Source organism: Coffea eugenioides, chromosome 10 (assembly GCF_003713205.1).
Source record: "Coffea eugenioides isolate CCC68of chromosome 10, Ceug_1.0, whole genome shotgun sequence".
NCBI classification, from domain to species: Eukaryota; Viridiplantae; Streptophyta; class Magnoliopsida; order Gentianales; family Rubiaceae; genus Coffea; species Coffea eugenioides.
In genome coordinates this window covers 32,033,789-32,177,967 of record NC_040044.1, presented here as the reverse complement: position 1 = coordinate 32,177,967, position 144,179 = coordinate 32,033,789, and the positions used below count along the sequence as shown (strand labels likewise).

General features: G+C 35.7%; 7 protein-coding genes, 1 long non-coding RNA gene, 1 other non-coding gene and 2 pseudogenes across 9 annotated transcripts; 8 read left to right on the top strand and 3 right to left on the bottom strand.

Moving 5' to 3' along the window:
* Positions 1–206: 206 nt before the first annotated feature.
* LOC113749553 (U-box domain-containing protein 28-like) lies at positions 207–1,798 on the bottom strand. Its single transcript, XM_027293332.1, has one exon. The coding sequence runs from the start codon at positions 1,768–1,770 to the stop codon at positions 460–462; it is 1,311 nt and encodes a 436-aa protein (XP_027149133.1). The 5' UTR covers positions 1,771–1,798; the 3' UTR covers positions 207–459.
* Positions 1,799–10,101: 8,303 nt separating this feature from the next.
* Positions 10,102–10,175, top strand: TRNAT-AGU. Its single transcript has one exon. It is a non-coding gene; the product is annotated as a tRNA-Thr (tRNA).
* Positions 10,176–11,767: 1,592 nt separating this feature from the next.
* Positions 11,768–14,938, bottom strand: LOC113749629 (exonuclease DPD1, chloroplastic/mitochondrial-like). The gene is made up of 4 exons (XM_027293440.1): positions 14,716–14,938; positions 13,500–14,143; positions 12,192–12,397; positions 11,768–12,082 (listed from the first exon to the last, which is right to left on the bottom strand). The coding sequence occupies exons 2-4, from the start codon at positions 14,075–14,077 to the stop codon at positions 11,859–11,861; spliced, it is 1,008 nt and encodes a 335-aa protein (XP_027149241.1). The 5' UTR covers positions 14,078–14,143; positions 14,716–14,938; the 3' UTR covers positions 11,768–11,858.
* An 11,550-nt stretch (positions 14,939–26,488) lies between these two features.
* Positions 26,489–34,273, bottom strand: LOC113749133 (PH, RCC1 and FYVE domains-containing protein 1-like). Its single transcript, XM_027292799.1, has 9 exons — positions 33,710–34,273; positions 32,411–32,497; positions 31,946–32,035; positions 31,703–31,789; positions 31,491–31,610; positions 28,414–30,513; positions 28,136–28,282; positions 27,464–28,005; positions 26,489–27,056 (listed from the first exon to the last, which is right to left on the bottom strand). The coding sequence occupies exons 1-9, from the start codon at positions 33,755–33,757 to the stop codon at positions 26,897–26,899; spliced, it is 3,381 nt and encodes a 1,126-aa protein (XP_027148600.1). The 5' UTR covers positions 33,758–34,273; the 3' UTR covers positions 26,489–26,896.
* Positions 34,274–46,613: 12,340 nt separating this feature from the next.
* Positions 46,614–49,902, top strand: LOC113749394. The gene is made up of 4 exons (XR_003464518.1): positions 46,614–47,058; positions 47,153–47,281; positions 47,407–47,595; positions 49,353–49,902. It is a non-coding gene; the product is annotated as an uncharacterized LOC113749394 (long non-coding RNA).
* A 4,429-nt stretch (positions 49,903–54,331) lies between these two features.
* Positions 54,332–56,167, top strand: LOC113750684 (annotated as a pseudogene).
* Positions 56,168–66,457: 10,290 nt separating this feature from the next.
* LOC113749010 (RNA-binding protein 2-like) lies at positions 66,458–69,835 on the top strand. The gene is made up of 7 exons (XM_027292635.1): positions 66,458–66,560; positions 66,665–66,759; positions 68,191–68,327; positions 68,413–68,698; positions 68,820–68,881; positions 68,993–69,074; positions 69,369–69,835. The coding sequence occupies exons 2-7, from the start codon at positions 66,672–66,674 to the stop codon at positions 69,470–69,472; spliced, it is 759 nt and encodes a 252-aa protein (XP_027148436.1). The 5' UTR covers positions 66,458–66,560; positions 66,665–66,671; the 3' UTR covers positions 69,473–69,835.
* A 3,299-nt stretch (positions 69,836–73,134) lies between these two features.
* Positions 73,135–74,527, top strand: LOC113750683. Its single transcript, XM_027294635.1, has 3 exons — positions 73,135–73,186; positions 73,453–74,030; positions 74,189–74,527. Exons 1-3 carry the CDS (start codon positions 73,135–73,137, stop codon positions 74,525–74,527), a joined length of 969 nt encoding a protein of 322 aa, XP_027150436.1.
* Positions 74,528–75,082: 555 nt separating this feature from the next.
* LOC113750682 lies at positions 75,083–82,327 on the top strand (annotated as a pseudogene).
* Positions 82,328–95,850: 13,523 nt separating this feature from the next.
* Positions 95,851–96,798, top strand: LOC113750681 (extensin-1-like). The gene has a single exon (XM_027294634.1). The coding sequence runs from the start codon at positions 95,851–95,853 to the stop codon at positions 96,796–96,798; it is 948 nt and encodes a 315-aa protein (XP_027150435.1).
* A 10,888-nt stretch (positions 96,799–107,686) lies between these two features.
* On the top strand, positions 107,687–118,090 carry LOC113750680 (extensin-2-like). The gene is made up of 5 exons (XM_027294633.1): positions 107,687–108,419; positions 108,546–110,201; positions 116,650–117,258; positions 117,396–117,645; positions 117,772–118,090. The coding sequence occupies exons 1-5, from the start codon at positions 107,687–107,689 to the stop codon at positions 118,088–118,090; spliced, it is 3,567 nt and encodes a 1,188-aa protein (XP_027150434.1).
* Positions 118,091–144,179: the final 26,089 nt, after the last annotated feature.

Here is a 144,179-nt window from a genome sequence, read left to right as displayed (position 1 = left end):
TTTGTAGATAACAAAAAGAACCCTCTACATAAGAAAATCTTAAAAAAGAGAAGACAAATGTACATATAGCAGGTTGAGGCTATGAAGGTTCGAGGTTTTGAATTTTAATCTTCCGTTCTTTTTTAGCTCCTTAAATCCCATCATTAATTCCTTTGCTAGAAAAAATTAAAAAATAAAAAAAAGTACATATAGCACAAAGTTGAGAGTATCAATCGAAGAGATTTTGTGTATTGATGATTCTTCTTGCACTGTAAATTTCCAAGTCAAAGCAAAAACTTCCCATTTACAAATTACAAGTTGAGATGGTATGGTAGTCCACCTTTTCAACTACAAGTATGCCAATTCTCCACTAAGAGAAACAAATGAGTAAACAAGTTGGTTTTTGTCATGGTTAACCATTTTAGTCAATCAAATACGTACTAACACTACTAGTCGCTATTCAACAACATTCAATTTCAATCAATAAGGCATGATATGTGTGGTCCTAGTTTCATAACTAGCCAAACACGACTTGGAATTCTTCACCCTCAAAACCTTGACCAAGTCACCACACATTTCCCTCACGCCGGCGCTACAATCACTCTGCATCACCAACAACACTTTGGTCACGCCGTTGACTTTCAACACAGCCTCCTGAGCCGTCCGATCTCGAGCCAAGCAGCACAAGCTCCAGAGCACCACAATCCCATGCTCCGTCGCCACACCCGAACACTTCATTAATCTCTTAACCACTCCCATAATACACCCCTCGTCTTCACTAATCGCAGCTCTCCCGTCCGTACGCGTGGCAACTGATGCCAATACCTCCACGGCCTTTTCTATAACCGGTCGAACCGCTTCTGAACCGGATAGAATCTCCCCTACGGTTTTAACGATTCCGAACCGGACCAGCTCCTTTTTCGCCGTTTTCGAGGTTGATACTGCGATCAGAGCTGATAAACTTGCTTCGACGGCGTTGCTATCGGTTTCTTCGTTGCTTAATTTGTATAATTCGAATAATAATCCTTGTTTTTCGGCGATTTTCCTTTGAGAATCGGCGTCAGAAGCGATTGATTCGAGAATCTTCGCGGATGCAATCCTCGAGCTCAAGCTACCTTTCCGAAAAAACCAGAAGAATTTGGACAAGTAATCGAAATCGCTTTTCAAAATCTTTTCGTTCAGTAATTCTTTCACTCCATTTTCCGGTGAAATAATCTCCAACACCAAAAGAATCTGGTCGGAAACCTGAGTTTCTTGGGAAGTTCTCAGAATTTCAACCAAATTGGACACTCCGACGGCTGAATTCGCAACAAACCTCCGGTTTTCCTCAGAGAACCTAACAAATTCGACGAGCTTTGTCGCCGACGAGGCTGTGTCTCTGGAGGAGAGGTTTTTGATGAGCTCGAGCGCTTCCGGTTGAGAGATGAGAGAGTTTCGCAAAGACGACGACAGTGAAGAGTTCGGACTGAGCTCCGGTGGCGAGGAGGTGGTGTGGTGGACGTAGAGATGAATGAGGCGGCGGAGAGTGAGGTTTGGAGTGAAGTCGGTGGACGGAAGAACCTGCATGGTCGCCGGACAAGTATTGTGGCCTTGAGAAAGCCAGGCCTGAATGGATGTCCGGTCGTATGTGACGCCGGTACAGAGACTCACCGGAGACTTCATCACGTCCATTGAAATCGGGCACCGGAATAAGTTCGGTACCGTAAGATTAAGGTACAACTCATCTCTTTTAAAAGCAGCATTAGTAGTTCTACCTATAGCAGTAGTTGTTGTACTCTTGTCGCCCACCATTTTTTTTCTCTTGTTTCTTCAGCTGAAAGATCGCTTTAGCAGAGTAGAAAAATGGGGGGCTTATATCCTATATATATATGAAAGGAGGAGGAAGAGAGGTAAAGGGATGACGTCGTTTTGGTCAAAGTTTGGGACGAGTTTTAAAGTAAACGAGTACGACTACCGTCCAAGTGTGAAATTTTCGAATTGAATTAGGATTTAAAAATTGATTTTTTTTTCCATATAGGAGCGTGGGTCCTACGCGTTGAAATATTAGTTGGGTATGTGTTGGAAAATTGGGATTATGGAATTTAGTAGTATATGCATGAATTGTTGTGGCATGTGTGTTGGGGTATCCAAGTCAAACGGGATTTGTTTTTGGATCTTGGGGTCCTGTATTCCGTGTTGTATTAGGTGATGCATCAAATATATTTTTCCTCTTAGAACTTAGAAGAGGTGATGTACCAACTATGATTGAGGTAAACAAATTGGTCTCTAGAGATTGAACCGTTAAATTAACTACAAAGGAGTTGTAATCAACAAAAGATCAAGACTCTCCTTGGCCCCCGCCCCGGGGAGGGGGGTGGGGAATCCAGCCGCAGGGCAGCGTAAGTTGGAATACTCTTGTGTTGATAAAAAAAAAGAAGAAAAAACCCAATAGATCAAGACTCGAGAGTTCAAGTCAAAAGAAATAGTAGATAGGCAAATAATATTAGCATTTTTTAAAAATATCTCGAACACCCGAACTTTTGTTTTAAAAAGCATTGATGAAATAAAAGGATCTAAGCCATTTTAGAGCGCCAATATTATCTTATTTTATTAGAATCAGACGTCTTATTATAGGTTAACTTGTGTTACGAGAGATTTTCAGAACAGTAATGAATTGTGTTTTTTATCATTCATTACTAACATAAATATCATCCTCCATGAAACCAACTGTGTAGACTAGACGAACATTATTATTTGTCTGATGGGCTCTTAAGTTAAAAACTTTGACGTGTTTTAGATCGTAGCTCGAGTTTTGGCTAATGGTTTTAATTTGTAAAGCATGTACATGTGTGTTTGTGCTCATACAGCACGGATTATTAAGAAACCGAGTTTAGAGACAGTTGTTTAAACTATTAAGAATTTTATAGTACTATCTGGGTACATTGATCCTGACCAAAATGAAAAGAACTTAATTTTCAAATGCGTGATGAATCATGGAGTAATTAGCAAGAAGAATTTTGTTTCCCTCTTCACTGTGATCACATTATATACTGAAAGTATTGTATGGTTTTAGGCCTGCGGATATAAGAGAGATTAATCAGTAACAGTTTTTGCGAAGTCAAGAACTTTCTAAGCTGGAATCAGTAGTTTTTCTTGAAATGGAGGGTTGGAAAATTGGGGATATGCACATTTTTGTCAGTCATTCTTTTCTCTGAAGTTTGAGTTTGTTAATATATACTTAATACCTGAAATAATCAGCCAAAAACTTCACCAAATTCCAGCCCTGTATGACTTTCCTTTTCATCTCTATAATCCGGATGCAGTAATTCTTTTTTCATTTTCTTGCTTAAAACTCCTATTTCAACTTTCTGTCTGAAATGGTTATGGGAAACTAATGCAGCAGCTACTGCCACATGCTTTCTAGTTCAATTGAAGACGTAAAAGAAAGGACAAGAAGATTTTCTTCTTCTTTTTTATGTCGAAAAAAGTTTGAATGAGTTCAGTTCGGATCACCAAAATGGGTAAGAAGATGAGAAATTTGGTCTCTTAAAATTAGTAGTTTCCATAGTGTCCTTTGGAATATGGAATTTGTATAAACACAATTTTCTCCTCACCAAGCCCCATGGAGGGGGTAAAAAAGTACTATATAACGTGCTAATTAAATCCAGTGATTGAGAAACCATAAAAGAGCAATACGTATATTTTATGACTGGTTTATGGGTTTATGTTGCATGATTGATGTAATCTGCTAAATTATTTTCTTTCTGCTGGGTTAAAATAGAATAACATACTCCATTTGGTCTGTGTTCTAACTTCCAAGGGTAGGTAATAGTCTATTTGGTTGGACGCAAATTGCACTTTTTTGCAAAGCCAAGAGCATCACAAAGTATTGCAATATTAATTGTCATTTATTTTCTTTCTAATCTCATCTGGTTCATATATTAATAGTTAAAATTGTAGTTTTCTTTTTTTTTTTTTTTTGGTTTTTGAATTAATCGCATAGAAACTCCCACAGTAAAAAGTTACTTGCATAAGTATATCTACATGCATGTCTCTTCCCATCATCTGCACGAAAATGGTCAATTCTTTTTAGTTTTTCTAATCTATTTACGCACTATAATATTACCCAATAGCCATCAATATCATTTACTTAATTATGGTCATAATCAATATTTTAAGGAGGGAATAAAATAACTAATTGCTAATGCTTGTCTTGTTAAACTAGATAAATCAAGCCCAACTTGTCTTGTTAAATTCCAAAAATTGCCAACAATATGAACTTTGCAAAGCATCAAATCAACGGAGCGCTAATGCTGTTATTGTGACCAATTGTCAAGACGGGGACTCGGTTTTACGAAGGAAATCTCCATCTGGATTAAGGATTTCCTACTTTCTTTTGTGAAGTGATATAAATTGATATTCACTATTTGTTCCTTAAAGATATATTAATCATTCTATTTTCCGTAATTAATCCCGTTGTGATTTTTATTGTGAAAGCTTTATTGTAAAAGAGGAATTCTTATTTTTCTATTTTTCTTGTTTCTATGAACAAATTATTATATTGCCATAAGATCAATTGAAAAGGACATAGTATAAAAGCACCTAGACTTGGGTAGACCGACCACCCAGGTCTTAAAAATTCTAATCGCTCACACTGTGCCACACCACTTGGTGAGATGGTGTGACACAATCTAAATCATACATACATATCCAAGTGTGAGTCTAAAAATACATACATACATATATATATATACACACACACACATTGTAATTCTTTCAAGAGAGAGTTTCTTGGGTACAAGAAGGGGAAATAGTTTACTTAAGTTATATACACCTAATTGGGGGGAAAGTGTTAGGGCAATATTGTTATATTTGAGGCCTCGTAAGCAATTTTAACCTTTCAAGGAAATATCTTTATTAAATGAGTAGGCCCTTAATTGATGATGCATTCAGAATTTACACGTATGATACTTCTGCTTTGTAAAATCTTAAAAAACTCCACCATCTTTTGACTAAGGTCCTTCTTAAATCTTAAATAACTAGGCCCTTAATCAATGATCGATGTCTCTTATTAGTGGCCTCATATGTACACAAAAAAAAAAAAAAAAAAGACCTCAATAGTTTCGTCAAATATCCACCAGTTTGCTGTAGTAGTTTTGAATATTCTAATGATGCAAATTGTCAATGCATGTGGGCGGTGGTATCCTCGCTGGAAACCTTTGTATAGTCTTTTGATTGAAAGTGTACAAATAAGAATAACCCAAAAAAAAAAAAGAGCACCAGGACTATAAAAACTAGAGCTGTAAACGAACCGAATCGAACCGAGTATCTCATGTTTGAGCTCTGTTCGTTAAGCAATTCGAACAACGTTTGTGTTCGTTCGTTAATTTTCGAACTCCAAACCAGTGTTCGTGTTCGGTTCGTTAAGTAAAATTCGTGTTCGAGTTCGGCTCGTTTAACATAAACGAGCCGTTCGCAAACATGTTCGAAATGCTCGAATCCAATTTATTTTATGCCTTAAATATGCCATGCAAATTATTAATCATTCTCAAAAATAATTAAAGCACTAAGTGACTAAATTCTATTATTCAGTAACTATATAACTAACATTAACATAAAAGCAACAAATAAAACAAAGAAATTTGCCCTCCAAATATAAAAGTCCAGCCATAAAATGAATCCTAAAATTTGTCAAATGATAATTATGTTTATGTTCGCGAACGTTCGTTAAAACTCGCGAACATGTTCGTGTTCGCAAACGTTCGTTTAGCATGTTCGCGAATGTTCGTTAAAACTCGCGAACATGCTCGTGTTCGCTCGATTATTAATCGAACAAAAAAATTCGTTCGAATTTGATTCGTTTAAAATTTCGAACGAGCCTTTCACGAACACGAACGAGCCGAAACGAACCGAGCTACCGAACAGCTCAATTCGTTTAACAGCTCTAATGAAAACAACCAATAATAATAATAATTTAATGATATTCATAATATCGTGTACAAATATACATTTGATTGCTCCATATCTTGAGCTAAAATTTGTAGTTGTCTATAGTGATTCGACTAGTTGGATTTGACAGTATATCAGGCCTTGAACCCCATGGTTTCTAAGGATGTAACTCTTATCATGAATTGATAGATTTTATTGTCAAATGCAAGGATACTTGAAATGTTTCAACCTGGCGCACCTTTCTACCCTGGATGGATTCACACATCAACCACACTACATTAATTATATTGTAATTATCCTTGCCAACTCTACCATAGAACTTAATAAAGTACATTATAAGACAAATTTTGTTAGGCAAAAAGTTATTTTTGGTGGGTAATATTAGGTTACTTAACTGTTTAGGTTACTTAACTGTTTAGTCATTGGAACTATATATGACTTCATGTAAAACTACTTCAATTCCAGGGAATATGTAGGTATTATTTTGTTCATTCTCTTTTCACCACCATATCTTTAAAGCAAGTAGCTTCATGGTAGGTAAAAAGAAGGGTTTTACTGTGTCAAGGAAGGCTGTTTCATCTTCCACTCACTTATTCCCTGCCTAACACTTCAAACCCATTTTGAATTGAAAACAACTGATCAATCACTATGGAGCACAGTTCAAAAAATAGATGTGCACATAAAAGTTTTCTTATATAGACTGAGTCTTTCTTGATGAGTGGATAGAAAAGACAATAATATTTTTGTGCCCTCAAGTTTTAATTTAGTGGTCAAAAAGATTTGAAGGGAAGGCATGAGGATACCAAGAGTGCATATACTTGATTGTATTGGGGTTTACAGTCTAACCATATGTGAGGTTATATATTCAAATTTATGTATTCTTTCTAGTATAAGAATACTCCTATTATTCTACCATACGAATAAATTGTCCTAGTATATTCTCTTCCAAATTCAGAAAAGAAAAGCATACTCTTATGGCAATTTAATGGCAATTAAGATATCATTGGCAGGTACAATGATGAGAAACCAAGTAGCAAATAAACGAGTAATCAAAAAATTAAAGCTGTGTCATGGAACATACTAATAGATAACCATGGGCTAGTTCTTAAAGAACCAAATAGTCAATGGTGCCAAATTCCTCTATTGTACGTAATCCCTAAATTTCATCCAAAGTTATTTCAATTTTCAAACTTGGGATTCCAGAGAAAATGGTGCAATGACAAAGACGGACAGGACAATGACCAGAGTTTTAGATTTCTTCCAAACCAAATCAAGAAAATTATTAGCAATGTTTTCAGGGATGTGGGTTCTCCTCTAGCTATATTCTAGTGGCATTTGTCAACAATCAAGACTTTTTTTGATTGGAAAAAGGAAAAAAAAATATGTCATTAATTCTTTGTCTCGTGTGTACGTGTGTGTGTCTTTTTTAGTGCGTGTCTGCGTGTAAAATAAAGGAAGCTTATAGCAATGCTGTGGTGTGTAAAATGTGTATTATGTATTAGGTTGGCATTAGTAAAGAAGATGGAAACACTTGCCACACGGTTTGAATATTGTGTTATAGACTCTTGACTATGCGGTCAAGAGACGTTAATGTCTTTTTACTTCTTGCACTGATACAAATTTCATTGACTAATGGGATAGAAATGATTAAAGAATTGATGATGATTTCATTTCTTGTTCAATATATGTTTTTTTTCTTTTCCTATTAATAGTAGTGATTGGTATGCATACAGGATAAGAACTTGTGTAAATTGCATGAAATATTGATGGATTTATTTCTCGCAACATTCTACCTTCAAAGATTTCTCTATCGCAAATTAAATGAGTCAAATATGTCAAGCTCTGGTTTTTGCCACTTCTACTGTATATTGGTAAACCCATTTTTGCAATACCAGTGAATAGATTTGATGTGCAATCACTATTGAACGACTGCCCCTCGGAGTTGGCTCGACTGGTGCTGGGGTTGCCTAGTTAGATTCTGACACCGTGTAGTCGGATTCGACTCCTTTTGCCGTATTGTGTATTTTTGGGGGGACAGGATGCACAAGCGCAGGAGATTAGTCGAGCCAAAGCCCGGACACCCCTGTGTTAACCAAAAAAAAAAAAAAAAAATCACTATTGAACGATTGCTTTTATAATCAAATCTTTCTTCATCCATTATTTACAACTTCAAAAGCAGTGTATCTTCTGATTCAGTTAACTTGTAGAGAAGATTTTAACATAACTTAGCAAAGACATATTTGATAGAGATCAATCCTTTTTCCGGAGGGAGTTTGTTGATTTAATTACTTATATTCTTCTCTTTACCATGAGAGGATGTTCCATTTATTCGTATATATGTAGATAAGCTGAGCCAGGAAAGAAGCAATCAATCTTGCAATTAGTGCAGCTGAATTTTGGAATTTGGTTGGAATTCTAGTTTGGTAACAAAGTCTACAACGTGTTTTGAATGAGGGGATTTGGACTGGATTAATTGTGCTCTTGAATTCCAAGATGCCGATCAATGGTCAATCACGAGCTTTACGCTTGGAGGTTATGACGTAAATCATAATTAACCATCATTTGGCCAAAAATGTTAAAGAAGAACAAGAATTTAGTATGGTAAAACCTCTCTAAATTAATACTCCATAAATTAATAACTTCTATTAAATAATGATTTTTTCGATCCCAATAAATGAATAATTTTGATAAAATAATAAGATAATAATTTTTTAAGAAATTTTACATAATCCTTTGATCCCATTCATATCATAAATTAATAATTCACTAAAATTACATATCATATTTTTCAAAAATATGAGTATTTTGTTGTTTGTTTTTCTTAAAATTTAAATATACTTGAATCTTATCCCTAATTTTTCTTGTTGCATCTAAAAGTTCTGGTCTCATATTGTGATAAGAAATTATGAAGAATTATTGATGCTTAGAGTGCTTCTTTTCTAGGATCTAAAGCTACTATCTCATCCTCAACTTCATCATTAATAGAATTTTCAGTGATATGCTAATAAGAATTGCATCTTGTAGACATTAAAAGAATTAAATTATACTTGCAAATTAAGTAGATATGAATTGGTTCATGTTCCTTAGACTTTCAGTTTCATTTTATATATATATATATATATATATATATATGTATATGTATACTACTAGAGGTGTGTGTATATATATATATGTATGTGTGTGTGTGTGTGAGAGAGAGAGAGACTCTAAATGAATTGTGTACAGATTCAGATGCATGAGTTGCAATTGATTATTTCTTTTGCTGCTGCCCGAGAGGAGATGATACATTTCAGCTATTGTAGATTGTAGTTATCAAATTGGAAATTAAATTAGCCCTTTTGTATATATTTTTTTGATTGATTGGCATGAGATCAGAAGCTTCTTTCGGTGTATTTTTGCCAATCCTTCGCAACTATGATGGCCTAACCGAAATGGGCTACCAATTGAGCAATTTCTCATTGACGTGTGGATTCATACAAAACTTTTTTTATATTAAAAATCATGTCAAAGTGGATATTCTGCTTTGAGCCATAAATTCGGACACACATCCTTTTTCTGGATAAGGACTCACTACAATTATATATTTTATGAAATTCCGTTCAGTTATTATACATGTTTAAATTTTTACTATACAAAATATATTATAATGTTGTACTGAACATATGCTAAATATTTTATTCATCTATATCGCTTTTATCTCAAATACAATAATATAATGTAAAAAGTACAATAATCGAACTGAATCGTACCAGATCCCAACTGCACTGACTCGTCTCCCTTGGTGGGCAATACAATACTCTTTTGTGCGTACGTGAAGTTTCTGAATTATTTTACTTACAATTATAAATAACAACTTCTTTTTCTAAAATTTATGCTTAATAATAATAGCTTTTTTTAAAAAAATTTCCAAATAACAACACCTATTTTAAAGAGAAAAATAATAAACTAGGTTATAGAAGAGGTATATAATGACAGGTTTGAAATTCTCAACTCTATGGCCAATTTGCCTCAAAATTTTGGTTAATACCTAATAATACCTCTTTAGTTACAACTCTCAATTTATCCCTTTAAATTTTCATTAATATATCTTCCACATATTTTCATACCTAATGAAAAGGCGGCGGAGGGGTGTCGTTGGCTGCAAATCTGCATAATCTTCTATGTTTAATTTCTTTATTTTAAACTTCCCAAACAGCTTTCGTAGCTCAGTTGGTTAGAGCACCCGTTTAGTAAGCGGGAGGTCTTGAGTTCGACTCTCAACGAAAGCAGCCGTCCAAATTTTTGTTGCTTGTCCTCGGCCCCAATTTTTACCAAGCTTAGCCTTAGTGTGGCCATACGCCACCTCTTACTTGAATATTTTTTCGCCCAATAACACCAACGTCAATAAAGTGTTGCTTCTTTTCATGCATCAAAGTTAAGAAGCACACCAAAAAATAAAGCATTTTCTGTTTTTGCGTCCCTTCATGGTTCTTTTTCTTAAACCGTTTCTTCTTGTTTTTTTTCTTTTAATTTCTTTGGGTGGAAATAAGGACTTCAAAATTGAGGTGTCAAAATGGATGATTTGGACGGGTTTAGGTTGGTTAAAATAGGTAATGGGTATAAGTAAGTCAATTCATTTATACCCATTTAATTAGATGAGTATAGATGGGTAAGTCAAAAAATGAGTTGGGTAACCCAATTACCCATTTATAACCCTTTATTTTAACTTTTTGTAAATTCATTTAAATTCATTTTTGCTAACTAAGTTATCAATTTATACCACCCTTTGCACCCATCATTAGTTTTAAATATTTACTTATTATGTTCAATAAGTCTAATTATCAAATTTTTTTCCATTCGTATTCTATGTCGCAAAATTACATGCTATTTAAAAATTGAACAATAAGAATATAAAAATTTGAACTAAGTACTATGAAAGTTAACATAAAAACTTAATACAAAAACTTTGAACCTCTAGCATTTTTTTCGTGTGCAAATTTAAAATTTCATTTTGAAAAAGTAGGAAAAGAGACTAAAACTTGTAATAAATTGGTAATACTGAAAAATGAGCAAGTTAACAAACTACGAGAAAATAAAATAATAAGATAAAATCAACAAATAATAATAATAATAATAATAATAATGAAATAAAAGTAGTTAACATCATAACAAATTGAAAAATCTAAAAAAAAAATATGAGTAAGGGAAGAGAGGATGCTTGGAGGAAAACAAATCTAAATGGGTTAATTGGATTTGATGAATTACCAAATAATACCCATTTAATAAATGAATATTATTAGATAATCCTTTTATACCCATATACAAAAACTGAAGATACTCATATCCACTTATTCACGGGCGGATATGAGTAAATTTAGTTAAATAGATTTGTTTGCCACCTATACTTAAAAACTATTAACGGCTCTCTTCATGGTTCACCATTTCAACCCTCTACACCACTCTTTGAAAAAGAAAAAGAATATTAAACGCATTAGATGAAATGAAAGTCACACTCCATCAGCATTAGCTCAAATAAACCAGCAGCAGACCTTTTAGAGTTCATCGAAACACAACTCTGCAACAGATCCGACTGGAGAGATGATGTGGATTAAGATTTTAGAGTTGGTCTGAACAATCATTGAACAAACCCGAACGTTTCTCTACTAAGTAAACTAGTTTGCCATCCACTGACAAAGGATTTTTTCCCCAAACAGTGGTGGTGATATGAAACTGCACCAAGGTTGCAAGAGCACTGAATCTGCCAAGATGAAAAGCGTCCAAGGACAAACAAGCAGGCATCCCCACTCCACAGAAATGGTCGAGTTGAAAATGTAAATATTACAGACTGACACCAAAAATATGAAGAATTAACAGAGCAATGTAATAAAAATGGCTAAAATTTTTCATTAATAAAGAATGTGTAAGAAATGTTACAACAATTACAATTACAGGTGCAGAAGAACTGTATTAGTCTAGCTAGAACTTTTCTTCTTTTTTGAGTTTCTCAATTCTAAGTCACTAAAGGAATATTTCTCAATAATGCTAGAACCCGACAATTTCAATTCAAAGGTGATCTTTTGGAAAATCAGGGACAGCATTTGAACATCTGCAAGAGCTCTATGAGCAGAGCCCTTTAAAGGGATTTTGAAAGTCTCCCCAAGGGCTTGCAATGATAGCTTTAAAGCTCCTTTAAATCCTGTTTGGCCACATCAAAACCAAGTCAACTCATCAATTATGCAATGCAAACAGAAAACTTTACTCGAGAATCTGGGCATGAGTGGAAGGTAGGAGGAAGAGGGTGAAACCTTTGGACTTCATAGCTTCCCTCGCTAGGGGAAGGGAGTCAACAAAGAGCCAATCTGGCGGAATCTTGTAAGAGCACCTACTAAACTCTCCAGCAAGGAAGGGAACGTCAAAATTACGAGCATTATGAGCTATTAAAACCACAAAACCACCAGGTTTCTGGCGGCTTTTAATGTACTGCAGTAAAATGGGAATCAGCTCCTCCATCCTGCAAAAGGTTAACCAGATAAGGACAAAGAAAAATATCTCCAATTAAAGAAAAATCCATAGACTTTCTACTGACATTTTTCATGCTATTTTAAACCTTCCAATGCAAAAGCTATCCAATCAGTAGTATTTGTTTCAAAATCCTTGTGAAGTGCTTTCAAAAAAGAAAAGTGTTTGATTATGATTTTTGAGAGTATATCTACTATAACTACTCTTGATGTTCATAAGAGGTTTAAATTTCCGAACATTTTGCTACCCTAATCTTAGTTTTGAGCTACCCATACATAGGCAAACCTTTGTTTAATGTTTTTCACATTGAAAGTTATCTCAAAAGCACCAAATTTTTAATTTGTGGCACAAGTGCTTCTGAAGCCAAAAGTTGCAGGAAGGTGATTAGTAAACCTCCTTACAATGCTTATTGGCTCAATAGAGTCATTTTCTTTGTCAGTACCGGTGACCACCACACACAGACGCACTCCTGATTTTTTTTTTTGGAAAATAAAAATAAACAAAGAAACAGTATTTCGCTAACAAGACTTGGATGATAATCATTCACGGTTGTTCCAGAAATAAAAGAGTATGCCATGGTTTTGGAGAAACATAAGAGATCCAGTCTTATTCTAGCAATAAGCCATGCCCCCATACACGGTCAAAATGCAAGCTGTTTTGGAAACAAGGCAACATGCATTGAATCCACCAAGACAACTACCACGCTTGTGAAGAGCACATAGTGAGAGTAACATTACTCATTTTTTTTTTGGGGGGGGGGGGAAAGGAAGCTTCCATCAGGAAACCTCAGCATTGGGGCTATTCCGATATTTTTCATGGGAGTCTTGTCTAGAATTCTCAAACAGGACTTACATGTAAAAGTAACTTCTTTAACTGGATTCTCATGATCACATCAAAACTTGAGTAGCAGATAATATAAACTCTATTTTCAGGAGATTACCAAATTTCCATAATGTTCAGAATTATGATTGACATGAATGGCAAAAAATCATTAGTAGGTTCAATTGACAGGACATAAATGCTAGACCACGCACAATATAAGCTGAATGTAAGCAATATGACAAGAAAATGAATAATAATTTAGAACGGAATACCTTGGAACATCAGGTTTATTAACCATATGGGTTGAAATACCATGTACATGCGAGTTTGGAACATAGCATTTGGGATTCACTAGAGTCTGGAAGGTGCTGTTTTTACCTCCTGCAAGATCCTGGAGAGCTATCTCAATAATCCGGTCCTCCGTTCTGCTAAACCCAGTAGTCTCAATATCAAAAACAATAAACGATACAAGTTTGGCCAGTTCTTTGTTTTCAGCAATCATTTTTCGAATATCGAGAACTTGGGTCCTCTCTACGTCAGCCACACTAGATTTATGGGTATTCAAATTAGTGCTTAAAGCTTCCTCCAATATCTCATCTTTTATGTTTCCTTTGCTACTTAAACTATCCTTTTTTCTTCCTTCTGTTTTCATGGTTATTATCTGTCTGCTATACCTCCTATACTGTCTTCCCTGAGGCCCATAATTACCAGAACCAAGAACCTTGAAGCTAGAAGTGATTCCCGCCCTTCTATTCAGGATGGGAAAAGTTTCCCACCAAGAATTAGCCAAAGCATGAATCCTGTATCTTGGAAATTGTAACAGTGAGAAGCACATTGCAACTTTTCTCATCTGAACTCAAGAATCACCACACGATGATATCGGAAAAAACACTGGAAATAAATGAATTGATTTAACCTGCAAATGAAGTGACAACTTGTATTTAACTTGCTGCATATATCAGTACAAGCAGAACTCAATAGTGAGTCTACAAACATACAAAATCTTCTATCAGATGATTACAAGAAGCAGAAAAGGCACAACAGCACCAGCAATGATCATTTCATGTTGTTTCTCAAGTCATCACTTAAATTAATGGATCAACAGTAGGAGAAAAAGTCAATAAATTGCTAACATGGAAACAAGATTGTATAGAACAAAATATAGGCCATATAAAGGAACTTGGAGTACATTAATAATATTCATTAGTATTTCGTTACCCTTGCTCTCCCTGTGTTTCAACATATATTCAAGTTCCCAATAAGTGAATATAAAGTTGCAGACTTCACCAGAAATTTCGCATGAACAATCATACAAACATTTGGTAATCATTCTGCAAATGAACATACAGTGCAAGCGCATCCCCAGAAACCCGAACCGAAACCAATACATATTCAAAGAAAAACGGTAATATTGAGTCCAAGATGAGATTTTGCGCCCGACCCATTTTCAGAAATCGAAAACCCAATTCAGAAAAATCATGAACTTGCCTGGGAAGTGTTCCACTTGCAAAGAAGCGTTCACTCATGAGTGACCTACTTCAGGAGTAGTAATATGGTTTGTTGATCACTGCTACAGATAAGATATAAATAATTAGTGGGTTAGAGGGAGGAAAGGAGGAGAAAATGAAGGGAAATATGGATGGAGTGGAGATCTCTGAGGGGGAGAAATGGAGGTGGAAATCTTGAAGAATTTGAGAAAAAGGGAGACGTGGAGTGTACAGTTGAAGTTGGAACCCAAACTGCCCACCCCACGAACTGCGGATCTTGTGGCCCGGATCCATTTATTTCGGGCCTTTTCACAAATAGTAAAAGTGATCCATGTTCTTAAACTTCTCTTTTTGGTTCTTTACACTTCTTTGACGTTAGCTAATTTACCAATTGTAGTGGCCTGTTTGGATAGCTGGGAGAAAGTGACCAAGGAGGGTAGATTCCTTCTTCTTTTTTTTTTTTGTTGTGGGTGGGGGGCAGAAGAGGATAGAGTCAAAAGTAGTTTTGGAGGAAAAAAAGAGGATTGGAGAGAAATAAAACATCATAGTTAAAAAAAATAAATAAAAGATCATATATGTGGTTTGGTTTGGCAATTTAGGGAGAATGAAGGACATGAGAAATTTTCAAATAATGAATCTTTTCAATATTTTTGGTATAAGTACATATTTACAGGGCATGAATAACTCTATTTAACACTCATAATTGTCATCCAATAAAATCAATTATCAAGATCAGGACTTGATGCCATAATTCTAGGTTATTAGTGGATGAGAAATTTTTTGTTTTGCGCAAAGTTTATTTAGGCACATTCAAAAATTATAGAATCTAACTTTTAGAATTTTAGGGAGGCTTAATATCTTTTTAGAATGCAGTAGGATTGCACTTATCAAATATAAGACAATTTGTTACACCAAAAAACATTCTATACCACAAGCTATAACTTGTAAATTTCATAATTCAATTTTAAAAAGTACATTAACAAACTTATTTGTTTTTCTAGTATGCAATAAGTCTGTTTAATGAGTGTCCATTTAGGCACTCGTTAAAAGATATTTCAGGTATTAGATTTTTAGAAAGTTAAGATTAATTAGGAAGGATATATATAAATGTAAGAGAAGATATGTGTATGCATGATGTGTTAGGTAAAATGTAAGTGTGTTAACAAGTACTTATTAAACACTCGTTAGAAAAACCCTTTTAAATAAGTACAGTAACAAACTTATTTGTGCAAGTAACTAGACACAAATGATAAAAATTCTTGAATATTTACTGAACACTATGCTCGAATTCAATTTCTAGGCCACTTAATATTTGCTAGCAACAGGCACCATTAGGAATGAAAACAGACTCCGTTTTCTGCATCATCTATCCATAAAAATCACATTGTTTGAGTTAATATCTCCCCATCCTTTTTCTTCTTTCTTTGATGGTGGTGATTTTTCTGTTTTTAAAGCTTTCATAGCAAACACAGCCTTACAACAGTATAATGAAAATTCCTTTCTTGGCGGGCCAAATTACTTGGTTGCTTTGCGTAGGGAGAATGTTGGCAGCACTTTCTTTGCTTATTACGTAAAATGCATCAAACGGATCATATCAACGGATTGAATCGATCCATAAGGTGGCCCCTTTTTTTTTTTTTTTTGGAATCAATCAAACATTATAATACTATCATGGGAGCAATTGCATAGATCTGCTGGCTGCAGTGCTATCACCAATTCACAGGAATCATGAAAATTCCAAGAATATTCTGCAACTCCTAATCAGTAACTTTCATGACATTCTGATGCAAACAAGAGCAAAACAACACGTGTAGATTATGAACTTATGATGATATTGGAGGAATTAAAATTTCCTTGGTTGAATCCAACGTTAACTAGCTGATATTATTCTCTCTTTTATACCCAGAAAGAAAGAGAGAAAGAGAGTTAATCTTTCTATATATTAACAATATATACACTAGAAAAATTGGATTTATTTTTACATATGTAAAATTTGAATATCAAATTCAAATTATAATTATTTTGTCGTCTATTCAAAAATGTAAAGACGGTCGGCGTACAGAAGATTAAATGAAAAAGAAAAAAAACGTGTAGATTTAGTGCATAGTAGACCAAAAAGATAAAAAATTAAAAAAAGAGTGGTTTTGTTGATTAGTTAGCATGGACCATAGTCATCCATAATTAAGGCTCTCGTATCTTTCTTGGATTAGCATCCGCAACCTCAATTACATGCGAAGTGAAGCCCAAAATTCATTGTTGGATTTGTAAAGGCACAATCCACGAAAGTTGGGCTTTAGGATCCCGTACAACTTACCAACAAAAACAGGGAGACAACACCAAAAAACCAACATTGTGGCTCATACAAATGTCTTTTGGGCTTTGCATTTAAGATCGGGAGATTAAGAAAGCTCACCCAAAAAACCAAATCATAAACTTCAAATAATTAATTAAGAACACGTTGCTCCGTTTGGATTGTAAATTATTTGAGATATTTTTACTGTAGCACTTTTTGTGATGTGATGTATGTGAGATAAAAAGATAATTGAGAAGATAAAAAAATGTGTTGGAAATTGTAATGATGATGTAAGCAAATAAATTTTTGGCAAATAATTTACAATCCAAATAATTTTTGTAAATTATTTTGGCAAATAATTTACAATTTAAGGCTGTTCATTAGAGGAAGCTGCCAATACCTTGGAAGACAATTTGTTAGGGAATATTTGCAAAAGCGAGATGCACACGTCAAATACCTTATTGTCCTAAATTCATGCCATATTCACTGCATTGCAGGATCAAATCTGTACCTTTATGTATTTGTTTTGAGCTCTTTTTTTTTTTGTTGGCTTTAAATTTCCTAATGTTATTGCATTTTTAGATAGTGATCACTTTTGTATTACAGTAGCCCCGAAACAATTTTACATAGGAGAAACGTTCAAAAGAAGTTGTTGATGAGGAAGGCAATTCATGTAACAAGAGATGAAGACTTCTCAAGGTATAAGAGGGTAAAGTGAAAGGATAAGAATATTTTCCGAAGTTGAGAGGAGTGATTGTAAGAAATGCTTTAAAATGTATAAAACTTTGAAACATGTTCTCCATTTTTGCAAAGTTGAGGGGCACAATTGTTCACCCTCAAGTAGGGGCATAAGTGATTCAAGCTACTTATAAGTAGTTCGATGCTGGATTCGAGAAAAATTCAACTCAGACTCGATTTTATCGAGTTCAAACTTGAGCTCGAGTAGCAAATTGAGTTGAGTTCGAGCTTTAAAATATTATGCTAGGAAGCCTAATTGAACTAATTGAGTTTTTTTTTTTCATTATTTTAATTTTTATATTATTTATTTTTTACTTTTAGTTTTATATTTACGATATTTTTAGTTTCTAGTTTCTAATTTTTTTTTATTGATGGAATTGAATCATACTTTCATCTAGACATGGCTAATTTTTTTTTTTTATCGTTTTAATACTAATTTAAGTGTTTTGGATAATTGCACGTGGATTATTGAAAATTTGTGATTAGATTTTTTTTTCATATTTGATCAAGCATGCTTGATTGAACTCGATTTCGAGCTCGAGTTCAAGCTTAGAAAACAAAAAAAAAAAGGTACTCAACGAACCGAAGGTCGAGTTCAAGTACCTCCATTTGTTACTCAAGTTGAGCTTGAGGTACTCGAAAGCAACTCGATTTGATTACAACCCTACTGTCAAGACAATAATGTTGCTTTACGACTGTGCAGAGTTCACGTATTTTAGTATATATGTAAGAAGTAAAAAGGAGAATGGATACTCCTTCAACATTGAGATATAAAAAATAAAGGCTAATTTCAAAGGGCTCCTTTAAGAGACGGACCCGGGGGGAAGCCTTGGAGCTTCAAATATGCGAGGACCTTACTGGTACTAAATCTCTTGTACATTACAATTTCTTCGAGTATGACGATGCGAAAATGTGAACAATTCCATAGGCTTCGTGGAAATTTTATGGATGCTTGTACTCAATGCACATTATTGTAATAGCTTCTTTCCTCCCTTAAATATCGTCAGTAAAAGGACAAAAAAAAAAAAAAAATCACAAGAAAGCACCAAAAAGCAGTGAAATACAGTGATGATGGGAGAAGCACAGTGGCACTGAAATGAGTGATAGAATATTAAAAATATTGCTCCATTAGAGCCAATCTTACTCTGATACGCCATTGACTTGTGGAGAAAAACAGTACTAGTAATTTCAACATGCTTTTGGGAATTTTACTTTAGTACCTAGTCACGTACCAATTTGTACAGTGATTTACCTAACCAATTACCTAATGGTGCAGTATTATTAATATATCTTAGCCATGTAAAACTGTCCTCTTGGGAGCTAATCTCTAACTCCTCAACTATAAAATTCACCCAAGTCGTTCAAAACCTCACCAAAATCAATCTTGGGAAACATTGTAGGGGGGGGCAACCTTTGAGGTCTTAGTATTCTTGGGCAGTCATTCATATCAAGCCTAAGTAAGAAAGAAAGTACTTCTAAAGCTGTCATAGAGTAAACATGTAGTGGAAACACAGTAATAAAATTTGTGGGAATTTTCCCAGCTAAGAGCTCCTATGCAGAGACAATATTCCCTGTGGATGAGGGTTCAAGCCTAAACAATTCTACCACCAGGCGGGCATTTATTTTCATTGGGTCCACCTGCTCACCTAACAACGCGACATGGTTACATTTTTTCCTCCCTCACATCTCCACCATTTTGGGCATTCCTCTTTCTGGTTTTTGCTTCAACTTTTCTTTGTCTCATGAGTTTTTATATAGCAACCATAAGCACAGGTTCTCATTGGAAAACTACCCCTGAAGTTGAAAATAAGATGGCTAGGACTATAATAGTGCATGAACATATTTGGTTTCTCTTTACAAACACATCTTGGTGTGATCAGTGATGGCATGGTATGAAAATTTAATGGTTAGAATGCTAAAAAAATATACCGGAGCCTGCATTTAATGGCCCCATGTTTCTACCTATCCGCTTTGTTTGTTTTCTCCAACATATACTTCAGATACAAGTCATCTCAACACAAGACACACACAATATCTTGTTTGTAATTTTCTTGCCGCAGGGGCAGCACTTGACATGACAACTGCCTACGCCAAGAACCATCTTCCTGATTTAGAGACAAATTAGAATTATTATTGGATACAATTCATGGTTTGAGACTAATTAGAATTATTATTAATTAGTAGATGCAATTCACGTTCAAAATTCAATAATTAAGTTGACACTAACTTCAAACGGTTTTGGGTTAAAAGTTAAATGTACACTTATATCGTGTTATTTTACACACAGCATATTTTTCACTTTCTAAAAAACATTGGAAATCTTGAACGTTTATACTCTATAATATGGCTTATCAGGATTGCTTACTCCTAAATCCTAATACTAGAGGCTCTTTGTCCCACAACCCATAACCCTAGCCAGCCCCCACTTTCCCCTTGGCATGCCTGCCTGCGCCCATTCATCCCCTCTAATTGGAGAGGGGACCCTCTTGTTACAAGAAGAAAAAAAGAAGCTGCCCAACTCACATTTATTAGTGGAAAAAATTACATAGCTTTCAAGACCGACCATATCATCCTCTATTTCAAGTTTTTCAACTCTGCGACCCAATCCCCCTCCAAAAGAAACTCTGTTTCCCTTCTCCTGCCCAAACCTCCTGCATAAATATACCAAGGCCAGAACTCTCTCTCTCTCACACACACACGCAAACTACCCATACGACTGGCCCTAACGTGCTTAATGGGCAGGAAAGTTCTAAGGCTTTTATCAGTTCTGATGATACTGTCCATTGTTTCACTTGTCGATCATCATGTTCAGGGAGCAAGACATACACAGTTCTTCAGGGTGCAGCCATCAATAGCATCCCGTAATTATTCTCCTACAACTTTCTACGGATATTTGCCAAAAGGGGTTCCCATTCCACCTTCAGGTCCTTCTCAAAGGCACAACGGCATAGGGGCAGATGACTCTCAAAGATTTCACTGATGATCAAGGCCTGAACTTACAGGCTCACGCCAAAAGTGGTAGTGTTTCTTTTTTCTTGTTTTAGTTATATCATCAAGATAGCAATTGGATTCTGGATTGAGGTGACGGATAGTAGTATTTGTAAATGTGAGTATTAATTCTTTCTTGCATTGTTTTGCACAACATATATTGCTATTTTGCTATGGAAATTCTCAGCCAACTCAAGAAAAAAGTTAGCGCTGACGTTTTGCTAGTATCAAGGAGTTTGATATTCATACATATTCTGTATAGAAGGACGACGTAGTGACAATGAATATAACCCTTTTTTTCTTGTTTTTGTTTTATTAATTTTTTTATATTAATTTTTTCTTTCCTTGTCTTAATGAGATAAACAAAGAAGAAAATGTGCCTAACATGTATATTTACAGAATCCCAGTGATTATTTTGGGTTTTACTTCAGTCTAATGTGAGGGATGAGTTACAAATCCTGCTACCTTCAAGTTATCAGTCAATGCATATTTGCTATTTCTTGAGGTATAATTTTCTTGCACTTTTATACTTAGCCATATAAAAATTCTTTCCTCCAGGCAATTGATAGTAAATCATGTTATATCGAACACTAGGGAATATTCATTAGTTTTGGCAGTGAAATATGTAAAAATTCTGAAGAAGGCGTCATGCGTCAAGTGATCTTGGCTCTAGAAATTTGGCTTTTAATTTGTTCAGACACCAGCACACCAATGGTATGAATCTTGAAATTTTTACAGTTTCTGATGCATTATTTTGCCAATAATACAAAATATGCATTTCTTGTACGTGTTGCAAAATCAAAATTTGCATTTATATTGAAACTTCTGACATTTTGTTTAGTGTAGACTGTTTCCTTTTCTTTTTTGGGGTCTGATGAGAACTCTATTGTTTACGTACGGTAAAGAATAAAATTTTGGTAAAGAATAAGTTCCCTCAGAAATCTTTAACATAAGTAAAAGAAAAGACATAGGAAGTGAAATAATAAAGACATATATAGGAGATGAACAAAATATGGCTTTAGTACGTTCTTTTAGTAATTAACCCCATAATAATTTTGTATAATTATCTGAGAAATGCATATTAGGGCGCACTTAAATATTTTAGTTTTCTTGTTAGCATGATTATTATTATTTTTAGGTTTTCTTGTTGTTACTTTGTACACTTTTCGGCTCGAATTCATATTAAAGAAATTTGTTTTCAACGCGAATAAGAAATCTTATACATATAACAAGGATAAATAACTATAGAGACATCAAGGAACTTGTCAACCAAGATGAAGACGAAGAGAATAGATTATTGCGAGTTGGTAATTACGGGCAGCAAATGCAACTTTATTTATTTTTTGTGGTAACTAATCTAGCTAGTTATGAAAATTGTTATGTTAGTTAGTACACTTTCTTTCCTTTTCTTTTCTTTTCTTTTTCAAAAAAGAAAGTTGCCAAATCTTTATATATTTTATGCTGCATACATTTAGTGGCTTTCTTTACATCAAAGTGCAATGACAAGACTATGACAGCGAACGGCAATTTGGAAGCATTTTGGAGAAAGTTAAACATTTGAATTTTCATAATGGTCAATATTGTTGGATATGGTGTGAACATGGGAAAGTAATTATGTTGGAAACTTCGTTTAATTTCAATTTTTTGCTTTTCCTTATTGTTTAAAGGGTTTTTCTAAACAGTCCAGCTGAAACTCATTGGTATAAACTTAAATCATACTTAACCTATTACGTCAACACGCACACTAACAATTTTTGCGTTCTAACTTGCATTCATATACTTTTCCTATTTTTTTCTACAAATATCAATACCTGAATTTCATCTTCCTTGTTTAAACAGTAAATTCTACCACCTAATTGCAGATCATGCAAGGAACAAAATATTTAGTGGATTTAGTTGAGAATAAATTGTTCTGAATACATACTATATGTGCCTCATACACAATCCACCAATCTATATGTGCCACATTTAGTGCATGCTATTTCATTGCAAGACTTCTACTTTCTGAAATCTTCTTTGATCTTTCGTCCCTCTCAAACCAATTTGAACTATTGGTTGAAATTGCTCTCAAGGGTTGGGTTAAGCATAATAAAGTCTTGTACATGTTGCTGAGTTTCAAAGCCGCCCAAACCCTTGAAATCAAATAGCAATATATTGCCAAAGTCTTCTACCATGTCTTTCTTGCTTGCGACATCAACCATGTGAGATAGATTTTGAAAAGTCCCAAAGAATGTAATGTCAAAGTTCGTTATATTACAATTGAAATGTGCTTTCTAGACCACGAGAAAAAATCAAAAGAGGGGTTTGGTGAAAACAAGGAGGTCTGTCCATAGGCATCTTGCAAGGTATCCAATTTTATATGAGAAATTTTTCTCACAGTTCTGACTTCTGACGACATATGTGCCACTTAGTAGGTGGGTTTGAAGTCCCCATGTTATATTTAATTATCGATTACCTTTAATAAAGTCATCAAGGAGGAGGAGGTCAACCCATTCAGCTCTTGCCTTCTGTCCATCTCCAAGCTAAACTGCCAAAACAACTACAGGGAAATCAAAGACAATTGCATTTGCAGTGCATATCGTGAATTGGGTTTTCAGAGGATGGTGCTCATTGGCCGCTCGTTAGTACGCTCAATTTATATCGAAATTAGTATGACATTGTACACACTACGCTTATGATTGACTCCATTACATTTATATACCTTAAGGAGTGATTACTGATTAGCAGGCACTTGTGAGACAAACTTGGCTCTATTTGGATTAGCACCTTTTTTTTTTTTTTTTTGAAAAACTGTTTTTGTATTTTTTTTTTTGACAAACTTGGCTCTTTTTGGATTAGCACCTTTTTGTCTGGATTAGCATCTTTGTTTTTTTTTTTTTTTTTTTGGAGTTTACATTAACACTCCAAAAACAACTTAAAAAACGTGTACAATTTTAAATACATCTTACGAAAATAGAAAAAAATATGTAAAAAATTACCAATTATTATCCCATTTTTCTTTTTTTTTTTTCACCTACTGCCACCATTCACCATTCACCACCCACCACCACCAACACCTCTTTCTCCAAAATTCCACCAAAGAACAACCCCCATCCCTATCTCTGCCATCTCCCAAGCTAAGTAAGAAGGAAAAACAAAAGAGGCCACGAGGGAGGCTCCATATAATTATTTACCTCTGTCCGTAAATAAAAAGGGAAGACATTTTGAAAAAAAAAAAAATAAACTTGTCCTATATGCTTCCATCAGATGGTAAGAAATTGGACTGTTTGCTTTCTCGAAATGACATATTTTGTGTTTGGATTGTAAGTTATTTGCCCAAATATATTTGTTTACATCACCATTACAATTTCCAATACACCTTTTTATCTTCCCAATTACCTTTTTATCTCACATACATCATATCACAAAAAGTGCTACAGTAAAAATATCTCAAATAACTTACAATCCAAACACACTGATGTTGCAAGGTGGAGAGGGCCGTAACTAGAAGGGGGAATGGGAGGAGAGGGGGTTGCAAGGAAGGAGGGAGCAGGAGGAAGAGGGATAAATAGAGAGGAGAGAGGGGAAAGTGGAGGTGCAGTGATGGTGGTGGAGGACGGAGGAGGAAGGAGGGGAGGGGTGGTGCGTAGGTTAGGTTTTTTAATTTTTTTTTAAGAAAAACATTTCACTAAAGCCCTAAATTCTATAAATACTTCAAAATATATTCTCATAAACATCCCTAAAAAAAGCCATTAATAATACTCCCAAAAACATCTAATCATCTATAGTAAAAAGTTTTTCATATACACCGCTACAGTAAAGTTTTTTAAAAACATTCCAAAAACAGCTGATCCAAACTGTTCAACGAATAACATATATACACATTTATTCAGTGTTATGAAGAAGTGAATCCATTAACGTCAAACACATTAGATTACATTATGATGAAACCGTCCATAATGTAATCAAGAAAGACTACTGCAAACAAGCATTGAATCCAGTGTGGTTTTGAAGATCAATTGGATATCTAATGCAGAGTAAAGTTTCTCAAGATGAACTAAGGATTTTCCTATTCTTTTTTTTTGGGGGGGGGGGGGTGTAGAATATTAGCATTATTGTAGACTACAGTACATTCTCCAGAGGAAATTGAGGGTTTTCCTGAGGATCTTCATTGACCTTATGGCACTATGTAGATCATGAATTGCGACAAGAAATTTAGATGGCCAGATGACTGTTTGTGTTGTTATTGTAACTGGTAGTATTATTAAGATAGTTGGTCAACTAAAAAGACATGATTGATGTCCATGTGGAAGGGAATATCATTTTATCCCATTTAAATATCCTTAAAAAAGAAGAAGAAAATAATGGAGGTAGCTAATGCAGTTAAATCCTCAGTCACAGTCATAACAACTGTAGCTGACTTGAATTAACACAACACAATCTTTGCAGTCAACGGAATAACGAACCAATGTCTGCTCCTTCACCTGCTGGTTCGCAGCATTTGCTTCTCTACTATATAATAATGCAACATAGAAATAAAGAAATTAGTATATGTTATGACTCTATTCTATTTGCAGTGGAATGCAGTTCTGATTTCTTTGAGTACTCAAAATTATGCAGGGGAAATTCTAGTTTTAGTCCTCAGAATTTGAGCCATACACCAAGAAAGTGATTCCAAAAGTTTCAACAGACTTTTTTTTTTTCCCATCACAATTATAAATTTATTTCATAATATCTTCAATTTTGACAGAAAAAGAGAGGGGGAGGGGATATAACTAGCACTATTTGGTTAGTCAAAAGAATAAAATAAAATTTGTTACATAAAATCAGATTATCTTTTCCCATCCTAACAAATTGACCCATCTCTCCACCCTCTTCTGAAATGATTTCCTAATAGACACAAAGACCCTCTCTATGGCATCAATTGCTCCTTCCCTACCAAACTGAGTACCTTAATTTGACAAAGCACGAATTCTAGTTGAAGATGTATAGTTGTTAAGTAAGACAGATGACAGTTCAATTACTCAATTGGGATTTAAGGGGTTAGTGTGGAATAAGTCAAAACCAGTAAATTTTTCTGTGTGAAGTACTAACATTTACTAAGAAACGTTTTATAGTTCAAAATTTTCATTTTTGGGAAAAAAAAAAACTACTCAAAAATAATCCATTAAAAAAATATCCAACATGGAACAAATCTTGCCAATATAATAATTGTTAAGAGACTGAGGTTTGTTTGGATTGAAGATTATTTGTCAAAATTTATTTGCTTACATCATCATTACAATTTCCAACACACCTTTTTACATTCTCAATTACCTTTTTATCTCACATACATCACATCACAAAAAGTGTTACAGTAAAAATATCTCAAATAATTTACAATCCAAACAGAGCTGTAAGTTCTTGGTCTGACAAGTGACAACAACCACAAAAGTAGATTCCAACCCTGCGCCAGATGGCAGGTTATTGGGAATAAAACTTCATTCTCCTTTTGACTCCTTACAATAATTTCTGTTTCTTTAGGAATCCAATGGTTGTAGCTCTTTCTGAGGCATGATCCAATGATGCAGCGAAGAATTAGGGGGAGAAGGTGAACTAGATTGAAAGTTGAGTTGCAGACTAGTGGAGTTCTTTGAAACAACTGGGAAAATAATTTGCACAAAATATCAAAAGTCTTTTCATCTTTTAGTTTGTTTTGACCAATGCTCACAGGACTCAAAAATGGGTAGTAATTGCTCGTATAAAATTGTCCTTATCAAGTTGGCATGGGAAAGGATGAGGGCAACATTTGTTTTTCAGTTGAAACTTTGGACTTCTGAGGCCATTTTGGTGCAGCCCCCAAACTTGAGGTACAAGAGAGATTGATTCTGCCAGAATGGCAGGCTATTGGCTACATATCAACTAAAGCTAAAGAAGATTGAAAGGAAGAGCAGGCACAGAAATTCTCTGCACAACTACAAAAATTGGAGGACTCTTATATACACTACAAAATACAACAGTAAGTGTATGAGGGTTGAGTCCCAAGAAAAAATGAAACAAGAAATAAATAATAAAAGAAGAAAAATAGATTGGAGGAGGGTTAGAGAAGAGGAGGTTTGGCTTCCTCCCACCGGTGTGGCTGAGCCTTGGAACCACCAGCATGACAGCTAACAAAAAAGTAGAGATGGAGAATTTGCATTGCCTGCTAAATTTGTGAAGATGGTGAGACATTTCCTTCTGACCTGCGGGCAGTCTGCCCAGAAACTGATGCCTTGTCGGATCCGCGCACGTTATACCTCTCATAAACTTTTTCACGGTTCTCTGACCACCAAGTCTCTGCTTGATGTTCTCCGAATCTCCTTCGACTGCAGATGTAATTCAGATGTCAAATGCTAAGTTAATAACAAATTTTATCACTACATGCTCTTACTGGAAAGTGTATCTTCCTGAAGGTAAAAATCAATTCCAGAAAATAACCTAGATCAAAACAAATCCTAAAACTAAAATTTGACTGATAGACAAGCAAAGCTCTCAAACAAAGACATGAATCACAAGAATTACCTTTTAAAGAAATGCACTAAGAAAGTTTGTGATGACTTCATAAGAAGAAAGCAACGTCTTTTACATTATAAAGAGTAATTAATGTTGTTACACTGATTAGTAGTAAGTAACCAGGTAATCATTCAACGCAAAAACCACAGAGCAGTTAATACCAAGCTACATAAGACGTGCATCATTTAATCTCACTTAAAAAAGAGGTAATATTAGATACCTGAAGCGCACTCGTTTCAGGTCTCTGGTACCATCTCGAAGGGCTACCAGTGTTATATACACACCAGGCTCATATTGCTCAATCCACTCAGCCTCAACTTGATTGACATTACCAGGAACTACAGTAATTCTAGACTTTGAGCCATTTTCTCCATCTTGGAAAGGCCCACCTTTATTTCCAGCTTCAGAAGCACCACTGTTGCGTGCCTGACAATCTTGATTCCCGTTAGGAACTCTAAGATCCGCGAGACGATCCCTCCCATATGGGGTTAAAAGTCCCTGAGCTTGATTGCTTTGATTGGTTTCGTTGCTTCCACATGAATCCCTGGGCAATTCACTAATACCTTGCACGCCATTAATTGTGGAGTCACCACTGATTTGAGAGGCCAGATAAGAGCTGTTAGAATCGGATCTGGAATGATGTTCTCCATTTGAATTTGGATATTGTATGCCATTTGGCTCCAAACCATTAGGTAGGTAAGGTAGCCTGATGTTTTCAGTATCATAAACACCTGGTGGCAATCTTTCAGCCATATCCTTGAGCTGAAAAAGATTCAGGTAGAATCAAGTAAAGCACCCTATTAGCAACTACAAAGACTAACAGAACAAGAGAGATAAATTAGAATACTTTTCTTCTTGTTTTTCCAGATAATATAGGAAAATTCAGCCTAACCTGTGCTGTTAGTGACTTGATCACTTCCTTCGCAGCTCTACATTTAGCAGCTTCTTCTGCAGCCAGTGCCATGGTTTCCTGAACTTTTTTTGTTGATTTCTGGAGCTCCACTTCTTTAACTTCACATTGATGTCTTAGACTCTCAACCTGGACGAGTCCACGACCAAGAGATGAGGGAGTTGACGAAGAATCATAAGGCAATCCCAAAAAAAAAAAAAAAGAAAACCATAAATAAATAGATAAACAAATTTCAAACACGTGAATGGTTCAGGATGTACCTGTGCATGCAACTGATGTACTTCTTGATTAAGAAGTTCATTAGTTTTCTTCAAACTATCAGCAATGCTCTTGGAGAAAGAAAGCCCTGATGTTGTTGGAACTGGTGTTGCAGATCGCGGCGGACTAGGTTTTCTAGAGAAAGGGGACACAGATCTAGAACTGACACTAGATGGTGCAAGCACCGGCTTTGGAACAGTTCGGCGCAGGTCAACAGCTGTAGCCAAAACAACATCTTTTAACTGTAGCAAAGAAGGTGCTTGAGATGACCGGCCCACAAGAAAAGTATCTGCTTTCTTTCCTTGTTTTGCTGCTTTGCTATCCAATTGCTTAATTAAGTCAATATTTGATGGGAGTGCTGACTTTGCCAAGCGCAATTCAGACTTATCCAATTTGTCCTTGTTTTCACCAGAAAGTCGGGGAACAGCATTCCTCCGGTTGTTACCACTAGTCTCCACCACCTTACTCAACTTGGCAAAGCAGGAATCACAGACACGATATGGTTTACTCGGATTTGAGGCCAAAGCAGCCCTCAGCGATTTTCGAGAACTACAAGCATGGCAATGCACAAGCCCACAATTATAGCAGTTATGTCTTTTCCTTGTAAAACCAAAAGCCTGCCTACAAGCTGCACACTGGGACTGTTCAGCACCAGACACCAACCTGTGAATACATATAGCAGCCGTGTAGTTTGAACCACAGGCAATATACCTAACGTTTCTATCCTTTAAAGCTTCAACAAGGGTTGGTGTTTTCCGGTCTTCTACATCCCCATGGCCTAACCTCCCATTAGCTCCTTTACCCCAGGTATAAACCTCATTTTTTGATGTAAGTGCTGCTACATGATAGGCACCACAAGCAATTTCTTCAACAGCTTCCCCAAGCTTATCTTCTACTGAGCAGGGTAGCTTCCCATCAGACTGAGGATTCCCAAGCTGACCATACACAGTACTTCCCATGGTGAAAACATGTCCTGATGTAGTCAAGCCAACAGTTAAACTATGCCCACAAGCAATTTTGTGAAAATTAAAGTCTATAAGTGCAGGCACGCAAGTTGGCTTTAGTCGAGGTTCTTTATCACCATGTCCGAGGCGATTTTTATCTCCATCACCCCAAGTAAACAATTTTCCAGATGAGACACTAGCACTGGATTGTGTTGCAATGACCTCTACCACAGCCGCAGTATGCCACACTCCACATGCAACAGCAATAGTCCTCAATCCTGACAGAGACTCAACTTCTCTAGGAAATGTAACATTTTCCCTATCCCCATGGCCTAAAACCCCAAAAGTTCCATCACCAAAAGTAAAGAGCTGTCCGGTCGATGTAATCAGGGCAGTATGCCATGGACCACAAGTTACCATTGCAACCTGAAGTCCCTCCAGAGGACCAGAAATTCTCTTAGGTATCCAGTGACTGACATCAGATCCATGACCAAGAAGCCCAGCATTATGCGTGCCATCTCCCCATGTGTAAACCTCTCCAGCCAATGTCACAGCACATGAGTGAAACTCACCACAAGAAACAAAATCAACACTGCAAAAAGACAAAGATTCAACTAACTGAGGTTGGATAACATCTTTTCCAACTCCGTGGCCAAGGCGTCCACCGGATTCTTCACCCCATGTAAAAACTTCTCCCTGCCTGGTGACTAAAGCAGCATGTCTGACCCCACAGGCAATATGATGCACATCTAAAACTACATTTGACTCCAATGGCCGAGGAAGAAGCACATCAGCTCTAGTCGTCACAGAACTAGCATTTTTTTCAGGCCCAATCTTGACAACATTATCACATATTACCTCACCCCAAATATATACATCCCCCACTGCATCACAATCATCTGGTGCAGAACCATGACTTGAGGTGCTAGGGGCACTAGAAACACTAACCCGAAAAGCATCTGAACCAGATCCTTTAACTTGCATATTCATTTGATCCAAAGCTACATGTGCTTGCTCAAAATGCACTGAACTATCAGGCTGATATCTTTTTGGAGAAGGAACTGTGTGAGAACTGACAGAAAAATCTGAAGAGCTAATTTCTTGCGTAGCACTAGCAGAACTGTCACTTGGGCTATTTGATATCAGGTCTCTGTTCTCCTGAATTCAAATAAAGGAAAAGTCACAGGGTACTGCTTTGACAAAATTTATATACAACAACAAAATGTAATTTCTTGTCATGCAAATGTTTCAGTGATTCTTTTGTTCCTATTCCACCACCTTTTTTTCTTCTATGTCTATCCAAAGAAAGATAAAGGAAACAGCTTCCCCCCCCCCCTCCCCTGCTCGATTTCCTTGCTTTTCAATTAAAAGCTTATCTTATTATCACCTTTTACAATCAATTCAAACATACCCTATCAATTTGCAGTACATTTAAATTGATGATTTTTAATGATTATTCTAATTTAATCATGTATTGTGAAAATTTCTCCAATCTACATACCAACAAAGGAGTTCAACTATTAGATGCTTCATTTGATACCATAACATTAATGACCTGCAGACAACATATTATATCATTTTTGGTCCTGGATTGCTGAAATGTTGATTACTTTCACAAAACAATAAAAACAACAATCCTCATCTCTCTTTCCTCCATTCCCAAATTCCAGCCTAAAACCAAAACAACTACTTTTCTCTCTCATTCTGTCAATCAAGAAATCCTCACTCATAACCTCAAGTCACCGAAGATCACATAAGACTGTACCATCCAACTTTCATGAACCACACATATCATCAGAAAATCAAAGGTTCAAATATTAGAACCCATTTGTGCTAATGTATTAGATAAATCCTTATTTAAGACTCCTGAAGTGTTTGGTTACAAGATAACCCTGAGGTGAAATGAGATATCATCAAAGAAACAGTTTAAACTGGGTACTGCACAAACCATCAAATGTGTATATATATGAATCCAACAATTGATGAACAGACAAATATACTCAAACTTCTTTAGTCTCTGTGTGTAAACAGGCATCAAATATTATTGCTATCAGGCTCACTAAGATCCACGATACAGAACAACATGGCAACAACGCATGTTAAAAAGCAAAAGATTGCTATGAAGGTAAAATTACATCAAAATAGAAGCTTCCGTCACTCCATCCATCAATTTTTGACCGACCACCTTGCCCGCTAGATATCAGTGCTCTTAGGCCACCAATCCACACCTCAGCCTCAACTTTGTCTTTGCAAATCTGAACAAATATTGGGTACTTTATAACTTAACAAAAACCAGCACAAATTGCTTTATAATTTTCTTTAGGAAACCCAAATCTTAAACACTAACCAGGTCAAGGGATCTTTTCCCGTTGTTATATATAAGAGAAAAGGACAAGTAATCCTTTTCAGGACGAAGATAACGCTGGAAAACAGCCTGGCAGTACATTCAAAACATTAAATTAGAATGACTGTCTAATACACGACATGATGAACCCTTAAAAAAAATGTAGGTAGAAATAACTTGAAAAGAACACTTGTATCACGAAAAAGCAAAATAATTAATATAAAATAGCATGTTTTAGAATCTCACAGTTCTTTGTCCAGGAATAATTCGTGAAACTGAAGCTAACTTTAAAATTCTTTCGCCGTGGCTAGAAATCCAGATTAAAGAAGATTCATCCTGTAAGGTACATCTCATGATATTACTACCATGCTAAGATATTGAATAAGGCAAAAGATTCAAAATTCTAGATACGAATGAGTAATAACATGTAGGAAAACAGACAATCACTGCGATGTTACATTAGCCAATCAGAAACCAGAATCTAATTTAACTTATCCAACACACCAATTTCCATTCACTAAGGTAAAATAACAAAGGCCATGGTGAATTCTGCCAAATAACAAGCTAATTTTCTTGGCTCAGCGCTCGACACATGATAAATTTTAGCTGTAAATCAAATTCATGCTTTATACATCACAATGAGACTCTATGCTAGAAACAGAAAGGGACTATTCCATGTCCATTCAAATAGAAGGTGGAAAATTGACTTACAGCAGAAAGTCTAAACGGACAAAACTTAGGCTTCCCTTTACGACCATATTTAAGTAGTTGAGCACCCTTCTTCAGAGCAATCAATGCCTGCAGAAATCAAAAGAATCAATTCTGAATAAACAAATGCAACCGCACAGAGGCAAAATTTTCAAGTGGATATTGTAGAGACTGAAAATAAAAATTAATCCATTGAACGTATATGTCAATACCTCAAAGTTCACCCACAGACTTGTAAAAGAAATAAAATGAACTATATTTACAGACTTATGTATGAAACAATACGAAGGATGGCATCTGTGCAGATGAAGAGAGAGAAAAATCAAAGCTAAGAAGGCATACTGTCAACAAATGACTGAAGCGCATATCTTAATCTATTCTCCTTATCCCTCTAATATATCCCAGAACAGCAAATAACTCCAAAGTCGGCAGATAAAAGCCTTACATATCCAAAAGCTTGCATTTTATTGAAAACAAATGTAAGAGTGGCTTCTTCCAAGCTAAACCTTTTTCTCGGCTTACCACTGTAACATTACCCAAACAACCAATCCAAATAAAAGAAAGAAAAGCCATGATTCAGAAAACAAAAATATGTGAATAAACCAATTGGCCATTGTAGTGAGTCGTAATAATCTATTGAACATTAGTAGGGACATTCTGTAGATGACAAATTCATTAGACAAAAAGAACCCGAATTTCTTCTCCACAATATCTAAACTCCAATACTCAGCTACCCAAAAAAAAAATAAAAATTTCATTGATAAAATTCCAGCATACAACTATGATATATCCTAAAAGATTACAGTATCCAATACACCAATACTTCTGCAATACCGCCTACCCCCCAAACTCCAAAAAAGAAAAGTTTAAGTGATCACCAACCTGAATAGAACCATGACATTTCCCAAACTTATTTCTACATTATTTATGTCATTCTAAAATTCCAAAAATAGAAAAACTACATTAACTATTACAAAAAGTAGCACTAAAAATCATAAAAATCTCATCTTTTTCCAAAAACTCACAAAAAGGAGGAGGACACACAATTTTTTTTTTTCCAGTTTGGCAAAAATCAAAGGGAAAACCAAGTGGTATATAAAATCTTAGCATGTGAATATTTTCAAAAAATATATTGCAATATCCAGTACTGATTTTGAATCCTTTATCAAAAACTTAGAAGATAAAGATCCCATTTTTTTCACTCCGAAATTCAATCTAAAAAAAAGACACATTATCCAAAAATAAAAAGAACAAAATCAAACAAAAAAAAAGGGAGAGAAAGAAACTGTTGAATATAATAACCTGCTCAATATCACGGTCTGCATTCCCGTAGCTAACAAGATCTGCCATTCCATGTGAGAGGATCACCGCCGCCAGCACCAGCTCCCACAACACCGCACCACCACCCCCCAGTAACTCCTCTGCTCATCATCAACTCCCACCACCGCGACGACGTCGTTTTCACTCTCCCCTCCGTACACTACCATCAACACCTCATCCAAACCCCCCAAAATCACCTCCAAAAAACTAAACTCAGAAACCTAAAAAAACAAACCCCTTAACTTCACAGATCTGAATAACTCCGCCAAAATTCAATTTTTCACAAAAATCACCAAAATCTCGCTAGTCAAGGAAAGTCCTTCCACAGTCTAACTTGATTCTATCCTCTGTCTTCTATTTTTTGTTTCCGTTCTTTTCGAGGTGGCGCGTGGACTGAAACAAACAGTGAGAAAACACTGGAGCCTTTTCTCTCGGAGGGGAGGCTATGAATACCTCCGACCACGGCGGACGAATGGAAAACAGAGAAATGGGAAATTTTTGAATAAAAACAAAAATTGGGGAGATAAAAAAGAGAGAGAATGGCGATTGAACAGAGAGGGTAGTATAAAAAAAAAAGACGGTGTCTTTTTTTTTTTTTTTTTTTGGGAAGGATTATGGGTACTATGAACAAAGTTGGGTCAAAGATGAATGAGCAGAAAAGGCAACAAAGTTGCAAGGACTAGTCCACAGTCCACAGCTATTATGAGATCACAAGACATTTTTCAATGTTCGCCTTCTTCTTTTTTTTTTATTAGTATTAGATTAAATAATTTTTTTGGTGATTTTACAATCTATGGTCCTTGAACTTTACGTTTATACTAATCCTGTTTGAGTTTATTTGGGAAATGGAATTGGATTTTTCCTGCAGAAAATTACAGAGCAAACTGTAGGTTTGCCATCCAAGAGATTGATTTATGGTGATGGTCTATTGAGTCTCTTTCTATAAGTAACTGAATTTTTGTGTTTATCTCCACGTAATTTCTCATTCTAGTTTTGCGTAGAAGTATGAGTAAAGCAAAATTGTTGGCTTTACTACCAAGGATATAAGCTACTTCATATGTGATGTAAAGGAGTATTTTATGAAGTATTTGATATTTGGATTTTGTTTGTAAGGTTAGATGGAGTATGCAAGTAAATGTGTAGGGTGGAAGTTTCCAGCTAGCATTGCTAATATCTAAATGCAGACAGTTATAGAAAAATTCGAATAAGCATGATGAATTTTCTTGACATTTTATACAAAAAAAAAAAAAAAAACTTGTGGTTTCTTGACAAGTGAGCAAGTAGGTCTAGTTTCACTCATCATAAAATAAAATTGAATGTTATAATAAGCACGACTAAAAAGTCCAAAGTGATATTTATAGCAATTTTGTTTTGATGTTTTAATGGGATAGTTTTGTGTTTAACCCAAATATATTATTGGCATTAATGGATTCTTATTTGATGTAGATGTTTCTTATGCTTGTGGATAACTAATCGACAGCAGCATTGAATGAGAATTAAAAGATCCTAAACTACACATGGTTTGCACAATGTTTTTCAATCGTATCATTAAATCAATTGATGAACATTATAAGATGCCTTTCATGAAATCTCAATTCTTAAAAATTTCTTGTCAAACAAATTCTTTAATTTCGAGAATATAATGAGAATCATATTATTGTATTTTGTTGTTTAATGAAATAAAGCTATAATAAGACTAAGATGGTTTTATGAACATTAAGTTTGTCACTTTGTATTTACCTCTAATAATCCAGTAAGAAAATATATTTTGGTGATACCAAAATATGTATTTCATCGTTCAATATGGAAAAAAAAGGTTAAGACATTTCATATTATACAAAATAATAACTTAAAGTTAGTTGGAAGTTGGTATAACTTCTTCCAAAGCAAAATAAAATTGAATTACAAGCTTAACAGAAACTACAAGTTTTTTGTGATTCGGTATGAAATCTACAATTCATTAAATCATCCCCACTTAATTTATGGCATCAACTTATGGTTGAGTTTGTGTTTAACCCCTACTTAATTTATACAATGATTTTTGCAAGGATCATATGACAATATGAGGTAAAGTTAGGGGCCAAAAGTTGAAAATTGGGAAAATACAAATCAACCCCTAACTAAACACTAGACCTTGCATCTTTTTTACGTAATTTTCTAGAAGTAATCACCCGACATACTTGGTTTTGGACTGGAAACGATATGGTAAATCATAAATCCAGTCAAAGTCGTTAAAATCAGCTCCATGTGAAATGTCGAAACTAACCTTGCTCTTTTGAGACTATTGCCTCGTAGTCGTAGTCCTATGCCAGCCAATTCCGTAAAGTGACGTCAAGTCCTTCGTCGCTTTGGGATGATGATGTGGTTAGGATCTGGTACTTTTCAGAGTACGGGGACTGTAGAAATGACATGTTCCTGTTATCCTATGTGACATACATGATGCCTCATGGGAGGCACATTTTGGTTCTACCTTAAAAGGCAATGGTAGGCAAAATTGTCTCACAAATAATTTTTGTCTTTTTTTTTCTTTTTGTTTTGAATACAAAAAAAAAAAAAATGTTTAGGCAGGTTCGACTCAGAACACATGATTTTTTGTAAAAAAAAGTGATCAATTCTAAATCAACTTGTGTTTGCCTATCTTATTTTTTGAATAAAGAAATTTCAAACTCTCTATTATAGAGCTAAAGCTTGTGTTATATAAACTAGTGGCGAGGACACACCACTGTTTTTGAGTAATCACAAGAAATTTTATGTGTGAGTCCCATAAAAAAGTGTAATTTCTTGTAACAAAGAAAATTTCAAACTCTCTTTATCCTTTGTTTTTGTTTTAATGAAGAAATTTCAAAGTCTCCCTACTATAGGGCTAATGCTTGAGTATATAAATTAGTGCCGAGGACAAACTCGATGTGTGTGTGATTTTGGAATAAATCAATATTTATATGAAAGAATTTAGTATCAAATTTTTGTTGAAATGTCTTGAATCAGATCTTCGACCTCCGCTGAGCTGTTTGGGGGCCCGAAACTTACGGTATATATTAGATACCGTATCCGTTTTAGTTAGAGTCTCGGTTTTTTGACCTATTTTTTTGGGTCCAGTCTGTTTTGGTTATTTGGTTGTATATATATACCTTATATCCATTCTATACAATATATCTGATACATTTCAAACCCTAATAAAAATCTGATTTCCCCCAAATTTGTTCTTGCTTGTTCTTGTTTGTTCTTCCGTTCCGTTGCATCTGTTTTAACAATTTTCATAAGAAAACTTCGATCTTCAATAGTTTCTTGAATAGGTTTTTTTTACATTAATTTAGTGGTTATAATGTTTATGAGTGGTTACCTATTATAAATGTTTAGATAGTTAAGCATAAAGTTTAGATGTGGTTGTATTTGTTTCAGCAATATGGGTCTATGAGTGATTACATAATTATATTAGAAAGATAAAATTGAATATATTGTAAGGATAAAAGCGAACATTTAAAAAGTGACAAAAAATTTTACACCAAACCTATCGTTATACTCCATATCGAGTACTTAAAGTGTTAGTCAATACTATTGACATGTTTTTTTTTTAATATAAGTGAAAGATTTCATATTTAAATTCGAAACTTCTCACTCAAACTCATTCCTCTCTTTACGGCACAACCACCCTGCCGCCTTATCGTTGACAAGTTGTGCTGCTTCGCTTCATTAGGTGTGTTTTTCATTTTCATTTTCATTTTCTTTTTCTGGTACGGTGTATTAGCTATTAAATCAAGACATATGGTACCAAGCTGCCAATAGCATGTCACTCGATCAATTCAATCAGCAGTGCTTTAGGATTTACCGCTACATTTGGCCGGAAAGCTTTGCCTTAGAAGTGAAAGGCTAGGCCCGGATTTCTAATTTGAATATTTAAATGTTTGATGTGAATGAGTTTGACTCGATGATTATAGTAACATTTATCATGATGTGGCTATTCAAAAGCAAGATATATTTATCTCTTCAAAATGGCATTGTTGGTTTTTTTTTTTTCCTTCCAATTTTTATGGTAATTGAGGTATATCTTCTGTCGTCTAAGCACATCTATCATTTTTGGTGTCCTTATTAAAAGTTATTCACATCCCAAAACTTCTTTATAACTTTAATGCTCTTTTAGGTTTTTTTTTTTAAATTTTTTGGGAAAGATTCTGAATCTTATAAAAGAAAAGAAAATAAAATGAAATAACTTCTGCTGTCAATTCGCCCGATTATGTAGCCAATTTCTTTATTAGTTTTGAGTTTAGTATTAAAATACTTATTGCAGTGATTATATATATATATATAAAATAAAAAAATAATTAAAAAATATATTCATGAAAAACGTGAAAATTACTCCCTCCCTTTTTTTATAACTGACGTTTAAGGAATTTGCTTTTAAGTACTTTTATCTGTCGTTTTACTATCCCCATGCAGCATTTATTATTTTTTCACAATTTTACCCTTTTATCTCTCTTACAGGATTCTTAATTACTACTCCTAGTAATTATTGCTTCTCTCTGCACCATTTAATACTCTAGTGAGAGAAAACATGGGTGAATTGAATAATTAATGAGGGTATAAAAGAAAAGTGGTGTATAGATTTAAGGAATGAAAATTTTTCTTAATTAGTGTGCAAAACTTTAAACGACAGTTATAAAAAAAGGGAGGGAGTACGTGATAGAAACCAACGATCCAGAATTCCCATTTTCCACTGAGGACTACTTGAGGACTTTGTGGCATATGAGTCAGCTGACCTACAAAATCCCTAAACACAAGATCAGAGTCAGATACGTTAGATTTGAGTTCCGGATTCTAATGTAGATTTCTAAAAAATTTAGGAAAAAAAAGGGTTACAGATTTTAAGGTTGAGAATTTTGGGTAATAATTAATTTGGGTGGTATTGAGAAATCCAAATTACACCACTGTTTTTCTTCTAGAAATGAGAGAATTTTATTGAGACACGAGACATCTTGGATTTGGTGGGTGAGCAAACGTTGTCTGCTTGATGGTGCAGCAGGTCCCACGAAATTACTCGAAGTGGGGCCAACCTTGTTGCCTGAAATGAAAGAAGATGACCAAACTCGATCAAATGCTGGACTATCCTGGCCGCCCCAATTGCTGGACATTCGTCCTCTCCTTAAATTAGACTTTGACTTCTCCTTTTGAATACTAGTACTACTATCTCGATTTTTGATTTATTTCTCATTCAAAATGTCTCACTAATTTAAGCAGGTTTTTTTGTTCTATAAAAAGGCTTCATTTGGTTTGAGGGATTTGACGGAGGATTTGAAATCCTCTCAAATCACTTTAATTATTTAGCTTATTTAGAGGGTATTTGGATTTATAAATCACAAATTATTATAGTATTTAAAATATATTTTGATAATTGATGAATTATAAATTCAAAGACTTCTTAAATAATCCAAACAACTAGAGCGATCTAGGTGAATTTTAAATTTTTCGTCAAATCCCTCTATCAAAATGAAGCCTAAGTGATTTCCACATCATGGGAGGCCTTTGTTTGGATCGAAAAATTCTTTTTGTTACTTATTGTGTTATATTTTCTGATGTAATACGTGTGAAGTAAAAAAGATAATAAAAAAGAACAAAAAAAATGATTAGAAATGTGTTCATTAAAAGCATAAATAGATATTTTCAAATAACTATATATTTCCAAAAAACATTTTAAATAAAAAAATGATAAAAATCAGCACGTTTCCTATCATGTGATGGCGTAAAATAAAATCATTCTAATATTTACTTCCGAAGATGGTATTCCACACCATTGGCTAAAGTTATATATTATTATTTCGAAAGTTAATATGCTGACCTTCTAAATCAAAATACAAGTTTTCATACGATATACTTCAATTGAAAGAGAGTGAAGTAATAAGTAGAGAATTGTGACCAAAAAAAAAAAGTAGAGAATTTTTGCATATGAATTGTACCCTTAGCTACAACTAATTAAGTTTGTTCCTTCTCCTAATTTTCTTTTTTCCCTTTTTCATTTTATAAAGGCAGATGATATTGTTTTTCGAAATACCTATTCAATGAACAAACTTCCTGTTTTGTAGTCATTGCTATAAATTTCATCTAAGGACAAGTTTATTTTAATGGGAGTACGTACTTGCTAATCAAAGCCTGAACCAATCTGAATGACACTACTTCTACATGAAACCGTCCTTTACAGATTCATCTAACTATTAATTACTGCTAAATGCGCATTTATCTTCTTATCTATATGCTTTAAAAGTTCAATTAGATATTTCATTTGAGATTAATCACATTGTTCCCTAGTACTTTTAGTCACTTATAGAACCTGCAGGGACCATAAGGGCTTAAATGAATACTTTGGCTCTCTAATTAAGTTGATAGTCATAAGGTGGTGTTAAAAATACTTAATACAATCTGTCTTGTTCAAAATTGATCCTTGGACCAGAAGGGCTTAAATCTATCTAGTATTTTCTCTTCTTTAATCAGTTTGTACAAATCAAGTTTTTCTTCTTCTTGTTTCATTAATTTCTTTTGTTATTGATCAACTATAATATGATATTGGTAATATACTTCGACTACACAATCTGGTATATATTTGGCTGCAAAACTTGTTTCTTTATTACTTGAAACTCAAGAGGTAGACTAGTTTAAGCATGGGCTTAATTTCCACAGCTGTAAAACTTTATCAGACAACGCCATGCACGAGCCCTTTCAGACACAATACCTGCATGCCAACATGGTGTTCAAATGTGTTTTAACTTTTTGCTTCCTTGGCGGAATTTCAGCATATGGTCTCATTGGATTGCTACTTTGCTTGTGCTTTTTAGGCCATCTGTACATAATTCAGGGAAGCTTTTTTCATTTTACCCTCCTTAGAAGCTGGTAAAGTCTAGTAATTATGCACTTGCTAAAAGCAACTGCCCAAGCACACGATTAATCTTTTCACAGGATTTTGAAAAGAGTATGTACGTAGGAATTGAAGTAAATGGAAATCAACACAGCACATGAATCTCAATCAAGAGGTGCACTAAACGTATACGTAAAAGAAACAATTTACAGGTCCCAAGATGACCCAAGAGCACTGATATCAAGAGGGAGTTACAGTGCACAAGTTATAATAACTTGTTTGGATTGCTTCGTATTTTCCCAATTTTATTTGCTTATACTCCCTCCCTTTTTTTATAACTGTCATTTAAGGTTTTGCACACTAATTAAGAAAAGTTTTCATTGCTTAAATCTATACACCACTTTCCTTTTATACCCTCATTAATTATTCAATTCACCCATGTTTTCTAGGAAAGAATATGGAAGGGCAGAGAGAAGCAATAATTACTAGGAGTAGTAATTAAGAATCCTGTAAGAGAGATAAAAGGGTAAAATTGTGAAAAAATAATAAATGCTGCATGGGGATAGTAAAACGACAGATAAAAGTACTTAAGAGCAAATTCCTTAAACGACAGTTATAAAAAAAGGGAGGGAGTATCATCTTTACAATTTTCAATACACCTTTTTATCTTCCCAATATCTTTTTATCTCACATACATCACATCACAAAAAGTGCTACAGTAAAAATATCCCAAATAATCCCAAATAACTTACAATCCAAACATATATATGTACTATAATCTAGCTCAAAACTTCAAATTGTCAAACCTTTCTTAACATAAGATTAAGATCTTACTGGTCCCAAGCTTGTGAACGAGCAAAGTTTGCAATGACACATTTTTAATTATCCTAGTTAGTTTAAGCATAAGATGGTCTAAGCAGCATAGTATATTCAAATAAATGTCAAGCTCAAAAACTCCTAATCCAAGATTTTGGGGGTGTTTTTGAAAAATTTTATTGTAGCAGAGTTTTTAGAGTATATTTTGGGATATTTTTAGAAATTATTCCGAAATATTTAAGAGCAGTAGAGTTTTTAAAATATATTTTGGGATATTTTTTAAATATTAAAAAAAATTTAGACTACTTTTTAGAGTAACTTTTAAAGTATTTTTTAAAATTTTTTATAATATTTGAAAAACTAGTTTTTGAAAACCTATAGAATCCAAACAGTGGGTGGTTTATGCTTCTACCATTACATCAAGATCTTGTATATCTTTTGAAGTCTTGATCATTCTTGTAAAGGACAGTAGTCAATATAATCTGGATATTCCTGACATATACGTGCATTTTATTGTATTCAAGGAGAGAAAAAGTTTGTGGCAAACAAAAGTTGCTGCGTAAAAAAGAGCACGTCTCAATTACTGTGAGGAGTAAAGCGTATATGTTTTGGTGATAACATAATTAGGAAAAAAAGAGAGACTTGGGGAAGTTGGTGATGATGATACTAATAATATAATCATAGTAGTCATTATAAAAAGAGGCATAACCTCCAACTTGAAAGCCGCCTTATTGGTTTTGTGTCAATAATTTTTCAGGGGAAAAGTTAGATTAAAGTGTCAAGCACTTGATTAAATCCAAGTGAAAACCAGACAAAATATGATGAGAAAGATCGAAATAGTAGTATGAGAGAAGGCTTCCAAAGGCTAACTTTGCGGAGAAGAAGCCTAATATTTTAGTTGTTCTGGGGTCTTTTGACATGACAGCGTCTAACAATTTGGTCGGCCTGGGATTGCATTATGGGGGCCAATAGGCCATTATATCAGATATCAATTACTTTGGAGTATGCAGCTTTTTCCATAAGAGTTGCTGCCTGTGTTGGTTTAGGGTCCTAAACTCCATCCTAACAAAGATTGACTTTGTGTTTATTGATTGAAGTTGGACTCCTGTAATTGGAGGAGATTTTTCAGTTTTTCTTGTGTTCCTGATAAATTTTGTGGAAAGGAAGCAATAGAATACTTTATTCAAAGAAGTAGTTTGGAGGAACACAAGTTTACTCTGATTTAGACTCTTTTAAGTTTCTCTTTGATTTTTTTTGGCTTCATCCCTTCCTCATACATATCCGAACGGACAAAACTTGGGCAGACTCGATATTCATAGATCCAATGGCCCAGATTGTGCCACATCACTTGATAAGATAGTGTAACACAATCTGAACCATTGAATCTATGAAAATCGGGTCTACCTAAGTGTGAGCTTTATTCGTAAAAGTGTATAATTCTGTTATTTACCTTTAAAGGGTATTTGTAATTCCTTTTAATATAGAAGTTGTGCCACATTACTTGGTGAGATAGTGTGACACAATCTGAACTATTGAATCTATGAAAATCGGGTCTACCTAAGTGTGAGCTTTATTCGTAAAAGTGTATAATTCTGTTATTTACCTTTAAAGGGTATTTGTAATTCCTTTTAATATAGAAGTTGTGCCACATCACTTGATGAGATAGTGTGACACAATCTGAACCATTGAGTCTATGAAAACCGGGTCTACCTAAGTGTGAGCTTTATCCGTAAAAGTGTACAATTCTGTTATTTACCTTTAAAGGGTATTTGTAATTCCTTTTAATATAGAAGTGTTACTTTATTTTGTTAACATCTAACACTACATTTGACTGTACGTAAGTCAGTACAAATACTTCATTCACAAAAGTGGTGTGAGATGGTCGAATGTGTTCTTCTGAATTAGAGGTGATTTAATCCCCTTTAAATTCTCCTCGACCCTTTTAGATTTATCCATTTCCCATAGTGGAACAGTAGGAATAGGTTGACAATTATTGTGTTAAAAAAGAAAAAAAAAAACTTCATTCATAAAAAGGGTACATTTCTATTGATAATTTTTAAAGGCTATGTGTATTTCCTTTTAATACACATCTAACACTACATTTGACCCCTATATAAGCCAGTACAAATATTGATCATTTAGAAATCAAAATAAGTAGTCTAAATTAGCTATTCTTTATTAATTAGTTAGGTATCCAATATTACGCCATTTCACAAATTTAATATGCATTCATTAATAATTCAAGAAAGAAGAGATGGCCATGGAATTTGGTAATTGGTAAGGTTGGTGCACCTCCAAGTCCAAAAAGACTAAAACTTGATCGGACAATATTATCAAACTTAAAGAAAAGAAAATTAAAGGGTAACCTTCTGAGCAAGGCATGAAATTAAGCAGTCTACAATTCCTTCTCATATCCATCAAAGTTTAATTACGTTAACAGATTAGCACATAATTAAGGCTGCACGTTATACCACCAAAGACAAAACATATGGCTCCATTTGGTACATAGAAACTATTATAATAAAGAAACTCCCAACTGAGTGATCGACATCTTTACTGCTGGAGATTCGAAATTGCAGTCTTTTTTCAGCTCTTTATACATCCTAAATAGTAGAAATCTTGACCAAGGATCCATATCTGGATCTATCTGCTTTTTTTATCAAGTTTACCATGTTATCTTTTGTTCAAATGTGCCCAATTCGTTGTTTTTGTAAGTGAAAATATCTAGTTTTGCATCAATATTTAGGTTTTCTGTTCTCATATTTTGTAAGGAAATTGTTGCACAACATGAGGTTGCACTTGTAAATGGGGAGAAAATCAGACTGAAGTTTATTAGGCTGTCTCCTGGAGTGAATATGACCGTCTGCAACTAAACTGATATACTATATAAATCTTCAGCTATACTAAGTTAAAAATGAAAATATTCAAGATCCTAATTATAAGAACTCCAAGAAGTTTCTTAATTACCACTTAATTCCGATCCCGCATTTCTATTGTTCAACATGCAAACAAGAATGTATGATCAAAATGCAGATCAGAGGCCATGCAACAAGCCAGCTGCGGCATGAAAAGCAATTTGAAGGACCTAAATTAAACTGATTTATGACGTCCATGCCATGATACATACAATGTTATAAGGACCATCCTCTATTTTATATAGTTTGGTCTTTGTTTTTCTGCATAGTCGACAGGACCACTCGCAATTTAGTTTTGGTAAACTGCGTTTTCATTCCTGTAGAAATTATGGCTGGCATGGGCTTATGAAACCCAAGTTGAAGGCAGATAATACTTGAAGAAAATATATATATATTTTTTCTGACGGAGTGGGTATTCGGGTCAATTCTTACGAGGCCCGACTAATCCCACTCCGGCTCGGAAGGAGAGACCCCATCCCTCGAATACGGTAACCACGGGACTCGAACCCTTGCGAGAGGCTGGACAACGGCCTTAAAGAAGAAATTTTCTACGTGACTACTATTAATGAAGCTGCGTGCACCATGTCTTCGTACATCTTCACACACAGTCACACACCTTTCGTATTGATTGAGTGTGGGTTTCTTCCCCTCAAGAGGGATATCTTCATTGCCATTTGGGTTCTTGGTGGTAATATTCCTTATCAATTAGGATGATTTGATCAAATTCTTTCCACTTTATTTAAAAGAATGAAATTGGCTGATATTAATTATGGCGATACTAGGTAGCATAGATATCATTATGGGAGAAGTTCATCGTTAAACTTATAGTGAATTTTTAGATTGTACTTCCGTATATACACGTAATAATTGGAGATGCTAACGAATGGAGTAAATGGGTGCAAAAGGGTTTGCTTTTTGATGTGAATATTTTTCTAAAATCCTTGGGGATGTTTTTCGAGCGAAATAGCAACTAGGTTCAAATGCTTCAAAGCGCAAACAGAGTTTAATTTCCAAATGTTAAGTTCCACTTACTCAACAATCTAAATGAGGACATTTTGATAACTTTCTATCCAAGAAACAAAATAATTTCATTTTCACCAGATGAATTTCTTCAAGTTTTTTTTTTTGTTGGGATAGAAAATCTCGAAAACTTTTTTTCTTGAATCAAATCAGCCAACACACGATTACCGAAATACAATCTCCATCCATGACTGGCGATATTGTCAGAGCAATAATCTTCTTGTGAGAGCAATATTTATCTAAATAACCCATATATTGTCATTCATTTTGTTGAACTCATTATCTACCAATCACTCCTTTTCTTCTCTCTTTAATTAATTGAATAGCTTGCCTGCTTCTTCTATCTCTTTAATTTATTTATCTATTATTTTCATAACTCATTGATTTGGTTTTGAGTTTTTTACCATATTTTTTCTTATATTGTAATTCTTTTACTCTAAAGCACTCTTTTTAATTTTTGAAGCTGTATTTAATAGTTATTTTTTTGCAAATACAATAAGATTTAACTCAAACAATTGACAATCTAAAATGAAAATAATCCAAAATATGTAGACACACTTTTCCTTCAATATTCATGAGATATAGAATGTAACACAATTTAAAATACATTTAATCTAGTCATTAGAAAATATGGACACATGTTGAAGTCAAAATTTATATAATAATTAGAAAAGTAGAAAAGATAGTGAAGTTTATAAGAATATCACAAGCAAAATTCAAAAAAAAAATGTTGCACATATTATAGGATTGAGTTCAAATGACATCATAATAACGATCACATAGCTTTCCCATGGTCTTTAATTAAAAAAAATAAGAATTAAAAAAACATAGTAGACGTTCAAGGTTCTAATTTTATAAAATGGCAAAAATAATTCTGGTATGGAGGATTAGATATGGCCTAATGACCCCCCTCTTCTATTGCTAATAAATATGAGCTTGTCCATTAAAACAACTATTGCACCGAAAAGATTTAAGATTCAACTAAAACTAATGAAGTCGTTCAACAGTTGGTAAAGTACTTATCCGGCCCACCTAGCTGTGCTGTCCTATTCCTATTACTTCTAGCCACTGTGCAGAGATGACCCAGCTTTGCGCCATAAAAGCAACCCAAGATAGGTGTAGCACCAAATTGTAGAGTTTTAGATTATACCCCGGGCCCAAAAAGAAACCATCTTATACGTCGGGGCCTAAAAGAATACAAAATAGTAGGAACCAGGGAAGTTCGTTTATATCTGGCCCGGTCGCAGGGGATTAGTCGGGCATGTAAGGATTGATCCGGACACTTGTGTTGAAAAAAAGAAAAAAAATAAAATAAAAAAGGAATTAGGGTTTTTTCCTCTTCAGATGGATCCGGGAAAGTTACTTTCCTCCGACGAAGAACTTGGAGTTTGTCAACCAGCGGCGGAGGATCGAGGAATCGACGGAGAAGAAGTAGCGGACAAGGACGCCGACCAAGGAAAGTCATCCTCTTCCAGCGAAATGTCATCCCTAAACCGGGATGGACTTCAGTTTGACGACCTCGACACCAATTACGAGTCCGGAGAGGATTACGAGTACGTGCGCGGCGCCGAGTCCGACGAGGCCGATTCTGACGGGTCCGAATCCGAGCCCGACGGGTCGGGGTCAGGGTCCGAGTCCGAGTCCGACTGGTCCGAACACCACGCTTTCCTGTTCGACCCTTTTTTTTGGATGAATGGTGTATAAAAAATGAGGAAGAATTGGAGAAATATTATGATGTGGTATACAATTTCGTACCTTTTTTTATGACATATCCATACTATCTGTTGAATCCAGAGCTTATAAATGCCTATATACATACACACAATTGCACAGGTGTTTAATTTGGAGAAGACGAGAGGCCGTTTTTTTAACTGTCTTGAAGACTTGAAGACTGATGGCTTTTTCTACAGATATGTTAAGAACAGGGTGAATACTGCTATTATTCACTATAACAAGAAAAATGTATGTACGCTTTTTGCCTTTTTTTGTCTGTTTATTCGTTTTGGTTATGTTAATCTTCTTCTTCTTCTTCCTCCGCTGTTTTTTTAACTATGATTTTTTGAAAAAAAAAATTATTAAATTGGCAGCAAACTGGCTTTAGAGCAGGCAAGATTTTGAATTGCGTTCTCACTACAGCTGGGGGCGCCAAGTTCTATTTGACCTTTGTGGCCAAGGATTTCAATACTGGTGATGTGGGGGAATTCCAAGCGTGTGTGCATGAATCTGCTGCTGGGGGTGATAGGAAAGTCTACCTTTGCAGGCTTAAAATTCCTAAGGTACCATCGTAGCTTTATATTGATCTCTTTCGGCTTCTGTAGTGTGGATGTGTTGTTTGTCCATTTTGTTACTTTCCTGCTTTGGTTGCCACTAATGGCTGTGCATTGCCTGCTGGATGGCAAACAGTAAGTAGTTGGCCTAGGTGTTAATTATGTTTCTTATAGTAAAAAGAGAACTTTTTGGATTTCACCAGATATATTGGCAAAAAATGAGTTGTACCGTAGTAGAGATTGTGACATAAATCTGCAACTTGCCCTGGATTTTGGAGTTGTCAATTTTGACAATGCTTCTGGCATTTGGTTGCAGCAAGTAAGTTTGAAGTCCTAAGCATGTACTGGGTGGAGTGTGGAGTCCTAAGCAGAATCTTTTAGTTGTTGAATTCAGATTTGGTTTCATTACTGAAGATGCATGGTTGGCCTATAAACACAGGATTTCTCTCATATGGACTGATGAAAATATTATGTATAGTTTTGGATTAAACAGTAGTGTCATAATCTGTTTAAAAAAAAAAAGAAATAATCTTTAGATTAAACGGCAGTGTCATAATTGGATATAACAACAAAAGCTTGAAAGATTCACTGACTTTTAGGGCTGCAAAGACCCCGTAGCAAAGGCTGGGTTCAATTTTTGGATAAGCTCATCCTCAGCTCACCAAATGGGGCTTGAATTTTAAAGGAGCTGAGCTGAGATTTTCTCATGATTGGAAACCGTGGTACACAAGTCTTTTTACCGTAATAGGGTTTGTAGTTACACCACTCCACTAATTTCACTCTTTCCACCTTTCACCTTAACTTAATCCGCTGTTTTCTCATTCTCTTTCGTCTCCATTCTCGATACTCTCATACCCACCAGTCCATCACTCACTAACCCTTCGTTGCCACCTACCAATACCACCTAGACTTCTACCTGCTAGTTGCAACCAATTCCTATTATTGACGCTATGCTCCTAATTTCTTCCTTCAACCAGCCTGGTGCCGCTGCCGCCGCCACCACCACCCATTGCAGACCGACACGTTTTTGGTAGTTTTTTTTCCCTCTGCATATTGCTAATTTCACTTTTTTTTGGCCCTTTTTTGGTTTCTGCTGTTGTCTATTAACTGCACTTGGGTTTCCCTCGTAAAAAGTGGGGGAAAAAGAAATAAGATGTGCAAAAGATACGAGACCTTGTTGTTTATCAAGTTTAATACCTGGCCTCTGTCAGGGAGTCGAGACTGCTAAATTAAATTGTCAGGGCAATAACTAATCGAATACTTGGTATAATGTGGGCACGCTGCCTAAGGATTGGAGTTAGGACCGTCTCAATTGGTCTTAAGGTTTTAAGTTGTAAACCAATTAGATTGACATGTTTTAATCGGCCTGATCATAACATGGTAAATGAATCATATTCTGATTCTGGTTCTCATTCTGATATGGTGTAAATTAACAGATGGTTGGCTCATGATAGCTGATTTACTGATTGTTTGGTTGAGCAGAACATGTTATGGTGTGGTTATTCAACTAGAAAGCCCTTGAAATAGTTGTTGCACATGATTCTTACAGATATCGGTGGCCGTATAGGCTCATTCCATGTCTGCTGCAAAAATGAGATGATCATTCTCCCCCTCCCCCACCCTGGATGAGATATTTCTAGTTTAGTATGATTTAACCATTATTATTTCAGTTAAAGGTAAAACTAGTGGTGGTTGTTTATCTTCATTTTTGTGGGGATTTTTCAATGTTTTCTAGTGCCTTATTTGTTCCAATTTTTTTGGTGTAGGAACCATGCGAGGGTGATGGCAAATGCATTTGAAGGAGGAGGAATTTCATGATTGACTTGGGAATTGAGTGGATGCCACTGTGTGTGGAGATTTGAATCTTTGCTGAAATCACTTGGGAATATTGTCTTAGATGCTGAAATTACTTTGTTGCTGGCTGCTGACTTGGTTTTTGTTGGTGTGGTCGTTGACTCAAAACACTTTGTTGATGATTTGGTCTTTTTGTTTTATGTCTGCGTTTGAGTTTATTGGGATGGTCGTCTACCATGTGGTTGCTGAGTTTTATTTGTATTAAATGAGATTGTTAATTGTGTAATTAAAGAAGGTATGGAAGCTTACTATCTGGGAACTCGAGACTCGCTACTAGGCGAAACCTCCTTAAGGCTGATAGCGGAAGTGGGTCCAACGGCAACCTCTTGTAATCCCTCATCAGCCTCTTAGTTGTCCGACATTGATGGGGCTAGGGATTGGTTGGACAGAGTCCTGGGAGTGGATGATGGTGTGTAGCTTATAAATTGAACCCTGTTTTAGGTTGAAAATTTTGTTTGACTAGAGTAGATGATTGGAATCTTTGGAAAAGTTACCTTGCGTGGTCTGGGTGGTAATTTTGAACTTTATAGTGACCTACAGATTCCACACTTGGATAGAAAGAATTGGTTGTAACCTCGTACGTCCTGAAAAGATAGGGTGGAGTGAAAAACTACGAGTAATTGTGACTCAGTTGGGTTTGCTACTGAACTATGGCACACTTAGATATGTTTTTAAGTTTGCTTGACGATTATGATGGCTGTAAGGTGAGAGTGTAACTTTTAGATATGCAGATCTTGTCTCTGTACCTCCAGCTGGAGTTAGTGTCCAAGGAAGAGACGCGGATCATTAGGTACAAAAACTTTATGCATAGGACGCTCTACGAACACGAACCATGAGTTTTACCAGAAGGTATAATCTCAGTAGAGTTTAGCTATGTCATATAGCATAAGTGGTAGTAAACTCCTTTAAAGCCCTCTCAAAATCAGTTTGCCCCTAATGTTGGGTGTCAAAACCACTTTGCCTTCTTTTGTCACTTAAAAGCAATGCTTGACCGTTACAAATTATTAAACTCTAAAGTGTCCCACTTTCTACCAGTGAGAGTTTTCGGACAAAAACCACCCTGTCCTAATTAATCCCTTGTTCATATATAAATGGGGGCTTCATCGTCTCCTTCTTATGGACTGGGAGGGGAACTCTGTGCAATGCACAGTGAAAGCATGCAAATTGTCCAATCCGGTCCATTTAACAGACAAATTGTTGTGATGATGGATGTTGAATTATTTGGGGCCATACAATTAGGAGGCATGTAATTAGTAAAAAAGAATTATTGAATTAAAGGGGTGAGTGAAAATTGCAATTCAGTGTCATCAAGAATACAACTCACCATAGCTGGACAAAATTAGGAAGCACATAATAGGTCCAATATACATAATATGAAGCATTGAAATAGAAATTGTTCACTGTCTTTACAAACAAAACCTCTTATTTAAAATGCAAGGGGCGCTCATAATGTCTCCAATTATATGTATCCAAAAATGAAGCTAATAAATAATCACCGCAGGTCCGTAGGACAGACAGAGAGATAACTCCGATCTTCTTTCACTCTTCGGGCTTTGACTCATTGCTAAGCAAAACAAGCCAAACAAATCATTAAACATTCTCTCAAATAATTGACTTAAGTTGAACTCAGGCCACACAATCAAATAACAGTAAGTATAATGATATCTGATTGGGCCTAGAACAACAAAGCCTAAAGAAGTGTTAGATTTTATAAATGCTTGACTAATAACCTACACATATAACAACAGCAACATATTTCAAGCAAAGTGAAGACAATTCTCTTAAGTCTTAACAAATATAGCAAGTCAGCAAAATGTTGAACTCAAAAGTCATAGATCAGGAAAACCCCATCAATCCATTTTAGTTGTGAGGCGTAAAGATAAGTTACATTAAATGGATTGCTGAGTTTTTCAAATACTCTAAAAGTATTCTAAAATGTACTTCAAAAAGTAATCTAATTTTTTTTAATATTTAAAAAATATTTCAAAATATATTCTAAAAATTCTTCTACTCTTAAATATCGCAAAATATTTTCTAAAAATATTCCAAAATTTACTATAAAAATCCTGCTACAGTAAATTTTTTTAAAAATACCCCAAAAAATAGCTAATCCAAACGGGTAGTTCTAGTATGGTAAAAGGTGCCAAAAAAGAATATTGAAATGGTCAAATAATAGTGAATTCCCCAAAGAATAGGAAACTTAAAACGACCAATGCCTATCTTAACGCCAAGTAATCCAAGGGTCTTTTCTTGAAACTCAATCTCTAGCTTTTTCTTAACATTTTGATCATTATAGGAATGACCATAATGGTCATAATTTCAGTATCAGTATTTCAACTTGCACTTCTTCACACTACTTTCTCCTTTTCTTTTACATCCCTCTTCATAATGCCAATGCCTTTCATCCTTTTTCAAATAAGTTTATACCTATAAATATTGAAATTCAAGAAATGAACCCAAAAGGTTAAAGATGAAATATACAAATTTATTACCAAGTAAAACTTACTCTAACAACAAGTGTAATCAATCAATAAAAATAATCAATGAAAAGAAACTAATAGCAGAAACCTCCCCTGACTTTTATAGTAATAGCATTGACCTCCCCTATCAATTTTGAAATAGCATTGACCTCCCCTATCAAAAGTTGGAGGCAATTTAATTGGCAAAAGTGGGTCAATTTACTAAAGTACCCCTGACATGATTTAATTTTACCAGATGAATGTGATAAGTACTTTCATCAAACCCAACAAAACGTTTGTTAATAAAAAATACACTAAATTAACTATTTCTGCAAAGTTTAACTAATTAACTAAATAACTAGTAATCTAATTAATTAATAACTAATTATCTAATTATTAATAGTTATTAACTAATCAAACTATTTCTGCATAGTTAAACTAATTAACTATTAACTAATTATCTAATTGTCCTTAGGGGCTTGGTGTGGTGGTTGAGGTTGCTGAAGATGGAGCCTCAGGTCCCTGGTTCAAACCTTGCTGCCAGCAAGTTGCTGAGAGTGGTGAATAGTCTGCGGGGTCCACTCCCTGCGGGACACACCTAAAAAAAAAGAAAAAAACTAATTAACTAATTAACTAATTATCTAATTTTCCAAAGGACCATGTGAGATGGCTAGGCTCATCAATAGGTATGTTCTCTATCAAATCTGCAATGAGGAGGATATTTCCTACTGGTGAAACTGTGAAGTGATATAAAATGGTGTGGGGAAAGGGACGTGTTCTGAAGCTTGCTTTTTTTACTTTATGGTTGGCTGTACAAGGAAAGCTTATGACAAAAGATAGACTGAGAAAATGGGGAACGCAGAATGTTGATCCAACTGTGTACTTTGTGGGGGAATTGAGTCAGTAGACCACTTGTTTTTTGAGTGTACTTTTGCTAAGTTAGTTTGGCAAAAAGTACACAAAATGTGTCTTTTATATAGAGGGGATATCTGCTGGCAGATGGAGGTGCAATGGTGAAGTGTTTTCTTGAAGGGTAAATCCTTTGCAACTCAACTTAGAAGTTAGAAGGCTGGATCTCTCTGCAACTGTTTGGCACTTATGGCAGGAGAGGAACAGCAGAATCTTTAAGCAAACCAGTAAAACCAATGTTCGACTTGTTGCACCAATTGTAAATTTTGTCCAATCAACGTGTGTATCTTGGGAGAGTGCTCTAAGAACAAAGGAAAGTCTGGAACTCATACTCGAATGGAGACTTGAATGCAGGTGTTTGATGAGCTAGATAGGTTTTATATGTATATGCGAGCCATAAACTTAAGTACTTAGTTACTGTAGAGATATAGACTTTGGAGTATATAGTGCTGACAGATACAGAGAACAAAGCTATGAAGTAATAGATGTAGAGCTTGTTGTACACTTCTGGTGGGTTCAATAAAAGCTCTTTTAGAAAAAAAAAAAATAAAAGTAGGGAAAATAAGAAAATCATTAGAAAATCCTAAAATTGATTAAGATCAGCTTTCCGGCTAAACAACTAGAGATTAAAAATCATAACATGCTTCTCTCGTGCATTTTAGAATTCCATTTAATTCCTTAATTGTTGGAGAGTGGCCATTGTTGTCACTCACCATAATTAGTATTTAGTACTGCATAATATCTTCACCCTTCAAAGAATGATCTTTTCTGACCAAGAACCTAATAAGTATGATTAATCATTGTCCTGAATTCAGAAAAAGAAAGCAACTTAGATTTAAAATAAAAAAATACCCCTCTTTTTTTGATGATCTATTAGCACTAGGAAAGGGAAAAAAGAAGTTAATAAGCAGAAAAATTTTGCCAAACATTTAGCACCCTATGTTGTTTCAGGCCGCATATTGCTGAGTAGGTTGAATTTGGTAGGAATCTCTATTTCCCTTGTTGCGAAAATTGGCCTTCATAGCCATACTTCCACCGGTCTTTCTCCTCCTACCAGTTTTAAGCATGGGAAAAGCTGGACTAATAATTTCGAGATATTGCTACCAACAAGAACACAAGTCTTTAAGGGCCTAGACAATTCATCAAATTCAAACATCTAAGAAAGTAGCTTATCCTAATTGCCTAATCTACCAAAATCATGTAACTGCTAAGTCGTATGGGATATGAAGTTTTCCCGGTATGCGTTGTACATTTTCACATGAGATGCACTCGATTTGTAGTTCAAATCTTGTCTAGCAAATCTCAACTCTCCACCTGCCCAGAGTTTTCAGGATACGAAACTCATTTTTTTTTTTAATAATAACAATGATCGTTAGGATCATTTTTTCTTTAGGGACATCATTTCTACCAGCAAATGTAGCATCATATTTGGAGTCTAGAATGTAGGAGTATAAAATACGGTCTAGTTTAGTGGTTTGGTTCATCCATCTCCATACTCCATATCAATTTGCTTTCCAGTCCACATGGATTCAGCAATGATGGCTCCAATTGCTAGTCCTCAGCAAACTCATCACAGCATTAAAACCGTGAATCTCTCCAACAACCTATCACCGAGCAAATTTGATCAGCTGCTGAATTTGGATGCCTGGCAGGAAACTGCCAATGAAAAGACCAGGTACATTTTGAAAAATGTAAACTGTGAAGCCAAAGCGGGGGAATTAACGGCAATTGCTGGTTCTAGTGGAGCTGGGAAAACCACGTTGTTGGAAATTCTTGCTAGAGTTATTGTCCCGTCTAGAGTCATCGGTCATGTTCTAGTGAATGGTCAGCCCCTAAATGTTGCACATTTCCGGAGAGCGTCCGGTTATGTGACACAAGATGAAGCTCATTCCCACTTCTCACTGTCGAAGAGACTCTGATGTATAGAGCGCGTCTCAGGCGGCATGGAGGGACTGAGGCAGCCAGAGAAAGAGTTCGACAGCTTCTGCAGGAGCTTGGACTAGACCATGTTGCTGCAGTGAGAATTGGCAGCGAGTCTAGAAGAGGAATTTCCGGGGGGGAGAAGCGTAGAGTATCAATTGGAGTTGATTTAGTTCATGATCCTGCGGTTCTTTTGATTGACGAACCAACATCAGGGTCTGACTCTGCTTCAGCTCTCCATGTTTTGACTATGCTTAAATCTACGGCTAAGAACCAAGGTAAAACAATCTTGCTGAGCATCCATCAACCTGGTTTTCGAATTCTAGAGTTATTTGATAGGGTCATTCTGTTATCTGGTGGCCTTGTTGTTCATAATGGACCCCTGGATTGCCTGGAGGAAAGGCCCAAATCCACTGGCCATTGCATTCCTCAGCATGTCAATGTGCTTGAATACGCAATTGATGTTTCACAAAGCCTGTGTATGGAAGAAAGTGATGCAGAAATTTGTGAAGCAGAACAGGATAGCACGGATCTTGTGATCAACAATTACATTTCGTCCGACATTCAAACAAAGCACATCTCTTACTGCAATTCTTCGTGCGAGGAAGTACTAATACTTATCCAGAGATTCTCCAAAACATCTTCAGAACCAAAGATCTTTACGGTGCAAGGATGATTGAAGCTTTACTCGCAGGAATCCAATTAGGGACGATATTCATGGACACATACAATAATTCAAAGAGACCAGACGTCCAAACTCAAATTGGATTCATGGGGTTCTGACCTTCTTGTTGTCATCCACCACAGAAGCTCTACCAATTTTCTTGCAAGAGAGGGTAATTCTAATGAGGGAGACCTCAAGGGGAGCCTATAGAGTATCTTCATATGTTATAGCAAACACCATAGCGTTTCTTGCCTTCCTATTGCTACTGGCTCTTCTCTTTACTATCCCGGTTTACTGGCAAGTTGGATTGAGAAGCGATATTGATGGATTTCTTTACTTCTCTCTGGTGGCTTGGATGGTTGTCTCGATGGCAAATTCTTTTGTAGCATGCTTTAGCGCTCTAGTACCTAATTTCATCTCAGGAATGTCTTCGACTGCAGGCATTATGGGGGCATTTTTCCTTTTCTCTGGGTACTTTATATCCCAAAAAGAAACACCCAAATATTGGCTATTCATGCACTACTTGAGCTTGATGAAGTATCCTCTTGAAAGTCTTTTGCTAAATGAGCTTGGAGGAGACAAGGGGCGAAGGAAGTGTGTAGACGGTGTTCAGGGAGGCTGCTCCATGTATGGTGATGCATTTTTACGAAGGCTAGGCATAGAAGAGTCACAAAAATGGAGTAACTTAATTGTGATGTTGGTTTTCATTGTGGGGTACAGAATTCTCTGTTTTCTGATTCTATGGTATAGATCTTACAGGAGCAGAATTAATTAGAATAAAATATCAATTGCTGATAAATTTTTAATTTGTATTTGTATAACTACTGTAAAAATCTTCTTTGCTGATTACTTGTTTCTTCATGTCCTGCACTCTTGTCAAGCTCAAAGTTTTAGTAGCGGTATTGTAACAAGTATTGCAAAATTGATCGTAATATTTGCTTTGCTGCAAGCTTTAGAACTAAAATCATTGAGTCGTATGAGAGCTATTAAGAAGCAAGAAAGAAAGTGGCAGAATAAGTTGAACAGCCAAATTGAGGTTTGTGCCTTTATAGCGCAGCTCTTTGAGAGGAGATCTCTCAAGTGGAGGAATGGACTAGAAATCTCTGTGAGCCATAATACTGCCATCATCTCTGATCCACCCTACATCATTAAAGATGATAGGACATTATAAGTTGGGATTGCTAATGAAGAACTTGCCTAACCAAATTGAAGAGCAAGCGGCCCAAAATTCATACCCTCTGGTAAACAAGGCCTGCCTCAATTCCCACAATATTTCTGGTTACATGATGAATTGTGGTATCAACGTTGACTTTCTCATCGAATTGAAAACATACTATGTCAAATATGAGATATGCAACTGTCACTGTTAGTGTTTGCAGCTGCAGCTTTTTGAAAGAAATTCATCAAAGGAAAGTCACTCCTCTATTTCTCCAGCTTTTGCAGGCTTATATGATCAAATTAATCAAGGAAAGAATGCTAGTGGTGATAAAACCTTGAAAAGGGCAGCCCAAATACCTGCTGGGGAGAAGACTTTGAGGCCAATGGAGAAACCGGGCTGCTCCAATCTTGTACAGTGAAGAAAGTTAATATTACTGCTGCGATTGGATGGATTGAAGCAAACAGGCGAATGCTGAGATCGAGTGAACGTTTTAAGAGACATCCTTCTTGTTGATGAGAATAACATTGTCCATGAGATTACACCAAATGCAAGTAACTTAATGATAGCCATGTTGGTAGGATAATCTTCCATTCTGCTGCTAATGAACCTAGCAAGAATTTACACAGCTGTATGGCTTTATAGACAATCAATCTCGAGCACGAATTTCCGTTCTATATTGCATGTTTCACCAAAAATATATTCAATGCTAATAACCTTCCTATGATTTTATTAAAAACGGATGGAAATCATCTTCAGTTATGGCAATTGATGCATGTAATGAAAGGTATAATACCTGCTTAATCTCCCTGTTATTTTTCATAAATATCCACTTAATCTCCTATAATTTTTCATTTATTCACTTAATCTCCCTATAATTTTTGGGAAAATGACCTATTTCATCCCTTGCATTTCACAAAAATATTCTTTTCGTCCCTCACTTTTAAAACGAAGCAATTTGGTCCTTGAAATTTAAAAATTAAACCTATTACATCCCTGAACCTAATTGTCAATTTGAATCAAACCATCCAATAACCCAGTAATAAATTTCGGAGATAGAATTGATAGATCATATTCACATGACATTTATTGAACCAAAAAAAATAAAAAGTATAACATAAAAGGTCATTCTTTGTCTTGGAATAATAGGATTTCTTTTTTGGGTAAATATTTTCATGTACCGTTAGTATATACGCTTATGAGTCTACATGTATATTATAAATACAAAATTTGGTGTTTAAATTTAAATTGAAATGATATGGCAGGTACATATACCCATCAGTGTATACAATGACAATGTAGGAAAGATTAATTCTTCTTTTTTATGTTATAATTTTTTATTTTTTATTTTTGATTTCATTAAATTTCACGTGAATATCAAGTTGAGTTAGTCAAGTGATCTACCAATTATACCTCCAAAATTTGTAATTAGGTTGATAGATGGTTTGATTCATATTGAAAATTGGGTTCAGGGATGTAATAATTTCAGTTTTTAAATGTCAAGGATGAAATTGCTTCGTTTTAAAAGTGAGGGACGAAAAGAATAATTTTGTGAAATGTGAGGGATGAAACCGGTCATTTTCCCATAATTTTTTTGCAAAGTGGTCATCATTTAGCACTTAAATAAGGATGATTTGTTGATGATATGGAGCCTACGCCTTCAACTCCTTCTTCCCGGGCAGATGATGTTCTTTGATTCTCAATCTCAGTAAATTAAATCAAGATGTGTAGTTTGGAATGGAAGGATTAATTGTAATCAAAATTCTATACTTTCATGGGAAAGGAGTTGAGATCTAAGTAGAATGTCCACCAATTCCTTTCGAGGAAATGGTTCCTCTGCAATTGCCAACATCTAGCGATGAGCAGTAAAGACTACCAAAAGGGAAAAAAAAAACCATATTGTATTTGAATTGAAGGGTTGGGAGGAAATTGCAGCATCCTCAGCTCCAGTTTTGAATTTAGACTCAGTTCAGAAGATCTCGAGATAGTCCCAGAATATTTTGGAGATCACCATTAATTAAATACTAAATGTATGAATGCGCATGCTTGTATGTGTGTTATTGCAGTTTTCTTCAGTTGCGCCCTGCACAAAATATTATTATTTCACGAAACTAGAAAAATTGAATTTTAGTATTGGAAGATACCAAACCTATATTAATTTGGGATCCATTCTCAAATTGAAATCCTTCAATCCACATGCTGACTTAAAGGAGTTTTTTTTTTTTTTTTGGAAAGCAGAAGAAATTGCTGAAATTTGTTTCTTAACCCATTAATTCCATTTCCCTCAGTATTTTTTCGTTCGAGATTTCCCTTCTTCTTCTCCTTCTTCTTTTTGTTAAAAAAATTACTCTTCATACTGTATATACTTTTGGAGGGTGAAACAGGAACACAATTACTGGGATCCTTGACCACTCTTGTGGAAGCCTGTAGGATGTAATCATCAACGTTTAATAAAATTGAAGTTTGAAATTTAAATTCTGAAGTCCTAAAAATAAAGGGAAAATCGTTCAAAACGTCCCTCACATTTTGTAAAATGACTTTTTTCGTCCCTCACTTTTAAAAGTGTAATTTTAAATCCCTTACAAATTCATATTGGTCAAATTTGGTCCCTACATAGGTTTCCGACTAATTTTTTGTCGGAATTCATCACGTGCCTTGCATGTGATTATTTTTTAGGGGTAAAATTGTTAAATCAAAATTTACATAATCCATCTATAATCCCTTACATTTCACAAAATAAAATTTTCATCCCTCACATTTCACAAAATGAATTTTTTCATCTCTCATTGACCATGTACACAAATAATTTTTTTTAAATTCATGTATATATCTATTTGATTTCACCTGAACAATATGAATAGTATGTAATATATTTCTATTTTATTTCATTTAAACAGACTAATTGTAGTTGTGCATATGCTATTCAATAGATATATACATTAGTTTAAATCTAATAATTTTTTTTAAACCCATATATTTATATTTGATTTCATCATGTAAATTTATTTAATATTTGTAACCTTTTCTATTTTGGTAATAATTCATTTATTAAGTTGTATAATAAGACCATCTAATTAATCAATGTTAATTCAAATTTTATAGCCATGCTAACAAATTGCAATTTAAATCTGAAATTTTTACTCGCTACCTTTATGACTAATAGTTGAATTTCTTACTTTATGATTATCTTAAAATTTAAAAATGTCAATCACTTACTTCATTTGGTCATACTTTTTTTTGTTTATTTTTTCTATCCAAATTTAATTCGGTATAAATGCTTAATAATGTTTAGAATTAAATATCTTCTTTGTTTTCAATTTTTGAGTAAAAGGAATGAACATTAGTAAAAAACTAACAAATTTTTTTAAACCCCTGTATATATCTATTTTAATTTCACTTCAACAGTATGTTCAGATGAAATGTTCAGGTGAAATTAAATAGAGAATACTATTTATATTGTTCAGGTGAAATCAAATAGATATATATTAATTTTAAAAAAAGTTATTTGTACATATGATCAATAAGGGATGAAAAAATTTATTTTTTAAAATATGAGGGACGAAGTAATTCATTTTGTGAAATGTAAGGGACTATGGATCGGATTATGTAAACTTTGATTTGACAATTTTGCCCTTAAAAAATGATTACAAGCAAGGCACATGGTGGATTTCGATTAAAAACTAGTCGGAAACCTAGATAGGGACCAAATTTAACCAATGTGAATTTGTAAGGGATGTAAAAATATACTTTTAAAAGTGAGGGACGCAAAAAGTCATTTTGTAAAATGTGAGGGATGTTTTGAACGATTTTCCCAAAAATAAATGTTAAAAGTATCAAATTGCCGAATTGATAAAATTATGTCTGTTTGATAAGTAACTGAATACAAGCACAAGTATAGGAATATCACACAGATATGATAATTTTATTCTTTTTCAAAAATTACCTTTATTTGTGTATTGCAAAGAATGAAAATTGTGTGTGAGTGAGAGATTTTTTTTCCAAGATATTTGTGATACATATAAGTATTCTATTGTACAAGACATTTTTTTTTAAAATTTTTTCCAGCAGAGGAGGGGTAGAATTTAAGAAACAGGAGAGAGGATAAGGGAATTTGAATCCAGAACCTCTAATACTTGGAACCTCAACCTTAACCATTAGACTAATGCCTCGTTGGCCCGTAGTAAACAATGACTACGTCTCAATTACTCCGAGGAGTAAAGCTTATGCGTTGGGGTTACAGAAATTTGGCTAAAGAAGAGATTGACTTGGGGAGTTAATAATTATATATATATATATATACTAATTAATAGCTTGCTCATATTAGTCACTATAAAAAGAAACAAAATCTCCGACTTATTTAGTTTTGTGTTAACAATTTTTCACTGGGACTGTCAGTTAAACTCATACGCAAAAACCAGAGAAAATGTAATGAGAAAGATCAACGAATAATAAGGACATAAGAATGCTTCCTAAGGCTACGTCTTTGGGTTGGAGAAGAAGCCTAATTTACTTAATTGGATTGACAAAAAGTTCACAACAAGAATGGTTCAATGGCTGGGAACGTTTTATTCTATAAGTAGAAAGGAAAAAACAAAAAATCCAAATTGGCCTTAAGTTGTTTATATTATAATTCAAATTTGATTTTTATGAAAAAAATTCCCTAATAAGTTTTGAACACGCACACTCAGTAAATGAGTTTTTTTTTTTGTAAAAACGCATTTACTTAGTGTGTTATTTATTTAATAAATAAATGCCTAAACAAATAAAACAATTACATTTTTTTAAAAAAAATACTAGGCTAATGGGAATATCTTTTAAAAAACCCACTATTTGGGATTTGCTCTAGAATTTACATAATTCAAACGCTGAAAAGTTGACCAGGCTGATTGTGATTTGCTCTAGCTAACATATATATATATATATATATATATATATATATATATGGTTATTGTGGCGGTCAGCAACACTGGGGCAGCCGCCTGAGAGGTGGAACATAACATTTGTAACTTGCTTCCCCATCTACGGCTGGCTGGCTGGCTTGAAGGCATGCCTTTGGAAGACAGTTTGTATATAACCATTCTTACGATCTTGTATACCCAGAAAGCACTGACTAGTTGTAGTCCAAGAGCCACTGCCTGAATATATATACAAGGAAAATGTAAATACAAGATACCCCAACAAAAAAAAAAAAAAAAGAGCCAGAATATTAATTAATTGAGAAAGTGCTACTTCAGCTTGTTTTTCTTTATAACAATGGAGCAAATAGTTGAATTTAAGGACATAGTAATCATGCCTTTCTTTGATTTAGTTGTTGTTAAATCATGTAACTTACCTTCATGAGCAGCGGACTATCAGAAAAGAGAAATGCATACGTGAGATATGGTCCAACTATCATCCTTGCAGCTGTGAATATGATTGCAAACAAAATCTGCAACAAATATAACACCAGCATGTTAGGAAGCTTCACCATAGTTTTCTAATTTCTATTATTGATGTTGTCCTATTTTTTATACTACTTTTTTTTTTTTGCCGGACATGATAGATTCTAATCTATATCTACTCCTACTCTATATTAGGAGGAGGGGGGATGCAAAGGGGTCAAGAGGGAATTCGGGGAAATTGAACCATCATCGATCCAGACGGGTACATACGCACATGTTGGCAAAATTTTTTCAGAAAATCCTGAATTTAGAATGTAGGCCAAGGGATTTGATCTCTTGACCTACACCCAAGTAGAGCCTTAAGGCTCCTTTTTGCCCATTATCGAAGTGGGAAGCAAATGATCAATATTGACAGATTTTGTAGATTTTTTAAATGGAAATATATATCATGAAGTTGAGTGTAGGGTTTTGAATGAACTAACATCAATGGCCAAATTTAGGTCTGTGTCTCTGTACCCCAGTTCTTTAAGGAGGTCTCTTAAGTGGAGGAATGGACCAGAAATTTCTCCAAGCCATAATGCCGCCACCATTTCTGATCCATACTACATATATAGAAAAGAAAAATATGGACAAGGAACTTATATCACTGCCAAAAATAAAATTTCAGAATTCAGAGAAAATCAAATAGGAAAAGTAGAATTATTTATATACCCTTTCAGAGGCAAGGCCTGCCCAAATTCCAAGAATGCGGACTAAATGATGAAATATGGTATCCAGATTAATGTTGTCGCTGAATTGGCAACATGCTAAGTCAAAAATGAGATAAGCACCACTGATTGCTAATGTTTGGATCTGCAGCAATTTGAAATAAACAACATTCTTCTTCAAAGAGAAAGTATCAAATTTTGTAAATTTAAACACCACAACAGAAGTTGGAAAAACACAAAAAAAAAAAAAGAAGAAAAAGAAGAAGAAGAAGATATCTGTAACTCGTTCGAAGTACCTGCATGGGAGAAGACTTTGAGGCCAATGGAAAAATTGGGCAACTCCAATCTTGAATGGAGAGAGAAGCCAATGTTACTGCTATAATTGCATGGATTGAAGAAACCACACGTAGGCTAAAATCAAATGAACGTTCTTGAAAGATCCTTTTTGTTAATAAGAATAATATTGTCCAGAAGAATACACCTGCTACAATCAACCCTACTATGTAATCTTCCATGCTGTTGCTAATCGCAGAAGAATTTGGCCATCTCAGATGGATGAGACAAAGAAGGAATGAATATTTTACAACATCAAAGATTTGGTGAAACTAAAATGCAATGAAACTTTTTGGGTAGTATATAATGCAGAGTTAATGCTTTTTTTTTTTTTTTTAATAATAAAGGAGTTGATTAAGGCTAATTCATTGTTGAAAGAATTATGATCATCAGCAATTTTGAACCAATAGCTGGTCCGTCTCTTTAAACAAGGTATTGGTCAATTTGTAACGGTCTTCATTATTTTTAGAAACTACTAGTTTTTATGACTTTGCATCGATCAAATTGTTATAAAATTTAGATAACTATTCAAATTGAGTAACATATATGTTATATATCACCAATTTTCTTGAAGATATTGAATTATATATTAAGTGCAAAAGGAGAAACAATTGGGGATTAATTTGACTATACCCCTTATTTCACATATAAAAAATATACATTTTGCCTAGAAAGGTGTTTTGGTCACAAGAAAGTAAGTATGACACTACTTGTTTTTGTTATTACTAATTCTGTTAATTTGGGGAGGAGGCAAATTAAGTGTACTTATTCAAAAATTGAAGCTAATAAAGTGTAATGACCCTTTATATTTAGGGGGCAATGCGTGATTATCCCAAAAAGAAAAAAATTATAGTCGTAGTCCTCACTAATTCCTTCAATTTCCGAGTTCCTAATATAACCCGCATATTGTTTAGGTTATGTCTCTAATCAACGCATCCAAATGCTCTGTTATACCATCTCAAACCACAAAAAAAAAAAACACTTTTCAAAATAGAGTAAATCTTAGATACACTGATAGTGCACACACTATCACTGTTGGATTCAAATTTTACATTGTTGTCATTCATCTAACACTGACTGTGTATATACTGTCAGTATAGAAAAAATTAATCCTTCAAGATAATCATTTTAAACGACACCATGCCGTCTAATTTATAACAGAATAAGCAAACAACTTCTGTTGGGTAGCGAAGATGATTTGAATAAAATGGTTAGTGTCTGATTTTTCAACACTATGATGCATTAGCATATATTGCATCAAGACTGGATTGCCTAATATTTCCTATGATGCATTAGTAATTTTGCTTCGACTATAATGGCAGAAGATGATAACATGGAGGACGAATTTGAATTTCTTTTCATATTCATTTCTTCACACATTGGAAGACCTGCAAAACTTTGATGTTATCAACGTTCTTTTGTTCTGCCATATCATATGGGAGGTTCTAACTGTTGTAATTATTCCTCTGCCAGAAGAAGAAAAGAAAAGAAGAAAAAGAACACTTGAAAGAATGAGAAGGCTGTCAAGCTAATTCCTCGGTTAATCAAACGAGTTCCAAACGCTCATATCTATTTACGTTCTAATTTTGGGGAGTTATAGTTTTGCTCCTCAATATTCAGGCACTAAACTTAAGTGGTCTCTAGCTAAAAATTTCAACGAAAAGCATCATTTAGCATATATATAAATTATGTTCCAATTTCAACCAAGATAGAAAAATTAACAAAATTTGGTTTTCGATGTTTCTAACTTCAACCAATTAATAAGAGGTGATTGACGCAGAAAGTGTGAGGCTAAGACTCTGTCTCTGTGGAGATTAATCAGAGCAATAATCCATTGTTAAGTGAAACTTACATGTTTTTCTCTTCAATGTTAATATTAACCACAACGTTAGTCATCAAACTTTTGAAAATTGAGAGGAACTTTTGTTGCAAAGAGAAATTGATTCCTACAAACTTATAATCGTAGTTCTTTTATTTATTATTTGAATTGATGTCCACATGACTTTCACGATACATAGTTGGATAACAAATAGTCCGTCGATTGTTATTTTTCTATTCAAATTAAAAATAGTGGGAATTCAGTTGTTAAAGTCACGTATATATTTTTTTGTTGCATTGGCCACTTATACAGATACTTAGCAATAACTACAAAAGTAGACATTCACCAAAAATCATTTTTTAGGCAAAATTAGAACAAATATTTTCATGGGATTTCAGACTATTATAAAGTAGTGTGCACCATCTATTTCATTTTTTTTTGGGTTTTGGTGGGGGCATATTCATATTCATTTTTGTTCGGTGGGCACCAAGTATGATTACCCCGTAGGGCTGTAAATAGGGCTCCAAACGAGCCAAATCCGAGTCGAGTTTTGAGCTAATCGAGCCGAGTCTCGACTAATTTTACCAAACTCGAGCTCGACGAGCCGGCAATTTTCAAGTTCGAACTCGACTCGAATCAAGTCGAGCCGAGCTCGAGCTCGACTCGAAAAAAATAAAAAATAATTATTTTATTTCGGCAATTTTCAAGCTCGAGCTCGAAAAAAATAAAAAATAATTATTTTATAAAAAAATAAATAAAATAATATTTTTTTCTTAATAAATAATAAAATATTAAGGATATATACGTAATTTTACTATGAAAATAAAAAATAAAAAATAAAAATATAATATACGTAATTTTATTATTAAATAAAAAATATATATATATATATATATATACTCAAGCTCGCGAGCCGGCTCGCGAGCTAACGATTTTAATATTCTGAGCTCGAGTTCGAGCTCGAGTTTGACTCGAGCCGGCTTGAGCTCGACTCGAGCTTAACTCGAGCTGCTCGCGAGCGGCTCGATTCGTTTGCAGCCCTAGCTGCAAATAAACCGAGCCGCTCGCGAGTTCGAACTGGCTCGAGTCGAAATCGAGTTCAAAATATTAAACTCGGCTCACGAGCTCGAGTATATATATAAATATATTTTTTTTATTTTTTATTTTAAGTATATATATATATTTTTTAAGTATATATATATTTTTTATTTTTTTATTTTAATAGTAAAATTACATATATATCCTTAGTATTTTATTATTTATTAAGAAAAAAATATTATTTTATTTATTTTTTAAAAAATAAAAATAATTATTTTTTATTTTTTTCGACTCAAGCTCGCTCGAATCGAGTTGAGCTCGAGCTCGAACTTGAAATTGTCGGTTCGTCGAGCTCGAACTTACTAAAATTATATCAAGATTCGACTCGATTAGACCAAAACTCGACTCGACTCGACTCGTTTGCAACCCTTACTCCTAATTTAGGGGAGGGAGAGTGTGATTATCCCAAAAATAGGAAAAGGACTAATTGGGTGAAGAAAGAAGATAAGGGGCAAATTATGATGGTGGAAACATTTGAAGGACTAAATGAACTATTTTACGGGAATGCAAGTTATGCAACAGCAACACCGATCTGTTTCCCGAATCATTTTCCCAATCCCCAAATTTATTCCCCAAATTAAACACGGCGGACGGCTGAGCGGAGCTGAGCGGAGCTGAGCTGAGCTAGGGTTTCACCACACCTCATCACCACCACCACCACCACCACCGATCAGGTTTACCATTATTTTTCACACACAGTCACACACAACAGAGTCTGGTTATATTGGTTGAAACGAATGAGTCCATACTAAACAGCGTGGTGCGGTTTTTTTTTCAGGAGAAAAATGGGGGATCCCTATTGGAATAGGCAAAGTGGGATGCAACCACCAGCAGCCGGAGGAGGAATGCTTAAACGTCACCGTTCCGATTACGGTATATTTTTTACTTGAAATTCGGTAAAATTTTCTCTTTGAATTTGAAATTTCAAGCGTAAATATGAAGAAAACCATAATAAAGAATAGTATCTAATTTTTTAAAAAGTTCTGTTGTTATAGTTTCAGTCATGTTTTATCGTTGTTAATTGCTGTAAAATGTCTAAGGAAAATAAAAATAGGTATAGAACAGAAACTCTAATTAGTGTTTGAATACTCTGTTGCTTTCAGGCCACCAAAATTTTTTAAAAAAATGTAAATTGCAGTTTGGGAGAATTATTCGTAGTCTTTTTAGGGAAATTGGGTCGTGGGGGTGTACTGCAAGGATCCTGAACATGTGAATCAAATTGTTTTATGGATATTTACATTTGTACAACTGAAAAGAAAAACTTTGTTTTTTCTTAAATGTACTTCATGAGGCCTTTTCGCTGGAAGAAACAAATATTGGGCAAGTATACTGGTCTTAGTTGTGACTTCATTTTGGTGGACTGGAAGACTTAAAATGACAAAGGTGTTTTTGATGGGGCTGTCAGAATTTAGCTAAGCTCTTTTGAATTTTGGAGGCAGTTTAGAATGTTAAGATTTAATTTATGATTGAATTGCTGCTTGATTTCCTTTTGATGCTATATTGGTATTTGAAGGTCAGACTGAGAGGATCTTTGGGGTGAAAACTTTTACAATAAAAATGTGTTTTTTGCTTGAGTTCGAAATATGCCATCTTTGCTAAAGCAATAGACTATATAGCTTTTTCTCAGCTCAATCCACTTGACTTGTCCATTTGCTTAGTTTTACAGAAACCACTCAATTGGAATTAAGTCAATCTTAATTTGTGGTTTTTCTCTGGCAGAATTCAATTTTGATGTCTGGCAAGCTAATAAGTCATTAACCTTTTCTATTGTAAATAAACCATGGCATATTGTTACTACTATTTAACCTTTTCACTTGTCAATGAATGAAATCCCAACTATTGGAGACTTTCTGATTGTTATTTATCATATGGAATGTGGGATTCCTTATGACCTCTGATGCATGGTATCAATTAATTGTTGATCATACTTTGCACTCATCTCCATTTCTCACCTTACAGTAAACTATCTTATTTTCTTTCAACTATGTAACCTCTTTGATGAACTTCGTTTTCAATTTCTAGCCATTCATCATCAGTTTTTTTTCGGGTGTCACTTTGGGTTCAAAATGTTTACATTTTGGTCATAAATGGTTGGTATCAGCTATTTTTCTTTTAGTTTGTTCTGTAGACAAATATGCGGATTATACTTGCGTGTTTGTATCTCTTCATCTCCATCTCTCTTTACTTTGTTTTTATTGTTATTTTTCTTGAGTGAATGGGAGAGGATGAATTTTGTGCATGACGCTTCTGTCTCTGATTGAATAGAAAGTGCATTGGCAAATTTATATTTCTCAACAAATGCAGATGTTCCGCCATCTCGGATGACATTAGGACATGAGATGCATAACTATTTAGCTCCTGATGATGACCGAGGTGGACCTCGAATAGTAAAGGATACAAAAACCCTTGGATCAGCATATGACCGATATCTACAGAATTCGGTATTATTCAAACCTTGAAGGAAGATTTTCTTTTTTCTCATTATGCTTTTCACCTGCTGAAACATGCAAACTTTATTTTCTATAGCAACTTTCTCTTAATTCTGGAGAAGGTAATAACTATGGTGGAGCAGCTTTGAGAGCAGTTGGTAGTGGTATGCCTACACTTCCAATACGTGACCCTGTTTCATCTGGTCGTCCTGGGACTGGTGGTCCTGAACTCGCACCAAGCAGCAGAAGGGTGGGGTATAGTGGTCAACTCCCTGTGGAGGAAATACCCAGGACTCGTGAAACTCTTCCTCTTCCTCCAGATGCTTCAAGCACATTGTATATTGAAGGACTTCCTCCTGACAGCACGAAACGAGAAGTAGCTCGTATCCTGTTGGATTCTATATTTTGAAACAAACTCTATTCTTGTTTATTATGCATATTTTAATTACTATACTTGTTCTTGTTATCTGCATTGGCCAATGTGTTACTTAACGTTGCCTGTAGATATTTTCCGTCCTTTTGTAGGTTATAAAGAAGTAAGACTTGTTACCAAGGAATCCAAACATGTATGTCGGTACTTATACTTTGTTAACCTTGTTTGCTTTTAACCATAGTTAAGCTATCCTTTTTCTTTTCAATAGCAACTCATTTGACAATGATATTACTTGCCTTTGTAGCGCGGTGGAGATCCTCTAATTCTGTGTTTTGTTGATTTTGCTGACCCTGCATGTGCTGCTACTGCATTGAGTGCCCTGCAAGGTAATCTTTTCTCTGTTGACATGGTCATAGTTTTTAGCAGTTTATAAATCGTCTATATCTGGTGATTGAAGTTCTTATAGTGGTCAGAGTCTTTTTGTCCATGCCAGGACAAATAAAAGGTCTTTTCTTCTCTCTAACATTTTGATTTGTTTTTAGATGTAATTAGTGGATTTTGTATTTGGGTGGATAAGAATGTTCTTGTACAGGATCTAGTTGTACTATAGTAGTGTTCTATTCTTATCCTGCTGTAAAATTCTTGAGGTGGTTGAATTCTTGAGGTGGTTGAATTACCAGGTTATAAGATGGATGAACATGACCCAGACTCTTCCTACTTGCGGCTGCAATTCTCAAGGTTCCCAGGTCCAAGGTCTGGCCCTGGATTTCGTGGGAAGAGATAGAAAAGCTTCAGGCCGCTGATACCTGACTCAATGCACTCATTAAACAATGTAGTACTTTTATGTGATACTCGATTTCATGTAGTTGATCCTGAACTTAGTTGATACTCGACACACCTGCGCAGATTTGTTTCCCCTCTCCTCTTTGTGGTGGGAGTGGAAGAGGCAGGAGAGAGATTTGCAATAGTTTTAGCTTATTTGGAGCAATTAAACTTGTTGCACAGAGGGCTGAAGGTGCATCTTTTATCAATTGCAGCTGGTGTTTGTATGTTGTATCAATTATCTGTTCTTCGCAACCCTTTTTGTGCATTGGGTGCATTTCAGGTTTTAGGTTTAGAATGATCTCAATTAGTTGGTTTTCTGTCATTGCTTCTTGCTTCAAAGATTCTTCCTCTGGCGTCTTTCCGCAAAAAGTAAGACGCAATGGTGGGCTGGGTTTCACTTATATGCCCGTCCTGCTACTATGTTCTCTTGTGAATATGTCATAGACTCAAGTATAAGCAGGAAATATTAGCAAGAATGGAATGGAAGTATTAGGCCCAGATCATCAGATAGTGAGCTGGTGATCAATCCTCCCTTCACGTATAATACGGTGGAGCTTTGGACTGCCTAAATTAAGTCTAAAACAGTTGAAGAGTGCAGGTGGTTTCAGAGGGATACTAGGTCAACATTGCAGGTATGATGCTAGAGATTTGCTGTTTGCTCTATAGAAAAAACGTGCAAATCTTTTGAGGATGGTTTTGCTTGCACGCAGATGAATTCCACTATTGTAAAATCTACTCTTCTGGTCAAATCTTGGTAATCAAATTTTTGGCTAATTAGGATCTGCCTATTCGAAGATCTGCAGTTGGTTTCTTAAATTAGGTTCTCAAGTTTTGGCACTATAATTTAAACAAAAAAAAAAAGAGCAATAAAATGGCGTTATGGTACTCTGGGTTCCGCTATCCAAATACCTCCGAATAGATGGGTGGCATGCAGAGTTTTCTCAAGAAACATGGAGCCAGGAAAAATAAAAAAAAAATACATTCTATATAAAGCTTGGCAAATGGACATGAAAGATATAATCCGGGAAAAAAAAAAAGTCCCCCTTGGTTGAAATTTAAGAGAAGGGCAAAGACCAAGGAGAGATAATCTGCCAAATCTGAAAGCAAGAAAGTAACAATCTGAACATCTGAAGCAATAGCTTGAAATTTAAGAAATGGCTTCAATTTGGATGAAACAAATCAGGCTCACATCACATGTTTAATTTTTAAGGGTAAAAATGACAAGCCACCTCATTCTTAACCAGAAATGTGAGGAACTAACAGCACAAAACTGCACCAACTACATTAGCTTTTCAACCTTGAGCACTTACACCGGACTTGGCTTCAAGCACCTAGCAATCAAAACCAAGTTCCACTTTCTAAATTGGGAGCTTTTTAATTCAAGATTTTCTATTTATAATTCCTTTACACTTACCATCCAACTCAACCCTTCCCCCCAACACTCCCACTAATATGTTAAAAGTCATGAAAGTACAAACTTTGATGTATTCAAAATCTCACAAATGGACTAAACGTTAACAGAATTCGACTTATATTTGTAATCATGGTCAAAGTGATGAATTGTATTATGTACTTGGCTCTCATACAAAAAAGCTAATATCAAATCACCTATAGGCACATATATATGCCTCCTCTGACAAATCATTGGGGCAGACACATTTATTTTTAAAAATCTACTACTTAGAACGTACACCTAATTTTTTTTTTTTTTCCCTCAGTGAGTGTACATCTAAGGTAGAAACAATTTCTGAGGCGGAACATTTTTTTTTTTTTTTGGTGAAATCTTTATACCTACAGTTAAAGTTTCGCTTTGGCCAGTGAGGCACGTGGCACTACTGGATTACATGTAATCCCACCCCTGGAATCGAAAAGCCAAAGGTTTCTGTAGGACTTAACATATCCTATTCTTGGTCAACTTGGTCGTGGAAAGCTGAAACATACTGACTCGTGATAGTGATTGGAATCGAATTCATCTAAATTTTTTCTAAAAACAAATAGAAAAAAAAAAGACTTGGTAAGGCTAAATCATCTAGTGTTGCTTCCCTGGCCAAATTCGTCAAGATTCAGTTTGGAAGACTTGATATCCAGACATGCGAGTTGGGATTTGCAAATAAATTACTATGGTGAAGAGGAATGGTTGAAGCCCTTCTTCTTCATCTTCTCCATCTGTCACCATCGCCAAGATTTGTTAAAATTTGCTTCTATCTCTTTTTCAAATGGAAGTCGGTAATATTTCTTCATCAAAGCATCTTCAGGAGTTGAATGTCATTTACAAATAAATATCTTATGTTATTTGTAAACTACTGAACACGAAACTTATAGTTCCTTCAACTGAAGATTCAACCTAACCTTAAAAATCTCTACCCCCTTTGTGATAACAAATCCAAGAGCCTTTATGTTTCACAGTATAGATAGTAGCACCTATGGCTTTTTTTTTTTTTTTTTCCTTTTTGTCTCCTGTTATTTTACGTTATTAATAATGTGACTTCAGAAGCAACTCATTTGATTTTTCTCAACACCTGTTAGAATACTCCGAAATGGATGTGCTAAAGGAGTATTCAGCGATGTCGATAACCTAGCAGAAGAAAAATGGTTTAGGTGCTGACGAATGTCTAAAACACTTGAAAGAGGGAGCCCTCAAAGTCAACGGCCGGCCTGTTGCATATACAGTCTCGATAGCAGCCATGAATACAGTAAGAAAAATAACTGCAAAGATCAAAGTAAGAAAAATAAGACAAACTTTGGGAAAGGGATAAAAGTTTTGAAGCAAAAGATACTGGAAGCAAAAAAGGGGAAGTATGAGGAGAACAAGGGGGTCATTGCTGAGTTGAAGTTGAAGCTAAGTCAGGCTTACAAACAGGAGGAGATATATTGGGCACAAAAGGCAAGATGCAGATGGCTGAGAGAGGGAGATAAAAATACAGCTTTTTTCCATGAAGGGGTGAGCACTAGGAGGCAAAGGAATAGAATATTAGGCCTGCAAAAGGAAGATGGGAAATGGTGTGAGACAGAACAGGAGATAGAGGAGGAAATATGCAATTTTTACAAGGCAATGTACACATCTTCTAAGCAGGATGACTTTGAAGCAGTTACTGAAGGAGTCCCTTGTACAGTCACAATGGAGATGACTGAAATGCTGATTAAACCAGTGGATGAAAAGGAAGTGAAGGCTGCATTATTCTCTATGCACCCAGATAAAGATCCAGGTCCTGATGGTATGTCCCCTTTCTTCTTCCAAAGATACTGGAATACTTGCAAAAATGACATTGTGATGGCTACTCAAAGTTTTCTTTCTGGGGGTTATTTACTAAAAGCTTTGAATGAAACAATAGTGACCCTGATTCTTAAGGTAGAAGCTCCCATAAACCTGTCCCAGTATAGGCCTATATCTTTATGTAACGTCATCTAAAGAGTCATTGCAAAGGTGCTGGCAAACAGACTAAAAAGAGTCATCCCAAAATGCATTAGTTATGCCCAATCTGCTTTTGTCCCTGGTAGGCACATCCTTGATAATGTTATCTTAGCATAGGAACTTCTGCATTTTATGAAAAATAAGAGAACAGGCAGAAATGGTTTTATGACCCTAAAACTTGATCTATCAAAGGCCTATGACCGAGTAGAATGGCAGTTCTTAGGGAGGATGATGATGAAGATGGGTTTCTGTCCCACTTGGGTAAAATGGATCCTTAACTGTGTCACCACAGCATCTTATTCCTTTAATGTGAACGGCCAAAAGATGGGATATGTAAAACCATCCAGGGGGCATTAGACAAGGGGATCCCCTTTCCTCTTATTTGTTTCTTATTTGTGCTGAGGGGCTGTCCAACTTGATGAACCAAAGACTCAACAACAAAGCTCTAACAGGAGTCAAAGTGGAGAAGGATTGTCCAAAACTGTCTCATTTATTATTTGCTGATGACTCTCTATTTTGCTATAAAGCTAGCAGACAGGAAGCTAAACAAATGAAAGGGATGTTTGCTGCTTACGAAAGAGCTTCAGGCCAGGCCATCAACTATGAGAAGTCTGCAGTTTTCTTTAGTGCAAACACAAACAAAGAGCTGAGAAAGGACATATGTGCTGAGCTGGGAAATATGAAGGAGGCTGCAAGTGGAAAATACCTAGGACTACCTATGCTGATAGGTAGATCAAAGCAACAGGTATTCGGCTATATTAAGCACAAGGTGCAAGGCAAGCTACAAGGGCGGAAAAGGAACTTGTTAAGTCACGCAGGAAAGGAGATTCTGATCAAGTCTGTGGCAATGGCACTTCCCACGTATACCATGTCATGTTTCAAGCTTCCAAAAGTGCTGTGTAAGGATATAAGTAAGATGATAGCTACATTCTGGTGGGGAGGTGGAGAGAATGAGAGGAAAATGCATTGGACTAGCTGGAACAAGATGTCGCAGGTAAAGGGTAAGAGGGGACTGGGATTTAGAGATTTAGAAAAGTTCAATGAAGCACTTTTAGCTAAGCAACTGTGGAGAATACTCACCAATCCAGATTTGCTTATGAGTAAGGTAATGAAGGCAAAGTATCTAGCACAACCACAGAACTGGGAAAGAGACACCCCTAGAGCAGCTTCTTGGACCTGGAAAGCATATTTGGAACAAGAAAATTGGTGACAAGAGGGATAGGGAAAAAGGTAGGAAATGGGAAAACAGTTGTTATTTGGCAGGATAATTGGATACAAGGGATTGAGGATGGATGGATTAAAACTAGAAGAGATCCACGGTGCACACTAAGGAAAGTAGATGAACTGATAGCAGATGGAGATTGGAACCAGGAAATACTGAATCGCTTGTTTATAGCAGAGGATGTCCAAAAGATCAAGGCTATTCCACTCAGTATAACAGGCTGCCAGGATAGATTGTATTGGCGATACACCAAAGCAGGTGTGTTTACGGTGAAATCTGCCTATGATGTGGCAATGGAAATAAGGCAGCGCCAGCACATGGAAAGGCTGAAGGGAGATAGTGGAAGCACGAGCTATGATCAACAGAACTCAAAAATCTAGAAAAGTGTGTGGACCTTATAGATGAAACACAAATTGAAGCACTTCATATGGAGGTGCCTACATCACAGTCTGCCAGTGAATGAACAAATAAAAAAGAGAACAAGTAAAGGCAGTCCAATGTGTCGCAGCTGTGGGGAAGAGGTGGAAACAATAGAACATATGCTGTTCTTTTGTGGCACTGCTGAAACCACATGGAAACTAGCACCTCTACAATGGGATGGATTGAAGGAGCTGAGAGGTAATTTTGTAAGATGGTGGGAAGGGATATTAGGAGCAAAAAAAAGGGAACAAGGACAGGAACACATAGCACTAACTGTAAGTATTCTTTGGCAAATATGGAAGGCAAGGAACAAGAAAGCCTTTGATGAAAAAGAAGCAGACCCAAGGAAAACAGTGCAAAAAGCTATAGTAGAATGGGATGAGTATATATAGGCCCAAAAAGATATAGCTGGGGAGTTTATTCAACAAACAACAAATTCAAACAGAGGAGAGAAATGGAGACCACCAACAAGAGGCACGATAAAGATAAATTCTGATGCCGCATTCTCACAAAACATGGAGAGAACAGGCATAGGTGTCGTGGCCAGAAATGCAGAAGGAGAGCTGATGAAAGCATGGGCAAGAGCTGAACTCAAACATAGCGAGCCACAGGTGGAGGAAGCAGTAGCAATCAGGATGGGAATGCAAATGGCCTGGAAAGTTAACTGGAAGACAGTAGAGTTCCAATCGGACTGCAAAGAGGTGGTGGACATGATTAACAAGGAAGATGAGCAGCAAACCAGGATAGCTATCATCCTTGAGGACACTGCAAATATGATATGTTTGTTTGAACAATGTACTTTCTCTTTTGTTCATAGAACTGGGAATGGCTGTGCATATAGCTTAGCAAAGTTTGCAGTAAAAGTAGCAGCCATGAATGCTTATACAAGAATTCATCAAGAAATTCCAAACTTTTCCCTAATTTTAAGGTAATTGGGATCCTCTATGTCATTACTTGATGTCAAACTCAGTGTCAATCCCACCGATCACGCGAGGGTAAAAGAAATTTAAATAAACAGCACATGACAAGTTAAATAAACAGGATTTCTGACATAAATATAGAATTGACATTGAGTTGCTACTGAAATGGTGACAATTGGAAAGAAGTTCAGCTGAAGGGACCGTGGATCTGGAATTAAAGAACATCCCGGATTGTTCACTATTCAAAATATGTCAACGAGGCAGAAGTGGCATAAGTTCGGAACGCAAGGCCCGGAAAACGGCATATATAACATATTTGTCACAAAAATTTTCAATTAGTTTCAATTGGAATTATGCTTGTGGTTTTCTCTTAATGAAGTATTTCGATTCCAAATGATTTCGTCCATTATTCATTGCTAGATGCTACAATTTGTTTGATATGCATTGAGCTCAGCAACACTTTCAAGCATTTTTTTTTTTGAACATTTGTTGCTTGGGTTTTATAAATTCTACTGCACCTACGGTAACATACTATATTCAGGACTGTAATAAGGATTTAAATGTAATTCAAGACTAAATTTTACAAATCTCACAAAATTAAAAGAGAAAAAAGCTGTATTCTTTGATGAAAAAAAATGAAACATGAAAAGAAAAAAGAAAAGGCTGAGGTAGAGAAAAAGAGAATAAAAAGAGGGATGGCAATGTCACAATGAGACTTTGCCTATGGATTATTCCTGCGCCCAATTAAGCCTATTTTAGTCTGGATAATAGTAAGTTAAAAGAAGATAAGTTTAGACGGCATAAAAAAAATGTTGAAGACCTGAAGTTTGAGAGAAAGGTATGTTGACAAAGAAAAAAAAATGTTACCACCTGGCATATTTCACTTCAGACAAGAAAAGGTCACCAAATGATTGACATATTCATTAAACTTGATTGCCAAATCATCCACAATAATTTAAAATTGTGCCATTATAAAATGGCATAAATTTCCAGGCGAAGTCTTTGGGTAAATTACTCATAATCCCTCTATGCTTTGCATAATATGCATGGTATCATATGACTTCCCTAAAATTTCAAATATTCACATAACCTCTTATATAAATAACCTAAAAGTTTTATATAAAATGGAACATGAACGAAAAATTTTCTCCAATTCTGGTGGTTGATCTAGATGCACTCTAAAATGCATGCTATGAAATTATAGTATTCACTTATTATCCTATAATTCTTTATAATTATCCATATAACTCTCCTATAGTTTTGCATCAATCTACATACTCTCTTTATGATTTTGTACAACCCTTATTGAATTAAGTGTTTGAATAAAGGCAATACTAACATTTAAACTTGCAATGTTACGGAAACTATTTCCTCGTCAAATTTTTGTTTTACATAAAACTACATGATTGTTATGTGATTTTTTTCAAAATCTTAGAAGAGTCATATAATATTATGCAAAAGTACAAGAAGACCATGAGTACCTGCATAAATTCGCTACTTCACTAATGGGAAAGCAGTGATGGAGCCACATGGAAGCAAGTGGGGTTAATTGACCCCACTTAAATTTAAAAAAATTAATTTTTAGGTTTAGAAAATTTAGAAATTTTAAATTTGTATCTTATTTGACCACACTAAATTTTAATAGATTCTCTTTTTTATATACATTGATTCCCAAACAATTGAAAATTCATCATGTTATCATCACAAGAATTTTGAATTTATTTCAAGTTATTTATGGACGTTATTTCAAGAATAAATTCTTCCAAAGCTTCCAAAAACAAGAAATGAGCTTTCTTAAGTGGAGTGGAAAAATCGATTCTTTCAAACTTCAAAGTTTCCAAAAACAAGAAATTTTCAAGTGGATGCTAAATTTTTTTTTTTATAATACAAAATTAAATTATTGTGAATTTTATCTAGGTTTAGAAAATCAAGTTGATGGTAGCTTGCAAACATTCAAAAGAAAAAAAATCAAGAGCTTCAATTACTTACATTGACAAGCATGTATTTAACAAAATTGATAATGAATTGATTTTACAATGTTTTCGGAAGATGAGTGCTCATAGTGTACAATTATAAATATTTTACAGGTCTATTATTTCTAGTGCATGTTTAACTTGCCATTAGAGCATTAATGTAAACCAAATTGTGCTTGACGATTTCCAATATTCTATTAATGAAACTTGCTTTTATAAAAAAAATAATATGTATGTAATATTAGTAGCTTTTACTTCTTTATTTTTATATTCTATTTTTTCTTTAAAATGTACTGCCAAAAAATTTTGGATTTTTCTCCAAAAATTTTTATAATTTTCGTGAACATATTTTTCATTCATTTTTTACATCACATATGTCAAATCGTTACAATATATTTTTCTACAAAGACTCTAAAAGATAACAATCCAAATAGGCTCTAAAGTTAAGTGTACTAAAATTTGATCCCACTTACTATGAGGTATTGGCTCCACCCTTAGGGGAAGCCACGTATGGTAATTGTCAAAAAAGAGTACTTACGAGCATAGTTATTAAATCCAGCCCGGAAAGGAACACGGCGAAAGAGATGGGTCAACGGGTTACTGTTTAAACTAGTGGATGAGCGGTCCAACCGGTAGGTCACAAAATATACTTAAATACTATGTCTCGTAATTTTTAATATGGTTGAAACTATAATAAATTATGTCATAGTAAATGCTCAATTAGTTCAATTTATTATAAAATTATTAATTCTTATAAGAATTAACGAAACCTAAATTTAATTAATAATCCACCAAACTTCAAGTATAAAATTTTATCTAAGTGTAATTATCCAGTTTATCTCCGAATTTTAAGTGCAAAAGGTTATTAAAAATGATATTTGCCTTTAAAATGAATTGTGTAATATGTTATTTTTTAAATCCATTTCATAGCTTATAAAATTTGAAGAATAATAAAATTTTATTAAAAGATTCCAAACGAATTTTGTTTTGAAGAAATAAAATAAAAATAAAAATTTAATATATGATATAAGAAGGACCAAACAAGTACAAAATGGGTTGTTGGTCCAGTGGTGATTGAACTTTACTTTTATATGTAAGGCCTCAAGTTCAGCCGAATTGACTGGTTGAACCACCTGTCCGTTGACAAGTCAACGGATTTATTGCTCAAACAATCCAATTAGCAACTCAGTCCGGTTTCATGGCCGATTCACCGGATTGACCGGTTGAACCGTCAGGTTAGATTGGGTTTAATAATGATGCTTACGAGTACTTATCTTATTGCAACTGTAGAACTGATCGCAACTACAGCTACTTCAATTAGTGACAAGCTTAGACAATCCTAAACAACTGAGAAGATTCATTCGGTCGGCAACCGTTTGCATGTATTTGGAAGTATATGGATTTGCCGAGTATCTATCCGCATGTTTACGTGCATTCGTGAATTCTTAGTTCCTGTATAAGCTTATCTTACATTCCATATTTCCACATGTGTGTCAGCATTTGGTAACTGAAGAAAAAGCCAAAGAACTCCTGACTCTCTTGTTCAAACATCTTTGCCTCTTTAGCACTCATGGCAGGAGCAACCAATGGTAATGCACAAAAGAGGTACGAGTTATAATTTAAAAAATCCTAGTAAAAGTATCCTAGTCCAGCAATGAGATCCGCCAACCTATATAAATAGGTAGATGGCATGTGAAAAAGGGAACTCAACTTGGAATACAACTTTCAATTCAACTTAATTTGGCAACTCAACATACCGAAGAAGCCAATTGTCTTGTAAAATTTTCTCTCATGTTTAGTGGAGAGAGAGAGAGAGGGAGAGAGTAGTGTGCCAAACTTATCTTGTACTACAATCTCTTCATTAATAAAAGAAGAAGTTTTCTTCAGAACTTTTCTTACTTTGCATCTGAGTATGCTTAGAGGTAGGAAACGAAATTAAACTGTACTGCAAAAATCTGAAACGATCCTTAAAGGAAGTCATCCTAGTGGTTGGAGATCACAACGCTCAAGTAAGAAATTCTCCGGGAGGTAGGTGGAGTTTTGTCAAAAATCAGATTTAGCTATGGAAGCGTGTTGGACCCTTTTCTTTTGTTAATAAGAAATTGTTACCTTAGATATGGTATGCACTATATTCTCTTGAAAAATTTAATGGAAGATATTTCAAACCTGTTTGGTACCGTATCAATAAATATTACACATCCTGATACACTTTAGAAATAAAAATATTTTTTACATCAAGAATGATAAATATGAATATCTTGTTAGTCAATCCAAACTTAAAATTTTGACTTAAATTTGGGCATCAAAATGATGAATCAATATAGGATTTATATACCTATAGAATAACCTATAAAGACTATAAAGTTGAATACTTTGCAGCATATATTGATAGTGGATCAAGAACATGTTTATGTAAATCTACATGTTTCCCACCACAATATCATGAAAGCTTACCTGATTGAACAGGTATTGATATTTCTAATAACCCTATTACTTTAAATTTTGGAATAGCTAAACCTCAAATTGCTGAGTATCTATTCGCATGTTTACGTGCATTCGTGAATTCTTAGTTCCTATATAAGCTTATCTTACATTCCATATTTCCACATGTGTGTCAGCATTCGGTAATTGAAGAAAAAGCCAAAGAACTCCTGACTCTCTTGTTCAAACATCTTTGCCTCTTTAGCACTCATGGCAGGAGCAACCAATGGTAATGCACAAAAGAGGTACGAGTTATAATTTAAAGAATCCTAGTAAAAGATTGTGGAGACCATTCTTTTCGTTGTAACTTTTTTTTCCTTTTAATGGCAGACATGCAGTTGTTACAGGTGCAAACAAAGGAATAGGATTTGAAATCTGCAGGCAATTGGCTTCTCAAGGGATCATTGTACTGTTGACTGCTAGAGATAAGAAGAGGGGAGTTGATGCTGTGGAGAAGCTCAAAGAGTCTAATGACTTTTCTGATCAGGATTTGCTCTTTCATCAGCTTGATGTGGAAGACTCTTCCAGTGTGGCCTCCCTAGCTGAATTTGTCAAGACTCAGTTTGGGAGGCTTGATATCTTGGTATTGTTAGAAAATTATAAATTGAGTTATTTTTTTATATTGTTTACTTAATTTAGCTTCTAGTAATTGTTAATCTTGTAGTTCTTTTGGTTTTGTCATTTAACAGTTTCCAATCTTTGAGTGTTACGTTATAACGATCCTACGATAAATTAAATAAAAGTACAAACATTAGATTGCTGTCACCTTTATCTTTTTTATTTTTTTAAATTTTTTTTGAATGGTGTCAGTGAACAATGCAGGGATTGGTGGATCCCTTGTAGATACTGATGCTCTAAAAGCTGCAATGGCAGCAGCTGGAGGGGTAAGTTTGTTGGGCTGCAATACACCTGCAACTGCAAGACAAAAATATATGCAATTTCTTGAATAATCTACTAGCAATCAAGTGAGATTCTTAATGGCCAGGAGTGTTTAAAATTCACATAATTAGTGTAGGTAATCCGACTAAAACAAGTGTTAAAGTTACTTGCTACAAAACTCCTATTTTAAATCGATTAAAATCTCTTACATTTCAAGTTTGCCAAGCACCAATATTATCACATTCCTCTAAAGTTATAATTAAAAGGGGTTGATAATGGTATATAAATACGTTCTCATGCTTGCTTTCGTAGCTTCTTGAGATGCTGCTATCGCAAGTAAATTGAAGTGTTCAGTGCCTATCAATTCATACACATGTGCTATTATATATGTCTTAATGGGCTCACAGGTAAATCAAAAAGTTTCGACATTATTATTAACGCAAAAATATATTTATGCTCTACTTTGTTAGGTTCATGGACAAATTTGTTGTCCCATATGGGTTCGATAGACGAAAAAAATTTGGTGTTTAGTTCATAGATAAGGACCCATGACCTAAGGTTGAGTTTCAACTCATGTCAGACTTTTTCAATGCACTCTCCTAGGTTTGTTCCCCTAATATCTTAGACTTTTGTATATGGGTTTTCATCGTTTTTAATTGAGTAAGGGTATTTATTTATTTTTTTACTTCTTTTAATTTTTTTTTGGGAGGGCGATAGGGGCTGTATCTGGATTGTGTTGACCATAATAAAATTAATTCTGTATATTAGACTTGGATGTTTATTGCCTTCTTGCGTATATTTGCTATCACCTGCACAGGTTGGAGGAACTCACATTAACTGGAAAGCTATATCCACTCAAACATACGAGTTAACTCTAGAATGCGTGGAAACAAACTACTATGGTACAAGAAGAATGGTTGAAGCCCTTTTGCCTCTTCTCCAGCTATCCCAATCACCAAGAATTGTAAACGTTTCCTCAACCATGGGGAAATTAAAGGTACATGAACTCATTTTTTCTGTCTTTGAACTTGGCAAATAATTTTCTTTTTTTTTTTTTTTTACTTCCTGATCATTTCAGTATAAGAACATAGTTGCTTGTACATATCACTGTATTTAAGATGATTTGCAATGAATGGGCCAGCGGAATATTAAGTGATGGTGAAAACCTTACGGAAGACAGAGTGGATGAGGTGGTTAATGAGTTTTTGTAAAGGATGTCAAAGCTGGTTCTCAGGAAGCCAAAGGCTGGCCTATAGCTTATTCTGTTTCGAAAGCAGCAATTATAGCATATACGAGAATTCTAGCTAAGAAGTTGCCTAATTTCAAGGTGAATTGTGTTTGTCCTGGCTCCACCAGTACAGATTTGAACTACCATACTGGCAAACAGACCCCAGCAGAAAGCGCTGAAAGCCCTGTTATGCTAGCTCTGCTGCCTGATGATGATCCTTCTGGCTTGTTCTTTCTCCGCAAGAAAGTAAACGTCTTTCGAATGAAACTGCATCTTTGACAGACAGTTTTTGAAGTCCAAGATCATGTTGCAGCCCACTGTGTGTGTGTGTGTTTTTTTTTTTGGGTAATTGTACCATCCGAATTTCATGGATGATGGCTATTAATTGCTAAATAAAGATTGAGTAAATCTTATATACACTGACAGTTTGTATGCTCTCATACTAAAGATTTTCATAAAGATTTCCTTTAGATGCTTCTTGTATATTTGCTTGTGCTCATATGCTGGCCTGGTCTCTGCACAATATTTTTCTTCCCTTCCTTTTGCACATCATCCCAGGAAGTTTTGTATGGTCAAGCTATAACTAATGAAATCCCTGTGAATTTTTACATTTCTCAATCATTTTTTACTTCATATACATCAAATCGGTACAGTATATATATATATTTAATAAAAACCTCATAAAATAGCAATCCATTCAGGCTCCTCATATTACTCAAGATAGGTAGGCCTACCAAAATGAAATGTTTACTAGGTCATGTTGCAGGGTAGCAATATTCCTCTTCTAATCACAGATAATCGCCAGAGGCTGAACTGCTAAAGTATTCATACTTTTAAATAAGCTCATATACATTAAATCACTATAATACATTTTTTTTTGGGTAAAAACTTCATAAATAGGAATTCAAACAGGCTCAATATTACTCAAGATAGGTAAGCTTACGAAAATGAAATGTTTACTCGGTCATGTTACAGGGTAATATTATTCTTCTGCTGATCGTTGATAATCGCCAGAGGCTGATGTTGAATTCAAAGCCAAGCCTCAATTATTGACTTTGAAATAGTCAAAATTGTTGAATTATTTGGCACAATTACAATCCCACATCGGTGGGTTTATGAATTGGAGAAGGTTTCAAGAGCTATAAATAAGGTCTCTACCTTCTCAATTCAATCACACCAAGCAAGAACTTCATAACTTGTTTTCTTCTCTCTTTGTAATATTTCTTCTAGTGAAATATTAAGTTGTCGGTAGTGTCCGAGAACGTAGGCAAATTAGCCGAATCTCGTTAAATTCTGGTATTCTATTTTATTGTCTATTTAATAGCTATATTTGTTGGTATATTTGTAGTGAGTTATTGTGTAATTAATTGCATATATAGGTGATTCTGTCTAGAAATTTGGTACTTAAACAGGCCAGTGTGTCTCACCAAATATTTCCTGAAAATTACCATTTTGTAATTTTAGGTACAATAATTTACTCGTTATACCTTAATTTGGTAGAGTTTTCGCAACAATTGGTATCAGAACTCAAGGTTTCTTAGTATGCTCTGTGGTTGCAGCATAGTCTAATCTTTCACATCAGAAAAGATTTCTTGGGCTATTGTTATTCTATATTTAGGAGCTACTAAGTATAATTTGTAGAGATGGCTGAAAGTAAATCTTCATCTACAATGCAAGCATCGACAAGCTCGTCATCGTCTATTATGGCGAGAAATGCTATGATGAATGCAAAATTAAATGTGGAGACATTTGATGGTACCGGTCATTTCGGTATGTGGTAAAATGAGATTCTAGACGCGCTCTTTAATCAAGATCTAGACATTGCCATCGAAGAAGAGAAACCAGAAGAGATTGAAGAGAAGGAATGGAGGACGTTAAATCGTTTAGCGTGTGGTACAATTCGATCGTGTCTTTTAAGAGAACAGAAATATGTGTTCTCAAAAGAAACTTCTGCAAATAAATTGTGGACAGGATTGGAGGAGAAGTTCTTGAAGAAAAATTGTCAAAACAGGCTCAATATGAAGAAGCGTTTATTTCGTTTCACTTATGTTCTTGGCACAACTCTAAGTGATCACATCACTAATTTCAATCAGTTAATTACTGATCTGATGAATTTAGATGTGACATTTGAAGACGAAGATTTGGCTATCATGTTATTGGGATCTCTTCCTGAGGAGTTTGACCATCTTGAAACAACTCTACTCCATGGAAAAGCTGAGGTGTCCCTCAGTAAAGTTAGTTCTGCCCTGTACAGCTATAAGCTCAGAAGAAAAGACAAGCAAAGTAGCAAAGATGGAGCAGCAGAAACTCTGTTAACTAGAGGACTCTCACAAAATCAGAGAAAGGGGACGAGAGCTAGATCCAAGTCGAGAGTCAAACTAAGCAAAGATGAGTGTGCCTTTTGCAGAGAGAAAGGGCACTAGAAGAAGAACTGCCCAAAACTGAAGGGTAGACCTGACAAGAAAAAAACTATTGCGGATTCAAATGTAGCTGAGTGCATTGATCAAGACTCAGACTTTTCATTAGCTGTCATGCCTATTGGTCATTCTAGTACATGGCTATTGGACTCAGGTTGTAGTCATCATATGACGTCCAATAGAGAATGGTTCTTTGATTTCAAGGAACAAAAAGGTGGAGTCGTCTACACGGCAGATGAGACCACATTAGCAACAAATGGGGTTGGTTCAATTCGGCTGAGGAATCAGGATGGATCAATTAGGATTCTAACTGATGTCCGATATGTGCCAGAATTAAAAAAGAACCTCATTTCTGTGGGAGTACTAGAATCAATGGGTTACAAGGTATCGGCATACAATGGAGTGATGAAAATCATTTCAGGTGCATTGGTGCTGGTGAAAGGAATCCAAAAAAATAATAATTTGTATTACTATCAAGGTAATGCAGTTGTTGGAGTAGCGGCAGTGGCTTCCAGTGATGATCGAGAATTAAAAGTAACCAGATTATGGCATATACGCTTAGGGCATGCCGGAGAAAAATTCTTGAATCTTCTTATGAATCAAGGACTGTTGAAAGAAGCCAGTGTTTGCAAGTTAGATTTTTTCGAGCATTGTGTCAAAGGGAAGCAGACAAGGGTAAAATTTGGCATTGCAATTCACGATACCAAGGGTATTTTGGATTATGTGCACTCTGATGTATGGGGACCTTCCAAAACAACTTCTCTGGGAGGCAAAAATTATTTTGTTACCTTTGTCGATGACTTCTCTCGAAGAGTATGGGTGTATACAATGAAGGCGAAAAGTGAAGTACTGGAAATTTTCATCAAGTGAAAAAAGATGTGGAAACTCAAACAGAAAGAAAGATTAAAAGCCTTCGAACAGACAACGGAGGTGAATACACTAGTGATCCGTTCATGAAAATCTGTGAAAATGAAGGCATTGTTCGGCACTTCATAGTCAGAGATACACCACAGCAGAACGGGGAAGCAGAGCGTATGAACCGGACATTGGTGGAGAAAGTTCGGTGTATGTTGTCCAATGCTGGGTTGGGCAGACAATTTTGGGCTGAGACTTTAGCATATGCAAATCACCTCGTTAATCGCTTACTATCAACTGCTATTGGCGGCAAAACGTCATTAGAGAAATGGTCGGGAAAACCTGCTACAGATTATAAATAATTTTTGTTAGTACTCCACTTGCTCCTCATTTCAAGCTCAGTGCATCGTTATCTCCAAAGAATGATGCAGAACGAGAATATATGGCAAATGTACCATATGCAAATGCGGTGGGTAACTTGATGTATGCTATGGTATGTACAAGACTCGACATTTCACAAGCAGTTGGAGTTGTGAGCAGGTACATGCATGATCTTGGTAAGGAGAATTGACAGGCTGTGAAATGGATTTTACGGTACATTTTGAACACTGTAGATGTTGGATTAGTATTTGAGCGGGATGAGAAGATTGGTCAAGGCGCAGTTGGATATTGTGATTCCGACTACGCAGGTGATCAAGATACACGTCGATCAACGACTGGGTATGTGTTTACTCTTGCTAAGGCACTAGTCAGTTGGAGGTCTACCTTACAATCAATGGTTGCTTTGTCTACTACAGAGGCGGAGTATATGCCAGTTATGGAGGCTGTTAAGGAAGCAATTTGGCATCATGGGTTGCTTGATGAATTGGGAATCAGACAGAAGTCTTTCAAAGTTCATTGTGATAGTCAGAGTGATATTCATTTAGCAAAGAACCAGGTTTATCATGCAAGGACGAAGCATATCGACGTACGGTATCATTTTGTGAGGAAGATTTTGGAAGATAGTAGATACTACTTCAAAAGATTCAAACCAAGGAGAATCCTGCTGATATGCTTACGAAGGTTGTGACAACTATCAAATGCCAACATTGTTTGAATTTGATAAATATTGTGCACAACTTGAAGATTGGCTCTTGACAACGCATTTGAAGTCACCACCGAATTTTGATGGAGAAGATTTGTATTTTTGGTGGGATTAGAAATTATGCCAAGGTGAAGATTTGTTGAATTCAAAGCCAAGCCTCAATTATTGATTTTGAAATAGCCAAAATTGTTGAATTATTTGGCACAATTACAATCCCAGATTGATGGATTTATGAATTGGAGAAGGTTTTGAGAGTTATAAATAAGCTCTCTACCTTCTCAATTCAATCACACCAAGCAAGAGCTTCATAACTTGTTTTCTTCTCTCTTTGTAATATATCTTCTAGTGAAATATTAAGTTGTCGGTAGTGTCCGGGGACGTAGGCAAATTAGCCGAATCTCGTTAAATTCTGGTGTTCTATTTTATTGTCTATTTAGTAGTTATATTTGTTGGTATATTTGTAGTGAGTTATTGTGCAATTAATTGCATATATAGACGATTCTGTCTAGAAAATTGGTATTTAAGCAGGCCAGTGTGCCTCACCAAATATTTCTTGGGAATTACCATTTTACAATTTTAGGTACAATAATTTACTCGTTATACCTTAATTTGGTAGAGCTTCCGCAACAGCTGAAGTATTCATACTTTTTAAAGAATTTGTCAATTGTCACCCTGGTTTATCTGGTATCGAAACATGATGCACGGCAGCAAAAATTAGACTTAGATTGATTAAAAAGTGAAAATCAAATTTGATTTTACGGTTGGTAATTTACCCACCTCAACATCTTTGGACACGCCTGACTCTCAACAAGTCAAATGCAAAATCAACTGTATTTCGTTGTATATTACTTTTTCTAATACTGAGCCGCTTGGTAAAAGTTTATCAATATTTATCACTATCACAATCATTAACTGGTTAATGGTAATATATATATATATATATATATATATTGTTAAAACTCAATAGTGTTGGTAACTAAAACTTAGGTATGGGTTTTACATTTTTTTTCTTTTTTTTCTACTCATACTTCTTGTAAATTTTTTATCACACTCTCTCAATTTATTCTAGTATTTTGTAACCCGTTTTTTTTCTTATTTGTAACTAAAAATATGAGTTTCATGGGTGAATAAACAGTAACTTCCTACTAAAAAGTAGTTAATCATAAAATTGAGCCTATCACACCCATTAATTCATTCCGATTCACCGAACGATAGGTGTCTTTATCATTAATTTTGAAACTCATTCCTTAGTATTAAATACTTTTTTTTGTACAAGGTTGATTTTTTTTTTTTTTTAGTTGGTCGTTGGTCAAAACAATAAGAAGCGTCCAATGTAAACCTTCAAATCAACGATGAAGTTATGCGTTTGAGAGATGTATACTATTTCAAAGAAACCTATTAAAACTTACATCAAATCAGTGTTTTTTTGTTTTGGTTGTTTATGGTCTTCAGAGGCATATCTGCTGAGGCTATATATTATTACGTCATATATACTCTCAATACCGTCGAAAAGAGCAATTAAATTTGTGTTTAATGCTAAGGGATTGTTTAAAAGAAAAAACAAAAACAATAAAACACCAAACACAATCCACATTTTTAATATACCATAGATATGTAAAAGAAATCACTTTTTTTTTTTGATAAAAGAAAATTTCTGAAAATTGTCCGGCACGATTTGAGTATAACCTCCGTAATGGCAGATTAAACATACGCTAGAAATTATAGATATGTAATTTAATAAATATAATAGTTTTGAGAAATTATCTAACATATCTGAAAAATATAAGAAATTTTGTAATGGTCTTCTAAGACATAAATCATTGTAACTCTCTTCTATACATCTTGCAATCGCTTGATTACTAATCAACGTTTTCAATCTCCAATAATGATGGCGAGATATGTCACAATAGATTCAAGATTCAAAAAAATTCAGATCTGATAACCAAATTTGAAATAAATTTAGATTTAACCATTAAATAAGGAGAAAAGAAAATCTCCATAGGTGCGTCTAGGAGAATAGAAAATTGTCACTAGGAATCTCTAGAAGAAACAGAAAACTCTCTCTAAGAAAACTTAGGATAGATTTCATTAGAAAAATGAAACAAACAAAATTCAAGGGAGGGAAGGCCTTTAAAAAGGGGAAAAACAGTAGAGAGAAACTACGTTTGTTAAATCCTTGGAATAAGATTGTGTACAAATCTTCTACTTTTGTGAATTCAACAGTCATACTTCTTAGAAGTACAACAAATTCCATGCATTTGACGCATGAGAATGCGTAACATCTTTCTCTTACGGACCAATCGTATGCATAATTGTTATAGTCCCTTTATCCTTGGATGACAACTGCTTCTGTATCTTCTTCCCTCATTTCGCATTGGATTCGAAATGAAGGTTGATGTATCAGCAGAATTGTCAAGACTTGTTCAAATTTGTTACACATTTCAACCTTACAATGTATTTCATAATTTTTCAAAGTAACAAGTGTCCCGCTATTTTTAAAGTTAAATTCTTATTTATTATTCAAATCATTTCATTCAAACAAATTTGCACTAATGGCAGAAAATAAATCAAACAAATATGGTACAGATACATATAGATCTGAAATCAATAGATATAACAAATCTAAAAAAAAAAATGATATAAGTAAAAATAAAATTGATGCTATTATATATGCCTTTGCTTTGCTTTGTATACCTTCAATTTCCAAAAAATTTGCCACTGATTGAATCATTATCCCTTACTTTCTTCTGGGATGGAAACTCCATCCTGTTGTCAAACTCTTTTCGGCTAGCCCATGCACCGTATCTTAATCAGTTAATGGGCTTTTGTTCATTGGACTCTTATTAATTGCAGGGCCTTTTTATCTAAATCAATCTGTTTTCTAGCCCAACAGAGTTTTCTAGCCCAACAGAGATATCTTGGCGTTCGTGTCTCAAACATGTTTGGTCCATAAACTGACTCAAATGACAAAAAATGTAATCTGTTATTCCGGGCTTGATTGAACCAGAAATTTATCTTCCCTCATAATTTGCTAATTCTGTCACATTTTCCCCGGCACCCGCAAGCTTTTCCATTAAAACTAAGGAGAAAAGTGGTGAATTGTGAAATAACAATTGGGTCTGTATTTCGATTGAAATTTTGTTTAAAAAAAATATTAAAAAAATTTATTGCATCAGAAACACGTTTTTCAATCGCTTTTTTGTCTCACATATGTTATATTTTAAAAAGTGTCATTCTAAATATTTTTTTTTTCAAATAATCCTCAATCTAAACCGACCCATATTTTTGTTTTAAGTAATCAAAAAAAGCTAGCTTCATATTGTCCCTTTTTCATGTCTGCAATTTTATCTCCCTCTCGTTTATGGAGTCACAATCTTTTTTTTTTTTTTTTTATTTTGTTATATTACGAACTTACCACATAGCTCATTTTATGTATTTAATTTTTGCTCAAGAAAAGAAAATTCATGCTTATATATACACATACATGCATATGAACATACATACAAATAGCATTCTTTCTCGTTCACAAGATTCATTAGACTTTTGTATATTCCAATTTCCCAATGTGTTTCCTTATTGAATGATTACTCTTCTCAAACATGCTAACAAAATTCGCAACGATTAACACGTGAGTTTGAGGCAATTGGTATGTAGGTTGTTAATACTAACGGGAGGTCGCAAGTTTGACCTTTGCACGTGACGCTTTGAAAATTTCTAGACAGGGCCTTCACCCTCGAGTAAGAGTCGGACTGCCGACGCTTCTTAAATCGAATCTGAATTAGTCTCATTGAAGGTGGGAATATCAAGTGCTCAAAGCAAAAAAAAAAAAAAAATCACAATGAGTTAGCCACATGGGAAGTACATTAGTTATAGTGTTATACTAACTAACCAAATCCTCATTATGGTGAATTATTCTCTGCCAAGCAGTTACTCATTAGCCACAATTGCAACCTAAATTTGGAAGTTCATCAGTTAAATTAGCTGACATCAGGACATGCACAGATATGTGGTCTACTAGTATTTATTTCTCTATCAAATGAGTGCAATTTTACTTTTCCAACGAACTATTTCTGATTGATGGATTGAAGGGCACGTTACACTATTAGTTTCAACACTTCTTTAAAGTTGAATAGAGGCAACAAAAAAAAAAGGGCTATAATCTGATCAATCCGTCTTCCAACCCCACTTCATACACTATTTTCGGTCTTTTTCAACACTTTTGCATGGCATCTTCAACGCACATGCCTAACTAAAATCGTTGTATCCCTTCATCTACTGCAGAGGTCCTCTTACGATATCTCATCAGCCTGCTCACCAGTCATCAGTCCATGCATGATTTACACACACAGACACACACACAGTGTGACAGAAAATGGATTGTATCCCTTCATCTACAGAAGAGGTCCTCTTACGATATCTCTCATCTGCCTGCTCACCAGTCAGTCCGTGCATGATTTACACGCACACACACAGTGTGAGAGAAAATGGAGACAGAGGGACCAGTTGTTTAATTTTCTGAGATAAGTACTTTTTGTCGTTCCGTGTTCAGCGCTAGAAAATGTGTGGGTGGATGACATTCATGTAATCATGATTGGGAAGTTTTTTCTTTTTTTAATGTCTTTTCTTGTTTTTTCTAAGCGTGAGTTTTCTTGACTAATTGATCAAAGGATTCTCAAAATCTGCACGTCACTAAGTAGGGGAAATGGGGAAAGAGGAAAATCGTCAAATTTTATTTATTATTATTTTTTTTAACAAATGATACCAATTTTATATATATTAACATTTGAAATTACAAGAGTTAATTACAAAACGTCAAATTTTATTACATACCTAAAAGTATGTTGAGATTATTTCACCAAAAACAAGTGGCTTATGGTGCAATAGTTGACATTATAGATTTTTCTAATTCCTAGACCCGGTTCTAAACTTGCAATCTAGTCCACCGATGACCTAACAGCACTAGCATCTCTATTTATTGTATTTTTACTTTTCTTAATACTTCAAGATTTTGTGACATTCTTTCACAGGTACAACTTTTTAATTCTGTGCTTAATACAGACCATGGAACTGGAGGAGGATAAAATTTTTAATCAAATTCTATTTTCACGGTTGGTTCTTTTTTTTTTTTTTTTTGAGGGGGAGAGGGGCGAGGCCTGGGTACATTAGGACACTGGATCTGCTGCTATTTGGGATTGTACGTGGAAAAGTAAGGCGAGTTGGCTGTCGGTGATTAAGTTAGTAGTTAGTTCATTAATCATGACATTTCTGTCCAATTGCCCCATTCACGTCATAGAAATGAGGGCAAATTAATATGTCGGCTCAGTGGTCAAGGAAAGGCTATTAGAATCATTCCGGCGTTGATCCTGATTAGGGAAGAGCTTTTAGAATCATCCTGACAACATAGAAACAAGAACAAAGTAATATCGGTTCAGTGGTCAAGGAAACTCAATTAGAATCATCCCGTCGTCAGATTTAGGATTTGAATCTTGTGTCTAGCAGTTTTTAGGAGTGGGAAGAATGTGAAGAAGGATGGGAGGGTTAAAAAAAAAATCGAGGGCAAAGTATTTTTTGTATAATTTGGCAAATCAAGGGAAAAAAAATTATAAACTAATATTACCAGCTGCTGCAAATCAATATTGAACTAGGCTATTTCAGACTGTAAACAGATGATAAACATCTTTTGAAATGTTTAATTGAAACTGTCAACATGTTGCTGTCTTTTGGACTTGAATTCTGTCCGAGTTCATTCTTCGGCTTAAATTTCGGTCCCGGTTTCGTACTCCAACAAGGCAACCACAGTTCGAGGTTTATTATCAGGAGCCTATCTTTCGTCTCAAACATGATTCATCAGAAACAGAAACAAACGCATTGATTGGATCTGTCTTTTTGTTGAGGAAAAGAGAAAGGATCTTATGACATGAAAATTATTGATCATAATTGAAAGGCTAGCGTGTGTGTGTCTCTCTAGATTTGTACATTCTTTCGGTTTTCTAGGTTGTATTTTCTGTCTTTTTTTAGCAAGAAAATTGTTTTCTCATATTCTATTATTGGGTGTTAACTTAATTCTTGATACAAAAACATGTGTGCTTTCCATTCTTAAATTTGGACGGTTAAGAATTCAAATTTGGACTTCAATCACTAAGCCATACTGTAAATTTGGTTCAAATTGAAATCCACAAGTTCAAAATTTGTAAGTGGAAGCAAATATTGACGAAATAAGTATACACAGATAAACCCTTTCGGATGTTACCTATAAATTTCTGCCTTGCCAGCAAAATTATTCAAGAAGCAAATTGTGTTGGATCTTGATCTTTCTTGATTATACTTTGGATTTTTTTCTTCTTCAAAAAAATTCGCTCACTTGGTTTCACAAGATTTTTTTCACCTAACATCGGCTGCTTTATGTACCAAATGGGGAATAGTTGGAGCTATATTTTAATTCACCTACAAGATTTGGAGATTCATAGTTCACAAAATTTGAACTTTTGGACATTTCAACAAATGGTGGAGTGGACTAATGGAAGCAACAAGCAGAAATGAAGGACATCAGCACCAAGCTCTTACTGTGAACTGGCAAGTTTGGAAAGCTAGGAATGAGAAAATTTTTAACAACAGATGCCGTCATCTTTTTGATATAGTACAAAAAGCTCATCTAGAATGGCTAGAGTACACTGAAGTGCAAAGTAGAGATAAGCGAGTGAGCAGTCAGGAAACAACAGCAAGAGCTGAAGAGGGGCCGTATGACATTGCAGACAGCAACATGATGATAATTGTACTGGAGGTGAGCCAGCAAAAGGAAGAGAAACCTTTAGGCATTGGCACAGTGGCTAAACAAGACAACCACGTGCATGCTGCATGGGCCATAAAGGACAGAAGCAGAGGAGACAAATTACTGGATTATGCTGCTGCACTCAAATTAACACTGTGCAAAATTAGAGATAAGCCTTGGCCAGATGTTAAGCTGTTAGTTTCATCTACTCAGTTGCTGCGAGTGTTGAGAACGAACAAGACACCAGATATCAGACTTTTTGCTCAACTGGAGGACATTCACATGCTTAAAGCTTTGTTTATGAACTGCTCATTTAGCTTGGTAGGCAACCAGTGTAATCAACTAGGCAGAAGAATTAGCGAGTATGCTATTTCATTAGTGCAAGATGAGGAATATCTAAGTCCTCAGTATCAAACGACACTATTGTAAAGCTCCTTATGGGCTGTTGCTCAAGTTTGTATAGCTTGATTTGAAATCAATATATTTTCTAACGTTTCCGTAAAAAAAAGAAGAAAGACATTTCGCCAGCTTTAACGTAGTTAGTCCTATTTGAACCAACTCCACTTTGCACTTCTGAACTTGTAACCGTTTTTTTTTACATCTTAAATTTTGATTTTTGACAATTTACATTTTAAACTCTCAATTTTGGATATCTTGAATCCTAAATTTTCAAGTTTGTCCCATTTAAATCCAATTAATAACAATATTAGTAAAAGTAACGGAATATAGGACTATACAAAGTAATGACAATACATTGAAAGTGGTCAAAAGAACCAAGGGACGGCAACTAGAACACCAATTTTTTTTTTTTTTTTTTGGGTATCTGGTCCAAGTTGTCCCATTTATAACAAATATTGTAAGCAAGATTAACAAGATAAAAAATAGTGCATATTAATAATGACATATCATTTTGTTCTTTTTGCTATCTCTTTACTCCTTTTGACTACTCTTAGCACGTGGTCATTGATTTGTGTGATCCTTTACACCATTAATTTTGCTAACATTGTTATTGATTCAATTTACATAAGATAAATTTGAGAGTTTAGGAGGTAAAGTGTCTAAGTTGAAAATTATAATTATAGTATAAACTGAAAGAGTTTTTCTAACGGATATCTATTGGGCACCCGTTAAACTGAAAGGGTTTTTCTAACGTTCCTTATTCCTAGTTTGGTCTACAAAAAGTCAGAAAGTTATACAGACTATTTAAGTTTCATTTTTTTTCGATATTTTTAGCACCGAAGCCAATAACTCTCATATTTCCTCGGATTAAGCACCAACTATCACTTCTGTCCTTTTAAGAGCAAGTCCATTGAAGCCTAATTACACCAATTCTTAATTCAGGCTCCAGATTATGTGTTACTAATCCCATGGATATATTGATTGCATTGACATTCATACTTACAACCTATATTTTGAAACATTTGGTGATGTGTGGAGAAAATCACATCTACTACAATTCATGTGACTCATTTTACAGTTTACACTTCCAGAACATAGCTCTTTTTTGTTTTTTTTTTTTGTTTTTGTTTTTGATAGATTAACTCTAATTCTCATTTCCAAATTCCTGTAGTACACAAGTTGGATGCGGAAAAGAATAATATTACCATCCCACTCAATATTAATTGCTACCTCTCTTGCAAATTGACTTAAAACACTGTGTAACCTCATTTGCACCACCTTTTGAAGTTTACACTCAGGAGTTTATTTAAGAAGCATTTTGGCATCTTCCATCGGATTCCCGATATCAGATTCATCAGCTACCGACTCCTGTAATGCCTTATTGCAGCTTCTTATTTGAGTAGTATAGGACGTTTATCAATTTCAAAAGAATACTTCCTGATTAGATTTTCATATCATTATATACTTTGATTTACATCTTTCTGTATCTTATTGGACGTTTATATTTTTTTCATCATTCATATTTCTATAGCCCTGTTCAGTTGAAAATTTGGATAAAATTTTGTCAGCAAATGCCTCGAGCAGAAGGTCGTCTGTCAAATTTCAAAGAGCAGACCCTAGTTAGTCTCTGCATTTTTCTAATGCTGTTAGGAAAATTAGGAAGGCCATGCAAAATGTGAAGTTGACATTCTAGTCAAAGGACAAGATCAGTAAGTAAGACCCCATCAAGAAAATACTCATGAACAAAATTAAACTAATGGTCACAGATTTTCTTCTGTTTTGGGGGGAGAAGGGTGGTCAGAGAAGGGGTAGCATTCTTCTCTAAAAGGGTCATCAAAAGTTAGGCATCCAAAGAAAAAAATTCTCAAGATTGTGGTTTCATTCCAGCAAACGAGCAGCAAAAGATTATCCCTACGACTTGTTACATGAATAGAGCTAAAACAAAAAAAGGTGCTGTTTCCACTGTTTTCTTAGTCCTTTCCGGAGTTGCATCAGCTAAAAAACAAGTCTGAGCACTTAAATTATGAGAACTCAAATCAAATTGATCCAATCACAAATGATCACACAACCAACTCAAAACTTACAACTATTTCTAAGCTTTTATTAGGGATTACGGTGTGATCCTAGTGTTATGGATTTACCAATGATTAAATCAATTAATGACCGCTAAAGTTAGAAGGGAGATATTGAGCTATATAAAGGATTGTGAGGTTTCCCCATTCAGAGCATAAGGAAAGAACCCCTACATTGTAAGGCAAATATGGGGCAAGGGTCCGAAATGGCCTCTCTCTTTACCACTCTTCTAGTGGTACTAGTGTCCCTTAACTTGCCAGCCCAAACCTACTGTGCCTGTGGAAAAGAAGGAGAAACCACAGCAAACAAGGATTGCTTACCTTCTCCACTACCTATTCCTCCACATCATTACAAGTCTTCACCACCGAAACCTTATTTGTACAAGTCTCCTCCACCACCATCTCCTGTTCACAAGTATCCTCCTCCACCTAAGAGTCCGTACAAGTCTTCTCCACCGAAACCTTACTTGTACAAGTCTCCTCCACCACCAGCACCTGTTCACAAGTCTCCACCACCGAAACCTTATTTATACAAGTCTCCTCCACCACCACCTCCTGTTCACAAGTCTCCACCTCCACCCAAGAGTCCACACAAGTCTCCGCCACCGAAACCTTACTTGTACAAGTCTCCTCCACCACCACCTCCTATTCACAAGTCTCCATCTCCACCTAAGAGTCCGTACAAGTCTCCACCACCAAAACCTTATTTATACAAGTCTCCTCCACCACCACCCCCTGTTTATAAGTCTCCAGCTCCACCCAAGAGTCCACACAAGTCTCCGCCACCGAAACCTTATTTACACAAGTCTCCTCCACCACCACCTCCTGTTCACAAATCCCCACCTTCACCTAAGAGTCCATACAAGCACAATTCTCCACCACCACCTTCACCTAACAGACCCTACAAAAACAAGTCTCCTCCACCACCACCACATAATATACCCTACAAGTACAAGTCACCCCCACCACCAGTGTACAAATCACCACCATCAACGCCTCCCATCTATGAGTCTCCACCACCACCACCGAAGAGTCCCTATGTTTACAAGTCCCCACCACCACCACCACCAATGAAACCCTACAAGTACACCTCCCCACCACCACCAAAGAGTCCCTACACGTACACTTCTCCCCCTCCTCCTCATCACTACTGATCGATATCCCATTAAGGTGTTATAAAAGGTGAACCGACTAGACAAAAATCCCACATTACATTTCTCTTAAACTTCTTTCATTGCCGAGGACAAATCAGAATGGGTTTTTCTTCTTCATTATGCTATATTTTGGCAATTAAGCTTTACACCAAAAAAAAAAAAAAGGCTTTAACTATTAACATCTAGTTATTTTTCTTGCTACAGTATGTCTCATGCATGCATTGACAATACTTCCTGTATCTTTGCAGGTAAGGATTTGTTGAAAAATAAAACAAGTATGGGCTAACTGCAATGTCCACGCAAAGATAATGAAAGCAACAAAACATGAGAAACGACAATGAACACAAAGGGACATGTTGAATTCTCACTATAGATCTTCATGTTTTGAGATAACAGAAGTTGGTGACTGCGTGAAAGTGGCCCATGTTAGTATGTAGCTAATTAGTACGTGTAACAGAGCAATCTTAGTAGGTGTTTAAGTTTTTATGTTGTGTGTCTTATGGTTCTTGATCTCTTGCAAATGCTGGGATTATCGATTGGCACCTAATGAAATATCAAAAGTCTCTCTAAATCATGTTCCGCGTTGCTACAGTGATTATTTTGGCAATGATTTGCTTGATCTGCATGCTCTTGCCGCTGCATGCATGAACGTCAACGACAAAAGCTACGCTTATATAATCACAATAATTGGAAAATACATTAATTCCTTACCACCTATTTGTACATACATCAAATTTTACGTCACTTTGGACAACGTAATTAGAAATCATTAAAAGTTCAAACAACTTGTTCATTGTTCTTATGCTGCGTTTGTATGGTAACGTTGGAGATGAAATGAAACAAGGACGATATTGTTACCATGAAAATAGAATTTGCGCTTCACTTGGAAAAAAAAATACATATATTTCTGCTGCATAAAAGGGTTGTGAACTCTCCAACCTGTAATGGTAACCTAATAATATCATTAAGTCCCTCCCCCCCTCTCCCAAAACAAAAAAATAAAAAGAGAAAAGAAAAGAATACCATTAATTTCTTGATAAGTTTCAATTACTTTTTTCCTTTCAATGATGGCTGAGTAATTCAAGAACTCTAATGATCCATGACTACGATGTTAGAAGGAATAAATGGCCACTTACAATCTGAAAATCTTACAAATTGCTGGTTTGCACCTCGAACATCTACATTATAATCAATTTGCAGTAGAAGTTTTTTTTCCTACGTCATTAATGTGCAGCCAGCATCAATTAACAATGCCATCACACCAGCAACCAAAAACAAGTCATACACGTTATTTACAAGTTCTTCTTGGACAAATTTTATTCAATTTTCTTAATTGACTGATAGCTAATTCCAATTGGTGACTTGATCTATATACCTAGCTCTATATCGTTCACAAAATTTGACTACAGTTGGCATTATTGGAAAGTTCTTGTTTGTAAATTGGCAACCAAATCGAAGTTGCAAATCAAAGTATGGAGAGAAATTAAGCTGGTTGCAGATTTCGAGGATGTAAATAATGGTGTTTTTTTTTTTTTTACCTCTCAATGTTTAGGTACGTTTCTGAAAATTGTGACTCGTACACTCCATTATTGAATGGATCCCTTTGATTAGAAATTATAAACATATAAGATTTCACCAAACAATGTAACGGTAGAATGCATTTACCAGCTATAACCTATCTATTATTCTCCGTGGTCCCTGCCATTATTTTCAGCAATAACTAAAAGAAATGCTTTCTTTTCTTCCAAATTATTTAAACCCATTAACGTCAAAGGACTAACTTGTAGTAGCTACCAGTAGAGGCCACTGACCACAGTGTACAACAATGCACTTACAGGCCCAAAAGAGGATTGCTTCTACGTATGATGAAACAGCCTTGAAGGAAATTGTTTTCCTTTCACTGCTGATAAAAATTGAAGAAATAAATATCACTTTGTACTTCTAATTTTTCTATCAGTTTTACTCCGTAGTTCTAAATTTTATGTTCAATTCTTGCGACAAATATCATAAATCATAGGAAAATTGTTTTGAATGTTCTTGAAGGTGGTTAGAAGCCATGCGCGTAGACTCTTTCTTTTTTATCTTGGTTTCTCTTTATCACGAATACTAATATCAACATTTTTCACTGCTAAGAATGAGGAACATGGTGGTGCCCATAAGCATATCTTTCGTCTGCTTCTCTAAAAATGTTTCTAGTTTGCGATGAATTAGTAAATGTACGATTAATTGGTAAATTTGGAATATAAAGCATTTAAATGAATGTTTTACTTGAAAGTACGAATATGTCCTATTTGATAATTTAATTCAGTTAAATTTTAATTAATTAGGTGGTACTAAATTTTCATAATAATTAGCAAATATATTGGTTATGCAAAATGAATTAGTCATAAAGGTATGTCAGTGCTGAAAAATTATTCTGTTTCTTTTGTAAAGGTAAAAGTAATTAAACAAATTCTTCTCACCAATCAATATCTAACATTAGTATTTTGGTGTGCTCATACAACTTTTGACAACTTTTGAGAGGCATTAGATTTCAATATGCTCCCAATATCAAAAAGTGGGGTTGATTTTTTTTTTTTCCCTCAATTTGATTAGGGTTTTATGCATTGAATCAAGCAATGATCCACTTACACTTAAAAGAGGCAAAAACTATCTAATAAACGGAATAAACAACTAAAGTGAACATTGCAAGGAACACTTAGTAGGGTTGCTTTTAGAACCTCTGTTTTCAAACTCGAACCGGACCGGTCGGTTCGACCGGTCGAACCGGGAACCGGCCAGTTGACCGGTCCGAGTTAATCTTAAAAACCGGGAAATCAACAACTCGGTCAAACCAGGTCAAAACCCGGGTTTGACCGGGTTTTGACCCGGTTTGACCGGAAAAATGAACCCGGTCTCTTTTTTTTTTTTGAAAGGGCAGAATATTTTTAATATGATGTTTTGATCCTTAAGTTGTTAAAAATTATTAACATATCTCAAATATTTCATACTTTATAAATGTTGTCTTAAAGTTTGGTGTTATTTTTCAATTAAGTCCATAATTTTAATTCTAAACTTGTTAATGCTTATTCAATAATATAAATTGTTACTTGATTGCTCTAATTTATTTGTATTTTCTTATTAAATATATTTGAAACATCAAATATATATGAATATACCTTTATTAATATTAACATGTTATTAAGTATTTTACATATAATATTTTAATTTTTAAATAAATTTTATTTATGACGTCATCCGGTTCAACCCCTATCGAACCCGGTTGAACCCATTGACCCCTGACCCCTGAGCTCGACCGAGTCGATATCCGGTCCGGTTCTGAAAACATAGTTTAGAACTTCACCAAAATTTTTGTGCTTGTACATTTCAAAAGAAAAGAAAAGAAAAAAGAAGAAGAAATTAAAATCGTTCAACCTTTAGCATTAAAGATGTAAGTGACCAGATCATGACTTTAGAATGATCGATCTGAACATGCAAGCAGTCGTCCATGACTAAAATCAGTTGATCTTTCAAAGCCTCATTTTCATGTCATTCCCAAAATCAACTAAAGCTAGTACCAGTATGACTTAATTGATAAACTGGGATCCACTGCAGATATCAAAGTCTGGAATCATTATTAAGAAGTGGGCCAAAAAAGAAATTTTTTCTAGTATTAGATTGTTCGAAAGTTAATACTAGCACGCCAATGATGACTCAACAAAGTCTCTGTGAAAATCGGTCCAATATGAATATTCTGTGCCTAATTCGATAAAAGAGAGGTTCCTCTTCATATTATTTTGAAGGAAAAAATGACTTTTGATGCTCAAGAGTTTTCAAATTTTGCCACTACATCAAGTTGACTAGTACCTACCCAAGTAGTTGTCGGAATGTGATTTTTGTTAAAAAGCTTAAGAAAAGGATTACTATACTATCCCTCCAAAATTCAACTCTAATTTATTTATTAATCATATTTATCTTTTCCTAGTTTCAAACCTAATTATAGACCAATCTTATGTTATTTTGTTTAAATCTTTCTAGATTAATTTTTTTTAGATGTTAGTGAAACTCGTGTTTTGGTGAGCAAAATGTCACTAATTATGAGTGCATTTGCATTAAAGTGCATGGTGATTAAGCAAAATGGGCACTAAGCCAATACGTTATACAACTGAAATATAAAGAAAAAATTGTACAACTGAAGTAGTAGCAATTTTCTCACAAAGTACCATTACTGTTTTCTGGTGTAGCATTTTCTCAGAAAACGCCCTTAGAGTTTAGAATAAGTAAGTGCCTCTAATTTAGTATTTCCTTGTAGTGCATTGCATGAGAACTTCCTACTTCCCATGACTTATATAAATCTTATATACGTGAATTTTCCATCTCTTTTGCCGTCCCTCTTTCTTACACGTAAAACCAAAATCACCTAACAACATATTTTATATAACTTGGCCTCCACTTCTCATGTCAACTAATAGGAATCACAATGAAGATAAAAAATAAACTTCACCCCATATTATTGGATCACACCGACACTACTGTTAATTTTTAATTGCTTTTCCTTTTTTCCCACCATATTAAAATATATTGTCCCACTGGAGGCTAAAACATTCCACAACAATGTCGAAAATTTTCTGATTAATTTAATTGTGATGCACATTTTAATATTGGTTAGACGGCTTCTGATCAGAAGTCTATATTCTGGATCAAGGCAATCTTGAGGTAGATGTAGTGGCAATATTCTTTGTTGATTAAATACTTTAGAAAGTCTGCACTGTAAATAAATGAAAAGTCAACTTATACTTTAGAACCATTTCCAATCTAACTAATTGTAAACAGCTCTGAGTTGTTTCTCTTTAAAAATTTTGTGTATTACTTGTATACATCAATGATTGATTTGTTGTCTACTCCCACAACCAAAAAAAAAAAAAAGAAAAAGAAAAAGAAAAGATACAAAATGTGTAGCAAAAGTCAATATTTAAAGTTGTAGTGTTCTATATAAGTCCAATAATCAAAAGGATTAAACTGATAAATTTATCAGAGCCAAACAACATTGGACCATATGGAAGGCATTGTTACTGTTGCACTCTTCTCCTGGTTCTCGTTAGATGAAGGCGGAATCCCTTTTGTCCACAGCTAAGTTGGATGTCAACGTAGGAATAATGTTGACTTTTTCTTTCTTTCATTCTGTCCTGTTGTTAGGAAACTCTTTTTGTAAATTTAGGGCATTGAGAAGTATGGCCCAACCAACTCTTTCAAGGGCGTTTGGTAAAAGGGTATCGGAATGACGTAATGGAATAAACTCCATAATTGGTGTTTGGTTCACTGGTATGGGAATTGAAATTTTGAAATGATTTCTAAAAATTTGGCATCTCTCCATTCCCTAGTAAGATGGTGGGTTTTGTCCAAAACCCAAGTGTGATTCCAAAATCTTATAATTACATAATATTTAGTATAATTAATATTTATATATATATATTATATATTATATATTTATACTATAATATATACATATATATAATATATTATAATTATAATATTTTATTATAATATTAGTATATTATATAAATATATATTATAATTATTTAGTTAAATATAATTATATTTATATAATATATATTATAAATTTATTAATATTATATAATAATATATTTATAATATATATGTATATTTATAAATATATATTATATGTGCATATAATTATAATATATACATGTATATAATATTAATAAATTATATAATTATAATTACATTTATTATTTTAAATATAATAATAACTATATCTAATATTAATATGCATTATATTTATATAAAATATTAGTACAATTAATATTTATATATTATATATTATAATTATATATTTATATTATAACATTTGTATAATTATAATTAATTATATATAATATTTAATTTAATTAGTTATAAACTTATAATAATGATATTATTATATTATATAATTATGTATTATAATTATTTAGTTAAATATAATTATACCTATATAATATATATTATAAATTTATTAATATTATATAATAATATATTTATAATATATATGTATATTTATAAATGTATATAATATGTGCATATAATTATAATATATACATGTATGTAATAGTAATAAGTTATATAATTATTATTTTAAATATAATAATATATAATAATAACTATATTTAATATGCAATATATATTATATTTATATAAAATATTAGTATAATTAATATTTGTATATTGATATTATAACATTTGTATATTTATATTTAATTATATATATAATATTTAATTTAATTAGTTACAAACTTATAATAATAATATTATTAGTTATATGTATTATATAATGTATATTAATTTATGTAATATAATTAATATTATCAATTATACTAATAATTATACATGTTTACTAATAGAAATTATTAATTAGTTAGACTAAATTTACTAATACATTTATACTAATGTATTTAATTAGTGAGAATTTCTTATATCCCATTTACAAAGAGCCAATAACTATCATTTACGATGTGGTTTATAATATATTTATTATATTCCATTCCGAAAGAGTTGACGAACCAAACATCAACTATAGTAATGATACACATTCTAGGTACTTGAACCAAACAAATGTATTGGAATGAATGACCTCATTCCAAACCCAAGATATCCGATTCCGATGTGCGAACCAAACGCCACCTTAGTCTTTTAGGCGAGCAGGCTACTACAGAAAATTGTCCGGCTATAAGTTGAGAGATCAAAACCCTAGATTTGTTAAATATCTGGACTTGCAGTTAATTCAAAAGATGAAGATGCTCTAATACACCTTTCTCCAACTATCTCTAGATTCTCTTGAATTAGGAGTAAGAATAGAAATAGACTAACAATTATTGTGTCGACACAAAAAAAATAAATATAAAATGATTTTGGATGTGTGCCTTGAAAATTTGCTCCTGTTGTTTCTGATTGGAAAGTTTTTTGCATCACAAAAAATAAAATAAAATAAAATAAAATCTTGAAGAAGCTTGCCTTTTGCTCTCTTTCCATTTCTTTCCGAGTTAGATAAAAAATTTCAACACTCAGTAAGATATCTTAAGGTTCAACATTACTAGGAGGAAGAATGGACTAGATGGTTCGGGGAAGGGAGTGTAAATAAGAGGTTTTAGGTTCAAACCCTTCCACTTATACTATATAAAAAAAAAAAGCTCCATATTACATTATTACTAGTGTTTTCTGCCCTAAATAAACCACTTCCTTTTCTCTTCTTTCATTGGATTCTTTCCAAATATCGGTTCCCAAACGAGTTTAGATCAATTATGATAAATATAGGCACATCTATTTTGCGAGAGTACTTTTGAAGAAATAGTTACACCTTGGAATTAATGACAGGGATGCCATTCATAATGAAAAACATAGTCTGAAATTCGAGCTAATCCATATAAAGTCAAATTGTAGTCCTCACATTAGTGGGATTTGACAACCAAAATCCTCCACTTGGAAGCTAAACTGTAGTCCTCATATTTGGCAACTTGTTGGTCCTATTTTTTTTTTTTTTTTTTTTTAAAAAGGTTTTGAAAACCCATTAAAAAACAAGTAATTCATGATTTTTTTACATCTTCAATCATTTACCTATTAAAAAAATGACATCTTCAATCATTTTATAGCTTTCAACTTCCCCATGTGAACCTTTTCAAACAGAAGCCACACAATGGAGGAATATTTGGATGGTACTTTTCTCCTAAAAGGAGCTGGTTGTTGTATAGTCAATGTTCTATCTGGGGAAGTATCACCATGGCAATGAATTCTTTTTTCCCTCTGTTTTTGGGTGAATATTCCCAGTTGCAGCAGGGAACCAATATATATATATATATATATATAGAGCTGTTAATCGAACCGGGCAGCTCGCGAGCCGAGCTCGACCCGGCTCGATAAGGGCTCGACTCGGCTCGTTTATTGAGAGAAACGAGCCGAGCTCGAGTTTAACTTGATGCTCGTTTAATAGACGAGCCGAGCATAGCTCGGCTCGTTTAAGCTCGATAGGCTCGAATAGTAGGGGTATTAGTGTCATTTCATTATGTATTTGATACTCTACAAGCTCGATAGGCTCGAGTTCGAACTCGAAATTGCTTGAATAGTAAGGGTATTAGCGTCATTTTAATTGTGTATTTGATATTCTACAGGCTCGACAAGCTCGAGTTCGAGCTCGATAAGCTCGACTCGATTTTGAACTCGAGCTCGAGTTTTCTACCGAGCACATCGAGTCGATCTCGAATAGTTTGTGAAGCTCGAATTACTAATCGAGCGAGCTCGAGTTGGCTCGATTAGGGGTTCGAGTCGAGCTCGATTATCACATGCTCGAGCTCGACTCGGCTCGTTAACAGCACTATATATATATATATATTTCCCAGATAATACAAGTGTCATGAACTGGTCGTAAACATCGGAATCATACATTCATTGACTTAAGCTGTCATCAATGGCTCCTTCAATTCCATAAGGGCCATTCCAATTCACACTAGCAAGAGAAAATGGTGAAAGAAGTACTTAGAAAATGTCTTTTATTGCTACGATGCTATTATTTTGTCTATAAAAAGACCTCCCCCACGAAAATACTTGGTAGATTTCTTTACTCCAAATCGTGCATGAAAAATTGACAATATATATCTTCAATGATCAGCCTAATAATTTTCCTTTTATAGAGCAGTATCCGTACTCCTCGCACGTTGTAGATTCTTGGTTTCATGCTTCCAGCTGTCAACACATTCTATAAATCTGAATTTTAACTCGTTTGGATTGCCATTTTTTCGCTCAAAATTTTTTACATTTTTCGTAAATATATTTTCTAATCACTTTTTTACCTCACATATATCAAATCACTATAGTACATTTTTTTACCAAAAAAAACTCAAAAAAATATCAATTCAAATGAGCTACATCTTTCCATTTTTATTATCCAACTAGCGAATATGACATCTTATGTATAGGTCAGTTAAATATTACATTCTCCACCAAATATGCTATCAGATCACAAGTTATAGTAATCTTTTGAAGAAATGTTAAATTTATTCGTACAATTTAGTCAAAAGAAGCATAATAAATTCAAAATTTGCCATGGTATTATTAATGAGTACTTTCAAGGTCTCTATTATGGAAACTTCCTTGCCTTGGTCATGTGTACTAATTATTTAGTGTCGTGTACGCACCTCTATGTTTTTCAGAGTGCTAAAGATATTTTATTAACGGCAGATGAAAATTAGCCTTAAGCCGGCAACTTTTTTTTTAAATAAAAAAATTTCAGTAACTTTAGACAACTTCTGAAACTATATTAAGCCACTAAAATACTACGAAATTTTTGCCTTTGTTCCAGTGACTTCAGAAGCATCAACTTCTGAAAAATTGACTCCTTAAGTAGGGGGGCATACAGGCTTCTTCTACGAGGTTCAACTATGCAATTAGAGTCAAAAGAATTCCTCTCAAGATTACGGTTTCAATATATGTAGACATTAACTTTCTATGCTTGATTTATTATAAGAAAAATCTAAATAATTGGCCTTATATGGATTGTAATTTTTCACCCAAAAATTTTACATTTTTTTGAACACATTTTTTAATCACCTTTTTATCTCAATACATCAATGTGATACAATTTATTTTTCCACAAAAATTTTAAAAAATGGTAATCCAAACGGATTGTTAAACATTTCAGTAGCAATTTTTCAATAACCGAAGACGAAAAATTGGTTGCCCCTCTATACCAGGGAATTCTTGATCATTCCACATTCTGGTCTACTATAAGGAGAAATCAACCTAAACATTTCGATAGCAAGTTTTCAATGACAGAAGATGGAAAATTGACTGCCCCTTTGTGCGAGGGAATTCATGATCTTTCCTCGTTCTAGTCTACTTGTCAATTCTTGGAAAAAAAAAAAAAAGAATACTCATTTCTAAAATATACAGCCTCTTCATTTGCACTATCCTGCAGTCAAATTGATAGACATATATTCCGAAACTCAGACACAAGCAATTTTGCTAGGAAAATTCACTGTTCAATAACCAACTCGATGCCTTACTGCATTATAAATTTTGTACCCTAGCTTCCAGCACAAACCCCTTTTTTTTTTTTTTTTTTTTTTATTGTAGCTTTTTCATCTAGGTAAGAATCTCCCAACTCATTTCTTTAGAAACCCTGTATTTGACCCCACCTTTAAAAGTCTCCACATGTTTCTTTAACATTTAAAACTATTCACCGACTCGCAATTGACGTCAGAAATTCTAAGAGGAATTCTACTGTACTCCAAGATTGGCCATGATGAGAAAATGGTGATTTTGAATTATTATATTATAACCTCCTTTTTTTTTGGCATGAAAAAGTTTGGGTAGATTAGGCTTTGATGATCACCACTAGTCAAAATATACTCCTGATACCATAGAATACTTACAAGTGTTCTAATATATCACTCACCAACACAGTTCTTATATCGACAGCAAAATTCAAACACATAATGTTTTGTAAGAAAGTAGTCCGAACTTACCAATTCAACCAACTTGTGTTGATGATGTACATGTCTTCTTGACAAGAAAAGGATGGACAAAAGATAGTTAAACAATGTCTAACACTTTTTTGGAGACAAAAAAGCATTGCTAAATCAAGCATTTACACAAAATTTCAAAGTCACCGCTATGCTAAGTTGCAAAGTTATGCAAACGCTTAATATTATACCGTTCAGGATTTAACAATTTAGAGCATAATCCTCAAACAACGACAATTAAATAATGAATGTTCACGATTGCCAAATCAAAGTACAGTTCGACGACAACCCATTCCAACGTGTACAAGATAATTAACTTTAATTTTCCAATGTTGTTTAAAGAATTTGAAGAGACTTACTATGCTTACATATTGCAAGTCCTAGGACTTAAAAATGAAGATATGAGGGCTATAAAAAGAGGGCTAGAAGCTACCTGGAAGCATATTCGCCTAAAACCAGATTTTGTTGCAATGGGGAGCAAAGCAATGCGGTCTAGGCTGGCTCCTCTTCTTACCACCGTTTTGGTGGTATTCGTCGCTCTTGGCTTGCCTTCAGAGACTGCAGCTGACTATTACAAGTATTCATCTCCTCCTCCTCACAACTATTCCTCACCATCACCTCTACTGTATTCACCACCACCTCCTGTTTACAAATCACCTCCACCACCTTACCACTATTCCTCACCGTCAGCTCCAGAGCATTCACCTGCACCACCGCCTCCAGTTTACAAGTCACCCCCGCCACCTTACCACTACTCCTCACCACCACCTCCAGTGCATTCGCCTCCTCCACCACCATACCACTATTTATCACCACCACCTCCAGTGCATTCTTCTCCACCACCACCAGTTTACAAGTCACCTCCACCTCCATTTTACAAGTCCCCACCACCACCTTACCATTATTCCTCGCCACCACCTCCAGTGCATTCACCTCCACCGCCACCGGTTTACAAGTCACCTCCACCACCTCCTCCAGTTTATAAGTCCCCGCCACCACCTTACCATTATTCCTCACCACCACCTCCAGTGCATTCACCCCCACCCCCACCTGTTTACAAGTCACCCCCACCACCTTACCACTACACATCACTGCCGCCTCCAATGCATTCACCACCACCACCACGATATACAAGTCACTCCACCACCTCCTCCAGTTTACAAGTCACCCCGCCACCTTACCACTACTCCTCACCACCACCTCCAGTATATTCACCTCTACCACCACCGGTTTACAAGTCACCTCCACCACCTCCCCCAGTTTACAAGTCCCCGCCTCCACCTTACCATTATTCCTCACCACCACCTCCAGTGCATTCACCCCCATCCCCACCAGTTTACAAGTCGCCCCCACCACTATACCACTATAGTTCACCACCACCTCCAGTGCATTCACCTCCACCACCAACTATTTATCAATCACCCCCACCACCTCCACCAGTATACAAGTCCCCACCACCACCTTACCACTATTCATCACCACCACCTCTAGTACATTCACCTACACCACCACCTGTTTATAAGTCACCTCCACCACCTTACCATTATTCCTCACCACCTCCTCTAGCGCACTCACCTCCACCACCACCGGTTTATAAGTCACCTCCACCACCTCCTCCAGTTTATAAGTCCCCGCCACCACCTTACCATTATTCCTCACCACCACCTCCAATGCATTCATCCCTACCCCCACCTATTTACAAGTCACCCCCACCACCTTACCACTACACTTCACCGCCGCCTCCAGTGCATTCACCTCCACCACCAACTGTTTATAAGTCACCTCCACCACCTCCACCAGTTTACAAGTCCCCACCACCACCTTACCACTATTCCTCGCCACCGCCTCCAGTACATTCACCTCCACCACCACCTATTTACAAGTCACCTCTACCACCTCCTCCAATTTACAAGTCCCCGCCACCACCTTACCAATATTCCTCACCTCCACCTCCAGTGCATTCACCTCCACCACCACCGATTTACAAGTCACCTCCTCCAGTTTATAAGTCCCCACCACCACCTTACCATTATTCCTCACCACCACCTCCAGTGCATTCACCCCCTCCCCCACTAGTTTACAAATCGCCCCCACCACCTTACCACTACACTTCACCGCCACCTCAAGTGCATTCACCTCCACCAGTATACAAGTCCCCACCACCACCTTACCACTATTCCTCGCCACCACCTCCAGTACATTCACCTCCACCACCATCTGTTTATAAGTCATCTCCACCACCTTACCATTATTACTCACCACCACCTCCAGTGCACTCACCTCCACCACCACCAATTTATAAGTCACCTCTACCACCTCCTCCAGTTTACAAGTCCCCGCCACCACCAGTTTACAAGTCCCCGCCACCACCTTACCATTATTCCTCACCATCACCTCCAGTGTATTCACCACCAATTTACAAGTCACCTCCACCACCCGCTCCAATTTATAAGTCCCCACCACCACCTTACCGCTATTCCTCACAGCCACCTCCGGTGCATTCACCTCCACCACCACCACCTGTTTATAAGTCACCTCTACCACCTTATCATTATTCGACACCACCACCTCCAGTGCTTTCACCTCTACCATCACCAGTTTACAAATCAACACCACCATCTTTCCCAGTGTACAAGTCCCCTCCACCACCACTTTACAAGTCTCCACCGCTATCTCCCCCGGTATATAAGTCATCCCCACCACCGCCTCCAGTGTACAAGTCTCCGCCACCACCAATCTACAAGTACAATTCACCACCACCCCCGTCTCCAGTTTACAAGTCCCTACCACCACCTGTTTACGAGCACGAGTCTCCTCCACCGCCTCCTCCAGTATATAAGTCACCACCACTATCTCCTCCAGTGTACAAGTCTCCACCACTGCCTATTTACAAATCTCCGCCTCCTCCGGTTTACAGTTCCCCACCACCACCAATATACAAGTCTCCACCTCCATCCGACCATTACTACTATAATACTCCTCCTCCTCCTTCGCACTACTAACGAATTGCATCCAAGTTTTGAGGTAATAACACGTAACCATTGTAAACTTTTGCTGTTGCATGATAAATCTTATCCCTATCAACACAAAATGCCATGTGTATCAAGCTAAGTACCAGCACTTAGATCCATGAAAATGACTAGTAGACGGTTATCCTAAGAACCAAGGAACATTAGTTTTCCCTCTGTTTCCAAACACTTGTGTTTGTTTAACATGCTTATCAACTTGGAAATGCGCATTGTTGATAGCCAACTGAAATTTTTGCAGGCAAATTGGGAAGAGAATCAGTGTTTGAGAGGTTCATGAAGATGTGGAAGAATAAGAATAAAAGCCCAATGCGAGGATATTCTCAAGTTTTTTAATGCTTCCGTTCTATTTTGTAAATTGATTTTTGCGACTTAATTAATTCCCTGTTTGTGGGGTTTGTGTTGTTTTATGTACCATGCCGTACATGTTTGTAATGATTTTTATTGCAAAACGCCGGTTCAATAAAATAATTGTATTCATTTCGTGTCTTTTGAGTAAACTTCTAATGGTTCTACTACTTATTTTACGACATTTTTTTCTCTCTTTCTCTTACATTTTCGGTTTAATATTATCTATAAGTTTTTTAACAAAAAAGGTTGATATACTTATGCAGTTCACTAGTTTGGTCTAATCCTAACTTCAGGTTTGCCTTGTCTTTTATCTCTACATACCTTTTCAACTCAAAGGATGCTACTATAATTTGTGATCATAGTAGTGGTGATATTCCGAACTATTACATATAATTTAAGGTAGAAATATGATCCTAACGAGTATGTCACTGAGACATTAGGAAACATCATTAAAAGAGTATTTCTTGAATTAGTGCAACTATTTCTTAGTGGAATTTATAGTTACAAAATTCAAAATTTTGAGATTCTATTACTGATTAATTAAGGGCGTTATCACTATTTTTCTTATTATCACCATTATTTACCCCACATACTATAAGATTTTCTAGGGCACAGAGAAAGAGGTGGACTTTTTCTTGATCCGTTGTTGTATAAGTTTAAACTTTTGACGTGCAATTGTGCTATAATATTATACTAAATATATGTGTGAAATATTTTGTCTATATACATCACTTTTATCGTGAATACAATAGCTGAGTATAATAATATAGTATAATGTAATTGTACACCAAATAATGTAGCAAATATAACAATTGATCCGAATTACACGGAACTATAACAACAAGATCACTGCCTCCCAAATTTTACAAAATTAGTTTTTTTTTTCTCTTAGATTATTGAAAATTTTCAAAAATATTCTACATAATTTAAGCTTTTGTCCTACAAAAATTTGAAAAGATTTTACATTACAAGCTTAAGCTTAGATATATTAAACTTTGCCCCCAAGATTAATTATCCCTTTTTATCTATGGTCCCTAATCTATGAACCGATCCATATAGCTAGTTAAACTGTGATAGGTTGCAATTTTATCATCTATTTTATTATTAATTTTCCCTATTATCTGACTTGATGTGGATTAATTGTTAGATTCTACTCACTTTCAAAGAATTGACATTTATTACAAGAAATAGAACGAAAATACCATAATAAGAGTCAATTTGACAGTCATCAGGAAGGAGTCCAAGTGACAGGCGTCTAGGGGTATTTTTGAAATATCAAGACACGACCCTTTTGATAATTTACAAAAGACAGCGTAAAAGAAGAAAGGGAACGAAGGGCTGGAGTCTTCTTCCTCTCGGGAGGGAGGCCGCCGCACAGTAGAGTGCAGGCACTACTTTGGAGTTGCTATGTTTGACTTTTCCTTCTTAGTTTTGGTAGTGATAATTCTCCCTCGGATGTGAGGAGAAATTAGGAGCTTTTGTTGACTTTTCCTTTGTGAGTTTTTGGAGTAGTTCCCAATTCACGCATGTCAGGAGTTTTAGAACTTTGACTTTTCCCTTTTCGTCTCTTAGTAGCTTTGTATGCCCGCATGGCAGGAACAATGGGAAGATTCAACCATTCTATGCAGGTTTCGTTTCCTTTGATTATTTGAACGAATTGAACTCTCGAAAATCAGAGACAATGGTCGCGACTCTTGCTGCAGTTTTGTATGGTTTCTTCTCATTAAGTATGAACTAATTTTCGCACTCTAGTTAGGGAACAACGGATGCTTTGAATCACCTAAAATTGTGAGATCGATTTAATTTCATTTTTTCCTTTTATTTATTGGTATTCACATATTTCTCGATTGTAGTATTTATGATTATTTAATTAATTGATTGTTTTGGATCCGGATAATTAGTTAACTTGATAATCTACTGTCAATTAAGGCATTAAATCCGTAATTGTTTAATTACCTTGAATTAGTGATAATTGGCATGATTAGATTTGTGTCAGGAGGGATACGCGGGCTAATCTAAAATAACCCTGATAATGCGTTATTTGGTTAGAATATGGCTCCTTTAATACGTAAGGCAATTGGGGAATTAAATCTTACGGGCGTACCTAAGATTATTTCTCAATTAGAGTAGTGGTTAACGGGCATACCTTAATCACCGACATAGTAAGGAGGGGTTGACTGTCATCGCTTGTTTGGCTGTTATAACCTATTTATTAGTAAATAATTGGATTTGGCTTTGCTTCGATAATCAATTAGGTGCATCATTGCTGAAGTTATTTCTTGGTTAGAGCCTTAGTTATATCATTCATTTGATTTTAGTAACTTGTTATTTAATTTTTAATAGTTTCTTAGATTTTATTTGAATTTCTTTGATTGTCATCTTCTGCACAAAAACACCCCCTTTGTTACTGTGAATTTGAAAAAAAACAGTTACTCCCAATCCCTGTGGATTCGACCTGCTTACCACTATTTACAAAAATTAACTTTAGTTGAGCAGGTTTTTTATTATTGCACAGGCCCGACACCTGTCAGACTGTAGTCCTCACATTTGTGGGATTTAACACCCAAGATTCCCCTTCTTGGAATGTAAAATGTAGATCTTCTATGTTAATAATTCAAGACCCTACTGTCATAAACGAAATGACTGATCAACTCCTGTAAACCTAATTTGACAACATTTAAATGAAGAACTTTAGCTAAAAGAATTATCGTCAAGCTAAAGAAAAAACCAGTTATTTTCCAACATATGCAATCATTGATCAGGGAAAAAAAAAAGCAAAAAGACATCTTCAATCATTTAATAGCTTACCGGGCAAATTAACCCCTGAGTGAAAACTGGTTGCTCTAGAATCAAAAGTTTACCTTAGTTACCCAGGCAACTTTTTTGTTGCTTTTTTTTTTTTCTTTTTTGGGTATATAGCTCCAGTTTTGCCCCCTCTGTCAAGCTTATATAATTATTAAGATAATAAAAGTGCCTTTAATAGTATTAATATATCCATTGACTTGAGCTGTCATCGGTTTGGGCTACTTCGATTCCATGAGGCCTTTTCAATTCACACTAGCTAGAAAAAATGGTAATAAAAGTACTCAGAAAATGGGGAGTCATGAAATCCTTTTGTTCTATTCATTGCTAAGATGCTTTTCTCTATAAAGAGACTTCCTAACGAAAATACTTTGTAGATTTCTTTGCTCCAAGTGGTGCATGGAAAATTAATATTTTCAATTATCAAATAAAATTCCCTTTTTTCGGTGTAGATTTCATCCATCCAGCTGTTAACACATTCTATAAATCCGAATTGACTAATCTTTTCATTTCCATTTTCCAACTTGCGAATACGGCATCTTATATATTGTCTGCTAATTCTCTGCCAAATATGAATACATATCACTTTTCTGAGCAAGTGCAGAGTCATTATCATTTTTATTCCCACCTAACAAATTAGTGGTTGAGCATCTTTACATGCTATCAGGTCACAAGTTAATAATCTTTTAAAGAACATGTTAAATTAATTTATTGGTATGAATAGCAGTCAAAGAAGTATGTTAAAGTTAGTAATCTTTAAAATAATATGTTAAAATCATTCGTACAAATTAGTCAGATGCAATTAATACTTTCAAGCTCAAGGTCTCTATTATGGAAATTTGCATCGGTCAATATACACTTGGCATAGTTGTATGCACGTCTAATATTTTTTTTTTTTTGGTATTTTACTTCCTTGCCTTAAGTTGCCTGCAGATGTTTGTATTACAAATATATGGTACACTAAATATATAGTATGCACATTAATTTCTTTGGATTGCTTAAGATTATATTGTTAATAATAGGGGGTTTAACCATAAATTATAACAATTATGAAGTAATATATATTAGAAAATTAACACAATTATGAATTTTTTTGTAAATTCAAATTTTATTAATAAGAAATGAAATAGGCAGTAAGCATTTACAAACGGAAAACAAAATCCTACAACAACTCTAGGACTCTACACCTTATTAAAAAAAAAACTAGGACACTATACCTCAGAGAAGCTAAACAATCCTACAAATAAACTGCAAAATAAATCACAATAACGCAAAATTTTTGTCTTTCTCCCGTATGAAATGAAACTACGAAGTCAAGAATTGACTCCTTTAACGGTATTGCCAGCGGGCTCCGTCAGCAAGATACAACTTTGCAATTTGATTCAATAGAAATCCTCAAATAGCTATTTTGACAGGCAAATTAAGCATTAATTTTGGTATCCCTTCATAAAATACAAGAGTACTTTTGATTATATCTATAGATCAACTTTCTAGGCTTGATGTATTATAAGAAAATCTGCCTAACCATTTTGATAGCATTTTTCCAAAAGCAGAAGATGGAAAATTGCCCATTTGTACTGGGGAGTTCGTGATCTTTTCCTCATTCTAGTCTACTTACAATTCTTGGAAAAAGGAATACTCACAACTCAAACAACAGCCTGTTCATCTGCAGCGTCCCGCAGAATTCTAGAAAGTAGGTGGCATCCCACATCGAGTGTTTGGGGGGGGGGGGGGTTTGGGTTAGTTTACAAGTCTCTGAGGAACCTCAAGAGTTGCCGGCTTTTGTGATTTTCTCGGGGTTTAGGTTTGTAAAATGATCAAAAGTCATCCTGATTTTGGTAAAAAAGACAACTACCTGTCCGGGGTTAGTGAGGTCTCTTTAGGTCTTAGTAGCAGCTGCTCTGTTTAAGGTAGTTATCCCACATCGAGTGTTAGGGGGGGGGTTTGGGTTAGTTTATAAGTCTCCTGAGAAACCTCAAGAGTTGCCGGTTTTTGTGATTTTCTCGGGGTTTAGGTTTGTAAAATGAGCAAAAGTCATCCTGGCTTTGGTAAAAAAAAGGTGGCAATATTAATTACATTTCAAAATTGACTGCTGCGATAACTAATTCGATGGCTACTCCATGGTCAACGTTTGGACCCTTCCTGCCAGCACATAGCCCTTTTTGGATGCACATTTTTTTTCTCTAGGTAATATAATCTCCCAACTCATTTCTTTACAAATGCACCTTTAATCACCACCAAAAGGTGTGGACATGATCTTTACCCTAGAAAACTATTCACCGACAGGCAAATTGACGTCAGAAATACTAAGAGGAATTCTAGTTTCCTTCATGCCATTTTGTACCCTTCAACTGTAACTCGATTTCTAAACTGTAATTTGTGACATTATAGTCCTTAAACTATGAAACCCTTCTTACTCAAGTATAATGGTTAATACAATACCCGTGACTAGACAAGTATGAAGCAACCATAACAAAAAAAAATGCAAAATTCGAGAAAAGAAAGAAGTTTCGCGACCAAAGTATGTATCAAGGCATGGTACAGAAATAAAAGTGTCAAAATCAAGAGTTCAGGGATGAAAAAGAATCAAAATATAGTTTAGGGATTGATTTGTCTCAATAAGAGTTTAGATGTCAACTAAGAAGAGAGATAGAGTTGAAGAGTAGAATATAGATATAACATTTCAATTATTGATATCAACGAGACAATGACAACTTTGGATTATTACCAACCTCTTCTTGATGGGAAAAGGAAATAGAGAAGAAAGTCGGGCCTGGTCTAAGCCTGTTTCGGAGGCAAAACAACATTATGAAATCACCGGCATTCACACAAATATGTCAAAGTCACCGGCATGCTAAGTTGCAAAATTTATACAAACACTGAATAATATATTGTTCTTAAAATTTTTGTTTAAGATTTAACAATTAGAGCACGGTACACGAATTAGCAATATTAAATAATGAATGTTCACGATTGATAAAGTTATCAAAGTACAGTTTGAGGGCAACCCATTCCAACGTGTACAAGATGTTTAGCCTTTGAAAAGTTAATTAGAGAAGGTGACGAGATTTTACTAGGCTTACATCTTCTAGGCCTCGAGAGTAAAAAATGAAGGCCTCTGAGGGCTATAAAAAGGGGGCTAGATGTTGCCTAGAAGCATATCAGCCTCATACCACATTTTGTAGCAATGGGGAGCAAAGCAAAAGCAATGGGGTCTAGGCTGACTCCTCTTTTTACCACCGTTTTAGTGGTATTTGTTGCTCTTGGCTTGCCTTCAGAAACTGCAGCTAATTACGACAAGTATTCACCTCCTCCTCCTCCTTACCATTATTACTCACCACCACCTCTTGTGCATTCACCTCCACCATCGCCAGTTTATAAGTCACCCCCACCACCTTACCATTATTCCTCACCACCACCTCCAGTGCATTCACCTCCACCACCACCGATTTACAAGTCACCTCCACCACCTCCTCCAGTCTACAAGTCCCCACCACCACCTTACCATTATTCCTCACCACCACCTCCAGTGCATTCACCCCCACCACCACCAGTTTACAAGTCTCCGCCACCACCTCCTCCAGTTTACAAGTCTCCACCACCACCTTACCATTATTCCTCACCACCACCTCCAGTGCATTCACCCCCACCACCACCAGTTTACAAGTCTCCGCCACCACCTTACCATTATTCCTCACCACCACCTCCGACGCATTCACCTCCACCACCACCGGTTTACAAGTCACCTCCACCACCTCCTCCAGTTTACAAGTCCCCGCCACCACCTTACCATTATTCCTCACCACCACCTCCAGTGCATTCACCCCCACCACCACCAGTTTTTAAGTCTCCGCCACCACTTACCATTTATTCCTCTCACCACCACCTCCTGTGCATGCACCTCCACCACCAATTTACAAGTCACCTCCACCACCTCCTCCTCCAGTTTACAAGTCTCCACCACCACCTTACCATTATTCCTCACCACCACCTCCAGTGCATTCACCCCCACCACCACCAGTTTACAAGTCTCCGCCACCACCTTACCATTATTCCTCACCACCACCTCCGACGCATTCACCTCCACCACCACCGGTTTACAAGTCACCTCCACCACCTCCTCCAGTTTACAAGTCCCCGCCACCACCTTACCATTATTCCTCACCACCACCTCCAGTGCATTCACCCCCACCACCACCAGTTTACAAGTCTCCCCACCACCTTACCATTATTCCTCACCACCACCTCCAGGGCATTCACCCCCGCCACCACCAGTTTACAAGTCACCGCCACCCACCTCCTCCTGTTTATAAGTCCCCTCCACCACCTCATCATTATTCCTCACCACCACCTCCAGTGCATTCACCCCCACCACCACCAATTTATAAGTCTCCCCCACCGCCTCCCCCAGTATATAAGTCACCACCACCACCTCCTCCAGTATACAAATCACCTCCACCACCTCCTCCAGTTTACAAATCTCCACCACCACCAATTTATAAATACAAGTCTCCTCCACCACCTCCTCCAGTTTACAATTCCCCACCACCACCAATCTACAAGTCTCCACCTCCACCCTACCATTACTACTACAATTCTCCTCCTCCTCCTCCTCATCACTACTAAGCAATTGTATCCAAGTTTTTGAGGTAATAATGCTAAACCAATATATTAACTTTCGCATGATAAACTTTATCTCTATCAAGACAAACTGCCATGTGCATCATGCCAAATACGTACACTTAGATCCATGAAAATGACTAGTAGAAGGTTTTCTTAAGAACCAAGGAACAGCATTAGTATTCCCTCCGTTTCCAAAACTTGTGTATTAAATAGATTAATGAATTGTTTAACATGCTTATCTACTTGAAAATGCACAATACCCATAACCCACTGAAATTTTTGCAGGTAAAGGGGAAGAGAATCTGTGTTTGAGAGCTTCATAAAGATGTTGAAGAATAAGAATAAAAGCCCAATGCGAGGATGTTTTCAAGTTTTTCTATGTTTCCACTTTAATTTGTAAATTGAATTTTTCGACTCAATTAATTCCCTGTTTGTGGGGTACGTATTGTTTTACGTACCATGCCGTACATGTTTGTAAGGATTTCTATCCTATTGGCAAAAGTCGGTTCCATACAATTAATAAATTCATTTCACTTCTATTGGCTCTACTATTTATGCATGGTACGACATTTTTTCTCTCTTTCCCTTATATTTTGCCTTTAATATTATTGAGTCAATATTAATAATGGGCCTTTTTCTTAAAATTATACTATTATACATAGGTAGTTTGGTCTAACGCTAAATTCATGTTTGTCTTTCTTTTATTCCCTTTACATCTCAAAGTATACTATAGTTTGTGATCATTGTGGTGATGATATTACCAGCTGGTACTTATAGTTTAAGGCAGAGACATGATATTAACAACTATCTCATTGAAACATAAGGAAAAATCATGACAAGTGTGAGTCTTGGTTAATGCACAATTTGTTAGTGGAATTTATATTTATAAAACTCAAAAAAAAAATTTGACAACGCTATTACTAATTAATTAAGGACTTTATTGCTATAACTTATCGCTTACTAGTTTAAACTATAAATGATCTCAATACTTTTCTCCATGATGTCGATTTCTTTAGACTACGAAAGGGAAAAATTAGTGACATATCCCTTACTGATTACAACATCAGCAAAAATTAGTTATAAACTTTTCCGGTGGTTTTAAATCCCTCGGGCACTAAGATTTTTTGCACATCGAGTGAATGAAGGAACATAGGCAATTCGTTCAGCATACCAAGTCCTTGTTTAAGATGCAAGTACTAAAATGCATCCTCTTCATTAATTTGGGAAATTGCCATAGTTTTTTTTTAAGCATTTTGATTTTTTACATGATTCAAAATTTTCTTATTGGATACAATCACTTTGTATCAAGAACACATTTTCAATCATCTTTTTTATCTTCTCAATAAGAAAATAAAAATTTATTCATGCTTTTCTAACATATCCAATCATTGATCTGAAAAATAAAGAATTAAAAAAAAAATACATTTTCAATCATTGCTTACAGGGCAACTTCCCCATGTGAACCTCTTCAAACAAAGCTAATAATATGAAGGAACATCTAAATACACTTTTGCCCTAAAGACTGGTTGCCTTGGGGTCAAAATTTAACCTTCGGGAGTATAATTACCCTGCCAAATTTATTATTTTTTTATGGGTATATAGTTCCAATTTTTCCTCCTGTTAAGCTTATAAATATATTATCACCCAGAAAATAAAGGAATCTTGAATACTAACATGTCCATTGACTTGAGTTGTCATCAATTCGGCTACTTCGGCCAATCTAATTCACACTAGCTAGAGAAAATGGAGATAAAGGCACATAGAAAATTATATGTAATATTGATTGGTAGTAACCACCTTGTATTGATCCCACTATTGTGAAAAAAAATTATAAAAAATTAGCAAAATTTAAAAGAACAAATTAAATTTATTCGTACAAATCAGTCAAAGAAGTAGTATTTTAAAGACCATGATGAAATTAATACTTTCAAGGTCTCTATTAGGAAGACTTCCTTTGTTGGTGAAACTACACTAGGCACAGTTATATGCCTAATTTCCTTGCCTTAAGCTGGGTGCAGATGTTTATATTACAAATAGATGGTATCAAAAAATTGTTGTAATCACGTCTGTTCTTTTTTTCTTCCTTAATTTTTTTTCTTTATTCTCGTGACTTCAAAAATACGAACTCAAGAAATTGGCTGCTCAATCAGTACATCATACAGGCTTCGACATTAAGGTATAACTTCACAACTAGAGCCAATAGAAATCGTCAAATGATTTTTTGACATCCAATTTAAGCAATAAATTTTGTTTTCATTTCATAACATATAATAGTACTACTTCATGGGAGATTTTATAGTTTCTTTAGGGTATCATACCTACAATTGATATTTGTCATTGGATAGTGAAAGAAGTGTTAATGACTGTAAGATTAACTATTGTTAAATATTGAAAATTTAAACTATTTATCTTTATTGAGAGATACAACTTAAAGAATCCTGTTTTTCATAGAATTTTCTCTGTTTTTCATCATCTGTAGACATAAACTTTCCACGGTTGATGTACTATAAGGAAATTTTGCCTATACAATGTGATAGCATTTTTTCAAAAAGATCGACAAGATGGAAAATTGCCCCCTTGAACGGAAAAAATCATGATCTTTCCTCAAACTAGTCTACTTGTCAATTCTTTAAAAAAGAATACTCGCTCCTAAGCATAGCCTGTTCATCTACACTGTCCCGCAGAATTCTAGAAAGTTAGGCAAAACTAGACAAGTTGACAGGTATAATCAGACCCAAGATCAGGAACAAGCAGTGGCACATTTCAAAATTCGCTGCTGCAACAACTAATTTGATGACTTACAACACAAAATGTAATTTTCACGTTACATAATAGATTGATATCTATGTTCTTTAAATTATCATAATAATACTCTTAATTAAATTTAACTGATAAAAAGTGTGAAACTAGTAAGGAATAAATAATGGTGATAATGTACTTAATAATTTAACAACAGCACCATCAGAATTTGAGCTTTGTATCTATAAATTCCACGAATAAATAGCTTCATCAAATCAAGATTTACACTTTTCATAATGTTAAGTTTCCTTGACTTTCAATGAGATATTTATTAGTACCATGCTTCGGTCTTAAACAATGATCACAAACGATAGCATCCTTTGAGTTGAAAAGGGAAGTAGTGAAAAAGAGAAGTATAAAATACAATTAGCATTCCCTCAAATTGTAGAAAGTTAGGTAGCATTATAGACAAGTTGATAGCCGTAATTATACTAAAAATCAGGCAAAAGCCAGCAATTTTACATTTCAAAATTCACCTATTCAATAACTAATTCGATGGCTTGCTACATGGTCAAAATTCACCACATATCCCTTTCCTCAATCAGGGGCTTCTACAATTACCAGTTCCAATTGTATGGTATAGTTCCAATTACCAGTTCCTCAATCGTTCCGTCAATTAACTGCACCATACAATCTAACCTGCAATTGTATGAACCCCAATCTCGCTTCCTAATCCACCATTTTTCTCTAGGTAATAATCTCCCTTCTAATTTCTTCACAAAATGCACCTTTCATCACCTCCAATAGCGTCGACATGATCTTTACCCTAGAAGACTATTCACCGACTCTCAATTGACGTCAGAAAATCTAAGAGTAATTCTACTTTACCCTAAGATTGATATCAACTAGACAATGACAATTTAGAATTATTACACGCCTGTTCCTAATAGGAAAAAGAAATAGAGAAGAAAGTACAGGCCTGGTCTAATTTCTTTTCAAAGGCAATACAACATTACGAAATCAAGCATTCATTCATACAAATATTTCCTAGTCACCGATTTGCGGAGTAGAAAAGTTTATACAAAAACTTAATATTATATTGTTTAAGAGTTAACAATTTAGAGCTTAATCCTGATACTAGCATAATTACCTAATGAATCGCGATTGTCAAATAAATTTACAGTTTGAGGAAAACCCATTCTAACGTGTACAAGTCAAAAACGTTTGTGTTGAGGTTTGGTTACGATACCTTCCTATTATTTAAAATCTCTCACATAATCTCCTTGTACTTTGGACTAAACTCGAACGTGAAAGGAAATCCCAAAACCATATTGGGCATGAATTCACACATAATAGACCCAAAAAAAGGCAGCGGAGACTGGTGGAGAGATTTGAGGAATAGACGCAGACGGAAAAGCAACAAATTTTGGCCGAAAAACGGTCACTTTCATGGTTAATTTTTCTACTCTCTAATTGTACTTACCAAATGCAACAGTGAAATTGTAATATAAGCTGAAGATGGAGTTTGATACGTGAAAAGAATTTTTTTATAAATTTTATTTTGACCCATAATGTTATCTTTAGATACATAAAATATTTTAAAATTTTGATTTTTGCCCAGTTAACTTTTGGTAAACAAAAAATGCTCATGTTTAAAAAACCGGAAATAAAATAAAACAAGAAATGAAAGAAATAAGAGGGTACCATAGACATTTTGGATTTTTCCGTTAATTTGGATGATTTCCATCCACATTCTAATTTAATCCAAAACACAAAGGAATTATGTGGAGATTTTTAAATAATGACGGAGTTTCGTGATCGAATCCCAAACCACAAGGGGATTTACTATATTTTACTCTTAAATTTTGGTTTCATCTCATACAAGAGTACTATTTCACTATCTGCATGTAGACAAAGACTTTCTATGGTTGATGTACTATAGGAAAAATCTGCCATACAATGTGATAGCATTTTTTCAAAAACGCAAGATGGAAAATTGCCCCCTTAAACGTGGAAATTCATGATCTTTCCTCGAACTAGTCTACTTGTCAATTCTTGAAAAAAGAATATTCACGCCTAAAACAGGGCCTCTTCATCTGCACTGTCCCGCAGAATTCTAAAAAGTTAGGTAAACTCTATAAACAAGTTGATAGGCACAATACTACCGAAGATCAAGTACAAGTAGTTGTACATTCACTGCTGCAATAACTAATCTGATGACTTACAAACACTTCATGGTCAATCTTTGAATGGTAATGAGTCTTTTGTTATGCGTTAGTGTGCACCCTCTAATGGATTGATACTTATACTCTTTAAATTATCATGATAATACCCTTAATTAGATTTAACTCTTAAAAAGAATATATATTAATACACGAGAGTATGTAACCTGAATTGTTACTTATACATTAGTGTATAATAGAATGGCAAGCTTTATGGTGGTCATTGAACAACTTATAGGAGAAATAGTCCTATAAGCTGTTCAATGACCAATCACAACTTGCTAATTGGATGAAAATCTATTTTCCAGATTCTAATGAGAGTTATGAATTTACCAGTAAAATTGCAAAAGCAACTGCAGGACTGAGAATTCTAACCATAAGCAAAGTGTGCATGCTTGACCAGTTTTGGTCACTGCATGAAACTTTTAAAAACTTTCAGCTATCACTTCTTCCGTACCAATAAAATTTTGCAGCATGTAAAGAAGAGTTTCTCAAGAAAACAGACACACAATCTATACAAAAGTATGGAGTACAATCTTTCTCAAGTCCGAAATTTGCAACCAAAATATTACAAAAAAAAGTAAACGTTAACATCATAAATATTCTTACCACCTCCAGTGCATTCGCCCTCACCACCACCAGTTTACAAGTCACCCCCACCACCTTACCACTATTCCTCACTGCCACCTCCAGTGCATTCACCTCCACCACCACCTGTTTATAAGTCACCTCCACCACCTTATCATTATTTGTCACCACCACCTGCAGTGCTTTCACCTCCACCATCACTAGTTTACAAATCACCACCACCATCTTCCCAGTGTACAAGTCCCCTCCACCACCTGTTTACAAGTCTTCGCTGCTATCTCCCCCAGTATATAAGTCATCCCTACCACCGCCTCCACTGTACAAGTCTCTGCCGCCACCAATCTACAAGTACAATTCACCACCACTCCCGCCTCCAATTTACAAGTCCCTACCACCACCTATTTACAAATACAAGTCTCCCCCACCAACTCCTCCGATATACAAGTCATCTCCACCGCCTCCTCCAATTTATGAGTCTCCTTGTCCACCAGTTTACGAGCACAAGTCTCATCCACCGCTTCCTCCAGTATATAAGTCACCACCACTATCTCCTCCAATGTACAACTCTCCACCACCGCCTATTTACAAATTTCCACCTCCTCCAGTTTGCAATTCCCCACCGCCTTCTCCAGTTTACAGTTCCCCACCTTCATCCAACCATTATACCAGTCTCCACCTTCATCCAACCATTACTACTATAATACTCCTCCTTCTCCTTCACATTACTAAGGAATTGCATCCAAGTTTTGAGGTAATAACGCGTAACCAGTATAAACTTTTGTATGATAAACCTTATCCCTATCAACACAAACTGCCATGTGTATCATGCTAAGTACGTACACTTAGATCCATGAAAATGACTAGTAGAAGGTTATCCTAAGAACCAAGGAACATTAGTTTTCCCTCTGTTTCCAAAAACTTGTGTTTGTTTAACATGCTTATCAACTTGGAAACGCGCATTGCTGTTAGCCAACTAAAATTTTGCAGGCAAATTGGGAAGAGAATCAGTGTTTGAGCGGTTCATGGAAGAATAAGAATAAAAGCCCAATGCGAGGATGTTCTCAAGTTTTTTAATGTTTCCGTTCTATTTTGTAAATTGATTTTTGCGAATTAATTAATTCCCTATTTGTGGGGTTCGTGTTGTTTTACCTACCATGCCGTACATGTTTGTAACGATTTTTATTGCAAAACGCCGGTTCCATAAAATAACTGTATTCATTTCGTGTCTTTTGAGTAAACTTCTAATGGTTCTACTACTTATTTTACGACATTTTTTTTCTCTCATTCTCTTACATTTTTTGTTTAATATTATTGATATTTTTTTTAACAAAAAAGGTTGATATACTTAGGTAGTTCAATAGTTTGGTCTAATCCTAACTTCAGGTTTGTCTTGTCTTTTATCTCTACATACCTTTTCAACTCAAAGGATGCTACTATAATTTGTGATCATTGTAGTGGTGATATTCCAAGCTATTACATATAATTTAAGGCAGAGATATGATCCTAGCAAGTATCTCACTGAGACATTAGGAAACATCATGAAAAGCATATTTCCTGAATTAGTGCAACTAATTCTTAGTGGAATTTATAGTTAAAAATTTCAAATTTTTGAGATTCTATTACTGATTAATTAAGGACGTTATCACTATTTTTTTATTATCACCATTATTTACCCCACATACTATAAGATTTTCTAGGCCACAAAAAAAGACGTGGACCGATGTTTAGTTATGTACAAAAGTTCCAAGTTGCGGTTGACCGCCTTGCCAACATTGGTGCGGACTCAGGAACATGTCAGGAATTAGCTTTGATACGATGTCGTTTATGAAAAATTGTATGATTAAGGGCAAGAAATCAACGCATAAGTAAGATGGCATCGTAAGGTTAGGAATCAGACGAATTACAGCTTAAATAGGACGACGTCGTTTAGCTAACAGAATAAGAAATTAGTTAGTCAGTTATCCTTGCCTATTTGTACTGATGTAATTGGTGGAGTTGGTTATGACTTGGAATAACAGAATTTGTTTCTCTCTCTCTTTCCCCAAATTTTCCCTCTCAATCTTCTCTCTCTCTCACCTGATGATTCTTTCCCAAACTCTGATTTCCCTTCTCTCTCATCAATTCTCTAAGATTTAGGTCAGGATCCTGACAAATTGGTATCAGAGCTCCGATCCTTGGACGGAGCTTTTGAACCAGTAGTTGCAGGTTACTACCATTTTCAACATTCCTTCAAACGAGATGACTCCATGGCCGAAAGCACCAGATTCAAGACTCTAGAGGAGCAAATCAGGAAACTGGAACTTAGGCTCCAAGAAGTCATGGAATGATTGCAAGGTTCTCAGTTGCAGCAGCAGCAGATGAGGAATGAGCTTTGCACTGAACTTGCAGAGAACAACAAGAAGATGGAAGGACTGATAGCTGAGATGAAGCAAGAATTTAGTACTTTCATGAAGGCAATGATGAATAAGGAAAAGGCGGTTCCAGATGAAGATAGACCAAGAACAGAACAAATATCATTGCTGCCAACACCACCACTAAGTCAGAGGCTGCAGATTGGATTAGAAAACAACAGGACAACAAGAAGAGAAGCAGGTAAAATTCCGATATTGAATCCTCCAAAAATTGATCTGCCTTTATTTGCGGGGGATAATCCAAGGGAATGGATACGGAAGTGTAATAAATACTGCTTGAATTACCAAATTTCGGAAGATCAGAAAGTAGAAGTCATAGAAATGTACCTGGAAGTAGGGATGTAATCGAGCCGAGCTGCTCGCGAGCTCGGTCAAAAGCTTGACTCAATCTCGGGTTGACAGAGTTCGAGTCGAGTTCGAGCTGCTCAATAAGCTAAACGAGTCGAGTTCGATCATCCAAAAGCGATGCTCGAAGGTTCGTCGAGACTTATCGAGCCTTTTAATTTTAATTATTTAATATATTATTATTATAAAATTATTCTTATACCCAAAAGAGTTGTTGAATTTACGAAATGTTTCAAATCGTATAAAATTTTAAAAGGGCAACAATGTCTTTTCGCACAAAAATTATCAAGAAAATGAAATTTAGTAACTCGAGCTCGACCGAGCTCGATAAGGCTCGATTGACTTGAGCCCATGCGAGTCGAGCTCAAGTATTGCAAGCAAGCTTCGAGTTTAAGCTCGAGCTCCAATAATACTACTCACTCGAGCTCGAGCACCTTTCTTGTATGTCGAGTCGAGCTTGAGTATGGCGATACTCGAGCTTGACTCAACTCGATTACAGCCCTACCTAGAAGGAAGGGCTGACAACTGGTTCCAGGGAGTCAAGTTAGAAAGACCAGGAATAACATGGACAATGTTTGAAGAACTACTATACAAAAGATTTGATAATAGGAGTGGAAAGGATGTGGTTGAGGAATTTAACAAACTGCAACAGACAAGAAAGGTGGAAGAATACCAAGAAAAGTTTGAAGAGCTTAAAACTCTCGTGATGGTTAAGAATCCATACCTAGATGAGAAGTATTTTGTATCTAGTTTCATCAGTGGACTCAAGGATGAAATTAAAACAATGATAAGGATGCTGAGACCTGCGACATTTTCAAAAGCATTTGAAATGGCCATATTACAGGAGAATGCTTTGAGGTTTCATACCAGATCCTCCAAGGAAACTTGGAGAACTACTCCTGAGAGCAGATTTGGGATTTCCAGGAATTCCTCACAGCAGCAAGTCCACAGTGCATAATATAGAATGCATTCCCCCAATAACTTCAGAAACACTCCATTCAAAGGCAAACCAATTGTTAGCACAGAACCAGAGCCTAGGAGGATCTCAGCTCATGAGCTATCGTGAGAACCCGAAAATTTTCTTAATTTCTAGGCATTATTTTATTTCTTTGCATACATTTTCTATATTTTCTTTATTATATTAATTTTCTAGATATTTTATAAGTGAATATAGTTTTTAAAATTATTTTCCTAGTATAAGTTAGTTCATGCGATATTAATAGTGAATACTGGACATGGGACCCGCTAGTGCGTTAAGTGCGATAAATTCGACCAATTAGATTAAGTTTTGCATAAAGGGATTAAGTTATTAGGTGTTATGAGATAATTAGGGGTAACGTAGATGGATTAACCATGGAGAGCCAAGAAAATAGATTTAAACATAAAAGGTGCCACGTGTCGCGAAACTAGTGGAAATTGGACTTTGATCAATGGTATCTTACTTTCCTAAACCTCAATTTTGACCCAAAATCATCTCCATTTTCTTCCTTCTTGGCCGAGCTTCTTGAGAGGAGAGAAGAGAGAAACCTTCAACCTTTGTCTTCCATTTCTTGCTTATATCTTAAAATCCAACCACTAAAATCTCAAATTTGTCCATAAAAGTGACTTGCTAAAGAAGGTTAAAGGCATTGGTAGAGTGATTAGTGAAGGGAAAGCCCTAAGCTACCTTATCTCTTGTGGTTTTAAGGTACTTTGTCAAAAAATTCCCTCTTTGTTCTTAATAATGGTAAATTAGTGGGTTTTAGTGGCTAAATATGCTATTTTGTGGAAGATTTCATGGTTTGAGGTTGAGTTAGATAAATTTTAGATTTTATTGGTGATTTTTCTGTCCTTATATGATAATTATTGGTTGACCTTAGAATGATAGCTTGATATGGTGTAAAATTAAGCTTTTATATGTTAGTTGTGGTTGTTTGCGAAAAATTTCAGTTTGTAGAACAAAATTTCAGTTTTAGGGTTTCCAAATTAGGGCTTTACTATGGTTGGTTGTTGAGCTCTTAATTGGCTAAGATTGAAGGGTATTGTAACCCTAATGAGGTGTATTGAATAGCCTATGATTTGTATGTGTGCTTGTGGTTGTTTTGGATGAATGTAAAGGGTTGTTGGTAGGATGGAAAATGTGAAATTTAAGGGGGAAATGCTGTCCAAAGTTTGAGGATATTGGGCTTCTTTGAGTTTAGATTGAGATTGGGTAGAATGAAAGGTTTTGGGGTTGTTTATGCTTTTAACACCAAATGTTCTTTATTTTTATTTCTTAGTTATATTGGGTCTTGCACTAGTAGTTCATTGAAGAGGTATACAACCCGTGTTCGAGTCTCAATTGTTGTTTCTTGCTTGTTTATAGGACGCGCCGGTGATCCAAAGCATACATCGGACGGAAATTTGTGAACTTGCTTTGCTTGAACTGGTGAGTGTACCATTGCATGATTTAATGCTTAAATGGTTGTTTGTATTCGAACGTTTGGACTGAATAACTGTGAACACTGTTTATACTGCATGAGACGAGAGTGTACTTTATCACTCTCGTTCTCTTTCCATTTGACTGTTTACTGTATAACTGTGAATCTGTACCTGTGCATGGTTTGATATCATTGGAGGCTTGTATCCAACGACTTTACTGTGATATCTGAGCTCAAATCTCATTGGTCGCTAATCGAGTCGAACCGGCAAGGGTTTGGTCGATTAGATAACGAACCATGGGTTTACTGTTTGTCGAGTGGAGTGTTGTCTCCTCGATCTTGTGGTATACTCGAGTATTACCCTACTGTTACTGTGAGGTGTTCAGGCCCGGTAATGGTGTATATGGTGGATGAAATTTGGGGTAAAGTGGAGTCTACGGACGTAGTTACTTGCAAACGTTGATAGAGGGTCAACGGGTTCGAATCAAGTGGTAAAAAGGAAAAATTGGCACTTGAGTGCCATCCGTATCCTTTTATTCCACGTTAAAATAGGGTGCTCCTTGGTATTTAAATGAACTCTATAGGATTGTTTAAGGTGTACTTCTATGATTCCTAATTACCTGACTTGTTGGTACCTCATTGGGCGTAAACTCACTCTCGTTATCTTTGTTTTCCTTACAGGAACAACTTTTGGAACCATGATTTTGAGAAGCGAGTTGAGCTACTTAGATATACTTTTGTTCTGTTGTATAGCTCTTCGGTAGTTGGAAATCCTAAATGTATTTCGATCCAATGTTGCCTTTTGATTTGTAATCATACCAACGTGTGTCTATAAAAATATTTCTTATGTTTATGTGGTATATATTTCCTTGGTATTGTACATTCACTAGTGTTGGATGAAGTACTTGTACTTGTTTGGGTTGCGAACGAGTGCGAAAGTTGCACAAGGAAAGAAAAAAAAAATTCGGCGGGAACAATTCTTGGCCGGATCAAGCCGAATTTGTAGGGGTTTTTGATCCGGCCAGGAATCCGGCCGGATATCTGGCCCGATCTAGCTAGGATTGTAACGTGATAGTTACTGTTCATTTTCAGTTTTGTTTTCATTTTTCGTTATTCGTGGTCGTCGAAACGTTTGAGCGCTATAATATCATTCGGAACGGTTTAGCCCGTGTATGTTTGACTTAGTAGTCCTGGCGAGAGTTGGGCAAGCAGTCCGCTAACCCTTAAGGTACGCCCTGGGGAAAGGTGGGATTGTCACAGTTGGTATCAGAGTCTAGATTAGAACTGACTGGAGGAAATTAGGCATTTGCTTTTAGTATTTGTAGGGATTGTATTAAGGTGCCGTTAAGTGTGATTACCTTGTTTAAGATGTAAACCTTCGCTATCCTTGTAGGTTATGGCCGGAACAACTGGAAAGGGCGGAGGTGATCCGTCCAAGAGGCGATTTCGAGTTATAGATTACGTGGAGAGGCCGGGAGGACCGATTCGGCATTGGAGCACTGTGTGTCGGACTCGGCATTGTCTTCGATGCCAGAACTACTCCTATATCGATCATGTGGTCGTGGCCGTCCTTGATGAGAGGAGAAGGCTTAGGCGAACCACCGCTCGGGACCAAACCGAGATGGCGAGATTGAGGGGCATCACGTGGATGCAAGCAAACCAAATTCGCGAATTTTAAGGGGATGTCGCTTTGGAACAAGAGAGAACCGATGCTCTTAGAGAGCAATTGCGCGTGGCTACTGACCGCCTTACAAGGGTGGTCAGGGAAATTCGAGACCAGTCTGGGGGCATCATTAACGAGTGCGAGGCGCTAGTCCAGGAGGTGATTGGCGCTAACGTACAGGTGGAGGTTCCAGGCGGCGAGATACCTAGAGAAGGGAACACGCCTAGTTCTAGCCATGGGGGCGAGTCCGTGGGCTCAGTTGGGAACTAAGTTAGAGTTCTTTCGAGCTATGTTTTGATCCCATGTGAAAGACAGTTAGGGGAAGCTCTTAGTGAGCTACTTTTGTATTTTGAGCCTAGTTTTGTATATTGTACTTTTGAATGACCCCACTACTTTTATGGGATTACTTTTGTGTATATTTGACTAACTGCTACTGTATGACTTGTTTGATACCCCGTGTGTTATATGCATCGATGCTTTTATCTGGTGTTTTATCTATTGCTTCAATACTGTATTTGTGCCTCGAACCTAGATCGATTAAACCAATAGAAGGTACTCGTAGTAGACGAGGTTGTGGACGTGGAATTAGGCAACTCTCGACCGAAGGAGGTAATCGGGAACCCATGCCTAAACCAAATCCTTAGCCTAGAATCGACCCTAATGCTCAGGTAGTAGCTGCTATTCAGTGAATGACTGATCTGTTGGCCCACGTAGTGGAACACCAAGGCCAACATTCTATGCATCAACCTGAAAACCCTGCCAATAATATAGAGGGTGAGGATAGAATTCTCGAAAGATTTCAAAAGTTCTCCTCACCAAAATTTCTTAGAGGACCAGATCCCGATACGACCAAAAGATGGTTGAAAAAGATGATAGACATATTTGCGGCTTTACACTATACGGAGGAGAGACAGGTCACTTTTCCTGTCTTTCAGTTGGAGGGGACCGCCCGTTCTTGGTGGAACGTGATTCGAACAAAGTGGGAAAGAGAGCAAACACCAAGGACGTGGGTAAACTTCATGAGAGAGTTCAATGCGAAGCACTTTTCACCTTTAGTTCAGGAAAAGAAGGAGGACGAGTTTATTAGGTTTCACCAGTGAGTTCAAACGGTAGCCGAGTATGAGAGCCAATTTATTAGACTATCTAAGTTCGCCCCTAAACTTATCATAACTGAGCAAAGGAGGGTGCGACGATTTATTCAGGGGCTAAATATGGAAATTCAAAAGGATCTGGCGGTAGCCCAGATTAATACATTTAATGGGGCGGTGGAGAAAGCACTGCGAGTTGAAAATGCGAGACTCCAAGTTAGAAACTTTCAGGTGAGGAAACGGGGATTTCCTGGAAATAATTCAGGGCAAGGTGAGAAAGGTAACCCTCCCAAGTTTGAAAGGGGGACCGAAGGAGTGAGACTTCCGGGAGTGTCACAAGGAATCTTGCCAAGGGGTGGTCCAGTTGGACGAGGCCAACAGAGAAGTGCCTCACAGGGAAGCTCAGCCTCTGTTTCTCGGCGGCCTTGTAGATATTGTGGGAAACCAAACCACACGGAGGACAACTGCTGGAGGAAGGAAAGAAAATGCTTACGCTGTGGGAGTGCGGAGTATCAAATTGCTAACTGTCCGATTTTTCCTCGAGAAGCGAGAGTAGCTCCGCAATCATCAAAGGCCAACTCCGGGCAATCTAAGGTGGATGAGACGAGACAAAAGATGCCAACTCGGGTATACTCCCTTGAGCAACGTCAAGTCCCTGACTCATCTGAGATCGTGGAAGGTACAATCCCTGTCTTCCACCGTCTAGTAAGGATTTTGATAGAGCCCGGTGCTACTCATTTCTTTGTTAACCCCGATTTTATGTGCCGTATTGATATAAAACCTGTTAACTTGCCTTATGACTTGAAAGTTAGTACTCCTACGGGGACCAACTTTTGATCACTAGTATGTTGTATGTTAATTGTGAAATTTGGGTAGGAGAGAGAAAGTTATTGGGGAATCTTATAAATTTAGCTATTAAGGGGTACGATGTTATATTGAATATGGACTGGTTAGCTAAGTATGACGCCTAACTTGACTGTAAGAGAAAAGTGGTAGAATTTCGTATACTTGGGGAGGCGACTTTAAGGTTAGATGTAAGGGGTAGTCTAACCTCATCTGCATTGATTTCGGATATTCGGGTTAGCAAACTACTGAGTAGAGGGGCACAAGGGTTCCTAACTTTTCTTATAAACACTCCCACCGATAAGTTGAGGGTAAAAGATGTACCGATAGTGAATGAATATCCGGATGTGTTCTCTGACAAATTAGTGACCTTACCTCCTGAGAGGGAGATAGAGCTCAAGATTGACTTGTTGCCAGGGACGTCACCTATCTCTAAAATTTCATATCGAATGGCACCTGTTGAACTTAAGGAGTTGAAGTTGCAGTTGCAAGATTTATTAGAACGAAGATTTATCCGAGAGAGCGGATCTCCATAGGGAGCCCCTATATTATTTATCAAGAAGAAAGACGGGAGCTTGAAACTGTGTATAGATTATCGAGGGTTGAACAATGTGACCATTAAGAATAAATATCCACTGCCCCATATTGATGAATTGTTTGACCAGTTGCAAGGAGCAGTGATTTTTTTGAAATTAGACCTCCGACAGAGGTACTATCAATTGTTAATTAGGAAGGAGGATTTACCGAAAACTGCGTTTAATTCTAGATATGGGCATTTTGAATTCGCAGTCATGCCCTTTGGACTGACCAATGCCCCTGCTGCCTTCATGGATTTAATGCATAGGATTTTTAAACCCTATTTGGAACGATTTTGTGGTTGTCTTTATCGATGACATTTTAGCGTACTCAAAAATCCGAGTGGAGCATGAGCAGCACTTAAAAATTGTCTTACAAACCCTAAGAGAGCATCAGTTGTACGCCAAATTTAGTAAGTGTGGATTTTGTCTGGAGAAAATTTCTTTCTTAGGGCATGTAATTTCCCAAGATGGCATCACTGTTGATCCAGCAAAAGTAGAGGCAGTGACTGAATGGAAGAGGCCAAAAAATTTCACTGAAATTTGTAGCATTTTAAGGTTAGCTGGATACTATCGTCGGTTTATTAAAAATTTTTCGAAACTTGCCGGTCCTTTAATCGATTTAACCAGGAAGAATAGTCGTTTTATGTGGGATGCTATGTGTGAAGTTAGTTTTCAAGAATTGAAAAAAAGACTAACCATGGCACCAATTCTAACTTTGCCTAACAGAAAGGATAGTTTTACCATTTATACTGATGTCTCGAGGGAAGGATTGGGGTGCGTGTTGATGCAAAATAAGAACGTGATATCTTTTGCCTCTAGGAAATTGAAATTTCATGAGCAGAACTACCCAACCCATGATTTGGAGCTAGCCGCAGTTGTTTTTGCTCTGAAAAAGTTGAGACACTACCTGTAAGGAGTAACTTTTGAGATTTATTCTGACAATAAGAGCCTTAAGTACCTCTTTTCACAAAAGGAGTTGAATATGAGAAAACGACGGTGGATGAAATTTTTAGTAGATTACGACTGCACGATTAACTACCATCCGGGGAAGGCGAATGTAGTAGCCGATACTTTAAGTCAGAAAGCTAAAATAGCCGGGTTAATGGTCAAAGAGTGGGAGATGTTGGGAGCAGTTAGTGAGTGGAACCCTAGTTTGGATAGCTAAAAAGTGACTTTTGGAAATATCCGGGTAACATCTGCTATACTAGGTCGAATTAAAGAGGCCCAGGAGAAGGATCCGATGGTACAAAAGCGGAGGAAAAATGTGGAGAAGGGGGAATTGCTCGATTTCAATTTGACTCCTGAAGGGATTTTGAAATATCGAAATCGAGTAGTGGTGTGCCTAAGGATGAAACTTTAAAAAGGAAATTTTGGAGGAACCTCATCGATCGAAATATACGATCCATCTAGGAAGTAACAAGATGTATCAAGATCTACGAAAGTTGTATTGGTAGAATGACATGAAGAGGAAAATTGCCCAATATGCATAATCTTGTCTCGTCTGCCAGCAAGTTAAGGTTGAACATCACAAACCCTTTGATTTGTTACAATCTCTTGAGATACGTGAATAGAAGTGGGAAAATATTACGATGGACTTTGTCTCCGGGTTGCCAAGGACCCAAAAAGGACATGATGCCGTTTGGGTGATCGTAGATCAGTTAACTTGCTAAAGTGACTTGCTAAAGAAGGTTAAAGGCATTGGTAGAGTGATTAGTGAAGGGAAAGCCCTAAGCTACCTTATCTCTTGTGGTTCTAAGGTATTTTGTCAAGAAATTCCCTCTTTGTTCTTAATAATGGTAAATTAGTGGGTTTTAGTGGCTAAATATGCTATTTTGTGGAAGATTTCATGGTTTGAGATAGAGTTAGATAAATTTCAGATTTTATTGGTGATTTTTCTGTCCTTATATGATAATTATTGGTTGGCCATGGAATGACAGCTTGATATGGTGTAAAATGAAGTTTTTATATGTTAGTTGTGGTTGTTTGCTGAAAATTTCAGTTTGTAGAGCAAAATTTCAGTTTAGGGTTTCCAAATTAGGGCTTTACTATGGTTGGTTGTTGAGCTCTTAATTGGCTAAGATTGAAGGGTATTGTAACCCTAATGAGGTGTATTGAATAGCTTATGATTTGTATGTGTACTTGTGGTTGTTTTGGATGAATGTAAATGATTGTTGGTAGGATGGAAAATATGAAATTTAAGGGGGAAATGCTGTCCAAAATTTGAGGATATTGGGTTTCTTTGAGTTTAGATTGAGATTGGGTAGAATAAAAGGTTTTGGGGTTGTTTATGCTTTTAACACCAAATGTTCTTTATTTTTATTTCTTAGTTATATTGGGTCTTGCACTAATAGTTCATTAAAGAGGTATATAACCCGTGTTCGAGTCTCAATTGTTGTTTCTTGCTTGTTTATAGGACGCGCCGGTGATCCAAAGCATACATCGGACGGAAATTTGTGAACTTGCTTTGCTTGAACTGGTGAGTGTACCATTGCATGATTTAATGCTTAAATGGTTGTTTGTATTCGAACGTTTGGACTGAATAACTGTGAACACTGTTTATACTGCATGAGACGAGAGTGTACTTTATCACTCTCGTTCTCTTTCCATTTGACTGTTTACTGTATAACTGTGAATCTGTACCTGTGCATGGTTTGATATCATTGGAGGCTTGTATCCAACGACTTTACTGTGATATCTGAGCTCAAATCTCATTGGTCGCTAATCGAGTCGAACCGGCAAGGGTTTGGTCGATTAGATAACGAACCATGGGTTTACTGTTTGTCGAGTGGAGTGTTGTCTCCTCGATCTTGTGGTATACTCGAGTATTACCCTACTGTTACTGTGAGGTGTTCAGGCCCGGTAATGGTGTATATGGTGGATGAAATTTGGGGTAAAGTGGAGTCTACGGACGTAGTTACTTGCAAACGTTGATAGAGGGTCAACGGGTTCGAATCAAGTGGTAAAAAGGGAAATTTGGCACTTGAGTACCATCCGTATCCTCTTATTTCACGTTAAAATGTGGTGCTCCTTGGTATTTAAATGAAGTCTATGGGATTGTTTAAGGTGTACTTCTGTGATTCTTAATTGCCTGACTTGTTGGTACCTCATTGGGCGTAAACTCACCCTCGTTATCTTTGTTTTCCTTACAGGAACAACTTTTGGAACCATGATTTTGAGAAGCTAGTTGAGCTATTTAGATTTTCTTTTGTTCTGTTGTATAGCTCCTCGGTAGTTGAAAATTCTAAATGTATTTCGATCCAATGTTCCCTTTTGATTTGTAATCATACCAACGTGTGTATATAAAAGTATTTATCATGTTTAGGTGATATAGATTTCCTTGGTATTGTACATTCACTAGTGTTGGATCAAGTACTTGTACTTGTTTGGGTTGCGGACAAGTGCGAAAGTTGCACGAGGAAAGAAAAAAAAATTTCAACGGGAACTGTTCTCGAATCCTGCCAGATCTTGGCCAGATATTTGGCCGAATTTGTGGGGGTTTTTGAAAAAATTTTGGATCGAACTGCTGCCTCCATTCCGGCAAGAATCCGGCCAGATATCCGGCTGGATCTAGGCTGGATTGTGACGTGGTAGTCACTGTTCATTTTCAATTTTATTTTCGTTCTTCGTTATTCGCGGTCGTTGAAACGTTTAAGCGCTATAATATCATTCGGAACAGTTTAACTCGTGTGTGTTTAACTTAGTAGTCCTAACAAGAGTTGGGCAAGCAGTCCGCTAACCCTTCGGGTACGCCCTGGGGAAAGGTGGGACTGTCACAGCTACAGTACAGGAGGAACAATGGATTATGCTTCAAATGTGGAGAAAAATTTGGACAAGGACATCAATGCAAAACTGGCCATCTAAATCTCCTGATTACTGAGGAGGAAGAAGATTCTGAGTTTGAAGATGCACTATGAGAGCAGGTTGAGTCCACTGGTAATCTAGGACAAGTCATGGAGATGTCCTTACATGTACTATCTGATGCGCTGCAGAGGAAGACTATAACATTGATAGGGAGACTGGATGGAGAAGAAATGTTGATAGTGGTTGACACTGGAAATTCAGATAGTTACATCAGTAGTGAGAAGGTTATTGCCTTTGACGTTCCATACAGACTAGTTGATCCCTTCTTTGTAATTGTCGAGAATGGAGCTTGTGTGACCAGTAAAGCTATTTGTCCAAAGGTGGTGTGGTAGATTAACCAACATAAATTTTGTTATGATCTTAAGGTAATGGACATAAGTGGTGAGGACATTATATTGATGGTGGATTGGATGACCCATTTCAGCACCATTACATTTGATTTCCACCAACTGACTATTTCCCTGCACAACCAAGGAGAGATAGTACAGTTGAGGAGGCAAGCAGAGAACTGTGATTTAGATCTCATCAAGGGCAATGACCTGAGAAATTTTATTGAACACAAGAAGCAGATGTGCCTAATAATGAGACTGGGACAAGGACACTCATTAGAGGGGAATGTTGTGCGTCCTGAAGTACAGGGAATTATAGAGGGGTTTGCTGATGTATTTGAAACCCCCTACTAGGGAAATAGATCATGAAATCCCTCTGAAACCTGGATCCCAAGCCTTTAAACTAAAACCCTATAGGTATCATCATTCCCAGAAGAATGAGATAGAAAAGCAAGTCACAGACATGTTGCAGCTTGGAATTATCATCAACAACAATAGTCTTTTTGCTTCACCAGTGTTGCTAGTTAAAAAGAAGGAGGGAACTTGGAGATTCTGTGTGGATTACAGGAAACTAAATGAGATGACCATCAAGGACAGATATTCTATCCCTAATGTAGATGAATTGATCAATGAACTAGCAAGGTCAAGGTATAAAACCAAGTTGGATCTCACTTCTGACTACCATCAGATCTGTAAGCCCCGATGCAACCAAATACAACAAAAATACTCAACCAGACAAGTAGTCAAGTAAATACAATGACAAAGAATATAAGCAATTTTAAAGTACAAAAATAGAGTAACAATAAAGTAAAAGAAATTCAAACCAATCAAACTCCCAAACTTCTTCCAACCTTGGAGTTGAATCCACCAAATAATTTCTTCAATTGATGGTAGTGCTAACCAACTTGTACAAGTGAAGGCTCACTCCTTCCTCACCCCAAACATACTTTGGTTGAGCAAAGGAATTTTACTACTCTCCAAGTAAACCCTCAACTAGCTACAATTGAAAGTTTACCCATTCAATTAAGAACTACTTTATACAGGTGAGGCAACCTTTATCAAGGTTTTGCCACTCCAAGTGATAGGTTCACCTTCACCAAGGTTTTACTCCTCCTAGAGAGTAACCTTCACTTGAGCAACCTTACAACCCAACTTTCCCAACCCCTTATACAACCAACAAAGAATATTTCTACTCAAAGATCTCACTTGTAAGCTTGTATTTAGTGTTGGCAAAAGTCTGTGTCTTGTTGTGTTTTGGGGTATTTATAGAAGGTGAGAAATGGCTCCAAAAGGCTCTCCAACAGTCAAATATTAAATGCTGTCGAAACTAGCTGTTGGCCTGTCGGACGTCCGAACCATATGCTCTGCGTCCGAACCATGCGTCCGAACCACTTATCGGACGTTCGAACCATTTATTCTGCGTCCGAACCCTGCGTCCGATAGAAGTCAGAATGTTCAACTTTCATTCTTTTTGTGTCGGACGGCCGAAGCAATGAATGAGCGTCCGATCCAAGCGTCCGAAGAGTATCGTCGTCTGTCGGACGTCCGATCCTCTATCGAGCGTCCGATCCTCTACGTCCGAACCTTCATATTTCTTAACTTCTCTTTGATTCAAATCTTTTCGATTCTCTTTTGGATCAATGACCTGTTCTAACAAATTTCTCACATAAAAACATTAGTCCAAATCTACATTTTGGTTTGTTAATCATCAAAACCAAGGACTGATCAACCAAGGTCAACAATCTCCCCCTTTTTGATGATGACAAACAAAATGAAGATTTCTTTGATCAAATAAGTTCAAATAAAACTCCCCCTTAGAAAATGCCAACATACAAAGAAATTTCAATAAATCCTACTCCCCCTTTTAGCATCAATCAAAAAGCAAACTCCCCCTTTATTTTTCAAATCAAGACCATATTGAATGTCTAAACTTTCAAATGTACTTTCAACCATTTAGCACTTTTTGGATCAAATCTTCATGATGTACCTAAGTATGAGAAATTTCATTTGGTATTTTTTCTTTATAGGGTCCTTGGGAGTTAGTACAACATGATCTAGCAATCCACATGGATTTCATACATTTTCTCATATTTTTCTTTACATAGCAATCATTTTGCATATGTCCAAATTGACAACAAAAGTGACACATGATAGAAGTATTTTGCACATAAGTGGATTTAATACAACAAATTTTCTTACTTCTTATCATAGCAAACTTATTTGTGCCTTGAAAAGATTTGCATTCTTTTGTTTGAGAAAACTTTTATTTTTCATTTTGGAGAAACTCGTTCAAGTCATTAATTCTTTTCTTTAACAAATTTTATTCCTCCAACATTTTTTCATAAAACTTTGTTTTCTCTTCCAACTTCCTTTTCAAATTATTTTTGCAATCAAAAACACCTTTTTGATTTTTTAAATCATCATTTTCCATTCTCAAACATTTGTTTTCTTGAAAAAGTTTGGAGTTTTCTTCCAACAAATCATTTATTTTTGTTTTCAAATCTTTATTTTTAGCATAAAATTCTCTCAAACTTTTATGCATTTTAATCATAAGAATTTGCACATCATCATCTTCATTATCTTCATCACTAGAAGAGTGATAAGAATTTACCTCATCTTCTCCAAAGGCCATTAGTGCCATTTGGGCCAACTCTTCTTTTTCTCTTTTTGAATTTCATTCATCCCATGTAATTTTGCAATCTCCTCTTGAACTTCTCTTGTTGAAGATTTTCTTGAAACTTTTAATGTGAGGAGTTATATCATTGTCCACTTCCATGTTTTCATGACCCATGAATGATGGGTTATCCCCCACTTGAGATGCTTTAAAAGTTATGCCTCTCTTATACATTCTTGCATTTTCTTCCTCTTGCACTTTGAATTTCAGCTTTAATTCATAAGAGGTTAGGAAATTCACAAGAGATTCAATGGACATAGAATTTAATTCCTTTGCCTCTTCTATAGCATTTATTTTATTTTTCCATTCTTTTGGCAAGGCATTCAAAATCTTTCTATTTTTTTCACCCAAAGAATATTCTTTTCCAAGCAATTTAAGATCTTGAATAATGTCACAAAATCTATTACACATCTTATCAACATTTTCAAGAGGATGCATTTTGAAAAATTCATATTGAGAAACAAGCAAAGATTTCTTTTGTTCTTTAATATCTTGGTTACCTTCATGAAATTCACACAATTTATCCCAAATATCTTTAGCTGATTTACAACCTTTAATTTTACTAAATTCATTTACATCTAATGCATTGCACAATATATACATGGTCTTGGCATTCAAAGAAAGGTATCTCTTATCTTTTTCATTCAATTCTTGTCTAGTCTTTAATCTACTCAAATTAGTGGTAGACTCAACTATTCTAGTTTCATAAGGACCATCTTCTACCACATACCATAATTCAATATAAACGGATTGTAAGAAAATCATCATTCTTTGTTTCCACATGCTAAAATGAGAACCATTAAACATAGGTGGTCTATCAATAGATTGCCCTTCTAAAAAAGAAACATTTATTGTTGCCATGATCTTTACTCTAAGCGGTTAAACTTAATCTCTAGGAGACCAAGCTCTGATACCAATTGTAAGCCCCGATGCAACCAAATACAACCAAAATATTCAACCAGAGAAGTAGTCAAGTAAATACAATGACAAAAAATATAAGCAATTTTAAAGCACAAAAATAGAGTAACAATAAAGTAAAAGAAATTCAAACCAATCAAACTCCCAAACTTCTTCCAATCTTGGAGTTGAATCCACCAAATAATTTTTTCAATTGATGGTAGTGCTAACCAACTTGTACAAGTGAACGCTCACTCCTTCCTCACCCCAAACATACTTTGGTTGAGCAAAGAAATTTTACTACTCTCCAAGTAAACCCTCAACTAGCTACAATTGAAAGCTTACCCATTCAATTAAGAACTATTTTATACAGGTGAGGCAACCTTTATCAAGATTTTACCACTCCAAGTGATAGGTTCACCTTCACCAAGGTTTTACTCCTCCTAGAGAGTAACCTTCACTTGAGCAACCTCACAACCCAACTTTTTCAACCCCTTATACAACCAACAAAGAATATTTCTACTCAAAGATCTCACTTGTAAGCTTGTATTTAGTGTTGGCAAAAGTTTGTGTCTTCTTGTGTTTTGGGGTATTTATAGAAGGTGAGAAATGGCTCCAAAAGGCTCTCCAACAGTCAAATATTAAATGCTGTCGAAACTAGCCGTTGGCCTGTCGGACGTCCGAACCATTTGCTCTGCGTCCGAACCACCTATCGGACGTCCGAACCATTTATTCTGCGTCCGAATCCTGCGTCCGATAGAAGTCAGAATGTTCAACTTTCATTCTTTTTGTGTCGGACGGCCGAAGCAATGAATGAGCGTCCGATCCAAGCGTCCGAAGAGTATCGTCGTCTGTCGGACGTCCGATCCTCTATCAAGCGTCCGATCCTCTACGTCCGAATCTTCATATTTCTTAACTTCTCTTTGATTCAAATCTTTTCGATTCTCTTTTGGATCAATGACCTGTTCTAACAAATTTCTCACATAAAGACATTAGTCCAAATCTACATTTTGATTTGTTAATCATCAAAACCAAGGACTGATCAACCAAGGTCAACAAGATCAGAGTCAAACCTAAAGACACTTATAAAACTGTTTTTCAGACTCATTGTGGGCATTATGAATTTTTAGTTATGCCTTTTAGACTAACCAACTCACCAGCAACATTTCAGTCTCTCATGAATAAGATATTCCATCCATACTTTAGGAAGTTTGTATTAGTTTTCTTTGATGATATTCTGATCTATAGCCCCACTCTGGAACTGTACTTGGAACATCTGAAAATAGTACTGACTGTCCTAAGGAAACACAGATTGTTTGCAAAGAAATCTAAATGCTCATTCGCTCAGCAGACTATAGATTACCTTGGTCATACCATTACTGAGGATGGAGTATTCATGGATCAGTCAAAAGTTGAGAGTATGGTGAATTGGCCTACACTCAGGACTATAAAAGAGCTAAGGGGCTTCCTTGGACTAACTGGTTACTACAGGAGGTTTATCAAACATTATGGGATCATCTGTAAGCCACTCACTGAGCTACTTAGGAAGGACAGTTTTGCTTGGAATCTAGGAGCATAAGAGGCCTTCACCTCATTAAAGAACATTATGTGCAGGGCTCCTATTCTCAGGTTGCCTAACTTTCAAAAGACTTTCACCATTGAGACTGATGCAAGTGGAGGAGGGATTGGTGCAGTATTAATGCAAGAAGGTCACCCCATTGCTTTCTTAAGTAAAGCATTATCAACCAAGAATCTGGGATTATCAGCCTATGAGAAGGAACTGTTAGCATTGGTAATGGCTGTAACTAAGTGGAAGCACTATCTGGTGGGGTATCACTTTATTATTAAGACTGATCACCAGTCTCTGAAGTACTTGCTTGACCAGAAACTCACTACTGCTTTACAATATAAATGGTTGGCTAAGTTGTTGGGATTGGGTTATGAGATTCAGTACAAAAAAGGAGCAGACAACAAGGTAGCTGATGCATTGTCTAGTTTGCATCGTAGTAACTTGGATCAGACAACTCCACAAGGATCCTGTTTAGCTATATCAATTTGCTAAACCATTGTGGACACAAGAACTTCAAGGAAGTTACGGTTCAGACCCTTATTGTCAGACCATCATATCCCAACTAATACTGGATCCTGCTGCTCATCCATAGTATGAATGGGACAATGGATTGCTTAAGCATAATGGCAAATTTTATGTGGGATCATCTAAAGGGGTGAGAGAGAAAATAATACAAGCTCTTCATGCATCTGCAATTGCAAACCACTCTGGACAAAGGGGCTGCTGGCAGAGGATGAAAACTCTCTTCTATTGGCCTACTATGAAGCAGGACATTATTAGAGCTATTCAGGCCTATGACACTTGCCAAAGATTTAAGTCTGAGCATGTACAATACCCTGGTTTACTGCAGCCACTACCTGTCCCTCATTTAGCATGGACTCATCTCACCATGGATTTCATAGAAAAGCCTGCCTGAATCACAGGGATAGAACACAGTGTTGGTAATGATTGATAGGATGACCAAAGTGGGACATTTCATTGCATTAACTCATCCTTTCACTGCTAAGCAGGTAGCACAACTTTTCCTGGACCACATCTTTCGATTGCATGGACTTCCAGAATCCATAGTGACTGATAGGGATAGGATATTCACCAGTCTCTTCTGGCAGGAGCTCTTCAAACTGGCAGGGACTGCATTGCACTACAGCTCTGCTTACCATCCACAATCAGATGGACAGAGTGAACGACTGAATCAGTGTGTTGAAACCTACCTCAGGTGCATGACTGGAGAGTTTCCCTACAATTGGAGCAAATGGCTGGTTTTGGCTGAATGGTGATATAACTCCTCTTACCATTCTAGCCTACAAATGACACCATTTGAGGCATTATATGGATATCAGCCCTCTTCTATACCCCTTGGGCCTCATTTCGACTCTATCATACCAGCAACATCTCAGTTACTTCAAGAGAAATTGAGGATTTCCAGCAGTAAACGAGATCACTTACTTAAAGCTCAACAGAGGATGAAGTTTTTTGCAGATAAAAAAAGCACAGAAAGGACATTTGCAGTGGGGGGTTGGGTCTTCTTGAAGTTGCAACCATACAGGCAACAGTCAGTTGCCATCAGAAAATGCCTCAAACTCTCTGCCCAGTTCTATGGTCCTTTTCAAGTGGAAGCCAAGGTGGGATCAGTAGCTTATCGGCTCAAATTACCTCCAGGGGCATGAATTCATCCTGTTTTCCATGTTTCTTTACTCAAGAAGAAGATAGGGCCATTGCAACCAATTTCTACCACACTACCTGAGTTCGACTGATGATCAGTGTCCCTTGCAACCAGAGCTCATTTTGAGAAGAAGGGCCATCATGCAAAATGGACAGTCTGTGATCCAATACCTGATCAAATGGAAGCAGCTGAGTGAAGAAGAGGCGTCTTGGGAGGATAAAG

Bases quoted from the DNA above. Each gene is read 5' to 3' on its own strand.
- LOC113749553 (XM_027293332.1), bottom strand. From the start codon at position 1,770: ATGGTGGGCGACAAGAGTACAACAACTACTGCTATAGGTAGAACTACT.
- LOC113749629 (XM_027293440.1), bottom strand. From the start codon at position 14,077: ATGAGAAAAGTTGCAATGTGCTTCTCACTGTTACAATTTCCAAGATAC. The intron at 12,398-13,499 runs GTATTCCGTTCT...AACCTTTTGCAG, and splicing joins AATAAACCTGATGTTCCAAG to GATGGAGGAGCTGATTCCCA. The intron at 12,083-12,191 runs GTTTCACCCTCT...GTGGCCAAACAG, and splicing joins GGAAGCTATGAAGTCCAAAG to GATTTAAAGGAGCTTTAAAG.
- LOC113749010 (XM_027292635.1), top strand. From the start codon at position 66,672: ATGGGGGATCCCTATTGGAATAGGCAAAGTGGGATGCAACCACCAGCA. The intron at 66,760-68,190 runs GTATATTTTTTA...CAACAAATGCAG, and splicing joins ACGTCACCGTTCCGATTACG to ATGTTCCGCCATCTCGGATG. The intron at 68,882-68,992 runs GTATGTCGGTAC...TTGCCTTTGTAG, and splicing joins TTACCAAGGAATCCAAACAT to CGCGGTGGAGATCCTCTAAT.
- LOC113750680 (XM_027294633.1), top strand. From the start codon at position 107,687: ATGAGGGCTATAAAAAGAGGGCTAGAAGCTACCTGGAAGCATATTCGC. The intron at 110,202-116,649 runs GTTCCCCACCAC...CACATTTTGTAG, and splicing joins TCCGCCTCCTCCGGTTTACA to CAATGGGGAGCAAAGCAAAA. The intron at 117,259-117,395 runs ATTCCTCACCAC...AGTCACCTCCAC, and splicing joins CCCGCCACCACCTTACCATT to CACCTCCTCCTCCAGTTTAC.
- LOC113750683 (XM_027294635.1), top strand. From the start codon at position 73,135: ATGGCAGTTCTTAGGGAGGATGATGATGAAGATGGGTTTCTGTCCCAC. The intron at 73,187-73,452 runs GTAAAATGGATC...TTTGCTATAAAG, and splicing joins TGGGTTTCTGTCCCACTTGG to CTAGCAGACAGGAAGCTAAA. The intron at 74,031-74,188 runs GTAATGAAGGCA...GTTATTTGGCAG, and splicing joins CAGATTTGCTTATGAGTAAG to GATAATTGGATACAAGGGAT.
- LOC113749133 (XM_027292799.1), bottom strand. From the start codon at position 33,757: ATGGCAGATCTTGTTAGCTACGGGAATGCAGACCGTGATATTGAGCAG. The intron at 32,036-32,410 runs GTAAGTCAATTT...TGTACCTTACAG, and splicing joins GTCCGTTTAGACTTTCTGCT to GATGAATCTTCTTTAATCTG. The intron at 28,283-28,413 runs GTACATCCTGAA...GGACTCGTCCAG, and splicing joins TACATCAGTTGCATGCACAG to GTTGAGAGTCTAAGACATCA.
- LOC113750681 (XM_027294634.1), top strand. From the start codon at position 95,851: ATGGCCTCTCTCTTTACCACTCTTCTAGTGGTACTAGTGTCCCTTAAC.